The following is a 121,557-nucleotide window of genomic DNA, read 5'->3' on the forward strand; positions in this document are numbered from 1 at the left end:
TGAATTGTCTGAATCTTTATGTAAATGTCATTTTACAGACATACACAGACCCTTGAATATGTGACTGAGTAAATTAGTTACATTTGATAATAAACAAAAACAAAAAAAAATCCTCCACTTTTTAACTAAACTTAAGTTATATTTATTTGCTTATTTAACACTTAGCACTGTAAGGGCTTGGGGTTTGAGGCTTGGTTAAATGAATTCATCACCAAATATTTCTTCCTCTTTTTTTTCTGTGCTCCAGCTCCATGATCCCTACCTCAACAATGCTTTAAAATGGCCCTGTGACTATGACTGAGATGCTGCTGTCAACAAAATCTGATTTATTGACATGTGTTTGAGTCATGTGTCAGGTTAGGACAGGGGCATTCTATGCTAAAGTAAAGTTTACTGACAGGACTTCTCACCATTCCCCTGCCACCTGGCATTGTTGATACCCGCTACTGGTTGTTGTCTAAAGTTGAAATAATCATAGATTGCATAAGAGTGTTGTATTTCTAGTCCACGGTAGAAGAGAGCAGCCCCCGCGATCCTTCGGCTACAAATCATAGGCAGCTTTACGACCTGCAACCACTCAGCCTTTCCTGCTTAGATGTTCTTGGATGTCAGTTATGAGACAGCATGTAGACTAGAGTGAGAGGGATTTGACAAACATTACCAGAGTCTGTCCCAGTCTCAAGTCCCATGCAGTCCTCTGTTAGATACAAGTCAACAAATGTGGCAGAGATGAGCACACAGACAAGTAAACTCAAAACTCACCTTCACACCTTTGGCCTCCAGCCACCTTCAATAGATGCAGTAATAAATACAGTAGGCTACTGTGATAACACAACACTTAATGCACAATGCAGTGTATGAATATTATTAACAGCAACGTCTCTCATTCATGGTAAATGGTTTTGTATTTATATAACACTTTTCTAGTCTTGATGACCACTCAAAGCTCTTTACAGTACAGTTTCACATTCACCCATTCACACAAACATTCATACAGTGCATCTATTAGCAGCACTTTGTTATTCTATGGGGGGCCATTCAGGGTTCAGCATCTTGCCCAAGGACACTTCGGCATGCAGATGGAGAAGACCGGGGATCGAACTGCCGACCTTCAGGTTGGACGACGACCGCTCTACCCCTCAACCACAGCCGGCCATTCACTGTCACTTCCTGTTTAATTGACTCTCCACCAATGTCCAACCTGTTGTCCTAGAGCTGGTTCTCATAGTGATGAAAAAAGAAAACCCAAACACATGTAACTTCCAATCACCTCCTCTCTAAATGAGCTGTTTAGATGACCCCAAGGCCTTGGCTCTCCAGAGATTAGTCAGCAGTGAAAAGGTCTATAAATCTTGAAGATACAATTACACGACTAATACAGTTTGACCCTAAGAAGCGACAGAATCTCAAGTATTTAGATAATCTTCTTGATGTTTCATATACTTACTTGTTGCTCCAACATTAATTGCAACAGCGTCCCAACATGTGTCTTTTTTGTCTTATATGTGCTGAGGATAGATCTTGTTGAGCTGGTAATTTCAAGGGTAGCTCACAAGCCTATAGAGTGTGGGCACCCCTGCCATAGACTGTGCCGTATGCCAGGATGCCGTATGTCTTCATTTCTCATCTGCCTTATACAGGAGTTATAAGTGGCAACAGCTTGATCTTTTTTCCAGATGGCGTTTGGTGTACTGTATGTTGTTGCACTTTGCAAAGAGTTAATTTCTGACTGGCTTATGTTTGAAATTATTGAGTGTTGTAAGTGGTTGAGGTTTGTCTGACTGATTTTTTCTTTGGGCAGAAAGCTGTTACCACCAATACTGTATTGCTTCCTCAGTATTTCAAACAGTGTAATTGATACTCCCTCAAATATAAATAATCATTGCACTACATGAACTTTAGATTGATATTAAGATGCACACTTAATATATAAAATTGTAAATACCTACTGTTCATATTTCACAAAGGTTTTTTCTAATTTCGATTGTTGGTAATATTTTTATACAGTTTTTATAATTCTTATATTAATTTAGACTTTTTAAATACAGACACACTACAGCAAATTCCTTGTATGTGTATCCCTACTTGAATAACTCTAATAACCCCCCCGAATTTTGATATGTGCTGTAAATGAGTCATGCCCCAAGCTTTGATTTAAAAGATTTTTTTTGTCGCAGCGCTTGATGTTGATTCCTGTTACGTTGATGTTCCAACAAAAAGCAGCAGTTAGAGGTTTTTTGAAATTTAAATGGGGAAAGTGGAATTTCTTGTCTTGAGCCCTTAAGTTAAAACTTTATTTAATGCAACCTTTTTTAATAATGAATAAGGATACGGGTATGACAACTTTTCTGTTTGATTTATAAGGAGTTTTTATCTATTTGATAAACCTGAGATCAGTTTGTCAAGGATGTTGAGGAGGTCCGGCCACTTGATTATATCATAACTTGTATATGATATGTATAAAGCATTCCTTACATATGATGTCATTAAGACATTCAACACATTAGATTATAACGTCACCTCACAACCCCTACAGACTGTGCTCACTCCTTTTTCACTTTATATCTATAGTTAGAGTGGTCACAAGGCAAATTGGGGGTTAGTCAAGTTCACTGCTGTAAAGTTACGAGTATCCTTGAACTTAACACTCGCCTCTGACTGATTAATTACTCACAGTTATATTTAAGTGAGTTCTCATTACTGAGGCAAGGCATAGTCAGACATTACGTGACATAAATTATTGCCATGTATATGACACTGGAGAGGTTTTGGGCCAGTGATTGAATACTGTTTAAGGAACTGAGTGCATCGGTTTATCAGAATATGGCAGGCCCAGAAGTAGAAACTCTTACAATTACAGAAAGCTGTTTCTTTCATAAATGGCTTCTAAGTAATCACATTACTGGTGAAAGACTATGTGAGAGGTATCTCACATAAATTGTTGAAAGTTTTGACTTGAGGATATTTTGAGACCATTATTATGTAATGAACCACACTAGCTCATGGACTATGTGTCCTGCTTCTCCTGCTTCAGAGAAATGGATGACTGACTATAATCAGCCTTTCCTGAGTTTATGTTGATCCACTATCCAACACTCGATCTACATGATCTAATCAAGCAATTCATTTGACTCGACACAGGAATGTGGTCTGGAAGTAGAAACAAGTATCAAGTTGAGTGGGAACATGAGAGCTAATCAACAGCATGAGGCTGCTCCTGATCATGATCATGTCAGTGATATTAGTCTGGAGTCCACTAAGGAATATTTTACAGTAAATACAAAAGATAAAAGACTGACAAGCTTCACTACATTTTATACATTAAGAAATTACATCCAACACAAAACGTGTTTGAGTATTATATTACTCAGATTACAGATTACAGTACCCAATTGTAATTGTCTACTTCCCACTGCAATTTAAACCTGAATCCACATTAACCCATCGTGGAAACAAGAATTGAGGTCCTCATGGTTATGGAATGACGTTAGGCCTCGGTATTTAATTGTGGTGTTAGGGTTTCAGCTCGGGAATGCTATATTGAAATGAAATTTCATTAAAACTTTTAAAATTTCAGGTTCCAGAGGTAAAATTATTACAGATGGATGGACAAACAAACAAACTGATCACTTGTGGTATATTCTATGCTACAACTACTAGGATGCGTAAGCGGTCTGGGACATAAATAGTTGAGCATTCAAAGATGAAGTCGTGCCATGTTCTACGCATGAGATAAATAAACCAGTATTACTCCTACAATGACAGATGAGTGTGCAATTTATTACAGAATATGTGACTTTTATGGAGGATAGGACATATAAAAGTGGATGCTGCTACACAGCTAATTTGATAGCCTCCTCTATTTTGGAAATCCCAGCTCTCCATAAACTCAGGGGTCAGTCACCATGGATGAATAACAGTAACATCTTTGGACATACTGTGGCTATTCAGCCCTTTTGCCTATTTGCCCCAATGACCAGTTACACTGCTGCAAGAAACAAAACAAAAAAATTCTCAAACACCTCAGAGACAAAACAGGACATCTCCAACTGTAAACAAGTTAGTTATTACTATTAATAATAATAGCTCTTTATTATCATGTATTGTTCAAGCCTAGAAAAGCTATTTTCATGTGCCTGACATCTTCTCATTGTAAAGTCTATGTGCACCGAGTTGCACAAAGTGGAATCAAACCAGGACAAGACTTTTTGGTATTTGCTGGCAATTTTCATTTGATTGTTTGAAACTGTATTTCGTTTTTTAAAATCTAGCCATTGTCAGTACACTCAAGATTTTTTTATTGGTCAGTTCACAAAAATAGAATTCCACATGGTCTGGTGGTGTTACTTTTGTCAGAAAGCTGATCAGAGAGAGAGAGAGATTCTGATTAGATTCAACAGAATTGATTATTCGTATCTGGGAAGAAACTTATCTGAGAAGAAAGTTTTCTCTTTTTCCCTCTACCTTTCAGCTTGCCCCAGTCGCTTTTTCCTATTCTTTCCATCTGTACAGGTTTTTCCATAAGCATCCCCTGGCCCTAATATAAACAACAACCTAACATGTCCCACAACAAGCAAAAAATGTATGATAAAGGAAACTCTGAGCTCCTCCAACTCATTCTGTCCCCTTGTTTTCTCTTCAGCCTCATTGGATTATCATAGTAATGACAGGATGCTCGTATCCCCATAAGTACGCTGTGTGTGTGTCTGTGTGTTTGTGCTCATTTATCTCTAACAATTTATTAACATTTATGTCTATGGTAGTGTGTTGTGAACAACTTTAAAGGTAGTGAATATAATCAGAAGCTGGTGTGTTTGTGAGAGACACAGCATCTATCGAAGATCAAATGTTTGTATGTCTGTTGTGTACGCAAACCATAACATCTTTTCAGCCTCAAACTGGGCATCTGTATTGATAAGGGTCCGAGGAAGTGCGGCGTTGAATTTGATGGGAACAGGCCAACACCGCATTGCAGCTAGTGGGGGTGGGCCAGTGAGCCTACAGTCTACGGACTGAGTTGAACTTCTTGTCCGTCCTCTAATAACCTAAGCAGCGGTCTGCGACTAGCAGGTGCTGGTATCCCTGTCATGTCTTCAACATTCATATAATGAATTCCTCTTCAGCAATTTGTCTACAAAGTAATAGTAGGGAGAATGGGGTTAGTCAAGCCAGTGGGTAAGATGAGCCACCCCCTGTATCTAGGTAACCGTAGAAAAAATTTATCATGTGACCACAAATCAGGTGAAGTCGACATTCCTCATTCCATCTTTGACTGACGCTCATGGAGAGAGTGGTAAGCAAACCAGAGCAAATAAAAATATTGTTTTTTTCATTCAAAGTGCATTCATCATGTTACTAAAGTTTCAATGTCTAAGCTACAAAACAAGGTAATGAACTTAGCATAACTATTGATCTGAGCTTCTGTGCGAAACTGTTTGGTCAAAAGGGTGGTTGTGGGGTAAAACGAGCCAGTGATGTGGGGGTAAAATGATCCAGATGGTCAGTCATTGTTCACTGCACTCATACACACACATACACTTGTGCTAACACACATACATAGAAATACATACACAAACTTTTTCTGTTTCACTGTTCCACTGTTACAAGTTCATGTTGATGTTTGATCACTGTTACAAGTGTTACAATGTTAATGTCACACAAACATGCTGTTCTTACACAAAAGTACATATACAGTCTATGGTACACATACATTCTTTCTGTAGCTAACACACAAAGATCACAGTTTAATCCTTCCCTAAAATGTTTAAGTAAAATGTTTAAGTAAACAAATATATGGTTTTACTTTACGCAGAAGTACTTCTGCCATGGTAGTAAACCAAGTAGAAAATTATCCAAAAAATGTTTGATTTTTTGTCATGTTTATATCAGTATTTAATGGTGGGACTATTTGCCCCCTTAGAGGGTTCAATTTACCCCATTGCCATGATCCTTTTACCCCCACCGTTGTCTTAATTTCCATGGGTACACAACAAGATGTGGTATATAGTAACTAACTATTGTTTGAAACAAATACACTTTTGCGGTAAAATCACCCAATGTAAAAAGTGACTCATCTAAACCCTTCTCCCCTTACAACGTTCATTGTCTTGCGATGCTAATGGTTATTGTTAACTTGGGTGTGAAGATTTTGTTGATTGCTTAACAGACGTCTGAAATAGCTGACATGCAATGTGTGAAAATATAACAGCAGTTCAGTAAATCATTCAAACCTATATTCAAACCACGCAAGTGTACAGCAATAAAGCAACTCAGTTTCATCTTATGAAAAACATTGACAATATACAATTGTTGCAAACAACATACACATAAAAAGTGACATTTTATTGCACTATATAAGTGTTTGAGGAGGGCTGACTAATTATATTGCTCTTAACCAGACATTTGTATGTTTTATTGCTTAATTTTGTCCATTGTCTTGTATTAACTTATTTAAATTGTTTTTTGTGTATGTTAAAATGTATTACTATTATTATTATTATTATTATTATGACAAGGAATAATTCAGAAATAAGCTCCAGAGCATTACCAGGTCATTTCTACATTTTGTGCTAACATGAAACCTCTAATTCTCTGTTCATAGCTTAATTATATTGCCTTCATTATGTATACGGAATACTTTCAAAATATATAGCTATATAAAGATTCATAAATTGACCTTAAAGAGCTCTGATAATGAGCAATAACTTTGGATCATTTTTGGCAAAGGAATCTCATCAAGTAAGATCAACTGACTATTTGATTAAATCTGCCATCTTAACGGGCAGGATCTTACCAAAATGGCAGATTTATAGTGCTCTGTTCAGTTCAAACACCTCCATGGCACCAACCTTGCAGCTGCCTTTTTAGTATGACCTGAACCAACTATGCATGGACCACAGATATTACTTACTGGAGTGCATGTATAATTTTTGTCACATGGACATGCTTGTGCTTCTTCATTACATTCTCTCTCCTGCTTGTATGTTCCCACTGTCCATTCTCCATTCCAATCACTCAGCAAGTTTTCTCAGCTCATCTGGAGCCAGTCCATTGACAAATGTCCCTTCCCTTGGCTCAACAAATGACCATGTTAACAGCATTAGATCTGGGTGAGGGGGGTACTGATGAAGTTATTAAGAAGACGAAGAAGAGCTGATGGAGCTCAGTGTATGACGATGATAAATGTGTCTCTCGCCTTCTCCATCTCACCAGTTGAAAGGGGAGATGAATACTGTGGGATTGCTTGAGCAGGTATGTGTGTGTGTGTGTGTGTGTGTGTGTGTGTGTGTGTGTGGTGAGACTACAGCATTGAATCAGTGATAGTCTAAATGCTGCCTTACAACTTTTTTTTAATTTTTAAATCATTCTAGGAAATACTAAAATTGTTTTTTTTAATCAACAGCTTCTTAAGGACCAAACATTAGTTCCTCCCCTAACCAGTACAGTCATACAGTAACAAAGCACAAAACACAAAAAACCCTTAGTGCATGAGAGACCCAAACTGAGAATAAAATAAGGCCTTTTCCCTTGCTTTTGGTGACATCCATACCTATTGATTCCACTAATGTTTGTCTGTATGTGTAATGTTTATCTTGCGAACCACTAAACCTATGGACATCATACTTGGCATGTTTATTGTAAATTGCCCGAGTAAGTGCATTGCAGAGATGGAGCCATTTTGGGAATTTTTTATAAACAGGCATCCAGCGCTCTGTAGCAGTCAGTGGTAGCGGAGTAGTGTGTCTTTTTTCTGTGTGTGTGTGTGTGTGTGTGTGTTGAACATGTCTTCTGTTGAACATGTCTTCCGTCCTCGGTTAAATAGTAGTCTGTAACTGGGTCAAATTGTTGCCAGAGTATTTAAATATTTAGATTTTCTTTATTTCACCACATCAGACAGAGACACAGATGGATAGACTCATGACATTTTGGCAACAACTTTCTCACTATCACTTCATCCTGGCACAGCTTTGGATTTGTTGTTGCAATGGTTTTTATGGAGCTAAATTACAGAGCTTTTATTTATAAAGGTTGTGGGTCTGAAGATTGTTTTGTTAATTGAACAGCCCTCTAAAATAGTCGATATGTAATGTCATTAATGTACTGTAATGCATGAAAAAATATCAGCAGTTCATTCAAACTTGAATATAAACAACACACGTGAATAGTTATAAAGCAAATGCAGGTTAAAATTATGAAATTATTATAAATCTTGTTAGCAGATAAACCAGGTAGGATGAACACAAAGTTTTCTAACTTCACTCTGCACCAAATTTTTATCAAAAAACTCTGCACATAACATCCAGCACACAAACAATAAAAAGTGACTATTGTAGAACTGTTCGAGAAGTACTCATGAATGAGAAATAATACTTCTGAAGTAACTATCAAGCATTAACACAGCCCATTTCAAACAGGCAGGTTCAGAACGGACACTACACTAGTATTAATTCAATATAATGAACATGACTCACCCTTTGGGGGTATATTGGATCATAACTTTCTATGTTTACTAGCTGCTTGTCAGGTTCAGGGAGAGGACAGTTTTATTCTGAAAGACATCAGACGGAAGTGTATGTTGCTGACGGGGGAAGTCTGGCTCTTTACCGCGGTCTCGGCGGCTGACGCTCCTCCTTGGTCCTGAAGACCACGGGTTACAAAAGACGTTCCGTTATCAACAAAGATCCGCATCATCCCACAGTGAAAGGTATTTATTGAATGTGTGGAGCGTGGAAATTGTACAAGTATTAAATGAATGTGACGAAGCAGTAGACACCCTCTCCTCTGCACAGCTAACGCTAGCTAGGCAATGAAAACACCCAAAATGGCTGATGTGTGATGGTGAACGCAGGCAGGCCCCTTGTTTCCCGGTTTACGTTTTGTCCGAACAAAATGTCCTCTATGACGAAGTTGGCTTTGTGGCTTGTGTTGTAGCAGACATGAAGGTTCAGACCCAGTGCGGACCCGGTCCAAATCACTACTGCATGCTCCATGCTGGGCCCGTCCTGCAGCCATCAGCACAGTGCATGTAGTTCATGGAGCTGACTGAAAGTGTAACTCCCTGATGACTGTGAACCTGCAGGAGCGATGCAGAGTGACAGGCAGGGTTTCCTCACTACAGCCTCCGTGTCTGCTGTAATGTCTCTGTGTATCAGTGCTGACAGCATCTCCATTTCTGAGATGACAGCCCACCTCATTCTCCACGTTCCTCACAGACACTGATATGTTGACCACTGCATGCACATGTGCGTCCGTAATTTAATGCAAAAAGGAGTTACACCCAGTACCATGTGATTATGGCGGATCTAAGGACAAAACACACAGAAGAACGTCAAGGCAATCTCTCCTGAATGCAGACAGTTAACAAATCAGATTCAGAATCATTGATCCAGGAGGAAATTGTGTTTGTTACAATAGCTCCATGCAAGAGTATGGTGAAGTGTGTACGAAAATGAAAGCACAATTGATTGTTAAAAGAAACATGAAACAGATCCAGAAATTATGAAAACCAAAATATTTTTCTTGCACCATCAACAGTTGCTGTCAAGAAATTTGCGTAAATTGCATAATTTGCAACTATTGTTAGATTTGAAATATTTGAACTTCTGCAGAAAAATTTGCGTAGCAAAAGCCGTCAGTGCTGAGAATGAAACTCACTGGACTTGGGTTCTGGCACCAACACAAGCTAGAGGGTGATCATACAGTACCTGCCACTGGTCAGCCTCCATATTGCGTTCTGCACTAGCAGCTGAGGCTCATGCTGGTAGTTTTCTTCAGTGAGATGGTCATGTGTCAGGAGTGTGACAAATAAGCGGGAGTTGCGTTAAGACAGAGAAGACCCATTCAGCAGGCCTTTGTGAGTGTCTCAGTCATCCATTTCTGCCCGTTTATACTAAAGCATGGCCCAGCAGTTTTCAAACTAAATACGGGCCACCAGCGTTTTTCGAACTTCTCTGTTTTAGTTGCTCTAAAACTCTAATGTGGATGTAGCCTTTGAGATTCTCTTAGATTCTGACCCTCCCCTTAGATTTTTGAAAGTTTATCACAGTCCTTCTGGTGCTGTCATATTGATGGAAGTTCACAGAGAGTGTCTGTGAGCTTACATATTAAGGTCTCTCCACAGATGGTTCTTAGGGTTCCATTGTGGGCTGTGGCAGGGGCCCTGAGAAAAAGGGGGAGAAGCCGAGCTAATCAATGTGCTCGAGCGGCTTTACCGTGAATAAAGTATCGTTGAAAAAAATATGTTTTCAATATTGTTGTGGTGGTCACAGATAAGTGGATGTATATGGAAGACTGACAAATATAAAATGTGTAGTGTAGCGGTCAGAACATGTCACTTCAGCTCTCTCTGCAGAGGACTGGTAACCTCTAGCAACAGTCAACACTGAAGGAATCCTAATCAGTAAAGGGTGACTGACTTGCTGCTCGTGGTGAAAAAAGAAACTCCCATGATTCTATGTTGCCAAACCTTGTCCCTTGTTATTGGTTGATTGAGATAATATTGGGCATTTAAACCTTCATTGTACAGCTAGTGACTGGAGGTCTATCTGCTGTGCTCTGAATCTTCCTGTGTGACTGTACAGAGCATCAATATGCACGTGTCTCAGAGAGTGCACTTGGATGCTATAGCTCTATTTAGTCATTGTAGAATGCTTTCTAAGTACAGTTAGAGGTTTTTTTAACCAAACTTGTTTGTCGTACATATGTTTCTATGCCAGACAGGTAGCTTTCTTTTCTTTTCCTTTACTTTCTTTTAAATTTTTTTGTGAAATGTAATTTCCTGCATCCGTAGTAATCTACATATTAGTCACCCTGACACACTGAGATTTTGTAATTTTTTCTTTCACAGTTTGTTCAAGAGTGCAATATTTTTCAGACACAAATGATCTCCGGGTCCTGCTTTAGTTATGGCTTGCCCTTTCTTAACCACACAAGACTCACAGATTATTGTCGTACAGTCTTGCTGGTGTCTAGCAATCTTACTGGACAAAATCAATATTTTATGCAATTTATTCACATTATTCACAGACAATGAAAATGACCAGGGAGTGAAGCAGAAGGCTAGGATACTCTCCACAAAAGAGTGATAGAAGAGGACCAGCATATGTCTGTTCTAGTGTTGTCAGAAAACCAAAATCTTTGTTTTGAAAGCAATTTCAGGAGCACATCGGCAACAGAAAGGCAGGGAGCAGCCACTGTTCAGTGGTACTCTTCTTGCCGACTTTCTTCTGCGTTCCACATGCAGCTCTTAGCCGAATATTCAAAGAAAATAGTCTTTCAGCACAGTTTCAATGTTATCTGTTATCTGTCGAATATGTTTTGTTGTGAATTATTTGCAGGAGTGGAAGATGCACTGCTTCATACTGTATAGAACTGGTATTTATTTAAGTACACAGGACACTGCAGCCAGTGTGAACAACTGAGAACTGCAACACGCAGCTGTTCCAAGGCGCGGCAGCCGGTCGGCCTGGTCTTCATTCATAAAGTACAGATACCAATAAAATTAGGTATTGTAAGATTTTTTAACGGTTGAGTAGCCTGATACCTTTCTAGTATCTGTATACAGTGCAACACTACCCTCCACTCAGCCCAATTTGGGTTTAAGTGCAGGATATTGAAAATAAGAGAGGGTGGATACTGATGCCAAATGATGGTTAGTGCTTTTTTGCTGGTGACGGTTGCAGGAAAGCATATTCAGGGGTTTTGCTGGCCGAAAATTAGGCAGGGGCTTTAATTATAACTTAGTTCTAGGGGTCAAGTAGTCTACTTACAGTTTGAATTTTGGGTCTTTTCATACATGTTTGGACCATGAATTTATTTTATTTAAATTTTTTAAATGGCAGGAGTAACAGTTTTTACGAGATCTGGCAGTAATCTACTGCTCCTCTCTGTGTGTGTGAATCATTTGTGCTGTGCACTGCCAACCGAATCGAGCCAAACCAAGTGTGCCCCGCCATCTCCTCCGGCTCTCCATAAAAACTAAGTTCACACCTCTGTTGTTTTTACCCAATACTGATGATACTGTTTGTGTGTGGGAGTGTGTGTCAGTGAGAGAGAAGTGAGCTGTGGAGTCTGTGTGTTTGTGGCACTGTTACCTATCCCTCAAGTTCTGGGACTATCCTACAGAAGCTACGCAATTATTTTTAGTAAACAAACACTTATAGTGATAAATTTGGCCTGGGACAAACGTGATCACTATAAGCGGTTTCCACTGCTCTAGGTTTTTGTCGGGAGGTGGAGGCGGCATGAAATCTGATGGGGTCTGTTTTATTTTTATTGTTGGAACAGCTCTGGAAAACCTTTAATTGTACTCCCGCTTGATCAGTTTACTTTTTTGTTGAAAACAAATAAGGGAGCATTTTCAAAGAAAGACCTAATAGTTTGTTTTATAAAATGAATTGTCATGTGGCTTTTGACTTTAGCCTACTTAGTCGAAAAACTTGATATATTATAGATATAGTTATATCGATATATATTCCCCTTTATCCTCCAACCTAGAAAGATACGATTTTTGGTCCATATCTCCCGTCTCTAAGGTGAGTAAGTGTAGTTTTTGGAAGCACAACTAAATAATTTTATTTTCTATCATGCCTAGATGCCTTTCTATCATGCCTCGATGTTAAGGCAGCCTCATAATATTAATCTATTTTTTCTGCTTGGGTTTTTAATACTTTTCATTGATTCAGTGTTTTTGCAATGTTACTTGTGCTTTGTGCAATGTTGATTCTCCACCCTGAAAGTAAAGCTTTATGGGCACACATATCGGCAGGAAAGAGATCTGGAAGCTGACCCCATTTCTTTATGCTTCGACACATTTTAAGGGAAGACGCCACACAAGAAACGAGGAATGAGCCAGCTCGTTGCTCAAAAGATATTGGGAAAAAGGACTTCACCTGAAAGAAATTTTTTAAATGAGAAACTAAAGCTTGCTCATCTGTAATAGTATATTTCTGCTTTCCACCTCACAGTCTCGCTGTGCACACAGACAGTTATTTGCACCTTGCTGCTACCCGGCGATTGGAACCCAGAGCAGCACTCTCCATTGCCAACAGCATCAGACGGAACAATTTCATACTTGGACCTGTAGCTGGTGCTGCTGCAGTAACAGCTCTCCATTTGGCTCAGATTGAAACTCAGGCCCAGTTTGCTCTCCAACAGCTTGCCTCTCTTGCAACCATAACTGTTGGCATCCAGTGTCACAACAACAGGCTTGCAGCAGCATTACCTCGTCAACTGGCCCTCCTGAGTCTGCTCAATAGACAAGAGGTGTCAGCTATTGGGTTTAACTTGGACACTAAAAGCAAAACCTACAAAACCACACAACTGTGTCTTCCTGCTGCCATGTACCACCACCACTCCCAGCAACAGGGGCCCCAGCCCTTCTCAAATGGACCCCGACCTCATCATCAGCCACATCCAAATCAACATCAGAGTCATACTCCCTCTGATATGCTGACACAGGTGATGGGTTTCCAATTTCCTCGTCCTACCCAGCTCCCTGAAGAGCTAGAGTCTGCCCTGGCTATCCGGGGTGCCAGGGACATGGACCACCGCCTCATTGACCGCATGAACACACCAAACCAACACCAGAACCAAGCCTCGGTTTCTGGGATCAGTCAACATGGAACCTATGGCTCAACAACACTCACCTCTGATAGTCAGCCAGGTCACCAGCAAGACATAGACTGGTCAAGTTACCAACCTCCAACCAAACTGTTTGCCGCTACTCCATGTAGTTCTAACCGGCAGTCACATCGACAGGGACCTCAACAGCAGCCGGAGATAAACCAGGCTGGAACAAGCATACCAGGCTGGACTGCTGCTGTAAGTGACTCACCGTCACCCCAAAGCCGACATCCTCATGGTGGCAGAAGTGGTGGTGCGGGGGACGGTCAGAGTATGTACACACCAGAGAGTGCAGGAAGCATCTTGGCCAGTTTCGGACTTTCAAATGAGGACTTAGAAGTGCTGAGTCACTATCCTGATGATCAGCTAACCCCAGACACTTTACCATTCATACTACGTGACATCCAAATCAACAAGTCAGGCAAGCAGAAAACTGTGGCTTCTAACTCCCCATCCTCGTTTTCACGCAGTATCCATGATATGCAACTGCCACCTGCTCACTCTTCAGAAGTAGCTCGTTCACGCTCACCAGAAGTACCTAGCCTGCTTACTGTCACACAGACAGCAGGTAAAGTCATTGACTATGGTCATTCCAGTAGGGCAAAGGAGGAGACAAATGCCAGAGAAACTTTCAAAAGGGAGCCACTCTCCAATGAAAGGACAGTTAAAATGTACCCATCATCCACATCAGATCCCAAAGCAGATAAACCTGAAAGGCGTCAGGTTCATTTGGAAAACCCTGAAACAAGCAAGCATGGAGACCGGGACTATCGCAGAGCAAGTAGTGACCATCACAAGAGAAATCGGTCACCTGGGAGAGAACTCCCTCCCCCCTCCAAATCTCGTAATCTAGATCGAGACTACAGGCATGATCGACCCAAACCAAGGCCTTCATCTGAAACAAGGAGTGAGGATTCTTCAAGACGATCTCTCTCCTCTTCATCTGGCTCAAAACCACTCAGCAGCAAGAAGTTACCTACCCCCACCATGATAAGTGATTTCTTGGCCGTGTGTCCAAAGGTGTATCCCCACACCTGCTCTCTGTGCCACACACAGTCAGATCAGGAAAAGGTGAGTGTCCACATGCCCGCTAGTAATATCCCAAGAGTTTGGAGCGAAATACCTTCAAATGTTAAATATTATTCGGTAATCTTTCTTCACCAGTTCTCAAAATCAGTGACATTCATGCTCATCTTACTGAATTACTTGCATTGCAATATGGTAGTAAAGTTTCTCTATATGAACTTTCATTAAAAAAATGAAAACATTTGGGGGAAAAAGCTTTGTGGCATGTGCAAAAATCTGGACACCCTTATACTTGGTATCTACTTAGTTGATTTTTTTATGCTAATATTTGGTGGCTTTTGGCTGCCACACAATAACAAAGCAGAATATTTTCGCGCTCATGCTTAACAAATGGCCCAAAATGGGTTACTTCAATACTAACTCAGTAGTGTGACCAAAGTTTTGCACACAACTTATAAGTGAATTTCATAAATTATAGAAAAAATAAAAGTTAACATTTGAAGAATAGCTATACACTGAAAAAAAACATCACAAGGCTTATTTGCCCATTGCATTAATTAAATTAAGAATACCCGAATTTATCCAGCATCCACATAATATTACCTAACCGATCTATCTAAATTCCCATAAAAGGAAAAGTTCAATCATTTATATCTGGAAAACAAAAAGTTTCACCCACATTCTCAATTTTTAAACATCTGGGTCCTCCACTCATTTCATCAAATGAAACTGCGGTTGTCTTTCTCACTGATATTCTTTTCTGTGCTATGACCATTCCAAGTACATAGGTTACTCACTAAATGCATCAGATTGGTAGTCAGAAGCATATTTTTGGGCATTTGTAGAGTTTGACATGAGTTAATAATTGATAGAGATGATGTCTACAATACACAGTAATCCATAATGATCACCTTTGTTTTGACAGTTCAATGAAAAACTGACCAGAGGAATTGTCAGGGAATAATTTTCTTAGTTTAGCTTTAATAACTGTTAAACAAACTCCTTGTAGAAAATACATCGAGTTTTTTGTGCTCTCATGCATTGCTCTAATGATTGACTACACATACAGGAAACTCAGGTTTAGAGTGGTTTGTATGAAAACTCTAAGAGTTGGACTGTCTTAATTTCTCCACCATGCCAAGTGTGCAATATTTTGAAGATCAGACAAATGGAATTTCTTTAGTCTTTCATTCTTACTTTTTCTCATTAAATTAATTTCAGTTTTTATATCAATGAATAAATATTTTCTCCATCAAAATTCAATTACATGTCATGACCTATGAGAATGTGAGAAGGTTTAAGTTAAGATTACTATTTAAGGCTCTATAAGGCTACTAACCCTAAACCTCTAGGTTTAGGAAAGTTGTTTCTATTATTTTGAAGTAAAGGCTGAAATTCACATGTTATTGACATCTGCTTAGTTGATGAGTGGATATGGGTGCTATAAACGAAATGTCATCGTTCAGCCTTTGAGCATAGCAAGTTAAACAAACAGCATTTATTAGTTTTTTGGTTTCTGCCAGTGATGTATCATGTTTTAAGGCTGAATCCTTCTGAAGATAGGGGAAGGTAGGGTAGACACAGTGCACCTTCAAGAACATGCCAAAGCATTGTCTTGTATTTCTACTATTGGCTGTGTATTTGGGGTCAAAGAATTGGATCCCAACATTGAGTCTAGGGTTTTCACACCATGTACAATATTATATCAGACAACAAATATTGACTTGAGCTTGTGTCTCAGAATATTACTGTAAATACATAAGTTAACTTGTTTCTTACATTTTGGTCATCTTGTATCCTGATACATGTGGATTCTGAATCTAGCTTTGCTAACTATCATTTAAGTTTTCCTGACCTTGACATCTTCCTCCCATTTGTCGTTTTTCTTCAGGACTGGGTTGACCATATTAACACCGTCAACCACACTGCTGCCTGTAGAGACCTGCGTAACAAGTGAGTCCCTTTTTAAATATGCTGCTGAAGCTTTGCAACTACACTTTATTTTAAACCATTTCCAATTTCATGAACTTAAGTTTGTCTTTCACACAGTGAACAACACTGCAAGAGTTAGTCACATCTCTATACAATCACATTAGCTCCTTTAAATTTATCAAGGATCACTCATGAACAGTGTGTTGCACATTTTGTCTCTCCAATGTGTAAAATTTCACATTCTCACTTATAAAAACCTGCTACCTTTTTGGTTACAGCTTTAAATCAGTGGGTTCTGAATCAATAAACCTTTGGTCAAAATTATACAAATTGTCTGAAATCAGATGGGCAAAGCAGACCTGTTACATGTTGGTGAAAAAAGGGGCATCAGATAAGAATTCTCCATTTTTTCAAAAAATCTAAAATCTAAAGTTTATTGAAGCAGATTTTGATAATGATAAAAACCATTGGCTCATGCCTTAAATATGCTTTTTTTCGTTGTTAAGATCTTATTCTCTGGGTTTTAAAAGCTCCTGACCAATATGTTGGCAAACTATTGCCTCTGTACTCATCCAGAAGACACAGACAAACATGAGTGATGTGTTTGTTTCTGTCTGCACAGCAGCCATTTACTGACTCTCTGACACAACTTGAAATCAACTTTTTTTTTGGCGAACACTAGCCTTTGTGACTTTATATTGGAATGTATTGATGATTATGTTAAAATGTCATAAATGTTGTGCTAGCCAAACATAACTGATGTGTAGGCTGTAAAAAAAGGATTAAGATGGATAGAGCTGTGAGGAGTTATTTCTGAGTGGCCTTGGTACTAAAAACAACAATTTCCTACTAAATACTATCAGACTTACTGTTCTCAAGATTTTTAAAAGCACCGCTTTGAAACATTCAGTTGTAATTTGTAATTATTTATTTTTTGTATTATCAAATTTAGAAGATGTTTGACATGCTAATTAATGCTTATGTGTCTCTGAAGGTACCCTGACTGGAAACCAAATCTACCAAGGTCAGTTGGATTCTTGATCTTTTAAATGGTTTGTTAGTGATGTCCATAAGCTAGTGGGAAATTACACGTTTTATTTGGCTGGTCTTGAATAAGAATACATAAAAGGAAAAAAAAACACTGATTTGCTCAACTGTCGGTGTTTAAGCTGTTTTTGTTGCAATTTCCCTCTGTAATTGCACGTTTTCTGTCTGGCAATGAACATTGTCTGTTATCTAGTCAGAGTGGACGATATGGCAGCCAATCGCCATCCCATTCCACGGCTCGATCCCACTCTAGTTCTCCGAGCCCAGGCCCTCTCAACAAACACAGAGTGGGCACTCATCCCAACCGGCCACATGGGAAACTTTACACCCCTCTCCATCACCCCCGCTACAACCATTATTCAGGTAAACTGTATGCCAGAGAAAAAGACTTAACGTGGACAAAGTGGCAAATTAACTTTCTCAAATATGCACAGTCAAAAGTAATGTGTATTCTGAGCTGATTTGTCAGTAGCTCGTATCATTTTTAAACAGTGGTGTTGTTGCTTAATGTTCTTTGTGACCAGTTAATAACAGAGTGGTACATACATGTAAACTGTTTCTACTGCTTAAAAGTACCTCAGTATTTAACCTTCAGTGGATGAAGACAGGTTGTACAAATGTTGTCCAAACTTTCCTGCCTCGACAAACCATTATACATTAATGCAGAAAAACAAGATTTATGCATATGGTTCCTTAAGGTGTCTTATTAACAGATCATCGCCATTAAATGGCTCCATGAACAGAAGTATATCTGCATCAAAACTCACCCTTTCTCCCTTGCTATCCTTTCTAAGAACACGGCAATCGGTTGGACATTCCCTATGGCTCACATCGAATCTCCAGAGTGAATCGCCCTGAGAAGAGGCAATCATCAGGTTAGTCAGTGTAAATGTTTTTTTTATTTATTATTTATTTATTTTTATTTTCTTCTTCCTCTCAAAATTGTGCATTTTTTAGACCGTTCGATTTAATCCGTGGTTGTCACATCAACACCGCTACTCACTTACAGTGAATCCTGCAGAGGATCTGCTGGTGTGTTCTTACATCAGCTTCTTAGGACATAGTGCTGATTTTTTATCTTATTTACATTTTATTTTAATTTCTTCAAACAAAGCGTTTAACAGAACTTTGAGTATTTTTTTTTCAAACCTGCCTGGGCACAGTATATAAAGGTTTTTAGCAATTTGTCTTTGAGAGCCAACATGGGGGGTATAGAGCTGCAGGACATGCAACATACTTCTTCAGGCAGAATATAAAATGAACTTGAGTCATGTGTTTATATAGTAAATCATCCCCTGTACATTTTTGCTTATGTATACAACATACCCTGGTGTCACACAACTGCATATGCTTACATAAGCAGGGTCAGTGAGAAGTTTTTATATTGTTGTACATTGAGAGGCTTTAAATGACCAATCCTTAGCTGGCTTAAACTTTTTGAATTTAGGGATCTAATTGTTTCTCTAATTTTAATTTTCTTGTTGATTGACTTAATATAATTGCATCATTGATTCATATTTCTTGACATTTTCTTTTTGCTATGCTGTCCCCCTCCCTTTGATTAATGGCGTGTGTACAGGGGTTTCCTCTAGAAGTGGTGTGAAGCATCCACACAATGAATCAACCAAGTACGTCACCAGTCCACATCCATCCTCCTCTAAGATGGGTCACATCTCCAAACATGGACCATCACAATCCAAAATTGTCAAGAGTGGGACCAAGACTGGAACTAAGATGCCTAAGACTGCAAGTGCAAAGGTCGCTGACACAGTGAGTGTTTTTTTCCCTCTAGTTGTATAAAAACTCCATGTATAAGAGCCCCATGTATTGTTGCTAGTGAAGGTTACAGATGTTGATTTCAGGCATGATGATAAATTCATTCTACAGGGACATTGGTATTGAATTATTCCTGTTTCACTTAAAATGTTCCTTTGGCTCGCTCATTTTTTTCTCACAAAGAACCACATTTCTTTTTCAGAGTTTGTACTTGATCAATGTAGTTAAATCTTGTAATTGTTTGTCTTTGGTTTACTCAAATTTCCCCCCCAAAAAACTAATCAGAACCTTTTTTTTTGGTTTCTAGTCCGTCAAACCTCCACAGCCCAAAAAGAAGAAGAAAATGGTTACCCCAGCCTCTCAATACTCGTCTGTTGCAGAGCGTCTGGTTTATCTGACAGGCATCCCAAAGGACGCCTCAGAGCAGGAAGTTACTGACTTGCTTGGGTCCTTTGGCAAGATCAACAATGTGATCCTTATGCCATGCTCTGATGAAGACAGTGATTCGAATGAAGGACAAAAGGTGTTTACTTAATTACACAAAATGTTAATTGATACACTTTGCAGATGATAGTGGAAAAAGTTTATATTTTTCTCGTTTAAAGTTAATTTGAAACTGATTCTCTGATAATATGTAGCAATAGTGAATATTACACTAAGAGCTAAGAAGTAAAAAAAGTTAAGCTAAAAGTATTATTCTTGTATAGTAGTCATGTATCAAACTTCACAGGCTGAAATGTATATGTTTTTTTATTGGTCCCACAATTTTTTCAAAACACTCTACATTTTCACCATAAATGTGGCCTAATTGGATTAGCATTTGGTGTTTTCATCTGTCATTCCTGAGTCATAACTAATTGCTGTGTATATGTTGGTCTGTAAATGTTCCTTGGATCTATGTTGCAGAATGTCATTATCACCACTTTGTCTTCCTCTGTTGCAGGCATCTGTTTGCATGGTGAAGGCAGAAGATGCCCAGGCACTGGCTAACTCCAAAGATCTCTCCATCAGAGACCAGCAAATCACTGCTTCAACAGCCAAGGTACCATTTGCAAAACATGCATGTGACATAGTTTGATCAACCTGGGCATACATATAAAACATAAATCTTCCATAAAAGGTTGAAATAACATTTATTTCAGTTGAGTGTCAAATGCAATTAAAAGCAGATTTTTCAGGTCCTCTGTTAAACTTGTAGATCATGTGTATTTTGATTTATTTACACTGTGACTAAACATTTATTTCAGAAACCCGAAGAAGGGCACTCTTCTGATAGCAGCAGCAGGTTTGTCCCAGCTATCACCTTTTTCTTTTGAACCTTTTTGATATGCTGCACACTCACCCAGCTATCTTCAAACCTGCTTTATGTCTGACTTCACAGCAAATCTGGCACAGGACAGGAAAAGGGCACTGCTGGGGAAGATACAGGTAGGACAACAAAATGCTGTAACTGGTATATTCAAATCTGTCAGTGTCAAGACAGGCTCAGTATATCAACTTATAACGACTACACCTTAACTATACTTGTTTATCGTATTAAATATGCCATTTCTGTAGCTGAGGTACATTACGTTAACTCCACTACGTTAACGCCCTAAAATGTCTTTAAAGTAAAAGTATTAGTGTAAACTATGAGTGGGCAATATGGAAACAATCGTATTACAATAGTTTTTTACACATCTGTCGATATATCACAATATAAATCAAATCAGCGCCACTGCACTTAGGAGCATTACTCTGCACAGGTCAACAAGTGACGTTGCTCCTCTGGTGTTTTCTAAACACCCACACGTAGAACTGATATTCATAAAAACCTACTGAATTCATATTTATGTTCGTAGATTAACAGGCTTCTTCTGCAACAAAGAAGTTAAAACATAGTGTAGCGTCATAATCTGCAGGAAGAACTACTTGTTTGCAGGATTGTGTGTGTTGTCTGTCAAAAGTTGGATTGAATGAGTTCTATCAACGTTGTATTGACTTTTACTTATATTTGTATCTAGGGAAAGGTTATGTTGCACTAATAATCTTCGTTTTATCATCCAGCCCCGTAGTAAACACGGCAAGGGGGAAGTTTGTGATGTCTTTTTACTAAACATACTGTCTGTTTTCTCCGACCTCTTCTGCCTATCTTATTTCCACACTGCAGGAAATGAGGCTGACAAGAAGACTTCAGATGAGGTACATGATCCACACATACATAAACACACCTTGTAACAGATAAATGAAAACTTTGTGGAAAGGACTGTTAAGGCTGTTCAACTCTATAAAAACTCTACAAATGAAAGGTAACAGTGTATTAACTATTGAAGATAAAAAATGTTTGAATGTCTGATTTTATCTTTTTTCATGAGAAATATTAATAGAACAGGAAATGTATCCAAAGGTCTCCTAACCTTTGCATACGAATGCATTGTGGTCTACTATACCAAATTAGGAGTTAAATGTCTACATTGGCTTAAATTACTTGTTAAACAATATCAGTATTCAGGCATCTTCCTCACATGTCTCCAACAGAAAGGTGTGGTGTTGATCTCAGGACTCGCTGAGAACAGCTGCTCAGAGAGTGACATCATCAAGCTGATTCAGCCCTTTGGGACTCCCTCTGACATTATCCTGGCAACACAGATCCGAAAGGTAGATGTACGGTTTCTTCAGAAGGGACAAAAATAAAGAGTACTTAATTTTGTAATTGAATAACAAATAAAAACATGCCATGGAGCTATTTTCAGGTAATTTCCAAATACATTTGTTTACAATGACATGCACAACATTAACAACCTACTTGTTGTATGTTAGGCCCTTGTGTTAGTGCCAAACATGGAGCTTGCTCAGGAGATAGTGAAAGTCCACAGCTTCATGCCTGCAAAGATCGGAGACTCCGAACTGAAGATCATCCTTGTCAAACAGCGTGTTGGACTCAGCACACCGGTACCACTCTCTTCATTAACCCAAATCTTTGTTGCCGTATTCATCATCTTTTCTCATCTGTTCCTCTTTTCTCATTTATCTGAAAATTATTTTCAGTTCTGTGTTGTACCTCACTGTGGCATTTCACTCACTAGTTCAATAGAAAATTTGTATTTTGTTTCCCTTTTCATTGAACATTGATCTCTGAGCTATAACGTCTTTTCACAGGTGGCTCTCTACAATCTAATGATGGAGTCTGTGGACCCTTTAGTGAGTATTACTGCACTCACACTGTGGATTTCTGTGCAGTTCATCTTTTGTTTTATTTAAGTGTCAGTTCAAGTGAATAAACTATTAAAAAAAAACGCACCAAAGATGACCAAAATTCAGTGTTTTATCTATAATAAATTATTGATTCAAAATTGTATATTTGGTGTAAATTTACAATTGGTGCTTTACTGTAATTAAGCTGAAATGTACTGTGAAACAAAAATTGAATTATTCAGTATTACATTTATTTCCTTGGGGTGGCTGTGGCTCAGGGGGTAGAGAGGTCGCATGCTGAAATGTCCTGGGTTCAGTTCAACATACTAAACCCCAAATTCTCATAGAGGAACTTAGGGGTGCCACTAACGACTATTTTTCTATAGATTAATCTGTCGACTATTTTACCGATTAGTCAATTAATCTAAACGATTCATTTTCCTCACAAACTTCACTGTAAAGGACTTTGAGTGGTCAGACAGAATTGAAGTAAATGGCAACCGCTTTTTCAAACGTAGTTTCCTCCAAGTGTCCGTATGCCCCGACATACGGACACTTGTTCTTAGCATAAGTGGCCGCTGTTATCCTCCTCTAGAGGCACGTTAACACGTACACGCCACACCTATGTTTACATGTTACCGGAACTTGCAATACATACAACAGAGAGAAAGCTTGTTGATTGCTGAAACTCAAGCAGTTCTAGGAGTGCTACAGTTTTGTGGATACTTCACACACCCCTCCATCGGCATAGTGTTTTATAGATAATGAGTGAATTTTCCATTTTATGTAAACTATCTCTTTTAAGTAGAGCTCAAAATTGACTTTGTTGATAATCTATCCTTTCTTTTAAACATGAAAATTTACTTTCATCCTATTCTTTACGAAAACAGACTTCAGACAAACAAACAAAAAAGACAAGATTATTCATTCCACCCATCCACACACAAGCAATGACGAGAGAACAGTGATAAGATAGTTGTATTCTTATATATATATATTTCTTCTTGTTATACAATTTGTTATTTTTAGGCAAGATAAATAAGTTTCTCTTCTACTCTGCTCTTCACATTTAGATAAGTAAGGACAGTCCTTTCCTCTGACCTCTGTGGCAAAATCTACTGTTTGTCGAATGTTTCATATACTTGATTGAAAAGCACATTAAATGAAACGAAACAGTATTTTACATGAATGACACAATGTTGCAGAAAGTCAACGAGCTTTGATGGCATTATTTACTGAGGGTAATAAATATGTCTAAACATACCATGTGGGAGTAAACCACTGGCTAATAAGAGAATGATGTCTTTCTTATCCTGCAGGAAAGTCCAGTTCCAGTTTGCTGGAACAGCCTCTTGGTGATCAGTAATGTTCCCAACACACCCTCTTGCTCCTCTGAGGTCCAGAAACTTGTGCGACGCTTTGGCACCGTCATCAAGACTCTAGTGCTCAACAATATGGTGAGAAGTTTCAGTGTGTGCAGTTACAAACATGCTTTTCCCTTTTGCGTTAAATCATGTCCTCAGACACAGCTGTTGTCTCCTCTCCAAATCTCTCACACGAATTGTAATTAGAAGAAATCTCACCTGGTGTTGATGCTCTGCCTCTTTCTGCGTAGGTCATTTGTGAAATGGCAACAGCAGCGATGGCCTTGTCTGTTTACAAACGCTTCCACATGTTTCCGTGCATCATAGAGAACAATCCACTGTTCTTCTCACGTAAGCCAGACCCAAAGGCCAGCACACAGACAAAAGTCATCACTGCTTACTTGGATTCAGCGGAGGTAGGATACTTTTTAATCATTGAAGAAATGTGTTCATTATCTAATTAGGGCCATTTTTCTCTTTTTAAAAAAAACAAAACTGGTTTGCTGGTTATGCAGCATCAACTCAACACCCTGATGCATGCCTTTAATATAACACTGCTCAATACCTTCTTGTGTCCTGTCTTAGGATTCATCTGCAAATGGCAAGAGCAGCCAATCTGCAGTGGCGGCCGATGAAGAGCAGATGTCTAAATGTCTGTTGGAAGTGACGGTAAAAGATGCTGCCGAAATGGATACGAAAATGAGTACAGATGAAAAAGTTGTCAAAGAAGAGGCTTTGGAAAAAAGTGACAGCAAAGACAAAATTGAAGAAGAAGAGCTAGCCAGTGCTGTTTGTGACTCCTTGGCTGCACCAGACTCGAAACCAGAAGCAGCCTCCAATTCTGACCCAATAGAAACATCAGCTGGGAAAACTGTCTCGGAGGCAAAAGAGGAGAAGAAAGTAGTTCATGCATCTGAAGCAGGAAATGACAAGACTCCAGTTGGTGAAGAGACAAAGCTGATGAGTGCTGATGACAAAGTGGCCTCTGGGGAGACAGTCATGCAGTCAGAACTTCCAAAGGTAAATTATTTGCCAAACATGTCATTCAGTTGTTGTTTGAGCCAGATTTTTCTCCTGTTTAGAATGAGCCTTGACTCTCCTGTTTCACCAGGTTACTCAAGAAATGGTTAACACACTGCTTGTTGAGTGCCGAACAAGAGCCATGAGACATCCCGACAATGTTGCAGCTTCCACCTCTGGAGTGGACGGGGAAACGCCAATGGAGACCGGGCAGGGTGAAAAAGCTGGAGAAGACACCAAAGACCAGGCCAAGATCAACACAAATGAGGAGACACAGATGCAGGAGAAGGAGAAGACCGAGAGGGAAGCAAGAAAGGAGAAAGAGAGGAAAGAGAAGGAGAGGAGAGCATTGGAGAAGGAGCACAGAGCTAAGAGGGAGAGGGATGAAAGAGGTAGGAAAGAGAGGGAGAAAAGGGAGGAGGGAAGAAGGGAATTGGAGAGGAGAGATAGAAAAAGAGCATATGGTGAAGGTTTGTCAGGGTCAAGGTCATCTTGCAGGTCAGAGGGATATAAACATGGCTCCCGCAGGAATGTACCAAACTACACCTCAGAGGCAGAGAAAACGGTGAGAAGATGCTGCTTGGTTAAAAACTGTTGAAACTTGAGTTATTGCCCTGTCCCAATTCCTCCTCCTTGGCCCTACCCCTAGATATGAAATACCCTTTGCAATTAGTGGGGACAACACTACCCCTTCATGGCCACCCGCAAAACGAAGTGGTAGGGCTAAGTGGTGAACAGTGACAGGGCATAAATCTCTTCATTGTTTTCCTCAAATTTAACTTTTTGTCCCGTCATGTCAGGTGGATGAAGAGGAGGAGTTCCCGTTCAACTTGAGTGACTTTGTGACGGTAGATGAAGTCGGAGATGTCACCGACCTTCCTCACTCTCCTTCTCCAGTTCCCATGGAAACCACAGAGGTCCAACAGGACACTCCAGAGGTACATTTTTGTTGGATTATGTCTCATTAAACCTTTTCTCTACATGGTGTTCCTGAGTTAAATCACTATTTCAAGTGTAATCATCTCAGTATTTTGTGGTATTTGTCCTTATCCATTTGTAGGACACACCCATGGAAGTCGTCACAGAAACAACTATGACGGATGCCACCTTGATCGCGGTGGAGTCTAATGAGCAAGTATCAGAGTGTGAACCTGTGAGTGAGCTAACAGCGGAGACTACAGACAGTTCTGTTTCAACACCTGCTGAGGTCCTTACCACAGAAACATCCACCAGCTTACCAGCTTCACAAGTGGACTCTTCACCCAGTCAATCACCTTCGCCAACATGTCAGCCAGAAGCAGCCGACACTGGTACCTCACACTCATCAACATCCGGTAATCATTTTATGAAACATAATCGTTGAGATATCTTTTCCTCAGGTTTCAGTTTGTGTAATTCAATCCTGTTATCTGTCATTATTTTTTTCAGAAACAACACTTATTGCCACTCGGGACTCTGCCCCAGAGGTTGAACATCTTTCAATGCCTTCCCCTCCAGACAACCCACCTGAAGCTGCCCCCGTGGATCCCTCCTCAAACAACCTTGCAGCAGAGGCAGAGAGTGAAGAAGATAAGAAAGAGGACAGAGGGGTTAATCCCAGCCAGGCTAAGGAGGATTCCCTGGACAAATCAGAAGAACAGGAGAAGATGCACAATCAGGAAGACAAAGACACAGGAACTCCTGCTCCAGAGACAGGTACAGTTTTCATTTGATTTATTTATTCACAAGTGCAGTGCTCATTCCACACATGACGGACAGACAGAGAGATGTTTCTAATATTATCAAAAACATAAAAGGCTCTGAACAATCCCTTGTCATTAGTGAGTCCTCCTCATACTGTTCTACGTTATACTGTCACTTTTTATCGTTAGTGTGTTTTTCATAAACAGTCCATGGTACAGAGTGAAGTTAGAAAACGTTTTGTGCATCGTACCTAGTTTATCTGCTATGAAGATTTTATGGCCAATGTTTTTCATAAAATGAAGCAATTTGTTTTATTACTGTTTATGAGTGCAGTTCATATATAAGTTTGAATGTTTTACTGAACTGCTGTTATTTTATACATTGCATATTTCAGAGGTCATTATTTTAATTAATTAATCTTCATGCATTCCAGCAACAACACCAACATTGTGGTTTCACTTTGAAGATACATTGCTAAGGAGAGAGTGGTTCTGGGGTGGTTTTGCTGCCCAGTTGCCGCCCACTGCTGTTGGTCATGTCTGGACATAGAAGAGGACATGTTTAACTCAAGGCCGGCGCATGCTTCTGCCACTGCGTCTGCGGATTTTCACACAGTTGTGACGCAGGACTCGTTGTCATTCATGGTTTTCCAAGCGTTGAGCTTGATGCAAAGCAATTCACCGCCAGACCACTAGGCGGAGTAATGTTTATTGTCGAAGTCGTCTCTTCTTCGATACCACGGTAAAAGAAAACCAACAACATGGCGTGTTTCCTCATTGAGATCTTTATTACAAGATGAACAACTCTTGTGGCAGTTAAGCGGAATCCGTTCAATGGTTACACTTGTAAATAAGCGCTGCTGTACTCCTAAAACCCGCTGAGAGAGCAGCTAGCCGCTGAGAGCTAGCTCATTTTGACAGCTCTCGACCTCTCAGTCCGGTTGTTGTCACGCCCTCACTCCCAGAACCTCTCACCCAGACCTGGGTCTGTCCGCGTTCCCTTCCCCGTGAACTGACGGTCCGTGTGCGGACATGAAGCCGAGCAGCAGAGGCTAGCTCCGGGCTGCTTCCTTCAGCTGCTAACATCCTCGCTATGCTGCGTTCAGGGCAACCTCGTTCAGGGCATCCTCCTGCCACATAGCGAACATGCAATAGTTTTATCGAATAATATCCACCTTGTCGTGCACGCCGAGTTGCATGGCGTTCCTCTGTTCCTCTTTCAAAATGAATGCGCTGTCGATGTCTTCTAAAACAGACTCAATGGCAGCATCTACACATCTCAGCTTTCCAGCGGCAGGCATGTTTGTTGAAAACGAATTCAACCCAAGCGCTCTTTGGTGACGTGGTTGATTGCGTTGATTGTTGTTCATTCAAATGTATAAATGAACCTATGAACTGACACTTATATATATTTATTATTCATTCAGTCCATCCTGACCCTCTCACTTCGCTCTATCGCTCTTTCTCTCTTCTCTCTCTCAGCTGACATGGCTGACCCGCTACAGTTTAAACGTTGATTTGATTGAAATTACCTCCACAAAACCAACACCGATCACCACATAATGATCAAGCTTTTTCAGAAATTAATAGAATCTTTCTTCATAGCTTTTTTAATTTATTCTTTTATTCAACCCCCCAACTCTGCTCTTATCTCTCTCTCTCTTCATGTGGATGTGTAAAATGAGCAGAAAAGTACAACAGTGACGAAGCTCCTGCAGATGTTTTGACTTATTATTCATGGTGCTATATGCAGTGTTTGGATTGACCCCATCTATTTGGGAATCAGGATGCATTGCCATAAGGTCTGCTGGTTTTTAGTAATGAATCAGAATATATAATAAATAATGGACCAGTTGAAGAAAACCGGGTCCCATAAATCTGATCCAGATTTTAAAGAGGTCTTTGTCTCCACAGCAAAGCAAGAAAGTTCTGACCTCACACAAGACCAAACACACAATCCGAAGGAAAGTGTGAAGAAGTCCGAGACAACATCTCCCATGAGCACCAACTGCTCCCTTCCTCCTTTTGACCCCAGCAATCCAGTTGGTATGATACTTTTTTCCCACAATGTCTGCTGTGTTTTCCCTCTGATGTTCATCAGTTGTTTTTACATGAACATTTATCCTATGTTACCATCTAATATAAGTAAGCAGCCAATAGAGTTCACTGTTATGTTGTTTGGGTGGGTGTGTCCTCAGGTATGGAGTTCTTGGTTCCAAAGACAGGATTCTTCTGTAAGGTTTGCAATCGATTCTTCAGCGGAACAAAAGAGGCTGAAATCAGCCACTGTAAAACTGCCAAACACTACGAGAACCTATTGGTAAGCAACACAGTTATGTGTGTAGGTCATTGCACTCTCTTTAATACTTGATGTAATGGATGTGAGAAACATTTGTATGTTCAATTCAAATTTCCTTTTTCTTTCTCTTCTAGAAATATTTGCAGAACATGAAGACTGCCAAACCTGACCGTGGCGCTGATACCACTGACTGAATTTTGCCATTCCGCTTCTTTTGTATTGTCTCTTTATTTCTCACTCAAAGGTCCAGAATCTCATATTGGTGTAGACTAGTCTTATTTCCTGTCTCTATTTTAAAACATATGTATTGCTTTTCTTATGCAATTAAAAGAAATGGTTAGAACTGTACAGTGGAAGATGGTTGCCAGTTTGAACAGTAAAATGTCTTGACTTAATCACGTGTTGTCACTCATTTACATTCAGTCTGAAATTGTCTGTTGTTAGAATGGGGGACAAAATAACTTTACCTATATGCATTAGAATTGGTACAATCACTAACAGGACATGTTATACACAAACATGTCCAACTAAAGTGGAGGAATCTGTTAATCACTACATTGATTTTCTCCATAACTGCTCACCTGATCGACTTCAAACTTGGTGGGTGTGTCACTAAAAAATGTCCATTTGAGTTTAGATTAACAAAGATAATGAAGTCAGTGAGGACCCCGTCAGAGTTCGCACTGCAGCTTGATGGACTCTTCATTAGTTAGTTTCCAATTAAAGTGGTTTGTCTGGAATACAGGATTTATCACAACAGTATGCAGTACATCTGCTTTACCACAAGGTGGCAGTATATGCTGCTCTGAGCTGGGACCATTCCATTCCATTCCATGTCATCTAGCAGACGCTTTTATCCAAAGCTTACTTACATTTAGTAAAAAATCAATATCTATGAGGGGCCTTTTAGGGGTTCAGTATCTTGACCAAGGACACTGGCATGAAGATGGGGAAGACTGAGGATTGAACCACCAACCTACTGGGGGACGACCACTCTACCCCTCAGCCACAGCTGCCCCCAGTTATTAACATTTTCTGACAATCTTGGAGACAGTACTTCTAAATGTCATATTCCCATTCTTAGGTCAGTGCTTAACTTCCAGGTTAGGGCAAGTTTACAGGAAATTAATATGATATCCCCAAACCTTGTCTCATTATCATTACAGTGAATATCATCTAGTGTCCAGTGATCATATATAAAGATGTTTTTGTTGATAGAGTTTTAAATGAATGATAATGTTCTTCTGTCTGAAGCTGAAGGAATATCCACATTTATTCAAATATATTATGTGGATCATAAAAATAAATGGTGTAAATTGTACTAGTTTTGAGCTGTAAACAAAACTTTCAAAATGAAATGGTAAATTGAGTTTAATGGAAATGTGGACTACTTTACCTGAATTTGTATTTGGTTTAATAGCTGATATTAGATTACCACTAGGGACTAGTGTAACTAATAAATTATTAATTGCAAACTATTTATTCATTAATTAAAAATATTTTCATAGCAGATATACAACATTTACCTTTACACCCACAGACATTTTAGAGTCCATTAACTGAGCCCCAATGACTGTAGAACGAATTCAGAGTCCACAAAGACATGGAGAACATGCAAACTGCTCAGTAGGGCTCTAACCAAGGTGGGATTTAAATGGTGAAAACCACCATATTCCAATCAGTAATGCCACAACAATATGCTCTTATTATTGATTCCACACAAGATCTTTTTTATATCTGGATGTGGACATTTATAACCAGGATAGAGAAGTTGGAGGTAGATCCGATATCCGATATCCAAATCTGTCCAATAAGCCACAAAGGAGATCAGCCGAAGAACTTCCCCAAAAACTAAAGGGACTGGAGGTACTGTCAGAAGAAGAGTTCTTGAAGACACAAAGATGGATGCTCATTCCGAGCAACCCAAGACCACAACAGTCTGGACTGTGACGGCTTGTGTGCAGGGATGGGACAACCAGATGCAATTCCTCCAAGGAACACAGAGACAGTGAAGCAGTGCAAGTTTGTAAATGATTAAGTAGCTGCTCCTGCTGTCTTGAGGCAAAAGAGATGTATCAGTGAAGTGGCCTCTGTTAAAGCCCTACTGATATGGATTAAGGAGAGTGTTCATGAGAGGAATCCTGTGAATCCTTATGCCCGCTAAGATAAGAAGAGAAGTGAGGAAACCATTTGCTAATTGTCAATTTGACCATGGTTAGGGGACAGCTTTCTGGGCAGGTGTTACCTGGGCCCTTGTAAAAGATGTGTATATAAGTTGTCATGCGTGATTGCTGGTACAATGGTGGGAGATATAGTTTGAAGAGATTTGTGAGAATGTGTACATGTGCACATGTGTAGCCCTGCTGTCAGCTAGAGGGCAGAGTGAGAGAGGTGGTGATGGTTGTCTCGGTGTGGTTCAGAAGTTTGTCCACTGATGACTGGCAGCTATTCAATGGAATATCTGAGGGCCCAGTGTCCAGTGGAGGGCTGATTCATGTTTTAAAGAAAGAAACTTATTTCCCCTCTAAAAAAGTGTTTTTAGCACCCCTGGTTTTGCCATTGCAAGAAGCAGTTTATTTGCTACTAATGCCGGATGGAGACATAAAATCATGTTTCTTCAAAGACGCTTTATTATCGCTGACTGCTTTTTTTGTAATTAATTATTAGCTCGTGGTATACAACATTAAAATGTTGCATTCATTTAGGCTGTGAGTCAGCTTGCCCGAGAGATAAAGACTGAGTGAGAGAGATTGTTTAAAAAAACAAAGCTCAGCACCTGTACAGCTGCACCTGTCGAGCTGGTTGGATTGGATGAATTTTAAAGCTGGGGGGTTAGGAGGGAGGGGTCAACAGCACTGTGACATGGGGAAGGAAGGAAACAGACTGTAGAGAAGGAGAGTGACTGTCAACACTGACGTCTCGTGTTTGTGTCTTTACCTCCTGACTGAAATAATCACTGCTGCGAATCTCTTCAGTCCTCACAACAGGTAAGGCGTGTTTAACTACACTAAACTTATTTCATTCATCAGGAAGCTGCGTGTCTCATGTTATCTTTTACCATTTAATGCAATAGTGCAGAGTCTGGGTAGTACCTGGTACAAGCTAATAGACATAACCTTTATGTGTTTTCCAAAATTACTTATTGTCTCTTATCACCAAGTGTGAGTTAACAGACTGTTGTAAATGTTTGTAAATGCAATACAGCATGTCAACTCTTATCTATGTGCTATTTGGGCCGTATTCACGATTAACTACATGGGGTTCACATCCAGATTACATCTTGCCAAGAGCACCATGTGTTTGCCTCAAAAAGGCCCACATTAGTTTTGGGATATTTTGGCCACATTTGTTATTTTACAAGTGAGCAATTTTAGGCTCACATCCATTTTGTCCGGGCCACAATCAGGCCAGAAGTGCCTGAAGTGGTCCACCTTTGTATGTTATCTGGGGTAGTAGTGATTACTGTGCACTCATGGGTTATCAAGTCAACATGACCCTGTAAATTCCCGAATCACACATGAAAACAAAGAGACACATGTTTAAGTAGCATCAAGCTGCAGCAGTAAGGGTCCAAACAACAGGATACCAAATATACAAATAGATGACTCACCTTCCCCATGATTCGAACTTGTAAACATTGCTCCCCTAGAGAAGGTGCGTCACTCACATCTCATACTTGTTACAATGACATCACATATTTTTTCACCACCAAGACAATGTGGAGAAAAAATGTGCAGGACAATTGTCTGTCAGCATTGTCTGTACATAATGTTGATTTTGTGAGAATTGTATGAATGGTCTCAGACTAGAGAGAAGGCCACTGGAGCAGATGCTGATGAATTGAGGAAATACAATTATTAAAATGATTTTCTCTTAGTTTTTAAGATAATTGTGAAAATGTAAAATAAACCGCATGGCCATGAGGTCAATGAATGTACATGTGGATGTCTTAGAAGTTGGTGGAATTTGCCACCCACCTGGTCAGAGCTTCTCTCATTTTCCCGGCAGGAACAGGAAGTAAAGTTTTGAAAGAAAGAACAATGAGAACAAAAGGAAAAGGGCTCCTGCAGTTAACTGACTGCTTAGCCATGTGATACAACTCAGGAGCAGCAGATAACACTTCCAATATCAGTCTACTGAGCCGATACAATGATGTGTTTGACATCATTCACACCACTCACCAAGTAATTATTGCACTTAACTGGCTAATCGTTGCAAATAATTAATCAGGTATTTGGAGCTATCACATACCAACTCCAACCTTCATGAAGACTTTAATGTCAATACTGTTTTAGAGAAGTGTTGATTAATCTTTGTGATCATTTTGGAGGCTGCAGTTTGTAGTGCTGGTGAATTATATTGTGTAATACAGAAAGATGTTTATTATAGCCACACGCTATACATCATATGATGATGTATAAGTTTATCAATAAGGTAGCTTAAATGACAGAAACCCCTGTTATAAACAAGTTCAACACAAACATGAATGTTCATGGAGGAGGATTTATTGCAGGACTGTTGGATTAGACATTTGATAAAATGACAAAAATGGTAAATGTATCAATTTAAATCGATGAACTCTACCATGTATACAAGTGTGTAAAAAGTAATCGGGTCGAATCCTCTCTCTACTCACTGTACCCTCCTATATTCTATCAGAAACATCAATCAACCCTGTCTCATTACTTTTCTATTCCAGCTATGAACACTATGCTCAGGTCATTTGCTCCCCACTTTAGCTCTGGCAGCAGTGAATGGAAAACTGGCTCGACCTGTTTTGCAGTTCTGTGTGCGTGTGCGTTTGCGTGTGTGTGTGTGTGTGTGTGTGTGTGTTAGTTTGTGTTTGTGTTTGAATGCCAGGTGGGGACCGATGAGCTCAGGGCTGTCCACTTGTGATCATATCAGGTCCCATCACAGGGCGTCCACACAGAGATTTGATCACACTCACAGTTGCTCTGGGATGCATGTGGTCTCATTCTTTCACCTGTGTGAACCTGGTGTGAACGTGAATGTGTCCTGTGCCCCATTGTTGAAGGACTGCCAACTCAGTTGACGTCCTCTCATCCACTACAGTCTCATTATGATCCAGAGATATTTTCACACTTTTCTGTCCTGTCCTTGTCTTTTCTGTGAGATGCGATCACGATATATTCAGTGGGTGATATTTTACTGGACACACTTGAGTCTCTATCCCTCATCTTTCATATGAGCTTCACCAAACCACGTGCGTTCCATGTATATATGACCCAAAACTGTATTGTTTTTCCACCCCTTTCTTTTACATGACTCACAAACTTTTGAGGATGTGGTTAAATCATTTGCTCTTACTCCTGCTTCATGCAACTGCAATTCAAAATCTCAAGTGCACAGACTGAGAACATATAAGTGCTTCACCCCACAAGTCACAGTCTCCCATTCACAAACACACTTATACAGCACTTAGCACCTCTAGGTCACTTGCACTTCCCACTCAAACACCAATGGCACAACCATCAGGGGCAAGTTGGACTTCAGGATCTTGCACTGCAGACTGGAAGATGTGGGAATCAAACCTTGACTTCCAATTAGTGAGTGACCCAAAAAATTGCATTTCTTCCCCCTTTGATCTGAGTTTGCCTTTGCAGATAGTGGACAAAAGCAAAAATACAGAGATGCACACTGTTATAATTTTGTTTTTATTTTAATTAAACATGTTGCAATTTCTGCAGCTGCCAGCATCAGTGACTACAGGTAGTGTGCTGCTGACAGTTAACACCCCATTTTCTACAGGAAATTTACATTCTAGTTCCTTCTGTCTTTATTTGATTTTTTTAATATGTGTGAGATATTTCAGACAGACTGAATTTTTTCCTTACATGCACATATTGTCCTGTATATTTCATATGTATATATTTCTGATCCTGAACACTGCCCATAGATTTGAAATATGTATAATTTGTTATGATCGACCAAAAAACTTTTGATGGTGTGGTCAAATCAAATTAACATTGAATAATTCAAATTGTCTTTAGTGTACAAAATGAGACAATATGTAAGACTGTTGATTTGCAGGCATTTGGAGATGGACAAGGAGATGCTACAACAAAAATTCAAATTAAATATTAATTGCTTCCACTCCCAGATCGTGATGAGCTGGATTATGGTTCCATTTTTACAATTTAATGCAGGGTTTATTAACTTACAAACAGATTGTTAATGAAGTACTAATTTGTTAATGAGGAATACATAAAATCACTGATATCGTAATTAGGCAAGAGCTTAACAAGGTGCGACATCCTCTGGCCTTAACCCCCCAACAAGACAGTGGAAAAACTACCAAAGAAAAAAAATCGAAGTAGAAACATCAGAGAGAGCCACAAGTGAGGGACAGAAGTGGAGGAATTGTCAAGAATGTTGTATATCTTAGCAATCTATTTGTAATCATAATCCACGATCAGCAGCCACAACTCAAAAACTGTCTTGACTTGTACACCTAAATAACTAAAGGTATTGAAAGTGGCCACTGGGGAAATGCTTCACATAGTCAAACTTTTAGAACATTGCTCTGTTCAGTGTGATACAAGCTGCACTTCTGCATGAAAAAGGAAAAAACATATTTGCCACGATACATCTGTGGAATAAATTGCTAAATATGTCATAAAATAAGGCAACAGCAACAGTTGCGGCAGCCTCACACAAATGCACCTGTTGTTGTGAAACGGGTTTAGCACACACAGTGGTTATCTAGAGTCACCATGACTCAGCAACAGACGGGTTGCACCAACCATCTTCCTCCACCTCAGGGGGGCTAAAAACTGTTTCTTATCGGTGTTGTTAACATTTTTGAGAAGAGAATTCCTGTAATGTTTCAGTCTTGCTAAATAGAAGGACACCTATTCACTTGTACTTAGCCTGTTAAAGGATACGGTTGCCATGGTAAAGCCGCTGTGTCGAAAAATTCCAGCCAAGCCTGAATTCCCACATCTTACGAAACCACTCATTTGTATTGTTTCAGTGCCTGTGTGTGTGTGTGTGTGTGCGTGCGCACCCGCATGTGTGTGACTGCATGAGGTACACACTTACAGACTCACAGGAGTACTGTGTTACTTATAGCACTGCAGAGTGGTTTCATAGATAGTGTAAGAGGCAGTATTTAGCTGTAGGTTCAAGTTTGGCCTAAAGTTCAAAGTAAAGATTAGGATTAGGTTCTAAAGACCGGTCTGGGTTTAAAGGATTGGTACTAAATTCATCTTCACCAGTCGTCTCCAGTGTTTCTAGAGCTAGCTTGTTAGCTCTGCCTATGGTACCATGCATGGCTTATACTGTCGAAGTGAAAATGTTTAGCAGCTCTCAGGCGCTAGGACATCTCTGAACTCAGAACAACTGAGACATGAAACTTCTCAGAGAAAATCCGTAACACTCATTACACACCAAATGTACTCTTTATCGTCTGGATCACAGCTCTGTGCCTCATCATCATGTCATCTATACAGAGTTATGAAACGTCCAAAATATCTGTCCTCAGACTCATGACACTATGTGTTGCTGTGTTTCTATACGGTTGGTTTTGTGGTCAGGTGAACAGTTCGTAGATCTATTCGAAGCTAAGACAATTCATGTTAATCTCGTCTTGTTTTGCTGGATAACACTACCTTGTGAAGTGGAAAAAGTAGAACCAAAATCTCCCTTCAACATTCTTCTCTTAAATTAGCAAATTACAAAAATCAATAGGCACCAAAACAGAGTGCATCCATCTTAATTGTTGTATATAACCAGCATCTCTTCTTTCCCTCAATATCCAGTGTAGCAGCGGGTGGTTATGGAGCTGCCTGCAGCCTTCCTGTCTGAAGACCAGTTCACCTGCTCCATCTGTCTGGAGGTGTTCACCAACCCAGTATCAACACCATGTGGTCACAGCTTCTGCCAGGCCTGCATCTCCTCTTACTGGGCAGGAGTGGCAGGAGTGCGAGGAGCTGCAAAGATCTACCAGTGTCCACTCTGTAAGGAGTCCTTCCGCAAGCGCCCGGAGCTTCAGATCAACCGAACACTGAAGGAAATCACTGAACGATTCAAGGAGATTGCCAGTTCTGGAATGGATGAAAGAGGCAGAGAAGGAATGGAGGACACCAACTCTCATCCTAACCATCATCATCTCCCGGCCACAAGGTCAGGAGAGATGCCAGAGGGCATCATTGCTGAGATGATGAACCGTTTCCAACAGCTGCCGACCCATCCCAGTGACCCACAAGACCAGAGCCCCAACAGAGTCAACTCTCACATGGCCATCAGGGCTGTGAGCACAGAGCATCTTGACTCACCTCCACCCTATTCATCTCTCCGCAGGTACAGAAAATATCAATTTAATTTCATTCATTTTGTTGTGGTTGGTTTCATTTTTGGCACAGTTCTTTTATTTCGATGATACCACATATACGCACACATAGAATTACTTCAACACGTTTAATTCAGAGTAGAGCTGCAGGTGATCATTACCATTATAAATTACTCTGTAGATTATTCTCTGTAGATTATTCTTAGTCATTAGTCGTACAAGACATCTTCTGTATTTAAAGAAAAAGTGAGTTTCTTAGATGTGGGTCATTCAAAACGAGGGCTCAATTATTACAACACTATCGTAAGGACACTGACACAAACACTCTGTTGCTGGCTACAAGTTTACACCCCAGTACCCTGAAAAATGATCTCTACCAGTCTGAGTTGACTCTCAGGAAGATACGATCTGATTTACTTAAAATGACTGCTAAAAAAACTAAAGAAATTCTCAGTTATGATACAATAAGAAATCCAGTCAACACAGACACGTTTGCACCCTCTTCCCGATGGCAAATACTACTGTGGAAGTTGCACATATTGCAATCACATCATGAAAACTCATCACTTTTACTAGCCAGATACAGGCAAGGCAATTTCCATCAATGACGTAATCGCTTGTGAATCCTCACACAGACAAACTAAAAGCCCAATAAGCATAAATGATCGGATTTTCCGATAGCTGCGCATTTCCATGATGCTCATCTTGACATTTGCTCATTGTGTTTCTGTGGCATTGAACTGAAAGAGGGGACCACGACAAACTGCTCAAACAGCATGAGTCTAATTGGATATATACTCTTAAAACATTGGCTGCAAAAGGGACAGAATGACAAACTACCTCTTAACCCTTTTCTGGGAACCTGTACATTTTGGTACATCCTCAGTATTCGTATTTTTTTATTAAATGGATCTACGCATTTTCCCCTGTAGTATAGACCTGACAATGTTTTAGGACTGTCATTGGATGGTTGACTTGTGGCCCCTCCCTATTAAGCATTCTTCAGTTTTTGGGCTAATAGCTTTTTAAAAATTCGTATTTTGTCCATTCAGCAGTTCCAAACCAACAGATAATTCTTTTACTATCATTTTAAAACAATTATCAAATTGATTCGATCAGCTGGAATCAGACATTTCTGGCATTTCTTTTTGAAATTATATGTTACAACTATATAAAGAGATATTTATATATATTGCCAGCTCTTCCCCCAAATCTTAAACTTGCACCGTAATAGCTTGCATGTACTTTCATATACTAAAAGGTGTGTTCAATTTACTAATTCAATATGGCTGTATTTAACTGTTATGACAGGTACACTCTGAGTGGTCCAATTGATTCCTCGCCCAGTCTGCCTCTGTGTCCCCTCCACCTGAGAGCTCTCGAGTTCTTCTGTCGCACTGACAACTTGTGTGTGTGCAACATGTGTGCGGAGGATGCAGAACACAGAGGACACACCATCCGCCCCGCCAAGAGGGAGTGGCACATCAAGAAGGTGTGTGTTTGTGTGTGTATTAAGTTTATAGTAATTGTTGAATGTGTGACTATGGCGACACCTAGTTGTCATATCAAAGGTGACATTAAAAAAACGACATAAAAACGATTTGGATGATCGAATAATCACATCGGATAAGGGTTTGGGAGTTATCCATATCGAATGTGCAACATAAGAGCTATTCAAATTTGTGCTCTTGTGTAATCTAAAATCTGAAAATATCTTCATGTAAATCACTGGTTCCCAACCTTCTCAGACACCCACCAAAAGAACCATACCGTAGACTTGCTTCCCCGAAGGTGGTTGAAACAAACAGAGGATATGGCGCTTAAGCTACTTGGACACATATGTCAGGGTTTCCTGTGCTGCTGTAAACTGACCTGCTGTCGCTTAACAACTATTTTGTAACAATAATATCTATATATACTGTTTCGACCATTTTTTTAACTTTATTGGATTGCTAGAAATCATCTCAGGACGCCAGCTTGTTGGTATCTTGTATCCCTAAGGGGGATCTATGACCCCTACCATTGATTTAAAATATTTGACTGTGTTGTCAATCTTAAAATTTCTTTTCATGCCATGGAGATTATAATCTATAAAAGCATGTGTGGTGGTTACTAGTTATGACATAATTATGTTGTGTTCTCCATCTTCTCCATCTTCTCCAGGCGCAGTTAGGAATCGAAGAGGGGGAGCTGAAGGATCTGATCTGCGAGAGAGAAAAGAAAGTGGAGGAAATACAGAGCTCCTTGCAAGAGATACATGTGAGTTTCAGTAGCTCAGTATCTCAGTCCACAGACACAGACTAACCAGACTGACTGCCCTGACAACTAATAAAAGACTCACTATATGCAACACATTTAAAAGTTAGAGGAGTCTACAGGTTATCCTGATCCAGACTGCTTTTACGTGACAAGAGCAACATTTACTGACGTGTTGCATGTAAGATAATAATGTTGGCATCCCTTTTGTATCTATTAACTTTTGAAACAAAGCTGCACTCACTTGCTTGTGAGCACAGTGGATTCCTGGTCTTCTGATACCAGTTCACTTAAATCCCAACTCTTTGTCAGTACCATATGATCCAGCCTGCATCCCACTTTGTTCAGGAGTGCATAGACCTTTCCAACTTGACAAACGTCCAGTCCGTGCCTCTAAACACAATATGAACATAAAGTATATACACTTACTGATTGTCTCCTCAGGCTGCTGCTGAGAGAGAGACCGATGGGGCTGTGTGTGTGTTCTCCAAAGTGATCTCCTCTGTGGAGCGCTGCCAAGCTGAAGTCCTGGAGGTACATAACATGTACAGGATGGATGAAGATATCTTTTTTTCTGTTACCATTGTAGTGAAAGTCAGCGGTGTATGAATTTAGCAGTGATGGCAAACTTGTTCCTGTTAACCTCAGGTGATAGAGATGAGTCATCGAGCGGCCGAGCACAGAGCTCAGAGTCTGCTGAGAGAGCTGGAGGAGGAGATCGCTGAGCTGAAGAGGAGGAGCACAGCACTGAGCCAGCTAGCTGTATCTGAAGACTATGTGGACTTTCTCAGGGTATGGACTAATGAATGAACAAATATACAACAAATAAAGAAAACATGAATAAGTGAGAAATTGATTTCACTAGAACTTCCACTAATGATTCCACTTTGGGCTTCTTGGCTACTGTTTGACAAAGGAACTGGTCATTGGCACGTCAAACACACACCACACACTGGACTGAACCCCACCTCCATTCATGACAGGACAACAGAACAGGTTCAAATACCTCGGACTCAGTATTGACAAAAAAACTCAGCTTTGATCAGTGTGTCACTTCCGTCCATAACCGATCACAGCAAAGACTCCATATCATCTGTAAACTTAGAGCACTGACCATCGCCCCCCACCTCCTCTTGGTATTCTAAAAAAGAACAGTCCAACCCATCCTGCTGTACTGCCCCACCACTTTCTACAACATGATTTCTGTCACCAACAAAAACAAACTCACCGGCATCACACACACACCACCTCTCAAATCACAGACCTGAACGACAGAGCCATCACACGCCTGGAACTTCTTAAAGTCTGTTTACGTGGCCTGTTCTTTTTCCTCTCTGCAGACATTCACTGGCCCGTCCACCCCTCCTCCAACTAAGGACTGGTCCAGTGTCTCTATGTCGTCTGAGCTGACCTCAGGTCTGATTCTACGGAACCTCAGTCAAACGATGGAGCACTTTCAGGAAGAGATGCGCAAACTGCCAGAAGTCTTCATTCAGACCCAGAGAGAAACTGGTTAGTTGAGTTAAGATGCTGATGTGAAGGGAAACATTCTACAATTTAAAAACCACCTATGATTTTAAGACCTAAGACCAAACATGAATATTCTACCAAATAACCAAATTTGCATCATTACCTTGATTTCTACTAATGTCACACAGGACTTTATTTTCAATTTTGAATGAAGGAGCACTAATATGTCTCTGATGATCACATGTTCACTAATAAAAGCTGATAATGCCCATGATCATAAAAGTCTCTTCTTTTCTCTTATTAACAGGCCAGCGATCGTCGTTGGACCAATCTGTACCCAGACCGAATCCAAGTAGGATTGTTGTTACGAACTTGTTGATTAGCATCTGTTAGGAATATTGTTTATGTCAAGTGAATCCTGTTAAAGTTAATGAACCAACAAACATTGCAAACATATTAATATGATATGTTAATAGTATAGTATAAATATATAATCTTTTCCCCACAGAGATAAGGAGGGTTCAGGAATATGCTGGTAAGAATTTAAAAAGTTTGCTCTGTAGTTTGACATTTTCAAATGATTTTCAGTTTGTTTTTATACTTAAGTCTTACTTTGACCAATTCCACCATCCATTAGTTTCACCACCAACCATCCCTCTTTCTCCATCTGTAAGCTGACATCACTTTAGACCAAAACACAGCCCATCCACGTCTCATCATCTCAGTAGATGGAAAGCAGGTGCACTGTGGTGACCGCCATCAGCCGGTTCCAGACTATTCTGAACGCTTCGACCGGGTGGTGTGTTTGCTGGCCCGCCAGGGCTTCAGCTCAGGACGACATTACTGGGAGGTGGGTGGGACACACTTAACAATCACTATTCTTCAAGAAAAACACAGTCTTGTGGCATTTTACGTGATGTGTGAACAACTTGAGGTCAAACTGACTGATTAACAAATTGAATAAAATCATACTAGTAAATTTTGTTAAAATTACAGTTTGATAAAAACTTTATCTGTGTAACCAAACTCCAGCAGGTTCATATTTGCTGAGCTGGTAAACCAGTAGTGAAGGTTGTATAATTCCCGATGTCATTCATTCAATTCACTTCAATTTTATTTGAATAGCGCCAAATCATAATATACATTATGTTAAGGCACTGTACATAGAAGATCAAGACCTCAAAAATTTTGGGGACTGTGGAGAGAAAAACAAAAACTCCCTGGTTAACTGAAAGGAACCTCTAGCAGAACCAGACTCAAGGAACCGGTTGGGGTGAGCAGGGGAAAATGGGAAATGGGAAGGAGAGGAGAGATGCACTTGCAAACACAGTTTGTTGGAAATGTGAACACCGGCTGGATTCTGTTCAAAGTCCATGTGTTTTTTTAATGAGTGAGCTCTATGTGTGTGAGCAGCCAGCAGAGTTGCTGGGAGGTGGTTGGAATAGATGGCAAGTGTACGAAATGCTCAACGATCACACAAGAGACACAACAGAGTTTCAGTTCCAGAACCCTGTCTCTGGTTCAGGAAATAAAAGCACTTTGTCTTAGGTTAGAGAAACATTTTACTTTTTGTTCACTTTGGACATTGTCCTGCAAGACCTGATATTTGTGTTAGACAAACTAATTTGTTTTCTGTGAACATTTTACTGATATGTTCAGTATCAATATAATTGTGACTTGTTAAATACAGAAATGAACACATCCTTGCTACATTAATACAAAATCCTGTTGCAAATATGGTTCCTACAAAACGTATTTGCAGTTGCAATATAGTTTAATAGAGATGTTAATCAAAGGTTAAGGTTGCTGATTCAAATACTATTTTTACTTTTTTAGTCTTATTGTATTTATTTGTTGCTAAATATCTGACTTGTGAGCATGAATGGGTTGTAGACTGGCTGCCTGTCCCAGCCTCTCACCCAATGTTGGCTGGGAATAGTTCCAGTCCAGGGCTCTGACTTTCAGTGTACTGTACTGTATGACACTGTATTTGTATTTCAGCCGGTCAAAGTGTTTGGTAACTGCCTGGAATGCAATGAAATGAAGCAATTTAAATTTGCAAGATGATTGTCAGGTATTATTATTGTAGTTTCAGTCATTGGGAGGAAATTCCATCCCAAGTGCAGACATTAACTATCTGATGTCTGTAGTACAGGGCACTGCACTCTGGAGACTCATTCACTCATTGCAATGAACTTACACTGTCCTCTTCCAGGTGGAGGTTGGAGGAAAGACAGACTGGGACCTGGGAGTGGCAAGCCGGTCTGTCAACCGGAAGGGCAAAATCACCGTAAGCCCCGCCCATGGTTATTGGTTCCTCAGCCTGCGGGATCGGGCCGACTATGCCTTTCGAACGGAACCGTCAACCAACCTCACAGTCAACCTCAGACCTTCACGGATTGGAATCTATGTGGACTGTGACAAGGGACTGGTGTCCTTCTACAATGTGGATGCCAGAGTGCTCATCTATACCTTCACAGATAGTTTTCCTGACACCATCCATCCATTCTTCAGCCCCTGTACTAACAAGTCAGGAAGAAATGAGGGTCCACTAATCATTCGCCCTGTTGCAATGACAGAATGAAATAAGTCGAGACTTTAAGGAAATCTTTACAAATGAGGAATTCTTTCACAGACAAACACCTGGAACACATTTGATCCAAGCTTCACCTCATTCCTTCATGGCAGATAATGAACAGACTGTTGATGTTGACCAGGGCGTTCCTCATTCTGGGCCAATGTGAACTCTCAAGACTGAAGTCAGCAGTGGTCAATATCACTGTTCTATAATATTTAGTGTTGAAAATCTTGAAGAATCTTGACACAGCATTAGCTGCGTGAAACAAAAAGAGAATAAACCGGCTGTGATTCAAATTACCCACCTAATTTGCCTTAGGTTCAAAGCACAGCATACGTTGGCATTTTAACAGGGATGTGCTGAGAGAAATGTATACTAATGTAGCTGAGGATAATTAATCAAATATGCCATAAAGTGTTTTCAACCCATTGAGCATCATGCTACATTTCTGGCTGAGCTGGTTTCAAGTATGCACATCATTTAAAAATTAGACCTGACACATGTGAATTGGTGTCTTCCTCCCTTGGTAATTATGTCCCTTGCATAAAAGTAGAAGTTCAAGGCTCTGAGAACCTCATGAGTCAAACGTGATGAAAAACTAATAATTGACCTTTTTTGCAGGTTGTAGTTACCAGTCAGTTGTTTTTACGAAGGCCTCCTTTATAAAGTCAATCTATGTGTTAATATGCTGTTTGTAAAACATTTAACATGTTCCAATACTAAAAGTGTCAGTTATTGGTAATTTAACCAGATTAATTAAATTCTTAAATTATCTTTCTCTATTAAAGGTACTATGTAGGTTTTTTCTCTGCTGAGCCTGGTTTCTTGCTGGGAGTGGGTGCTGGTGATGGTCACTGCTTCAGCTGTTGTTTCGTTAATTAGACAAGAGGTTATATCTTCAGCACTACTTCTTCAAGCAGACGCTAAAGACAGTAGAAGCAAAGAATTGATTGAAATACAAGCAAAACAACAGCTGATGTTATTGCTGACAGCCCTTGGTGAGTAAAAGGATCAAGTTTGCTGCTAAATCTTTTCAGGTTCTTGATGTCTAACTTACTTCTCAGGAGTCGCTATGCTGCTGAATGTTGAATACAATAAATGTTATTCTGAAACATTAACTTAAACTTTAACGGGATATCAGTGTGGGCTCTTCATTCGCTGTTCACCTTATCAGAATATTGAAGGAAAATCGAGTAGATTTCATTTACAGAATGATTGTCTTGGGAAAGACATTTTAAGAGTGGAATTCTTGAAAAACATGTACTTCATTAGATCATAATGCCTCAGTACAAATTGTGTGTTGAATAGTTTGTAAATAAATAAATAAAAAACATTGGAGGTGTGTATGTTGGATGCTTCATTTTCTTACATAAGTTATGTGCTTTATTTTTCTGCCTTAAAATTGATCTAAATTTGATCAAACCTCACATTGAAAATTTGCTTCAGTCACCCGAATTACCAAAAGAAGAGGAACATTTATCCCAGTTACTGCTGCATATTTTCATAGTGGCTGCCACGAACATTTGTATTGTGATGTCAAGAGCAAACAGGGACAATCAAGTGGATTATTGTAATGATGGGACAAGGCAGATAAAACATTGTTCTCTTCTTTCTTTAAATATAATTCAGGAATATATTGTATCTGTATCAGAAACCTGCTCATAAAGTAATTCAAACTCTTCATCTTAGGACAAACAACATAAGAAGCGATTGGGTAATATTAATTTAATCAAACAGAAAAGTGCATGGCAGTTTAGACAGACAAAACAGACAAATAGTTAAGTCCTGATTGAGTGCAAAGTACACGGAGTGCATTGTGGGAGGTTACAGTCAGATAAAACAGCCCAACAATGTGTACACTCACTGTGGACTGCACATTCACAAATAACAACGATACATAAATGGACAGAAAATGTATTCAGCAACCTTATATATTGTCACTGATGTGTCTGGCATGATCACATGCATTTAAGCTCATCTTAAACCCCCAAAGTGAACTCCATGTTGAGCAATACGCCTCTGTATGACAACTGCTTCCTGCTAAACCTCCACTGGGGTTGAAGCATTTAAGACAAATATTAAGATTGTGATTTAAATGCAGTTAATGTGAATTAAAGAACTACATGTTATCAATGTTCAAAGACATTGTTATATTTTTAATTAAGAACTACTTAGTTTAGCACCTAAATTATCGTCATGCAAACAGGGGACTTTGTACAGCAGCAGAAGCATATTTTTTTTAGCAGATATTTTATTCCCAAAACAACACATTGTAATAGAATCATTGTGTTAATACATATACCAGTACTATCATCTGCCTCTCCTAGTGTTGTCTCTTATAAGATATGATGGATTATGGCCTTTAATAAATGTAGGTGCTACTATGAACCACACTCTATCTCTGGACGAACACATGAAGTGCTGAGAAACACTGCAAAGCTCAGGCCCATTGTGTCTCAAGTGAGGATGAAAATGTGAATTCATGCTTTTATATTGTTCCATGTTGACGATTGCATCTTCCCCCTCACCTGCCCTGGCAAATCATCCCTGGATCATGTGCAAGTGGTCCAAAAATCTGCTTGTCCAGGTTCTTCAAAAGATCTCTGGTGACACCCTTTCCAAATACTCTTCACTGGCTTTCCATTAATTTCAGTTTCCAATTCAGTGTTCCTGCGATCCCCCTGTAGAGTTATCAATGGTCTACATCACTCCAGCCCTGTTACCAGCAGGTCTCTACGGTTTGTTTCTGAAATCTTGAATGAGGTCTAAAACTAAAGGAAACGCCAATTTTGAGGGTGTGGCTCTTAAACTCACTCCTGAAATCACTCCTAAAGGATTAGAGATCTGTGGACACCTTCAAAAAATAGCTCAAGACCTAATTCCCTTTGTAGATTTAATTTGCTTTATCTACGCTTAATGTTTGTATCTATGTCCATTTTCAACTCCTCTGTGATGCAAAGGTTCTGTAAATAAATTACTTACTCTGTAACCTTACGTCCAATATTATACAGTTTTAGATGGCAGCCACAGTTAAAAAATAAAGTACATAAGTACATAAGCGGAGGTCGGTTAAAAAAGCTGCACAGCACAAGTGACTCTTATTGCAAACACTATCACTGCTGCCAAAGTGCCTTTAAGCAAGTGACCACAGCTAAACACTTGTCACTTAACTTGAAACAACAGTCCTCACATGATTAACAGTATCAGTAGTATAACAAGAATTGCAATGGTGCAGTCGAGATGTGTAATCACCAAACTCCCTCAGGGAAGATAGGAGACATGTTGGTGACCCCAGGCCCGTTCCTGAAGCCGTTAGAGGAGTGACGAGCTTTGATCAGATCTACTCAAGATCAATTAACATTAAGTACAGCACCATAACCATAAGGTACTGGTGTACACTGACAATGTACTGCACTGTTCTTTATGGTACGGGTACAAATAGTTCAAATACTGGGACAGTATCTCTTAAAATCTGACAAACTACTTATTTGTATCGTTTGTGTTTGTGTGTGTGCATGTGTGTGTGTTTTTATCGGGAGGGGGATGTATTTGTTCCCTGCTGGTTAACCATATCTCTCCAACAACAGAGGCATCATGGGTATATTGCAAAATCTTTTTTCAATGCCGGCAAGTGTTATTTACACTCTTTGCAGAGAAAACTTATTGTCAAGAAATTTTCTAAAAAATAAATCAGCATTTTGCATTCTTTTGAGAACTTAAATTACAAAATAAAAACAGGGCACATATTTCCCAATTCTAGTAAAGCTGTACTTGTATATACACTGTGTAAATCATATCCTCTTACGATCACTGCTGTGTTTTGTGTGGGCTTCTCTCTGAGCACCCAGGCACCTCACCCCCTCCAGCAGCATGGGAGTCCCATGATGTGGGTCTGGACAGAGGAAGAGAAAAGGATGGAGATAGTGAGATTCATGCAGACAAAGAGAGAAAAACATTGATTGCTTCTCAGTCCTGGTATACAGTCTTTGTCTGTTACTTTTCAGGAAATTCAATTTCAGTTTTGTTTGTATAGCGCCAAATCATAACATACATTATTTCAAGGTGCATTATATAATAAGGGAGAGACGTTACAAAATGCTAGACAATAAGCAGAGAAAAAACATCATGTTTTTAAGAGACAAATATAGCACACCGACATCCATTTGAAAGAGGGCTGAACAGGAAACTGACAACTGTGATTTGCTTTAAAAGTGGGTTTGTTAGGCTGGTCTAGAACATTTTCCTATTTTAGATAAATGCATTATACTCAGTATGCTGATGGGTTTGTTTATAGGCTACTGTGTGTGACTTTGACAAATAAACATGACATAAAGTCACAATTCATGCTCATAACTTTGATTCAGTGTGAAATTTGGATTCAGTTTTATTATGTGCATTTGTGTGTGTGTGTGTGATCCGTGTGTGTGTGTGTGATCCGTGTGTGTGTGTGCGTGCGGCGTGCGTTCGTGCATGTGTGTGTGCTAGTACCTACCGATGACTCTGGCCTGGAGTCTGACCTTCAGACTGCAGGCTTTTCTCCCTCTGGTAACCAGATTGACCTCTTCCTGCAGCACCCCCTCCTGGTGAGTCCTGTACTCACATGTTACCTTTACTCCTGATGGAGACAGATCATCAGTTTCTACACAAAAATTCTCCCACACAGTTCTTTCTATATTAATATCAAATAAGTTTTTTTATTTCAACAACTAAATTTTCACATGTTATCATGTTCTCATGAGGTTTGGCTTTAATTAGTTATTGGATGATTACAAATGATTGACAGCTGAAACTGAATCGCCCATACCATAATAATGGTGGGCCCCCCTACTCTACAGACAGACTCTGGCTCCAAATCACATGACCAAGATGGCGGCCCCCGTGTCAAAGATATTTTGGGTTCATCTTTTTGGCTTGTGGAGAAGCTTTAATGGACTTTTATATTGGTTCAAAGTTTAGCAGTGTCTCATGGGATGAGTTGCTGGTGATGAAAGAAACTCTGTATGGGAAAGGCCACACAGATGCTAGTGGAGGCCAAAGGCTCCTTGCTCCCTTCAGGATGAAGCGTCTTAATTGTCCTGCTTTAATTTCTTAATTTTCTAGCTGCAGTAACCAACAAAATGGTGGTGACTCATCCAAAAGCAGTGGCATCCAACTGGATTCATTATTACTATGCACTTACCCTCCAGTGAGGAGTTGATGTGATGGACACGGAGACTGGAGGACTTCCGGGTCGGAGAAGAGTTGGGGAGACAGAGGAGTTCTTTGCCCAGTGTGGGTACATCTGGAACGCTGAAGACAATCTCATAACAGTGGTGGCTCTTCAGGAAACCAGCCTGGAAAAGGAACAGCGGGGGTTTAGGCCAATTTGATATTTATAATATAATATCACTGAAGAGCTGATGTTTTTTGTGTAGTGAATAGCAGTTGCAGCAGCAGGAGCAGCTTTGACGATGTTAAGGTAAGTGAAAACCATTGTTAACTGTCATTACAAGGCAGTACAGCTAAATAGTGTGTGTAACTTCCTGATGGCTACTAGATAAGGACTAGAACATTTGCTCATCAATTCCTTAAACCTACTTCCACATGTCCGTATATGGACCTTCTAAATACTGATTACATGCAAACATAAAAGGCAAAGCTGACATTGCTTGTAAACTACAATCGTTAACATTTGCCGGTTTTTCCTCAAACTGTTTGTAGGTTATATCGTTATGTAAAGCCCATTAAGCACATGTAATTAGGCAAAGAATTGGGATCTAGCTGTACACAACAGAAAAAATAATTGAATCCATGTGGCATCTATTGCACTTCTGTCCGTCCTGGGAGAGGGATCCCGCACATGTGGCTCTCTCTGAAGTTTCTACGTTTTATCTTCCCTGTCGATAGCTTTTTTTCGGATTATTTTTTCAGAATATTCACAAATTGTGATTTGTGAATATGGGATAAACAAATAAATTGGATTGATTGATTGAATCCATGCAAACATAAGAGCCTGAGTGCAGCTGGATCACAATGAAACAGGATGAATGAATCATTCAGGTTTATATTTCCTGTATATTCGAATCTCTCCTCTGTTTTTTGAAAAAAATTTCGAATTTTTTTTTTGAAAAACTCTGGATCCATTTTCATCTAACAGTGAGCCCACAGTATATGACAGTGAGCCCACAGTATATGCCTTTTAATACTCTAGGCTAGACAACTATATCTTATTATCGTGGTAACACCCCTAATCTGCTCAGCTGAACGACCTCTAAAAGTGATTAAATCATGTGCTAAGAGTGCATGCACAACACACCTTGACCAGGTAGCTGCCATCCTTTTCTTGAGTAGCAATGAGAGTGGAGATGTTTGACTGGTCATCTCTGCGTGTTGGAGAATCAGGGGGCCCGTTATCGTCAGGGAAATGCACGCCAGCCGCTTTGGACGTAGAGCCTAGTGGTGAGAGGAAATACAAACTTCAGCAACCAAGGCAGGCCCAACCATGAAGTTGTCCAAAGTTGTAATAAACCACCAAATATTGATTCATCTTTTACTAAAAATACCATAATTGGTGCCACATCACCAATGCATCTGTGCTGAATTGGACAATACTCAATCAAAAATCTCTGACATTAGCGCCTACTATATCTATGGGCATTTTGAATTTCTAAATATTACAAGTCCTCCAGAGAAATTGTGGGTAAGAAAATATTTAGTTTGAACGAAACCAGCTAAGAAGTTTAATACACCAAAATCAAGTGAAATATTTAAGTTGAGAAAAATGTTTGAAAAGGAAGCACATGAACATAGTGGTTCAGGCATTTCCTGGCATGTCTTGGCTTGGCTTGTCAAAGATGTGGTGACGCTGTTTAAGTGGTAACAGGGTCCAGGGAACTGCTGGATATGGAGGCTGTTCCATCATCACACACAGACTTGGAGATTTGAGATGCTTGGCTTGTTTGACATGTTTTGTGGGGAGGATTTAAAACTGGCTTCACTTTGACCTCAAGTCTCAAGTAATGCCCAAGGGAAACAAATATTGAACCCAGGTTGTAAAGAAAACGAGATTTCATTTCTACAGCCCTCCTTCTTTTTCCTGCATATCATCACTGAACCATTGGAAAGTACCCCAGCAAGGACTAAAGCATGAGACCCACTGCCCCCTGCTGATTACAGACAGATAAACAATATGAAGGACACATAACTGCCTTTCAACTGTGGAACTCACTCACAATCACACACAGTGTCAAATTTACCTTTTCTTCCAGTTGCCATGGTAAAAAGGATAGGACCTGGAAAGTGTCTGACAGTAGCCCGGTGTCATCACAGAGCTGAGTAAGAATAGAGGCAGTGAGAGAGAGGGGAAAGATATAATGCATGTTAGAGATTGTTTGATATAAAGTTGGCTTTGTGTTGCACAATGTGCTCAAGTGAAATCAAAGTCATCAGGCTTCAGATGTTTTTGTTGTGTTGGGCCTCACAAGATATGCTGCTGTGTATATCAATATCACATAACTTAATAATATATTGATCTTACATTTCACTCTCTGCCCACAATGTCTATGATCAAATATCGAGTTATTTGATCTCTCTTTCTAGTTCCTGTCAGGACAAGGGATAAATCTCAGGTAATTTTGGCGCATTTAACATAGGCCAGGAGAACAGGCACTGCACAAGTCACAAGAATATTACGTAAAATAGAATGTGTGTGAGTAGGTTGAAGGAATAGTTCACAGATAGAGATGTTTTGGTGAATAAAACGTTTTTGCCACTTTCAGTCAGAAATTGATCGATGCCTGAACTGAAAGACCTTGATAAATGTTTTTGGTCTCATCTAAAGTTATGTCAAACATCATTTTAACCATCATCCCTCAAATAACAGAATCATAAGCATCCAGAAGTTTTGCAAACTTAAGCAAATCAACTGACCCATTGTGTTGAAGCCGACTGAGCCCTGAGACATTCTATTGCAATTGTGGCAGGATTGAATGATGATCATCAGATAACTACTCCTATACAGAGTTACATCAAAATTACAGACATTGTTACGTGTGTGTCTGTATTTGTGAATGTGTGCTATGACTGCGCAGTATGTGTAGTGTGTACATAATGTATACACAGATACACAGTGTATAAACAGTCCATATAATCAAATATTCAGAGCCCTCTTCATGTTCTTTCAGGTCCACGCCTTTTCTTTCTCACTGCGGCTTTTTATACAGGGATACATAGAGAGTTGACAGAATATTACAGATGGTCTTGTGTCGTTTTAACGACAACAACTGAAAAACCTCACATTTAGATCAAACCCCTGACAGTACCACAGACATTAACCTTTGACAAACTGGACCAGACACAAACTGCTGCTGTGATTAAAAAAAATTCAGATTCAGTGAAGTTAGGGCCCACTAACATCTTATCATTATCACATGATGAGGACAATGTTTCCCATCTGTAAGTGGGCTAAGAGAAGAGGCAGCACCCAGCCTGCTCCAGACGGGTACCCCCTCCTGACTGTAGGAACAGGAGGAGCCGACACGGCCTGTTAGTTCCTCTGGAGGAATGAACTTGAAACAGTTCAATCACAGATCCCACCCATCAACTGAGCATCGTCCTCTGGTCGCTCTCCTCTCCATCCGAATGGGCCCCAGATGCAACACTACACGAACATAACACAGCAGATACGTACCGCTCGGGGAGCGTGTGCAGCGTCACTCTATGTGCACGTTGACATGTTCTTATTCCCTCCGTGCACGCACACTGCGATCTGTCCTTCAGAGGCGCAGCCCTGTTTTCCTCACCGAGCAGCCAATGGTGTGCATCCTCACTCACCTCACCGTGGACTGACGCCGTCACTGGTGACGGCAAAGCAGCTGCGTCACACTCACTTCGTCACCCCATGGTCAGAATGGCTGAGAAGTATGGAAGGAGATAAAATGCTGACAGTTAGCTGACAATGTGGAAACAAATATTAATGGACAATACAAATTTAAGTAATGAAAATGCAGAGGGAAATTAGGACGTGATTTGATTAAAACAGTCACAATGATGGACAGATTTCAGATTTCAGTCTTACCATCAGGATTCAACATTTCAGGAAAGTGACCTGAAAGGGGGATTAACCAGAAAAAGATGTCAAAAAGTTAAAAATGGAAATGATTAAATATATATTGTTATAGGGATAATTTAACAAATTAAGTCGATTCATTTTACTTTTGTTAATTTTTACTTAATATGCATTGTCTTATTTTGGGGCCTTTCTAACCCAGGATGACAGTATTTTCTAAAACCACCACATATTTGTGTTATAATGTTCTGTATTGCATAAATGTAAGACCTAAGGTTAAGTCAGTAAACCAGGTAGATAGTATCTCTGTTAAAATGCACTCTGACTTTCTTAGAAACAGACAGAGAAGACAACAATGGTTTGATGTGATGAGCCAAGGTTCAGATGTGTTGTTTATATTCACAGTAGAGAAGCTCCACATGAAGACTGAGGGTATTTAGCCACTGGGTCGTGGGGAGATTATAGCACTCCTTTTTGTGAGGGCAGCTCAGACTTGGTGATGGCAATACAACTGTTAACTTTCTGCGCAGCTCATCCAACTGGTCTCCCTGATGCCTCTGTTATTGAGAATAAATACTTTAAGACATACTTCTCCAGAAAAAAACTTCATTCCCTCACTCTGCAAGATTCCCCTCCCATGTCAGTAGAAACATTGTGATACATTTTTAAATGACTTGATCAATGTTTTACTCTTAATAGTGTTGATCTTGTATATTCTACAACAAGAATTTTTTGTTTCTTTACAAATATAAAACCCACAGAGGCTGTGCTGAATATTAAATGTTTCAGAAACATTGCAGCAGTAGATGTCCAAAGTGCTTGCAGAGACTTTCCACACTGACTGAGCTCATGTCAGGAGCTGGTAGCGAGCAGCTGAGATGATCTCCTGTCTCACTTCCTCACATCTCTCAAAACAGAACAATATATTTCTAAATAGACAGAATGTGGATAAAGATAAGAACATATTTTCTCACACACATTGTTTATGCATGCAGTCATTCAAAGATTCAAACCTCAGACTTGATTAATTCAATAATTTATTTAAACCTTTATTAACAGCATTTTAATTTATTGATCACTTTTTACATCTTACACAGTATCAGTGTTTAACTATTGTTACATTTCTGTCTTAATCCTTCAGACACATTGGACAACCTGCCTTCTTCAATGTCCACCTTGATGTGTAAGACTAAAGTGTGTCCACTGTCCACTAGGTGGCTCCTCTCCACCACCAGCAGGTGGTTGCTCTGGAGACATACTGTGTGGACGAAGTGTGCAATGTTGGAGTTGTTAAGAAGTTCCAGTGAGGGGTCAAGGACATTGTTCCTTGTTAGGTGTTCTTTTGTGTTTTCTTTTTCCCCTTCCGTTTTGGGAAGGGCGTTTTGTGTTTAACCTACAGTTGTTTAATAAATACTTGTTTCATTTAAAACGCATCCTATGGTATTCTTGTTTTTGGCCCGGTTTATTTTCGAATTGTTTGTCCCTCATACCCTCGACATCTTAGGGACATAACACTACCTCTAATAATATACCTTTCTGATTGACATTGTAACACTATATACAATGTAATAACCATTAATAGGGAATAATTTTGTGTGAGATTTTTGTAACTGACCAATTACTACAATCAAGATATGCCACAACTAGCCTTGTTTCAAAGATTCAAAGAAACAGGATGCTATGTACAGGAATAACAAATGTCTCATGTAGTGAGTATTTTTCAGCTTGACTGATGAAAAGCGTGTAGGGCATGTGACCAGGTGAAAGGTTTTCACCGATGACTGCATTGTTTCAGTCAAATTATTGTCCACGGCATGACAATTCTCTGCCAGTGCAAATCTTTCACTACACAAAGTAACACATTTCCAAATTCTACACATAATAGCTTTAATTTGTTGAAGACATCTTGTCATAACTATCCATTCTCTTCTACATTGGTACATTATACAGTTTGGAACACTGAAAACAAAGAAGCCAGCGAAATCTTGAATATAGTTGTCAGCACACAATCTCTGCAGAAGGACGCAGCGCAATCAGCCAGAATTAAAGCTATTACAAGCAGTGAGCAATTTTCATTTTACAAAAACAAGCAAAGTCACTTCAGTTGAATTTTGATTGTTTGCAAAACTTAGAGCCATTATTCCACTGACACAAGATTCATCCACTGTACAGGTAAATCCATTTATTTCTTTATCAACGTTAGACCAAGGTTGAGAGCAAACTGAATACGTTAGGATTTACTTACTGCAAACTTCATGCAGTGGCAGGAGATCCATTTTACAAATATATGCACTTATCTTTACATTTAAGCAGAGCTAGTAGGAAAAAGCCCCCTACTGGACAATTTAAATTATTTTGTAATTTATTGATGTTTAAAACTGACAGTGAATTTATTGAGTTCTACACTTGTTCAACTTTGTTATATAATATATTTAACAATATATGATTTACAGTCACACTATCATAAGCGATGCCAGTTTTGACATGTGTAGCGACCCTTAGTTGTAGATTTAAATTTAATGTTAAGAGTAGGTTTCAGGTATTTCTGTGGTTTATGACGAGTGGCTCAACAGATAACTTTTGTATATTTATGTACTGAGCCACGCACTTCCAAGTTTCATTGGTTAATATATGGAAACCAGAACAAGACATCAAGAAGATTTATACATATTCTGATTAGCTTCATCCAATGATAATCACTACAGTATGCTGTAGACAGAAGTGCTGTAGTTTCCTCTCGAAAAACTAAAATATTTTCCATTGCAACAAACCCTATAATAAGAGATCAGCATCAATAGAGGTGCAAAAAGTGCAATATAATGACTGTACATTATGTGCAGCAACTCAAAAAGTGAATTTAGTGTTAGGCTACCCTTCAAAAACATCACACTTTGTACATCGTCTTCATTTCTGTTGCCTCTTTAAGTCAGACAGCCAAAAAGTATGGTTAGTATTAAGTCTGGTTATTTTCTTAGTGTAAGCAAGTTAAAAATCATAATAATAATATGTATATATATATTTATACATGTTCTATCTTGGCACATTTCACAGCACTCAAGGTCACCTTACAAGGCAGAGATAAAAACAGAACAAAAAACAATGTATGAAAAAAAAAAAAAAAAAAAATGAGCAGTGAATAAGACATTATGTAGGTTGGCCAAATGGAAAATAATCAAACTGAATATGCCAGTTTAAAAAGTTGGGTTTTGAGACAGGATTTTAAAATGCAGAGAGAAGTCAATAGGATTGTCTGGTGGGAGGGAGTTCCAGAGGTGGGGAGCAGAGAGGCTAAAGGTTCCATGGTGGTCAAACTTGCAGGTGGTACAGTGAGGTGGATGGATGAAGAAGTGCAGTAGATCGGAAAGGTATAGAGGAGCAAGATTATGGATGGCATTAAAGTGAGGAGCAGAACCTTAAAATCATTGTGGTATTTGTCCGGGATCCAATGAAGTTACTGAAGGACAGAAGTGATGTGATTAAAGAAGGGGGTTCTGGATATTATGCGAGCGGCAGAGTTCTGGACTAGTGGAAGTTTATGAAGGGATTTGTGAGGGAGACCTATAAACAGAAGTTACAGTAATCAATGCGGGATGTTGCCAGGGTGTGAACAAGACTGGCTGTTGGGTGTGGGAACGATTAATGTTACATAGATGGAAGTATGCGACTGGGTACCATTATTCATGTGAGCTTGGAAAGATAGTGTGCTGTCAAGGATGACACCCAGACACTTAACCTGAGGAGAGGGAGAAACTAAAGAATTATCAATTGTGATGGAACAACAGATTTTGATAAGGTGGATAAGGTGCCAATAAGGAGAACCTCGGTTTTATCACTGTTGAGTTTGAGGAAATTGCGGGAGAACCAGGATTTTATTTCCTGTATTTAATCAGAGCGGGACGTAGGTGAGAGGATGGAGGTAGGTTTGGCGGAAAGGTAGCGCTGGGTGTCATCCGCAAAGCAGTGTAAATTTATATAAAATTTACAGATGATATGGCCATGAAGAAGTGAGCAAATCATAAACATAAGGGGAACCAGGGTAGAGCCCTGGGGAACACTAGTAGTGACTGGACATAGCTGGGATTTGAAAGATTTGAGCTGGATGAAGTGAGAGAGGTACGATTTAAACCAGTTATGTCTCTCCATTACCATGAAGACAAGGACTGTAGTTCTTTTTTGTTAGTTATAACTGGTTGTCACTTGTAGGTTCTGTTAATGAGCAACTTATTTGTTCTTCTTTGGTGCACACAGATAAACTTTCGTCATCTACCTCAACGCAGCGGTGTTTCTTTAAAGACTGTGAGCGTGTGAACAGCCTCTTACACTGTGAACACCAGTAAGGTTTCTCTCCGGTGTGGACTCGCAGGTGACGGCTGTAACTGTACGAACTGTTGAAACATTTCCCACACTGTTCACAGCTGAATGGTTGCTCTCCTGTATGGATACGAAGGTGGCGCATATAGTTGCTTAAGCGACCAAAACCTTTTCCACAATCTTTACACTGGTACGGTTTTTCTCCTGTGTGAGTGCGCACATGTTGTTTATATGTTTTTGAGATAGAGAAACTTTTCTCACAGAGTTCACACTGGAAAGGTTTTTCTCCGGTGTGGATACGCATGTGTGACTTGTAATTTCCCAACTGAGAGAAACTCCTCCCACACTGGTCACAGCAATAAGGTTTCTCTCCGGTGTGGACACGAAGGTGTATCTTATAACTACTCAAGTCACTGAAACTCTTGTCACACTGCTCACACTCAAACGGTTTTTCTCCTGTGTGGTTTCGTAGATGCAGACTAAAGTGTCCAGACTGGGTGAAACTCTTTCCACAGAAGTCACACTGGTACGGCTTCTCTCCACTGTGGCTGAGCAGGTGTCGCTTGTATGAGCTTAAAAAGCTAAAACTCTTTGGACACTGGTCACAGCAGTACGGCTTTTCTTTCGTGTGGACTCGCATGTGTATCTTGTAAATGCTGAAGTAACTGAAACTCTTTTCACACTGGTCACACTGGTATGGTCCAGTGTGGTCACGCAGGTGTTTCCTGTAAGAGCTCTGGTCACTGAAATCCATCCCACACTGGTCACAGCAGTACAGCGTCTCTTCAGGGTGGGTATACAAGTGGAGGTTGTATGCATTTAGTTGGCTGAAGCTGCTCCCACATTGTTCACAGTGATACAGTTCTTCCTCAGTGTGGGTGAGTTCATGTCTTCTAAGACTACAAATCCGACTAAAACCTTTCCCACAGTTCTGACACTGATGAGTTCTGCTCTCGTCTGCCTCTGCCGGTTTCAACTGAAAAATTAAAAGAACAGAGACAGAGAAATAAAAGTTAGAATACAGGTAGCTATCCACTTGTGAACAGATTGCCAAAAACACATGTTAATTCCAGGTAAGAATAGGTTCATTTTTATGGGACCTCACCTCCTCTGGAGAACTCATCCTTATTGGTCAAAGTGAACGTCCTCCAAATGCTTCTCCTCTCAGCAGCTTTTAGCTCTGAAATCGAACAGGGAGAGACGGCTCAGAGCAGGGGCTGACACTTAAGCAGCAATAACACACAGTTGGAACTGCTCTACCTCACATTATACAAGTTCATGGGGATCACCGAGATAAAATGCAGTCCGATACAACAGCCCTGCAATAAATCTTACCTTGCTCAAGGTCATCATTTTTTCAAAAGGCTTTGATTCAACTGTGTGTTTGTTTTGGAGGCTACAGTTTGTGGTGCAGTGGAATGTATGGTGAGGATTATTCTGTTACCTCATTCCAAAAACTCAAAAATAAAGTTCCACCTGTCAAGGCAGATGTCTGCCAAACTGAGTCTGGTTCCATTGAAGGTTTCTCTAAGAGATGTCATGATACCAGAAATCAGGTAGTCGATACCCATGCCATGACATTTCCATAATTCTGGATACCTAATTAGATACCATGGCAAAAAACAAAACAATAAATTCCTTCTACTTCAACACACATTATTAAAATATTTTAACATACAAATAAACAGTGGATATGTAGCTAGCCTTCAAGAAATACATAAAAAGAAATGACTATTAATATTACAAAACAGACCAGTGGCATGTAGGAAAATCATGAGATTTCAGTTATCAGGTATAACTAAATGACTTTCAGAGGTTCTAAAATTGAAGCGAAGTTGTGCAATGAGTCGGCCACAAAGAAAACCGATAAAGCAAAGTTAACAAAGATGTCAAGGCTCTGGTGCAAAGTGTTGACAGGTAACAGGAAAGACAAAGTGTCCACAGGGTTTCCCTCTGTCTCCACAAACTCTTGAGTCATTATGTCATCATGAAAAAACTCTTTGAGCAAGATGTTGAAGATTCCTCTCTGTCCCAGAAAATATAGTGGCAAGGATTTTCCTTCCACTGCGTCAAGAACATGACTGAAATTATACCTGTGAAACTAATGTTTAGCAAGAGATCTTCTGAAATACATACTGAGTAAAGAGAAGTGACACGAAGCAGTGGTGTGTGCCGCTGGGGGTTCTCAGCTGTAGTGTGCACCGTTGTTATTGTGAAAAGTTGACGTGGGTGTGAGCAAAGCATCCGCAGACAGATCTGATGATCTGATGCTGATTAACACCACAGAACCAAACTACAGAGCCCACGACTGGATCCACCAGTCAACACAGCGTTAGATCGCGATGTTCACGTGTTGTAAATATGTGTTTAAATGTGGAGTGAAGTGACAGTGAAGTGAAACCATCCAACCTGGCTCATCTGACAGCTGATCTAAACAGCTGTGCAGAGCATCACACATCCAAACGAACAAGCTAACAAGCTAACACACGTTACAGAGAGGAGGAACAACGCTGCTACATTCACACACTCAGTCTGTTTACAGCTTCACACTCACCGCACCTACACACACACACCATGGAAACACAACAGAACAAATACCTTTTCTCTCCAACACTCCGTTCGCTAACAATAATGCTGCCACGCAAATACCACCATCTTGGAAAGTGACGACGCAGTGACGTAACTGTGTGAAGCTTTCCACCAAAAATTTTATTAACAAACAGTAATAATACATACCCACAACAATGCAGGGAGCAATGTGCTAGATGTAACAATATTTTATTTAAATAAAGTTAGAAAAGAATCATAGACAATTAGTTAAAAATCTTAAATCATCTGGCAGTGTGTCAATAAGAGTTTTCTAGATAAGGCATGTCTTTAGAGGGGTTTTGGTTTTTAACACCTTACAGAGTGATTCTTAGAATATTTTCAGTTCAACACAAGAAATAGTTTTGTGGGGAATAAACCTCAGATTCATCCATCACACATTTTTTATCAATTATGATTTTATTTTAGTAATAGTATGACTCTCTCTTTAATTACAACTTTATTCTTGTTGTATTAGGGGCGGCTGTGGCTGAGGGGTAGAGTGGTCGTCCTCCAACCTGAAGGTCGGCGGTTCGATTCCCAGTCTGAACCATCTGCATGCCGAAGTGTCCTTGGGCAAGATGCTGAACCCTGAACGGCCCCCCATAGAATAACAAAGTGCTGCAAGTAGATGCACTGTATGAATGTGTGTATGAATGGGTGAATGTGAAACTGTACTGTAAAGCGCTTTGAGTGGTCTTCATCAGACTAGAAAAGCGCTATATAAATACAAATCCATTTACCATTTACCATTTATTATGACCTTAGTCTATCAAGTTTTTTTTCGCTCAATATGGCCCTAAATCTCTGTCAGCATAGTTCTATAAAAAGTTTTAAGAGGTTGCGATACAGATGAAATATGAGGGGGCTGTGATTTCTACTCTTTTTGTCTTTTTGCATAAATAAACTGAATATGACCTGTTGAACAGTTGAAGTTAAGATTTCCCTTAATGATTCCTCGGCAGGACTCCAAATACCAAACACAGTCCACAACCCACCTACTGTTGATATTTAGCTCCTGCACACACACATTACATTTGCCTGCTTACCTCCACACACGATTTAGAGCTTGTGATTTGAAAACATCTTTATCAACATATTAAAGGCTAAACAATTTGAAACATTTTTTCAATCATTTCAGATGGATTTGGTCATTTACATATCTAAAATCACACTACATACGTAGGTTTACATATAGCGAAAGAGGGCCCCCTGTTGTGGCTTTATTCTTGTTGTTCAGCACTTTGTACTTGTTGTTGAAAAGTGCTGTGTAAATAACGGTACTCCTTCAGAATGAAACACACAAAGAGCCATAAAAGAGGGCTATACTTACAAAGTCTAAATGTAGTAGTTTTAATACACCATACAAAAGAAGCAAAGCGTTCAAACATTAAATGTTTTTCAGGTCTAATTTATTATTAAACACATGTGCTTTCATGCAAACATTAATGAATCGTTTTAGAATATAAGTTTTGATTCAAACCACTGTTTTGAAACGTGTGAAATGTAATGTATGGGCAGCATTGCAACAGATCATCTGATGTTTTTAGACATTGAAACATATATGTGACTAATACAGATATTCTGTGTATTATACAAACTGCCCAGAATGAGTTAAATTGATAGCGGTAGAACATTGACATATTTTAGGAGACCCAATCCACATGTGTTTTCAATAGTTCAGTACTCCCTGACCATTGGATGTCGTCCTCTGTCCATTTAGCTGTAATGTTCAATAGAAAACGCCCCTGAGTCACTGGACCTCATTAAGGTCTCGTTATGTCTGAGTGAAAGCTGTGAGCGGTAAAGCCCGTTTCTTTGGTTGTCCAGCGGGCTGTCCGACACCTACAGCACATGAGGGAGAGCAAGGGGAAGAGGGATGGAGAGAAAGAGAGACAGAGAGACAGTGACAGACAGAGAAAGAGAGGGAGAGAATGAGAGAGAGTGAGAGAGAGTGAGAGATAGTGAGAAGAGAGAGACAGACTGTTCAAAGATGGATGACAAATCTCCACATCCAAATCATTTTTGTTGTTGCACATACTATATTCATATTTTACTGAACATATTATATTCATATTTATTTTCATTTTTATTCATGTTCATAACTTTCAAACAACTACTGCATTTTCAAACAACTATTACAAGTTTGCACGCATTTCTTTTTTGTCGTTTTTTGTATTTAGTCTTTTTTTCTGTGCTCTATGTACAATACCCTTTTCATGCTGCTGTGACACAATCATTTCCAAAATTGGGATCAATAAAGTAAATCTATGTATGTATTTATCTATACTTTACACTTCCTGTATTATAAAAAACTGAGGTCAACATGTGTCATGTTTCATGACTTTGTATACAGTCTAAGGGTTTAACCAAACACAGATATTATTTTTAAATGAGTTCCTATATGATATGGGTGAAAATTCCTTTGGTCTATTTGTTAATTTGAAATGAAATGTAATTTTTCACTGTCTGTTCACTGCATCAGTTGATCTAATTATTTTTCACCAAATCAAAATATATAATTTGTCCCAGCAATACAGCTTTTTTTGTCAATAAACTGTTGATATCTTTGAGTTGAAGATTTATAACCTGCAGTGGGTTACTTGTTTTTGCTACCCTCCTTAGTTGTGCAAGACCGAATAGTTTATTGCAGCTCATAGTATTGGTTTTCTGGCCCACAGCTGCACTGTAAAATGTTGCCCCTTGTCTAACAGTAAACCATATGAGCTTTCATTGTTAATAATATATCAATGCTCTGTTTAGAGTATGTTCTGGTCCCTGCAAGTGAGAAAAAGGTTAATTCATGCAGCTTTAACAGTATAATGGATGAGGTCAGATTTAATTTATTACACATAGATAAATCATCCTAAAATCAAATATTTTACCTCTTCAAATTTCTTGGCTTTGTACTGCTCCGCTCCTTTTAGGAAGTTCAGCAGTATGATGTCACACAGCACTGTTCCCTACATAAAAAGTCCAGTAATATTTTAAATAGCGCTCATCAAAACAAGGGCAAAACACACAACACAGTTCACTGGAAAGTTTTACTGAGGAATTTTCATACTGTATAAAACATAGATACTATCTAAAATCAGAGATAAGAACATAGGAGCAAGGGAGAGGAACCTCAGGGCTCCAGGGTGCATTCGACCTGTGAGACAATTTAAAGCATTATCTTGTGGCTAGATTTTTTAAAAACTACTCAGAAAATCAAAACAATGCACGTTACAGAAAGAAAAAATTCTGCAATGTAAGAAAATAACATAGAATAGGCTAACATATCCTTCTAAGTGGTGAACTATTAGCTACGAAGCTGAAAGGAGAACTCAGAGGCTGAATTTGTGAAGAAGCATTTGTTGCTGCTGCTGGAACAAGACAAATTAAAACTGTGCACTGTTTAAAACAGTGCAATCCCCACTATGCAAGAATGAATACCCGCTATATAACATCTAAATATACAATAATATCTGCTGTGAACAGCACCTTTCAACCTGCCAGTTGTAAAGCCACGAGACTTAGTCCGGGAAAAACGGCTCCATCACTACCAGTACACATCTGACTCCTGGCCAAAGAGACAGTTCCATCCATGGCATTAGAGAGTTTAGATGTAGCCAGAAATATCATAGGCAATAAGCCAAAATCAAATGGGCCTTGATAGGAAAAAAGGTTCCTCACCGACACATAAAAGTAATTTCAGCTTTCATCAAACAGTTGTGTAAAGGACATTAAACTACTGAATGAAAAATTACAGGTACATAATTATCGTCTACACTTAGTATAGAAGTAAATCCTCACCACTCCCACTGATGTGAAGGCTGCCACCATGTTGATGAGTGTGGGGATCATGTTGAACTTCCCTGCCTACAAAGGAAGAACAGCAGTAGTATCAATGATTAATAATGATACTGTATCATTAACACTTAACAAATGAGGTAGTACATGAAATACAAAGCCATTGCAATCATTGAAGTAAAGGAAACCAGAGCGCCCAAAGGAAACGAAAACAGGGAGAACATGTAAAATACAAGACAAACAAAACCCAATCTCAAAATGTAAATTTATTCGGATAATTAAATAGCAATAATCTACTCATTTTGACTTGAATCGTCCCAGTGCAGCAGCCATACTGCTACCAGATTGCATGTAGAGTAGATTATTCTGCTGGAGAAGTTATGTAGCAAGACATTTTTATTAGATTTTTAAAAAGAATTAGACGTTTATAAAGAGGGGAGAGTGAATTGAATAGCTTCTATTTCTAGATGTTAAAGGGACTACATGCAGAGTTATATCGCTGCATCGTTATTTATAGTACATTGTGTTATTCAAGTGATCATACTTAACTTGAATCCCTTTAGACATGAGTCTATTTATTATATCACTTGTTCCTTAATGGAAAAATGTAAACCTTGTTTTATTAATTGGGAATGAGTGGTTGACCACCAAATGCCATCAAACTCTCAGTCACACTCACGTTTCCATTAACCAGGACATCAAACCTAATAGCATAGGCTTTCACCAGAGTGCGATAGTCTGTCCCATTCTCCATCTTGTAATACTTGGCAAACCTGCCAACACATACACATCGCAACAATTTAAATAAATCTGAATGAATTTTTTATTTACATATCAGTGTGCTGTTGAGAAGTACATACTTGACATAAGAGAGACAAGGATCATAACCATAAATGATCATTTATATATCACATTTGAAAGCATCAAGAGGGCAAATAATGACAAAATGTTCAAGCTAAGAACAAACAGACAGATATAAGAGGTGAAACAAAAATTATAATTTTAATTATAATTTTATTTCTAAAGGAAATGGTTTACCAAGATGATTTGAAATCGTCACCTCAGGATCATGAATATCAGCAATGAATTTAATGGCGATCTGGTCAGCCATTGTCAAGTTCTCTGATTTTAAAAATGCCAGTCCAACAAGGTAGATCAGTACTCTACCTGAAGTTGTAGCCTGGTGAGACAGCATTCTTCTCTGACATGGCATCAAGTCGAGTGAAGGAGTATGAGGGGTTACACTGATCGTCTGATTTGTCCAGATCACACATCCATCCGATCTTTATTCCAATCACACCTCCCTGATAAAATTTCAAAACGAGAGTACATGCATTAGTGTCTTGTAACCATGTCTCTTTGGAAATGTATTGACATGCAATTAGTTTTCCCTGGATAAGATGTTAGGGAGAAGGCATAAAAGGGTTCAAGACATGTGGTATGACTCCTGCATAGCCATTAAAGGAAGTCAAAGAGTCCAACCAATTTAGGTTCAGATTGTCCAAATTTATGGATTTTAATTAGTCTAGGATGATTTTATGATTTTATCAACAGTATCGAATGCTTTTGACAGGTCAATGAAGTGTAATGTAATCTAGAGAGGTGACAATGTTATTATTGACTAAAACTACAGCTGTTATTGTGCTGTGACCGGGTGGAAAACCAGCCTGCTGTGGCTAATGTATATTCAGTGAGTCAATGAAGGCGCATTTTTTTTGATGGACCAAAGATGCAAGGATTTTTGCCACCAGAGGAAGTTTGGAAATTGAACGGCATTTAATAAGGGCAGAGACTCTGCCACTTTTTCCTGAATTGGGATTATGCCTCTTAATAAGGTTTGGTTGAAAATGTGAGATAGATGACCAGTCACAGGGCAGCTACTCTTCTGCATTTGGTGTGGAAAAGAAAAAAATTCTGTACATGGTTGACGTGTTGCCAACTCTAAATGAAACACAACTCTGGTGAATCATTGCAAATCACTAAACATCCAAGATAATTCTGATTTCAAATTTACGGTCCAAATAACCCTGTCTTTCATTATTCCCCTTCACAAGAACTGATGTAAATGAATCGATTTAATTGAAGGTCCATGCACCTTGACTACAAACATAGAGCCCAGCTGAGTGGACAGACATTTTAGCTCCAAAGAGAATCATACTTACTCCTGTCACAACAAAACTATACAAATTAAATTTATGGACTTGGAGCTGGGAAGATACTTTTTTTTACCGGTACTTAAACATATGGCACACCTTTCAAAAAGAAAAAAGATTGTGTTGAGACTTCAAGAAAACTTAGACACATGCCAATTACATAAGGCAGCACCGGGAAAAGAGAGCTAACAATATTAAAAGAAACAAGGGAAAGCCTGTCTCAACGACATAAAAACCAGGATGACCCACAATTTTCTCTTATTAAACTCAGATAAAACATAGATTTTAATACCTTAACACCTCAGAGATACATGATCTAATAATATAGCTGCGCTAGACGACATTGACCTTGCTTCCAATGAAACAGTCAGGAACTTGGGAGTGATCTTCGATCCTGATTTCTCCTTTAATTCTCACTTGAAACACATTTCTAGGACCGCCTTCTTCCACTTGCGTAATATCTCAAAAAGACGCAGAAAAACTAGTCCACGCCTTTAGTAGTAGTAGTTTTTCCTTACTCTTGTTGAGGGTTAAGGGCAGAGAATGTCACACTTTGTTAAAGCCCTATGAGACAAATTGTGATTTGTGAATATGGGCTATACAAATAAAATATGATTGACTCTACCTTTTTTGCCAGTTTGGTGAAGTCCTGCTGCGCATAGCGGACGACATCTCCCACTCTGAAGATGGGGCAGTAGGTGTTGTTGACCATGTCAAAGTTACATCTTTGGATGTATTCGTCTGTGATAGTAGGAAGGAAGTTCCCTCTGCACAGACACAGATATATATTATCATGTCAACATGTCAGACCTAAATATCATCATAACTGAAATCATTTTGGTCATACTTTGTATAGTTGAAGGTTGGGAAGCGGATGCTATTCTTAATGAAAATGGTGAAATTCTCTACTTCCATCATTGGCGTTCTGAGAAAGAGGAAAAGGAAGGCACACAGGCACAGACACACACAAGTCAGTTTACCTCTGGGATAGAGGAATAAATCTTAGATATTTCAAAATATGCTAAAATAAAACTAAAACTATATGCATGCACAGTGACCATTTTAATGAATGTGCTTCCCTGATACAGGTATGTCTGTTAAAGCCAATTTATGCTTGTACGTATTTTTTAAAACGGATAGATAAGACCGCCCTATCCGTCGTGGAACGCCCTCTCCGAGCGCCTCGGACAGCTTTTCGTACACGTCTGATTTTTCTAACTGTCCGTCTCCACGGACAGCTCTTGGCTGTGATTGGTCCGCTAACGACATCATTTCCCTACGACGTCATTTCCGGACCTCAAACTTCCTGTTTCCTTCCCTGTAGCATCAGACCCAAACAAAACTACGATTCTACGATTAATGTGACGTGTGCGTGAAGCCAGCGGAGTTGTCCGGCTGACGGTGGCTCGTTAGAGCACTGACGGCATGTGTGCACGGTCACATACGGTTATAACGAGCTTTTAAAACGGCGCTAGCAGGCTAGGCTAGCGGGCTAGCCACCATGCTAACTGCGGTGGTAACAGTGCAAGAACCCGCCGTTACGACTTTAATTCCACTTCTATCATGACACTGTTTCTATAATACCGCCAGGTTAGAAGCAAACACTGGATAGTAGTAGTTAGTGTCGGGAGTCCCTGCTGACTGTGTGTGGAAGCTGGGAGGGGAGCTAGCTCCGTGTAGCTGCTAGCTCCGTCTAGCTTCAAGCTTCAAGCTGTGGAATCAGCAACACAGTTCGGAAACAAGACCGGGGAACCACTGCGCTAAGAAACGATTACATCAGTATTTTGACCCGCTGGGTGTCACTTTATTTAGTTCTGTTAGTTGCCATGGTTCAGTGTGTGGGAGGCAGGCTGACAGAGATAAACAGACACACGTGGACTTCCTCTTCCCAAATGGGGTAGGCTTCTCTGAGCTCGTCTTCCGTTGCGCCACCTATGGGTTTGGCGGTGAATTTTTTTCGACGTACAGTGGCCGGACAAGTAAAAATCAAAAAGACTCTTCGCCCATCGTGGAGCCCTCTCCGAGAAACTGATACGTAGAAGCATATAAGAGCCTTTAGCAAAGCCTCCTGTCTCAGGCATAGTGTCGTCTTACGTCTTGATGGTGTCGATCTCAGCAGGACACCATCCTTTTATCTGACACATTTTTAGAGTGGCATTGAAAGGAACACATTTGCCTGTAAGTATTCCTGTAGAGGAAAAGGAAAACGTTTTAACAAATAAACAACGCAGGTCATGCATTTGTTCATTCAACACATGATTAAGTGCTGTAATATTAATAATTGTAAAATAGTTTTTATCAAATATGGTGTTGCAAATGACATGAAAAGTAAAAACAAATCAAGGTCTCACCATAACTTCCTGGTTTATTGAGCTGTTTCGAGCAGTCACTGTCCTGGATACAATTATACTTCCTCTCACTCTGGACACACACACACACACACACACACACACACACACACACACACACACACACACACAAAGCTGCTTTAATAATTATTTGTATATCAATGACAGAACAAATAACTGGTTATGATGTGAAAGAAAACAGTTCTCTAATGATTTACATTGCATTCCGCATATTCTTTGATTATCCTGTAAGTAGATGTGAAAATTAGGAATTGCCTCCACATTTTCACAGGTACAGTGTTATTTGAACTCCAGCACTATACGTTGTGTTCCGTTATCAAAAGCTATTATAAAGTCAATATTAATTATTTAGAATCCTGTCTTTTATATCAAATAAGTAAAAGAGGTGATAGTAAAAGCAGTTGTTGTAGTTGTTGATCTTACAGCTTAGTTTTTACATCACCTGTGATGATAGAGGTATTTGTAATGGTAAAGCATTAGTAATAGTATTGCAGTAATGATATGACACTAGCTGACCTCAGGACAGTATCCCTGGACTTGGTTCTCAGTAGTAATCAGTTTAGTAATGATGCAGAAGACTGAAGCTCCCTGTAAAAACACACATATAAAACACATCACTTCATTGCAAGTACATCAGTACATCCATTCATCCATCCATGTGATGTTCCCGTGTACCTGTGTAGGAGTGACGTAGTCTGCAACATCCATGACCTTGTTATTGTAGATTCCAAAACCTTTGACTTTGGTCATCACTGATGATTCAATAGCTGTGTCTCTCACCTGGTAGGCCTTCTCATTGACAAAGACCCAACTGAAACACACACAAACACACACACACACACACACACACAAACACACATTGTTGTATTTCAGTAGGCGTGGTGCAGATTAGCCCCTTACCCTAATCTTAACCCTAACCCACAACTAAATGCCAAACTCTAAACCTTACCCTAGCCCTAACCTAATTCTCACCCTTACCTAAAACGCAAGTCTTAATCCTCAAACAAACCTTTGAAAAAGTGAGGACCAGCCAAAATGTCCTCACTTTCCATAATTGTCCTCACTCTGTTAGGTCTATGTTCAAAATGGTCCTCACAAATATATTACAAACACACACACACACACACGCACACACACGTTAAAATACTATATATATTTGGGAGTGGCGCTTTCCCCTTTGACCCTCAAATGATAAGCTGTATAGATTATAATAATAATCAAAATTTTAATAATACTTGGTAATATAATATAATTATTGATAGTAAAAGTTGTTGTGTGATTAAATAGACAATGCTTTATTCAGTATATGAAATGTAACTATCTTAAAATATACATATCTCTGACTTGCAGCCGATATTGTTTATTTCAACCAGTTCAAATTAAACACTGTAAGATCCTAAAAATAGGGCTGAATGAAGAGAAACACTCACCCGATGAAGTAAGTGATGATGAGAAGTTGGACGACACGGTTGATGATGCCGATGGTCCAGCTCTTCACGACCACTGACTTGGTGGTTTCGTAGGTGAAGAAGTCTGTTATGCAGGACCACATCCTAGCAGTGTGTGAATGTCAGTAGAAACAAGAAGCGTGTTTGTGTATTTCCTGTATGTGATGTGACCTCTATGATTCTGTACAAATAAAGAGAAAATGATTGTCATATAAGTAAATCCCACTCTGTGTGTATTTTTAAAGTAAAGTGTGAAAAAGGCGATAGGTTTCTGTAAATTATACAAATCAGCCAAAACGTAGCTGACGTCGTTGTTACTCTTTGGTGAAGAAACAGTCAGAGCAGTATCCAGACATCCAGGGGTAAATCCTCTTCTTCAAAGTACGGTCTAGGAGTCTTTGACAAGAGAGTTATGAAAGGCTGAGAAATGCCTTAATTGAGTTAAGGCAATTCAGCTCTCTCTCTCTCGCTCTCTCTGTCTATCTCTCTCTCTACTCCATTGTTCCCCTCCCTCCTGCTCAGTGCACCATGGATTTTAATGTACGTTCATGGTCCATGTTTTTGTCCATTAAATTCTAGATTTACAGTCAGAAGATGGTTTTTACTAACTTATTTACTATTCTGGTGTCACACTTGTATTGATAGATGTTTCTGTCTCCAAATCATCAACCAACATTTGTTTTTACTTATTTACCATTATTTGCGTGTTTGTTTATGATGTATAGTAATAATAATAATACACTGACAAATTAATAACCTTTACCTGCTGTCCACCAAAGTTGTTTTATCACTAACGCAAAGATTTGAGGAAATAAAGACCCACTGGATTCACTATTCTTGTGATGGATATATCCCCACATTGTATGAAGGATGAAAGCAACAAATATTAATAAATAAAAGTGGAGGTAATGAAAATTAATGTTTGAAAATGATTTGACTCAATCAGTTTAGTATCAGAGACAGTATCTGACATAGGTCTGCAAATGTTTGGTTTAGATTAGCAAAGTAACTTGTGCAAGAGGAGAAACAGAGAGCCTTGTTAAGAAGAAAAATATCTTTAAAACCTCTTTTATTAAACTTTAGTCTAGATACTACGAATTGAAACATTTAATTTTGAGACACAAATATGTTCATTCAGCTCATTCCAATAAAAAGAAAATAAAGTAAAAATGATAATAATAATAATGATAGAATTATCAGTGCTTCCAGGTCCCTTTAGTGTTTTAATATGTGGTTGACATTTGGTTACATCGCTCACATCAGACAGCCTTAAAAACCTTCATAAGAAAATATTAAAATATTCCATAGGTATCATTTCAGGACTTCAAGTCATTTACACAGCCATAAATGCAGTTTTGCCCTATTTATTATAAGATTAATATTTTATGATTTAAATAGATGATGTGCATCGTGTTGAAGGTTGACCACAGGAGTGGACCAGACCTCAACCTCATGTATCACTTTTCTACATTCAAAACCACAAACCATATTCAGTCCAGGAGATAACGTTTCATCGTAATCCAATCACAGCAGTTTTCAATCTAATGCCATCCACACTCCAATGTCTCCATTATACAGCAGTCACTTATGATGAGTTGATAATGGACGACCATTGGGTGAGAACGAAGAAGGGGTCAAATATAATTTATATCATCTTTCTCTCTCCTTCTTTCCTTCTTTGAAGAGGATAAGAGGGTTGGATGGGGGCAGTGACAATCAAGGGAAAGGAGGAAATGATTGAATGAGCAATTTGAAAAAAGGATGGAGAAAAAGAGTGGAGGTGTGGAAAGGATGAAAGAAAACAGTTAAACAGGAGGAAATTGCATATTTAAGCACATACACATGTATACGTGCACGCACACATGCATGCCCACACCAACAAATGCACACAATAAAAGCCAAACAGGAAGCCATGTTTATGTTGTTCCCAGGGTCGCCAGTATGTCTGACAACTTCCGTTCACTCACATAACACACTCAAACACAAACACACACACTAGGCCACTGTTCTGACACTGCAATTATCTCTAGCTGGAGATACTTTTCAAATAAGGGGAGATAAATATGTTGTTATCTTCAATATTAATATAGTAAATGCTTGAGTTTCAAAAAATATGATTTTATTCAATGGATGTTTATGGCTCTGAATGTTTATTGTTGGATTTAAAAATTATATAAACCAATATAACATCAAAGGGCACTTTATTATTGTACTTGTATAATTATACACCTCCTACATATATGCATCAAGACATATATGCTGCCTCCTTTCCATCCTTGTGTACACACACACACACACACACACACACACACACACACACACACACACACACACACACACACACACACCTACCTTTGACTATGTGGTAAGTGATCTGGCAGGGTGGAGGGATGAGGGGGATATAGAAAAGAAAATACCATGTGAGAAGGCAGCAGATCATGTCAAAAGAATTTGTATTGATTTTGACACTTTCAAGCAATCAGAGAAAGAGAGAGATGCAGCTTTGTCCACTGGCTTCCTGTCCCCCATTATCACCACCATTAGGTTAACATTGATCATATTCACCATCATTTTTATTGTGAACATCATATGATGCAGCATTAGTCACAAAGATCAGTCAATAAACCTGTATCTGGACCTTTCAACCACTTTGTGGAAGCTAATAGGAATCCAAATCCAAAACAAAGCACATTAAATGTCTGCTTTTGTCTGTCATCACTGCAGAGCCCAGCTCTCTCTGAGTTGAGGCTCAAGGAGTGCTTGTGCTTAATGCTTTATGTATGGATAATATACATTTTAAGGAGAAAGACACAAGTTCCTTCATCTGTTTTTAGAAAGCCTTATCTTTAAGTAATGCTGGATCAAAACACCAATTATTTTGACCTGTATTAAGTAAATGTATGCACAGGTCTAATGTCAAAAGTTTGTGATAAACCTTTTTTGACTTTTTCAGTTTAAATCTCTATAAAACAAAATGGAAGGGAAGTTGTATTTTGTAACAGCTTTTCTCTCATTACAGGGCTTTTTCACAGCAGACATTCTGAATGGTAACATTAAGATAAGCAGAGGTTTGATATATATTTATTTGACTTAATTATTTTGTGAAGCACTTTTTAACCTTGTTTAGATAGGTGCTATACCAATAAAGTTATAATTATTTATATTATTGTTGTTGTTATTATTATTAGAGCTTTTTGTAAAATGTTCTATGGTTGATATGAGTGATGATATTTGCTGATATGAGTGATGTTAAAAAACTTTGTCTTCATCCTAACCGGTTTATAAACAGTAAAAAATTTGTAGTTTCACAAAATTAAATGCTAGTTGACCCACCTACTGACCACTACTGTAGTTTATTCTAGGACATAAAAGTCATGTTCAACCCGGTCCACAGACTGCTACTGAGATCACTAGTTGTCTTCCTCAAAATGTAAATATATTGGATGTATAATGTGGTTGGTTACGGCCTTCAGGTGGGTCAGCACGAGGCGCTCAAAGGTCTTCATTACTAAAGAGGTACGAGCGACTGGTCTGTAGTCATTTAGGCCCGTGATCCTCTGCTTTTTGGGAACGGGGATGATGGTGGATGTTTTGGTGGTGATGCAGACCCAGTGTGTGAAAGATGTTCTGGATGGATGTGGTCATCTCAGCTGTACATCTGTATTTTGACTCAAAATACAGGTGTTGAGTTGAGTGTTATATGAGTTAAGAAGTACATCCATGACCTGTAATATGCAAAGTAAACGACAAGTGGCAGCAAAGCGGCAAACTGCTCTCTATTCCACCAGAAGAAGAAAGATAAGCTTCTACCTTGAAGCTGGCTTCTGATTCGACAGTAAAGGGAAACTTCGCCTGCTGTTAACCGATGGGAGAATGTGTGGAACCTTTTAGTTAAAGCTTCACTGCCTGGATGCTTTTTTATTTTTTATATAACCTAACACGTTTTTGGTGTGTAGCTAGATCACATCAGACCACTTCACTCTTCTTCTGTGGGGGATCTGCTCCAGCTACACACACGGGCTCAGTTCCCTTTAACTGTCGAATTGGAAGCTAACTTCACCGTGGCAAAGCGTCGCCGTCATTGTTTTGGTCAGTGAGAGAAGAAGAGAAGAGAGAAGACAGGAGCCTTGTAGTTTCATTAAACAGGTTCGTTGATCAGAGAAACAAACACAGCAGCTCCTCCACACAGGTGTGAATGGAGGAACGACACTGATGTGTGGCAATAACGTTGTTATAGCTGGTTCATAGTGAGTTACACAGCCTGTGTTGTTTAACTACAGATGAGGTGGATGCGCCCCGTGCATTGACAATATATTACCATTTCATTGCTGCTGAATAATCTACGATCTTTTAAACCTGATGATTGATACATTATAGTCCTTTTAATAAAATGTTCCACATGTGTGCATGTGTATATCTATCATATCTCCACTGTAACTGAAATTATGTATGTATGTATATATATACAGGAATACTTGATTAAGCTACAAAGGGACTGTTCCTTGTCTGATCTCTTAAAATTCCTATCTTCAACCTTTGCAGCAGATCACAGACTCATTGCATGCACCCAGCAGCAGTGAGCAGAAACACAAACACAGAATGTATGAGAGGTCTTTAAGTGGTGGTAGTTCAGGCTGCACAATCACTGTACACATTTGTGTTTGTTTTCTAGATCAGTCATCATGACAACCAAGCGTGGACTGATAACTGACTCATTCAAGGTGGTAAAGAGAGCAAGGAGAGCGAGCAAACGAGTGAAGAGAGCCATTCCTCCCCCACCACAGCAAGGTGAGGAGCAGCACAATGTCATCATGTGTTAGCATCATGTATTCTGTGTAGGGTCATTATTTCTATTCAGTAAAACAGGTATCAGTGTTCACAATGTCACAGTCACACATCTTTTCTGATCTCAATCAGAATCTATAGCTTGTGAAAAAGGCTAATACATAGTTTTCATAATCTTAATTTGTATGTTTTTTTCACATATGAATTTGTCACTGGAAGGGAGGGCTGAACGGTTTTGTGATACCTACCTGTATAAAAATGTATCCTACAAATGAATGAGTGTCTGTTTTGCACTATAAATAAGTGGAGTTTTTACATTTCATTGTTGGTATAAAAGATTTAAATTCTTTGTTTTAAATCTAACTTTGTTCAGGTTGATGAGTGTTTGCTTCTTTGTTATGATTGTTATGTAGTAATGATTTGTCTGTAAATCTTTTTGATGGAGCAGAGGCTGACTCTGTAACAGTCAGAGATAAGGAGCTGCAGAAGCTCAGACAGTTTGATCTGGACTCGAAGTTTGGGCCCTGCACAGGTAACACACACACACACACACACACACACATACACACACACACACACACACACACACACATTCACAACTGACAATAATCCGATTCCTTAAATGCATGTTAACTACAATGACACTTTACTGAGAAACTAGTCCAGTGTCCCACCTTCTTCCCTTTGATATATAAAAAAGAGACATGATAAGATAATGGTGTTAACTCAATTATTCTCCACAGGTTTGATTATGTGTACAGGTGTAAATATTATATTTTCTCAGTATTTCTTTGTCCGATCAACTTCTTCTTTGTGCTTCAGTGATTGCATTCAAAAATAGGGGGTTTTCATTACTTCTTAATTCTTTTGTGGAGGGGTGGGGCATGTTTCAAGGAAAACCCATAACACTTTGGAACAGATCTGGGGTCTCATTTATAACTGTTGCGTACGCACAAAACGGGGCCTGGAATGTGTGTACGCCACTCCTCACGCAAACGGTGGGATTTATAAAAACAAACTTGACGGGAGAATTTGCGTATTTCCACGCAAACTCTGACCCATGCGTACAAACGTTTTGGAGACGGGAGGTGGTGAACTGAAGCCAGATTATCGATCCAATTCATCATTTACATTCAAATCAACAGCTTAATTTTGCTCGCGCAACATATCTGTTCCACACAAACCTTTTAATTTAAAAACATATAAAACAAATTACAGCAAATTACTTTTACATTCCATTTAACAGCGGAGTTACGGACCCGAGTCATTAATAGGTTTTAATAATATCTTCTAACACTGTGCGTGTATCATCAGATCACTGCAGTGAACGGGACTGAGCCATCAGGCTCACAGAGCACCCAGTGTACAGAGCGCACAGAGCGCACTGGAGATTACTTACAAGAAATGAAGAAACTTTTCAAATAATATCCCAGAGTGGAAGTAAGGATCCACTGATGTGAGGGAATCGGTCCGAAGAAGAATAGAGGGTTCAGCGATGTCTGATCAGCGGATATCGATTCTATTGATCTGTGACCTATAATCTTTTTTTACTTCAGGCTCCGTTCTTTCTATCGTCTTCACTCTCACACAGTGTGTTATCCACAGCACTGGCAGAGTATCAGTGGATTTTATTTATGAGTCAGGACTCACGGTGGAAACCCATTGGTCAGCAGGATAATTTAATATTCATGCCGTGCTTTGCATTGACCATTTATGGTTGAAAGTGGGCGTGTGGAGGGCGGATTTGGAGGCAGATCCACGTACGAACGTTTCAAGGTGGACTGTGATTTATAAAGCAAACATTGCATTCAGTTGTGCGTGCGCACGGTTTTATTAATTGGAATTTTCTTTTGCGTCCACCCATTCCCGGCTTTTGTGTGTTCGTACACTTTTAGTATGAATCCTGCGCTCTGTTATATAAATGAGCCCCCTGGACCAGAGGGCAGATCCAGGAATTATTTTGTCACTTTCTTTGACATTGTTATTTTGGGCGTTTCTCAACATTTTCATTGATTTCCCAGTGAATAGTTCCTGGATCACGACGAAAACAATCTGACATGTTTAGGGGGCTTAAAATTTGAGTGTCTGAAATTTGGTGCAGATCCAAAACTACAAATCTAAATGTGGTTTCATAGGGGGCTGAGATATACCCAGTACAGTTTGACTGTATGGGCTGCATGGGAGGCACATCGGTCCAGCGATGAGTTGTCTGGGATTGAAGTCCAGTTTTTGCGTAGAGTTAACATGACCTCCCTGTCCCTCTGTGGTGCTCCTCTGGGCACTTCAGCTTCCTCTCAGAATAAGTGGTCCTTCTGAATGAGGTTTCAGCTTCTTAGATATTACCTCACTCATCACATTGTTTCTGTCAGAATGTGGTCTTGAGTGAGAGCTGATTGTTTCGAGCATTATCTTAATCTAAGAGCATCTGTCCTTGTACCTCATCCAGTTTAGCTGAAGTTTCCTGTTGTAATGATGCAGAGATTTACCTTTTTTTTAAGTACTTCTCTGTAAACTGGGCACATGTTTTTTTAATCTTTTGTCAATGTCTCTTGGAACAGGATAAAATGTACCATTTTCCAGTATCAAACAGTGTATATACAGATATTTTATTTATTTTTTGTTCAGATTGGATAAATATTTACGTGTTATATAAAAGATGTCACTCATTGTAATGAAACCACAATTATAATCAATTCTGCAGTTCCACTCAGCTCTGTGGAGCTTACATAAGTTTATTTCCAGCCTCAACTGTACCTGCCCAATGCCAATCAGCAGACAAGGTTACAGTCACATTATAGTGCTGAAGCCACACTCCCCAGGTGGCCATAGAAACAACTCCACATGAAGACTAATGCTGCTGTAACTGTTGGATGTAACTTGAAACTGGGAAATGTTCACGTTGTCAACTTTGTTCAATGATAATATGACAGACGTTGTGTTGTGCAGCTTGTTTTGCTACTCTCAAGTAGCCAACATATATTTCTTAATGCAGCTTCAATAATGTCAATCATGCACTTCCAATCGTGTTTTAATTTGAATCCTGGAACCAGTAAGATCAGCTACAAGATGAATCATGACCATCAAATATTTGATTCAGAGCAAAAGAAATATTGCAAAAAAAAAAGTCACAGGTTCAAGTAAATTATTGTTTTGTGTTGCTATTTATTGTAGTTTGTGTTTTGTATGTTTGTTTATAGTGTTTCATTGGTGTAAGTAACTTAGTCTGGTAACGCTGAATGTAGCCGAATGTAGCCAATTGACAGTTATCACAGTTGTGGTAAACATTACCATGGTAACAGCAAGCTCCACCAATCAGAGATATTGATACTACATAAATAAATTGTGGGTGGTGTAGTACTTCTTGCAATATCGGGTAAAAGACGTATTTGTGTCCTGTGCTGATCTTTTCTTGACGTAAGGTTTAGTCACTGCAAAAAAAAGGTCTTAATCGCATAGAAAAACTATAAATCATTTATCGTAGCATCTCTTCATCTCTTTCTCTCTTCAGGTATCAGCAGGCTGCAGAGATGGGAGAGAGCACAGTTCCATGGTCTGAGCCCACCTGAGGAGATCAGAGACCTGCTGCTGCAGACACACACTGACCCAGAATATTACCAGAGGTAACACACATAACACACACACACATACACGTACACAACTGACAATAATTAATTAGTACGTAGATGACACAGCAGCTGATTTGGCTCTGAGAACCTTTGTGTAAAAGTGCAAGTAAAGGATCAGACATTTATTGTGAATGTGATCCGTACGTGGTAATAACACAGCATATCAAGGACCACTTCATAAACACATAATGTTGTTTGAAAGGATTGACATCAGTTATATTATTTATAATCAGTGAAGCACTGTCTCATTAGAAAAGAGCTTGTATTATTAAAGTTGTGGTTGTCTCTTTGGAGAAAATGTTAAATAATTATAACATGTCAAACATTATTCTGCCCTGATTGTGTACTTTGTCTTATAGCCTATGGAGTGAATATCCTTTGTAAAGAAGTCATCCAGAGGAACAAACACACTCTCCAAATAAAGTGAAATCAAGTTTGTCTCTATGTAAACATTTTGAATCATAGTGTCAGAGGGCTTTGCACTATGTACAGCACTGACCCTGTATCCTTAGGCTGTTTAGAAATCCAGAAATAGAAGAAAGAGAGTGAAACCCTGGCAACAGAAGATGGTCCTTCTTTATGCATAGAGGCCGAAGAATGACTGGTTGTGTTTTTATATTTTTTGCAGTTAAAAATGTTTTCTTCTGAACACTAAGTTTTTCTTAACGTTTTAATAAAAATCTACCAGAACGCTGTCTTGTTCTGTCTTGTAATTGTTAGCTCACTGCTGACAAGGAAACATGGTGAGAAAGTAACACATTAAACATCTTTACTCCCGTCTTGTAGATGGAACGTGGTCTGCACACTGACACACATTTCCCTCAGTCTTTTTATAACCGACCTAACCCACTCACTCCCTCTCTACGCTCTACTCCTCCAGATGCATGAGGGAGAGAATGAGTGAGTGGGTTTGTTCAAAGTGAAACTGACACAAGTAAAAACGATGGAAAGGCTCCAGCTCACAAAGCATTCCTGAAAGGTCTGGGTTAGCCTGCGTTAGGGGTTGAAGTTGTGGCAATGAAGATTTATTTCTAATTGGATTATATTCAGCACTTTTTAAATATTTGGCTATCCCCTGTATATCTAGAAAATGAAGAATTTGTTTATAATTTATATTATAAATGTGTGTGTGTGTGTGTGTGTGTGTGTGTGTGTGTGTGTGTGTGTGTGTGTGTGTGTGTGAGAGAGAGAGCAAGAATGTTTAGTGGTCTTTTTGTATATTTTCCTTGTTATCACTTTGAGAGGTTCGGTATAATTTAACGTATTGTGTCAAGTGCACCTTTGATTTTGACACAGATATAAGGACTTGCAACACAGACAGACAATCGTATTAAATATGTTGTCGCGTATGTTTTGAGTGAAAACATGACACCAGAAAACTGAGCAGTTGCCACTGCACTTCCCTGGCTGCTCAGAAACACACACCTGAGCCGGAAACGTAAAGAAATCTGTGGGTTTATGATGAGACTGATGAATTAACTGAATGTGGTCGACCTGTTGAAAGGAAAACAATATGCCTGTATTAAAAACGTATTAGCTCGCCTCCAAATTCGTTCCATTGGTTTGCATGTTCGTCACTCATTCTTAGCTCAACGCTGATTGGCTCGCATGTCGCTCAGTTGAGTAGCAGCAGACGCACCTCGCGCTGATTGAACCAGGGCTCTGTGTGGGAGGCGGGGCGTTGTCTAGTAAACCTTCTAGTAGGCGGGACTTTGGGGGTTCCCACACACTGAATCGTCGATGTGCTGTGTCAGTCACAGTCCTGGGCCTCTCATTGGATCATTCTCAGCTCCGTAGCGTTTTTCTTTGGCAAATACCGTTAATCGTGTTATATACGGAACAGGCGTGTCAAGTTAGACAGACTCACCACGATCACACCACAAAAGAGATATTTATCAAAATAAAAGCCTAAATCTTTTTAACAATTGCCGCTGACAGTAACCTGTTGGTTTGGTCATTATTTAAGCAATCTTCCAAAAACATATTTGAAGTCAAGATATACACATTTATGTTCTATGCTGGCTGTAGCGGTTCTTAAGAAGCAGTCTTTATTTTAGGACCGGAAGTGTAGCAGCTTTGTTTTTGTCTAACTTAACGCGACTAGGTGCAGTATCCTGTAGCGCTGACCCTCAGACACTCCTACAGCAGGAGAAGGATAAACCCCACACTGTCGGGATAAACTAGTCTTTAAGAGAAATATTTGCCTTCAGACAGCCTTATTTTTTATTTTCTCCTTACCAGACAATGTTTGTGTCTCTCTGAAATCATAGCGTTTCAGTGGAAATGTCGCCCTGGTGATTTTTCATTTACATGTCATTGTGTAAATCCTGTAAAAAACTCATTTTCAGACTATTTTTCCTCATTTTCCTGTGATTGCCGTGAGTCGTTCTCCTCCAGACGCATGTTGCTGTGATTTGTCCCGACCAGCCTACATATAGAGGACCGACGACACACGGGCTAACCCACCGGTAAGCAACCTGTTTATCTCCGAAGGATTAACGCTATAACATGACGCTAGCTGCTAGCTAGTCCCCTACAGAGACACCGTGTAGCCCACCGGCTAACAGCTAGCTTACGGCTCCAATGCTGTATCGACTTATTATTGTCACCTGTCGTTGGACATATGGCTCATCATGTTCATCATGACACAAGCAGCCATATGCAATGTCTAGCTAACCTCGTCAGTCCTGAGCAACATGTCCCCGAGTGTCTGCCGCTGTCATCTCTGTGTCCCCGGCTTCAGGCGACGCTATTCAACTGAAAAAAGCATTTAACGATTCACATCTTATAACATTATAACTTGGAGTAAATGGCCTTTATTAAAACACTGTGGGACTCCTGTGTGAAGTGCTTTGTTGGTCAGTATTTGCGTTTTGCAGATGCAGAAACCGACATCATTGAGTTCAGGGCGAGTTTGAACACAGGCCTCCCTCATATAACCTCATATAGTGAGGAATCAATGTATGACACGTTTTATTTACCCATCTCAGGCTGCTCGACCACAGAGGGGGAGTCACATTATTTGCACTATTTAGCATCTTATTGTTTGAATAAGGCCAGATGTCTTGTTAGAGAGACCTGTCATTTTGCAAGAGGGCGTTAAATTGTCAGATTTTTTAATGGAGTTACAGGCCAAGCAGAGACGCACATCATGAAACCCACAGGGATGTTTTTTGCAGAGCCAGCTCACACCCCGTGGATAGTAACTCATGTCTCTTGGGCCTGTTTGGTTGCGTGGCTAGACAGTACTATATCAATTCCCCAGCTAAATAATGCTGTGTGTTTGTGTAATTAGCTGGTTACCTTTCAAACGTTGAAAATTATTCTTTTATTGTCTTTTATTGAAAACATTATTGGTCCCAGTCAGTGTGCTCTATCATATGATCACTTGGACGAATAAGAAATCTGTATTTTCATAAATAAATTCATGACATTTTTTTATTGCCTCTCTATGTTAGTGGAACTTGAAGTCTGTGCAGTTTTTATATCTGAAGAATGTTATGTTGATGTTGCCGTTACCTCTCTCTTCTCCCTCCATAGTGATGGATAATGCTCATACTAAGACAGTGGAGGAGGTTCTGAGCTTCTGCAATGTGAACGAGTCCACAGGTTTGAGCTGTGAGCAGCTGAAGAAGAACAGGGAGAAATGGGGACCCAACGGTATGTTTGGTTTTACTTCCTGTTGTCTCAAACACTAAAACTGCATCTCATCCCTCTTGTGGTTGATAAACAACGGTCATCAAATCACTGCAGTTATTACTACTACTACTCTCTGTCATAACAATAGTGGTAACCATGATTATAACAAATGTATATTCTGTTCAAGTGATGGGGAGAGGGAAATGATTGCTGTCCACCATCATTTATAAAACACATGAACAATCAGTGGTAATGATGTTCTTTATTTTTTTCTCCATCATCTCTCCTTTCTACCTTTATGTTACCCTTTCTTCCCTAACAGAACTACCAGCTGAAGAAGGTGAGCTGTCTATCCGTCTGTCCGTTTATTTGTCTCAGTCTGTTTTCCATCTTTCTGCTCATCATAACTCGTGTGGTCCCTGTGCAGGTAAATCTCTTTGGGAGCTTGTCCTAGAGCAGTTTGAGGATCTCTTGGTTCGCATCTTGCTGCTGGCTGCGTGCATTTCCTTTGTAAGATAACACAACTGTATGCACAGCCACAAACAAACACATGCGCAATCCTTACACAAGAAAATCGCAATCCTTCCAAGTCAAGAACATGTTTTTCATGTAACTTTGAATCACAAATTTGCTTCTAATGGCTTAGAGAGCAACATACCAGTTTAACCATGTGATACGTACACTATTCATGTTAATTTAGTGCAAGTAACACAACATCACAATGCACACAAATAACCACTTATCTCTGTTTTTTCTTTTGTGTTTGATAGACTCTGGCTTGGTTCGAAGAAGGGGAGGGAACGATCACTGCCTTTGTCGAACCTTTTGTCATCCTCCTCATCCTCATCGCCAATGCTATTGTAGGAGTCTGGCAGGTAAACTATTGGTGTTTGTGTGTGTTTTTGTGTGTTTTATGGATCTGTGACTGTGGTGTAGCATAACGTATGTTAAACTCTGCATGCTTCAAAGGGGGTGCCCCACCCACCAGATACAACTTCTCATATCTTCATCGGTTGGGCTGGATGTCAGCGCTTATCTATCATTTGGATTAATAGAGTCAAAAATCATTTCAGTTTGTTTAGATTTTATTCAATTTGATTCAAAGGCTGATGATGCAGTTGAATCAGATAAATTAAATTGATGTTGCTAAAAACGCTTCTCAGAATTTTTTCTGGGAACTGAAAGTAATTCTTTATTCTCTAAATAAAAACAGTGTAAATTGCAAATTATCGGCTATATAATTACACATATATATGTACACATTCCTGGAGTATAAAAAATATTTGTTTTCCTTGTGAACTGCAAAATAAAAATGTAAAGATTTTTGGGGCCACAAATATATGACTGTATGTGAAAGATAATTATAATAAATGTAAACATATTTTCAGTCTATTATGAACCTGAAGCAGATCACCTGATTTGACAGTCTCTGAATTAAGAGAAGGCCTTTGTCTAATCCCACACAGGGATGGAACAGCAGTGTGACTTCATTAATAAATGAAATCTCTAGACACAGTGACAGGATCGTTCTGATCTAACAGTAAATATTGTTCCGAGCTTTTCTAAACACAAGACTAGAAAGCTTTTACTGACAGATTCCAAGTAAACACTAAATTCGTTTGAAGTAAGGCAGCTGCTCTCAAAGAGTCCTCAGCTCCATCCGACCTTAGTTATTTTCAGTTTTAATAAACGTAAATAATGAACTCTAAGTAAAAATAGAATTATAACAGTGAGTTCTCAGTTTTGTCATTTTACAGTTTTTAACACGGAGGACATTATTTGGGCACATAACAAGATGTGATCTTCATAATTTTGATAATGATCACAATGTTTCTATTGTGCTGTCCATTGATTGGCAATCAAACTGTACTGTAAAAGGCTTTGAGTGGTCATCAAGACTAGAAAAGCTCTATATATATATATATATATATATATATATATATATATATATATATATATATATATATATATATATATATATATATATATATATATATATACAGAATATTTACCATGTATGTTTGTGAACTTCAGTGGTACCTGTGGCTTTGAGGTATATTTGTTTAGCATTATGCACCATTCATTTTGTTACTTACTGTGTCCTCCTATGTTGTTGGGTCCCCCAGGAGCGCAATGCAGAAAATGCTATCGAGGCTCTTAAGGAGTATGAGCCTGAGATGGGCAAGGTGTATCGACAGGACAAGAAGAGCGTCCAGAATATCAGAGCACGAGAAATTGTCCCTGGAGACATTGTGGAAGTTGCAGGTACGCAGACAAATATATGTATCATCATCATGATACATACTGTATATTGAGCCTGAGACACGATAGAATGTGCAGTTTTTGTTATTTCCCCTTAAAATCCTTTCACTGATTCTCCATTCAACAACTCTTAAGTGTCAAATACCTAACAGGTGTTATGTACTGTACATGCATATTTTTGAAGTTTTGACTTCTGCGACTTATTTTCTGATTTCTGTTTTACACATAAGATCAACCTTTCAGACAATTCTGGAATCCTTAAAATGTTTTCTCACTACACCAGAGTAAATATCTCGTACTCAGAGGAGACATGAAAAAGCTTTTAGTGTTGTTTGTGCCAAAAAAAATAACATTCAGCCGGAATTTGATAATCTGGGACAGGTCACTTGGTAATCTGGGACATGTGTATTAGGCTTTAAAAAAGCCTAAATCACCTTGCTTATGCATGCCAAGCTCAATATTACTAATTTGTCTGTCCTCTCCCAGGACAGACAGACGTGCAATAGATGCTGCATTTAACAGATCTCAAAGTGACAATACTTACACGATTCATGAGAAAAGAGAGGGTTAAACATAAATGGAGAAAGTAAGAAAATGCCTGACAGAGAGGAAGGGAGCAGGTATGGCAATTGTAATGATATGGGTATTGTCAATAATAGTAGTATGCCTATTGTAAGCAATCTAGTTGTAATGTATTTTCTTGTACAGTTATCAGAATTGACTGCCACTGTTGAGCTACCACTTTAGCCTGTTGTAGAGTCATCTCTCAGTATCCAAGCATGTTAGTTAGTTGAGTGAAGGTTTAGACTCTTATGGCAACGCAGTAGCAGTTTCCAGAGTCCAGGTCTCATTAGTTAACATGAAGACAAGCAGGTGTCCAAACATTTTAGTATTTCAATGTTCACAACAAAGGCAGAGAGGTCAACAGAAGAGTTTCTACTACAAACAGTGAACGACGATCTGACGATGAATCTTGGTGGAAAAGTGGGTGTTTACTGTTTATATACTGCAGCAGGAAGTGGAGTTGATCCGGTGGTGAAGCTCAGGTGTTAAGGGGTAGAGCTTCCAGAGTTTTCATGCCGTCCCAAGTTTACAGAACCAGGTTTATATATCTGATACACTGTATAATAGCCATCGTGTTATACTGTCACAGACAAGCATTTCAAGCACAGTGCTTTTCCACTGCACAGTTGTTTAAACATGGAGACAGACATGAACTGAAATGGTGGCATTTTTGTTTAGTCATTCCTGGCAAACATCATAATGTGAGTGCCTGTAGCTACATCTCTGCCCTCCCCTCCAACTGTGTCGTAATGGAAACCCAGAGAGAGGCTCACAAGGCCTTCATGGAAAATATGTGATTGGAGTAGATTGCAAAGCCACCGTCTCAGAAAGCATGGAAGCTGTTGGACGAGACAAGGGTAGGATAGTCTATATAATCCTGTGCCCACTGAGTGTTCCAGTATTCTCAAGTATTTAAGTGGTCAAATAAATTAGTCTAGAGTTGGAAGGTGCTTTACATTTAACAGCTGAAAAGATTCATGTGAACATTTTTTTGTATTTGAGCTGTTATGAGGTCATTTGTACTTTTAGATGAAAAAATCTGGTAAATGGGTTTTATGAATGTCGAACACACACACACACACACACACACACACACACACACACACACACACACTTTTCTCTTGACTCCAAAAGCAAATTCTTTAATCCTCCAGATACCCTCTGCTATTTCAAGCTACTCCGAGAGGAAACGGGGTTAGTGTGTGTGTCTGTGTGTCTGTGTGCGTTTGTGTGTGTGTGTGTGTGTGTGTGTGTGTGTCTGATCCAGTGCCCCTGTGACTGTAGTCAAAGTATTCAGAGCATGGGAACTCAGTGACATTAATCAGAGGTGGAACCACAGGACAGATCTGTGTATCATTACAATGTTTATAAAAACACTACATTGGTTGGGTCTGGGATGCTCTGTCACAGTACTTCCAGAGATTAGTAGGAAGAAAAGTGAAACAAATATGATGCTGCACTGAGCCAAATAAGACTCCTTTACAACATCCCTGTCAGTGCCATGTCCTGAAGTACATTTTTGTGAGTGATCACATAAAATAGAGAAGGCTTGTAGTGAATGAATTTGAACTGCATTTGGTCCCATCCCTTTATAACCATCTGACAGTGTTTGTTTTGGCTGCTCACCAAGATCTTAACTTTGTTGGACATCTGTAAACAGCTCGCACAGTGGTCACTGGGCAGCAGACTACTGAGTTACTGTGTCTCACTCGTTATATAGGGAAAATGTTCTCAACATTAAACATTCTAATATCTCATTAGTTTATTGATAAAAAGCATCATAGCACGTTAATAACATTAAATCAAATTATTTTCTCTGAAAAAATAAATGATCAATACTCAAAGGGTTTTAATATTTAGTTAATGTCTCAATTTAAAATACAATTTAAGACATTCATTTCCCATAATGTATGAATTGCTTAAGCAATGTTTTCAATGACTTCTCCAGTCTAATGTTTTAGTACACTCTCCAACAGCGTCAAGGCGCCTTCATGGTTCTTTAACACGTCTCATTATGTGCAGCCGATTCTCAATGACATATATATAAACACTTGTAAACAGTTTATGAACGCCTGTGCTTGTCCAACAGAAAGAATGCTGACCTTTCATGTGCAGCTATCTGTCATTATTTTTCATAAAACCAACATGATTTGTCTCATCCTGGACTTGTGTCCTCTTGGAATTTCTGGGGAAACACCTGAAAGATGAGAAATGATAGTTATCCTAAACCTTAACATAAATAATGGTGTCTGTAAAATGTTCTTTAGCATGGATTTTAATGTGGGAAACTCTGATCATGTTTTGTTCGCCTTGATTCTGATGGGATTCTTTTCGTATTTAATATATCACATGTATCTCACACACCGAAATATAATGTAGCCTCCTAAATTTGCCATATCACTAGTAGGGTTGCCATCATTACTTTTTGGGTGCTTATTTGGACATGACAACAACATGTTAAAGGGCGACCAGAGTTAATAAACAATAATACGTTCTTGTACATACATAGGACAATGGTAGTAAAAACACTCAGCAAATATTCACAGTAATATATGGAAGTCGTCTGACAAATTTTGGAGAACCTGTAAGGAGCTGGCTCTGTGTCCTAGTCAGTGTATTTCAACCTGCTCTCCTGTTTACAGAGAGCTACTTAATCCTTTTAAGTGAGTCGGATCTTAAGTGGACCGTGAATGAGTAGTTTAATGACTAGTTTGATTTTTGAATGGTGCGGTGCTGGATGGGAGTTGTAAAAAGTTAAATTAATATGTATATCTGTAGAGTTTGTTGTGCTACAGTTCAGATTTTCCGAGAGAGACATGTTTATCATTAATCTTGTAAATGTACAGAATTGAATTTCAAACATTATAGGTTTCCTTATCTAAACTAAATATAGTCATACAAAATAAAGGTAATATTTTGTTTATTTTGTCTCTACTTCCTCAGTTGGTGATAAGGTTCCAGCTGACATCAGGCTGACTTCCATCCGTTCCACCACTCTGAGGGTGGACCAGTCCATTCTGACGGGGGAGTCAGTGTCAGTCCTCAAACACACAGACCCTGTACCAGACCCCCGAGCTGTCAACCAGGACAAGAAGAACATGCTCTTCTCTGTGAGTCTCAACCTCCACATCTATTAAATGACACTTGGAAGATAAGGTTTGAAATAAGGTTGGGTACTGACAACATTTTTTGTAAAGGTACTGATCAAATTCTAGTTATATTATGCTTTTCAGGAGATACATTCGGGTGACGTTAATTTGAGCTCCCACCGTCGTTACTCTTGACCCGATCCTACACACCTCCTTGCTGTGTTGATCCTCTGCTGAAAATCCTAAATCCTAAATAAATGGTCTGGAAAAAAAACAATGCAATAAAAAAATATTTGAAAACTGGAATCAACTAAGAAATAGTGCCACACATTTAAAACCATTAGTAAATTATAATGCTAACTGCCAATTGTATATTACAGGACTCAACAGGCAACAGCCAATTGCTGTGAGACATTATGTTTTCGGCTGTTTCTCATTTTCCTTGTGAATGCAATCTCCGAAATGCCTTGAACTATCCTTTTACTAATTCCACAAATGGCCATCTGTCTGTCATATTGTATTCTACTTGTTTCATTCATATTTAATAAGGATCAAATATGATATTTTATATACAAAAGGTCAAACATCATCTCTGTGACAATATTCAGCCATGTTATTCTGCCATAAAATAATTGTACAGGTCCTGATTGATGACACTAATGTGAGTGACCACCTTGAAACTGTGGTTATTATTTCGATCTTCTGTGCTGCTACGCAAAGGCATCCACGTTTTAACATCTTAGCTTCTTTGTAGCAACACCCATGTATGAAGCAATATCAACTGTTCTGACTACAATTTAGTTCTCTATCAGAATCAGCTCTTATTGTCCAAGCGTGTGAACATATACAAGGAGTATGACTTATTTTTGTTTGAAGAACAAACACTTGCAGTTGAATACATTTAATTCCTTTCATTAAATTCCTTTAAAGTCTTCTCCACATACGTCATGAAAGTCTGGGCAGACATGTATACAAGCTATACCTGGACTGGTACAGTTTCTAGTTTATGCACTAATGTAATAAATATAATATAGTATAAGAGTAGTGATAATAAGTAATATATATCATTTGTTGAGAGAGAAACAAACTTTGAAATAATAATGGGAGCTATAAGCATCAATAATATTAGACTACAAATATATACACTTAATGGCTTCCAGTATGTGTGTTGGATTCATGTTTTTTGAGGGAACATGACCATTATTTATTTATAAAATCTCTTGTCACACCTCAAAGGTAGCTGACTCACCAGGTGACCTGTAGTCAGAGAACAACAGCCACTGATGTTTTATTTAGCACCATCACTCCGACAGGTTGTCCTTGCTGCTGGACTGAGTGTGATGTCACACAGCGATTTGGAAGGAAATAGTAAGAACCTGTGTTAAAGCTGAGGAGGAAATCAGCACACTGAGATGTCTCTAAATATCAGCTTTACAGATCACTACAAAATACGTGGAGAAAATTATACTGATCAAGCTACTCGGTCAAATGTTATTGAAGTTGTTCCTGTCATGACCTTTGCCCAGGGTACAAACATTGCAGCAGGGCGAGCTGTTGGTGTTGTCGTGGCGACAGGGGTGCAGACAGAGATTGGGAAGATTCGAGATGAGATGGCCTCCACTGATCCTGAGAGGACTCCATTGCAGCAGAAACTCGACCAGTTTGGAGAGCAGCTGTCTAAGGTAAGTGCCTGTGTGTGTGTATTGTCTGTGATATAAACTTTGGAATTGCAATAACATAAAATAAAATATGTCTTAGTATTTTATCTCTTAACAATTGTCATGGTGTGACCCTGCAGGTTATCACTTTGATCTGTGTGGCAGTGTGGGCCATCAATGTAGGACATTTCAATGACCCAGTGCATGGAGGCAGCTGGCTGAGAGGAGCCGTTTACTACTTCAAGATTGCTGTTGCACTGGCTGTTGCTGCCATACCAGAAGGTCAAACATCTTTATCTGTCCATGCAAAGAATGAAACACTTCCTTCCTCTCAGAATAACCTTAGATTTGCCTTTGATCAAGTCACAAAAAACACTACTTTGGAGGAGAAGCACTGAGTTCTGTCTCTAAAAAAACTCTCATGACCATCCTCTACATGTGTGTTTCCTCCAGGCCTCCCTGCAGTCATTACTACCTGCCTGGCACTGGGCACCAGGAGGATGGCCAGGAAAAACGCCATCGTCCGCAGCCTGCCATCAGTGGAAACGCTGGGTTGTACCTCCGTTATCTGCTCTGACAAAACAGGAACACTGACCACCAACCAGATGTCAGTCTGCAGGGTGAGAAAACATCAGGCTGATGAATATGGACCTGACATCCACTTTGTGTTAAAATAATAATGTGGACTAGACAGCCTCATTAAATTCTTATATGGCTTGTATCACACAGTGTTATTGATCACATCAGTTACATCCAAAAGCAGTCAGCATTGTTTCATTGCTGACTGCTTTTGGATGCATTGTCAGTCAGCAATGTATACAGTAAGTATATGTAGTTTGCACCTCCAAAGGAACAACTATCAACTTGTCTTAGTAACATGAGCTTAACAAAAGGTTAATTTTGCATATATATATTTGATAAAAATAAAACATTATTTATATATATATATACACATATATAAATACATGTTTTATTAGTTCATAAATAACATGTATATTTATATCTATATATATATATATACACACCTATAGTTGAGCATGACATTTGACTCTGTTGTAGTACTGACGAATATGGGGCACACTGGTGCCATGGAAATGTACATTATACGGCATTTATTGGGTAAACAAGGAGGTGTTCAGCTAATTCAAAGAATTTTTCCTTTTACCTGATCTGTTCCAGACATTTCAGACCATTTTCATAGCATCGAATCACAAATTTAAACCAAATTCACAGGAAAACGTAATGCTTGGAGATACATCAGTGTGATAAGAGGCTGTGGCTCAGGTGGTAAAGTAGGTTGTCCACTTACTACAATGTTGGTGGTTTGATCCCCAGCTCCCCAAATCTCTATGCCGAAGTGTCCTTGGGCAAGACGCTGAACCCAATGTGTGTGTAATCGAAAGTACTGTAAAGTGTTTTAAGTGGTCGATGAGATAAAAAAGAGCTCTATATAAATACAATCCATTCACAATTAGAATTACCTTAAATTGATACATTTTACTTTGGCCCTTTTTGTTTGGTCCATGCTGATCCACTTACATGGATGAGGCAGCTTTTATGACACATACTGCAGCCAGCCATTAGGGTGTGATAAATATAATTTGGCTGTCATGTCATCCCTCTTTATATAGACTTATAGAGTCTATTCGCTTTCAGACATGACCTCCAGAGGAAGTTTGGAGAATTTGCTCGCTGTAATCCTGTTGAGGGTCTCCTGCTGTGTTCTCACAACAGCTCCTCCTGAATTTTTGCAGACTTAATGTGAGGGGCCTGGCTGAAGAAAGTCTGGAGGCTCTCTTTCGGACTTTGCGTTTACATATACAGGACCCACGGAAAATGTCTGGCAGATCTCTGGAGTTCAGTGCATGTCTGAAAGCAGCTCAAGAAGCAAACTCAGTACTGCCTCCATTATGTTTTGGTAAATGCACATTAATGAACATTTCCATAGCAATACGGTGTGTACCATAGCTTTAACATTTAACTCACACTAAATCTCCAGGAAGTAACCCTCAAATGTAATTTTGGATGGAATGACCTGTTTTAATATAAAACTAACCTCAAATGTGATTTTCTAACATTATTGTGCGTCTGCGTGTGTGTTTAGATATTTGTAGTGGACAGTGTGTCAGGGGAGCAATGCAGCCTGAACGAGTTCACAGTGACTGGATCTACTTACGCCCCTGAAGGGGAAGTGTGAGTGTCCTCAAATTTTAACCCTAAACCCCTGACAGTTAGTGGATCATGGATACATATTGATTACTAACGCAAGCATTCATAACCTTCCAATTAACCTCTGCTTTGTCTTTCAAATAACCTGCATTACATTCGTCTTTTCCATGACTATTCCCGTTTCTGTCTAGATCTGTCACATTTTCTTCTTTTTTTTGTCCCCAGTTTCAAAAATGGCTTATTGGTCAAGTGCAGTCAGTACGAAGGCCTGGTGGAGATGGCCTCCATCTGTGCACTGTGTAATGACTCATCACTGGACTACAATGAAGTACGAAACCAAACCACTTACACCATCGTATATAACCAAACATGTTTCTGAAACTTTTATAAAACTGATATTAATTATGCGTTACCACGAATGCAGTCTTAAACTGGTGTGTGTGTTTTTTTCTTTTTCAGGCAAAGGGAGCGTTTGAGAAGGTTGGGGAGGCAACGGAGACTGCCCTCTGCTGCCTGGTGGAGAAAATGAACGTCTTTGACACTGACTTGAGAAGACTGAGTCCTGTCGAGAGAGCTACAGCGTGCTGCTCTGTAAGTGTGGGTGTGGGTGTGGGCATGTCCATCTATAGTTATGAGGGTCAATTTTGGTTCGAAAACTATCATTGTGAGGACATTTTGGCTGGTCCCCACTAATTTTATGGGCTTTAATGGGCGTTTGAGGGCTAAGACTTGGTTTTAAGGATAGGGTTAGGATTAGGTTTAGGTTAGGGTTAGGCATTTATTTGTGATGGCTAAGCTTAGAGTAAGGGGCTACTGAATGCATTATGCCAATGATAGAGAGGTGTGTGTGTGTCTGTAAGAAAGAAAGAGAGAGAGACAGAGAGAGAGAGATTCCTCCGTTAGGTTAAATAGAGTGCAGGGATCTTTTGTGCAGGACTTGTTCATCACTTCGTACCTTCTTGTTGTTCTTATATCTTCTCACCTGTGAGACTATTGACACAGTGTGGACCCCTGAACGGTAGTTCATACTCTGTAGACCTGGTTCTCTGTTAGCTATGTTTCAAAGTAATTACAGAAAACATCTCTTTGCCACTGTCGCCAGGTGCTTGATCATGATGGAATGTTGGGTTTCTGTAGATAACATAACATGACTGTTATGATTTTGCACTCTCCCTTTTTCATTTTAGTTTCCTGCAAATACAAAGATGCACTCTACATATTGTAACCTTGTCTTTATTGGTTGTGCTCAGGTGATTAAGCAGCTGATGAGGAAGGAGTTAACACTGGAATTCTCTAGAGACAGAAAGTCCATGTCTGTCTTCTGTTCAGCCAATAAACTCACCAGGTCTACCTCTGGAAACAAGATGTTTGTGAAGGTCAGTCACACCACTCGCCACGATCACTGTGGTTATCCCCTTGGATGTTACATGTCTCCATCATTTCTTATTTTTTTCTTGGTCTCTCCCCAGGGAGCTCCAGAGAGTGTGCTGGAGCGTTGTACTCATATCCGGGTCAGCGGTTCTGCTCGTGTGCCTTTAAGCCCGGCAGTTCGAGAGCAGATCCTGTCCACTGTGCGGGAGTGGGGGTCAGGCCGGGACACACTACGTTGCCTTGCTATGGCAACCCGGGACACGCCCCCAGAAATCCATTGTCTCAACCTGGAGAACTCAGCTACCTTTGCTGAATATGAGGTGATGATGATGATGATGATGATGATGATGATGATGATGATGATGATGATGATGATGATGATGATGATGATGATGATGATGATGATGAGATATTTTTAAACACATAATGTGTCTCTAGCTCTGATGAAAATATCCTTTGGTCAGATGTAGAATGTGAATCGGAACCTCAGCTCTCATCAATCAATCAATCAATCAATCAATCAATCAATCAATCAATCAATCAATCAATCAATCAATCAATCAAATTGTATTTGTATAGCCCATATTCACAAATCATAATGTGTCTCATAGTGCTTTAACAAGGTGTGACCTCCTCTGTCCTTAACCCTCAACAAGAGTAAGGAAAAACTACTAAAAAACATTTTAACAGGGTAAAAATAACATAGAAACCTCAGAGAGAGCCACATGTGAGGGATCCCTCTCCCAGGACGGACAGAAGTGCAATAGATGTCAAGTGTAGAGGAGAACATCATCAAGATAAAGGTTTTAGCAGCATTGATAAGGGTAAACATTTTGCAGGATAATTGAAGGTCTATGAATTGATGGATTATTGTCAGTAATGGTCAAGTATCTGAGGAGAAATACTTTGTATCTAACAGTCCTGCTGCAATCATGGTCTATGGTCAGCAGCCAGCAAGATCATGATCCACCATCAAGATCGGATGCCAGTATAGTCCACAGTCATTGTCCACTGCCGCCAATTAGCATCCATCATCAGCTGCCACCTCGATTGTGGTCCACCACCATTATCAGATGTCAACACGATAAAGGATCCGCCATTATTATCACGATCAGCCAGCACGATACAGAATCCGCCAAAGTGGATCCACCATCAGTCCTGAGAAGTTCCAGAAGCTAAACTAATTCTCTGCTTCTCTCTCCCTCTCCTCTCACCCTAGGCGGACCTGACCTTTGTAGGCTGTGTGGGCATGTTGGACCCCCCCAGGAAAGAGGTGCTAAGCGCAGTCCGAATGTGTCGGCAGGCTGGCATACGAGTCATCATGATCACAGGTAGGGCTCACATGTCTTCACTTATAACCATACAGTGTGTGTGCAGAAGCACTCCTTTACCACCTGTGTGCCAACACATATAGTTTCAGTAGAAGTATACCATATATACCACATGTTGATGTCAGACAGAACCTGTATTTTCAGTAACGTAATGTGAATAGCTTATTGCTTCGATGGGGCCTTAATCAATTAACTAATCTGAACTTTGTAGTTGACTTGGAAACTTCATCATTGAGTCTTACAATGGTGTAAGTCCTTCTGCTGTGATGACATATTGATAAACCAATCTTAGTTTTAATTCAGCAACTTGTCACACGTACTCTCTCCAGGTGACAACAAAGGGACAGCCCTGTCTATCTGTCGGAGGGTGGGGATCATCACGGAGCAGGAAGAGGAGCAGGAGGGTGTTGGGGGAGGCCTGACAGGACGGGAGTTTGACGAGCTGCCCCCCCACCTGCAACGTCAGGCCTGCCAGAGAGTACGGTGCTTCGCCAGGGTGGAGCCAGCACACAAGAGTCGTATAGTGGAGTATCTCCAGGGCCTGGATGAGATCACTGCCATGGTGAGCTCATACGTCAAGCTTTGCTTTTGGCTAACCTCTCCTGCGATATCCTTAAATTAACCTCTATCTTTCTCCTCTCTCGGGGGTTCAGACAGGTGACGGGGTGAATGATGCACCAGCGCTGAAGAAAGCTGAGATCGGCATCGCTATGGGCAGCGGCACAGCCGTAGCCAAATCAGCCTCTGAGATGATCCTGGCTGATGACAACTTCTCCACTATTGTGGCAGCTGTGGAGGAAGGCAGAGCCATTTACAACAACATGAAACAGTTCATCAGATACCTGATATCATCCAACATAGGAGAGGTGGTCTGGTTAGTACGACAAAAAAAAAGAGATAACACACCAAATGAATGATTCTCTAAGACCGACATTCTTTTGTTTTATGGATAATTTGAACTTCTCTCTGTTCTTTCTCTTCCTTGGCTCTCAGTATTTTCCTGACAGCTGCTCTTGGCATGCCTGAAGCATTGATCCCAGTCCAGCTGTTATGGGTCAACCTGGTCACTGATGGTTTCCCAGCAACAGCTTTGGGCTTCAACCCTCCTGACCTGGACATCATGTCCCGCCCTCCTCGCTCCCCCAAAGAGCCTCTCATCTCCAGCTGGTTGTTTTGTCGCTACCTCATCATTGGATGTGAGTTTTGAGCCTTTGACAAAATTTGATCAAGTTATTAATATTGATGAGTAAAAGTACCCATAGCCATTAGACCCATACTACAGATTATTTTACCTGCAAGGTTACAAACCACATTGTGACATCATCCTTGTCTGTAGGTTATGTGGGGGCAGCCACGGTTGGAGCTGCTGCCTGGTGGTTTATGGCAGCCCATGATGGACCTAAACTTTCCTACTATCAGCTGGTAAGCACGTCTCCACATCACTGCACATACAGATAGAACATTGTGGTCCTTCCTTATAAACTGTCGTTGAATAGAAACATTGCGGCACTGTTACAAACAGAGAGAGCAACTAAACAGTCTTGTGATCATAAACATGTTACTACATAAGCTCTGTGATTGAAAAATATTGGCCGCGTTGTTGGTATATCAGTTGGACCCTAGTTAAGATTTGTGCACCTGCAGAATTATAAGTGAACAAATGTCAGAATTTGAGTATGTGCTCTGAATATTAGTCACCCTTTTGTTTCCTCCACAGTCCCACTACCTGCAGTGCACTGAAGGCCATGTTGAGTTTGCTGGTGTGCAGTGCTCAGTCTTTGAGTCTCCGTATCCCATGACTATGGCTCTGTCTGTCCTGGTTACCATAGAGATGTGCAACGCCTTGAACAGGTCATAACAAACAAACACATCCACACTCTGAATTGCATGTCCTACACTGCTGTCCTGTACTACATTTGAAACATGTTTTTCTAAACTCTAAAGTGACTGAACAAAACCTTTCAAACGGTGTAAGTAATATTTTTCTGGTTTTCTTCTGCTTTCCAGTCTTTCAGAGAACCAGTCCCTGCTGAAAATGCCTCCCTGGTCAAACCCATGGCTGGTGGGGGCCATCTGTCTGTCCATGGCCTTACACTTTCTTATTCTTTATGTTGACCCACTGCCGGTAACTATGCATGCATGGACTGTATGTTTCTAATACCACGTTCACACCTGCACTCAAATGTGTTTAGTTAATCAGATAGAGCTTGGCCACATGACAGTATATGTGTAAATGCAAACAGGACACAATGAGGACAGATTGTGATCTGATGGACCAGAACACCTCCAGAGGCCTTCAGACATTGTGACCACACTGAACACAAGTGTGAATGCAAATGTGTTATAGACACTGTACTAAAACTATATAGACACTGTACCAAAACGTGAGGTAGCTATAACTGGGCAGCTAGCAGCCATTAGCAAGAAAACTCAGAATGCAGTCCTGTGCTCAGTCTTCACATTACTCAAGACACCAGGATGTAGTGAAGACGAGATGAAAAGCAAGAAAACACAGCTAAACAGTCTCACAATCAGGGCTCAATGTGGACATGAATGCTAGATGTAAATGTGATCCTAAAAAAATCCCATCTGCATACTGCCTAGAAATTAAACACATTGTAAAGCCATCTAAACTGTATCTTAAATGTCACTTTCTAGTCTCTGGTGATATGTATTTTTACATACACTCATATCACGGTGTCATATATCAAGCATCATAAAACATCTAACATACAGGGCTTATTTATTCACCCCTCTGTATGTGTGTTTGCAGGTGGTATTCCAGATACGCCCTCTGTCATGGCCTCAGTGGGTGGTGGTGTTAAAGATGTCACTTCCTGTCATTTTCATGGACGAGGCCCTCAAGTTCCTGGCACGCAACTATATTGAGCCGGGAAACCAGGTCAGAGGACATGCTTGTAAAAGTTGATGTGCAGTAGGGTTATTTATATGACTCTAAGTGCTTTGTGTCTAACTCTCTCCTTTGTTCAAATATATTACTCAAAAAGACATTGGAAGAGGAAGAGGAGCTACAGGCATCAAGGGCTAATGCGGGATTGTTCAGTGTCATGAGCACAAGGCTACACCAGTCATTGAGGGGTGTGTCCTGGTCCTTCGTCCTGATCTCGACTCCACTAGTGATCTGGATCTTCAGCCTGGACTCTGACATCACCAACATCTTCTGGGAGTAATGTGAGAAAGAGATGACAGGTGGACTGTGGTTGGGGAGGCAGTGAAAGTCAGGATGCTAAAGAAAGAAGGAGAAAAGCTAAATCAGGCTTATTGGGCAAAATTGTTGTGACGTGAAGCAAGGTGGAAGAGAAAAAAACATGAAACCTATTTGAGATTAATGAAGGAAAGTGTTTTTAGTCAGAAGACAATCAGTAAAAGAAAGTGCAAGGCAGTTTCAGACCATCACCTGCTATGAAAATGTGCTATGTGTAGCTAATTGTCTCTCTCGATCCTGTGATCACATTTACTCTGACTGTGCTTACATCGGCTCCCCATTTCCCTGATTAAGCATACACATGTTGGTCAGTTGGTCCAAATCAGCCTTGGGTTCGGAGTTAATTGTCTCTGTGACCGAATACCTCTAACACTAAAGAACATAGTACCTCAGTTGTACTTTTATGTTAGCATAGCATGCTAATCTACTAATTGTTACACTCTAAGATTCTGAAGATTGTGTGACAGAAATTAGCAAGTTAACATGCTAGTGTTATCTTGTTTGTTTGAAACAAAACCTGACATCTGTCTTTCTGCCTTAAAGTCAGCATAGACTTCCCGCCATAAATGGACGCAGGGACACACAGTGTAAAATTTGATGTAGATAATCAGTGATTCAACCTTTTGCATATTGTCTTCCAAGTAGTTTGATTTGAAACACACGGTTTAATTGAACTTGTGTTTAGAGACCTGGATTTGGTAGGTGGATGTGTTTCAATTCCTTTCTGATTTCTTAGTAACAACCAATGGCTGTATATAAAGATAGAAGACACGTCTCCACTTCCTCCCCACTGGAAGCTTATTATTTTCTTATTTTGAGGACAAATATCGTACAGGACCGCAGTAGGGATGGGACGCTCAATGCCGATGTTTTTTAAGCTGTTATTATCGTACATCATGTATTATTGATTGATTAAAACGAGGGCAAAATTATCATATAAATACAATAATTATTGTGCATCTGGTAACACTGTCCCCACTGTACAGAAATTGAGCCAAACTATCTTGGATATGGGCACCGCTTGAAATTTATTTGACTTGTGTTTGTAGGACTTCACATAAGCGAGCTGTCATGTCGTCCATCTTTATGTACGTCATTTGTAACTACTTGCTACGTTACAACAACAGTGCTTGTAACTAGTACTGTTGTTATATGGTAGCAAACTGTTGAATGGGAGATTTGTCTTAACTAGCAAAGGCTTAGGTAATGTGTTGTTGAGAAGCGTTAGAAAGTCATTGTAGCGTCACCGGCTATATTTTAGAGATAATAGCATAATGTTGAGATCGGTGAAATATGAGTCTTCTCAGTTTATATATTAATTTAACAGGGTTTTGTTAAGTGTTGAGTCAGATTTGTCGACCTAATCCCTTTACCTTGACTAAATAGGTCTTCTATCAGCAAGCAAATGTTGTCAGGATACTTAGTGAGCTCAGTTACCTAAGCAGATGTTCCAACTGGCAGTTCATAGGTGTACATATTTCGTTCTAAGTTTTAATTTTGTGATGTGTAAGGCTTCACGTAGAAAAAATGTATGTTATAACAAGGCTAAATTTGACTTTAAGAGCTAATACAATAGACCTCTTTAGAGGTAAATGTAACCAGTTATTCAAAATGAAAGGCAAAAGCAAAGATTAGAAAGTAAGAACAATAATTTGGAATTGTTTATTTCCTCTTAACCAAACAACATGTTCATGGCTTACTGAAGGTTTTAATGTTACACATAGCACCTTTCACATGAAAACACATGGTTGAAAATTGAGTGGATTGGATTAGATAGAAGGAAGACAGAAGCACTGAGTCGTCCACAGTCTCACACGTATACACACACCAGCTTTACAGACACACTGTAATTCCCCAGTTATAAAATATGGTCTACACAGTAAATGAGACTAAAACCTGCTTTTACCCTCTGAAGGAAGACTTTAAGCAGAATGCATGTCAGTGCACGTTAAGCTACACACTTTAAACATGTTACAGTGGAGTGGAAGATCAACCACTTACTCTGTGACTGATTCTAAAGATGATACATCAAATCTAAAAGGGATTCACACTTCTAAGTGTGTATCGAGGTCAGCAGTACACTTCACCATCACATCTAAAATCTTACAGCCTAGTTGACTCTGTAGTTCAATATCCATCACTGTATGAGTTGATTGTCTCTGATACTGAAAAGCTCTTGAGTCTTCAATGTATATTGACTTGACCAGACACCCTGAGGCTTCACAGACTGAAGCCCCATTTCAAGCCTTCACACCAGGATCATTGACATGAACCTGTTTGATTTGAGTAGTTAAGAAATGTTGATGATGTTATTTATATTCATGATTAGACACAGTATATGTTGTTGTGTACTTCTAGGTACAGTCAGTCTAAAGGATGGGAACTGACTGCTACATATAATGTGTAAGCTAAATGGAATAATATGGTTCTTTATGTTAGGGCTTTGAATATACTCTCACTACTCCAGTCCCCACTCAGTACACTGCAACTTTTTCTGATTTCTTTACTACTTTTCTCCCCTTGCCTCTTAACCACAGACACTGCCTCTTTGTTAGTGGAGTGGCCAGGATGCACTGCAACCTGTAACACACAGATTCCCAGTGATACAGTGGGCCTGATGCAGAGTGAGTGTGGTAATTTTGTGTGAATAATTGACCTGTCTGCCATTTTCTCCAGTGATGTCATTGTGACATCTCACTCTGTTTGCCATTAAAGGGATTTTTTTTTCATGCAGTTAAGATAATTGTTGGGTATCAAATGTGGCCCTGACAACGGGGCTACTTTTAGCAAAAATATCTGTGATTTGTATAAAGTGTAAAGTCACAATATTCTAAGTTAAGAAGTCTAATGTTATAATGAAAAAGTCATGACATTATAAGAATAAAGTTGCCTGACACACTGAGCTCAGTTAGCAGGAAACTAGCAGAGCATTATTAATGAATTCCTTATTTCTGTTCTGTTCAATTATTCCTTTTGTTTCAACTTCAATCATGTAATATTATGACTTTTCTTGTAAAACTCTGACTCCATTGAAATATTATGCTTTTCTTCTAAATTACAGCATAACTCTCTTGGTGTGTTTTCTTCTTAAAATTGTGTCTATTTTCTACTACCATCTCTTTTCACATTCATGACTTTGCTCCTAACATTACAGAATTTTGTTAAGAAATTCCAATTACATATTTTGTTCTTTTTGCATATAATGGATAAAAGCTATATTCAAAATTGAGACCTTATTCTTACAAAAGTTCAACATTTTCTCAATACAGTATATTGCAGTATTCTGTAAAATAATGAATATTCCTTTCTTTCCTAACGGTATGGGTCGTGTTGATAACATTTAACAAAAAACATAAACCGGTTTCTTAAAAATCGAAAAGCATTTCCGATTCCGACATGTTTCACCAAAACATCTGTTTTGAAACACTTTTTTTTGTTTAAATTTCTTATGATTAAACTTTGCTTCGTTAACCACTACTATTTTAATTACGGAAAACCATAAAAGACCTTTTCCGTTTACTTTTTGCTAACCACGGGTCTGCGTCTTGTTTGCTTGCTTGCGTGTTTGTTTGTTTCTGAATTTCTTGTCTAAAATTGTTCTCTCGCAATAGCATATTATCTGTAAAGTGCATTTATTGCAATAAATATTTCTTTTTGATACCAAGGCAGAAAAACATGTTGATCCAATTAATATTTATGTTCTACTTTCATTATTTATTCGGGTTTTTTTCTGAAGGTGTATTATACCATGATAGTCCAGCTCTTAAAAAACTCCAGGGTTCCAAGTTTGATGATGATGATGATTGATTGTCAACTAACACACTGTCTTTGGAAGTAGCTTGAGATGAAGGGGGAGTTTTTGAAGAAGTGTTCAGACTCCAAACTGCTGAAACTGTCAATGAAAGGTAGTTCTTGACTGACTTGCCTGTTGAAGTAAAGGTTGGATTGAAGAGAGATTGAGACAGTTATTAGAGAAACAGCTTTTAAATATGCTTCTCTTTTCTTTATTTCCACCTGGTTTCCATAGCGAGGGAGCACTTCTTTTCATGTTCATGTTGAAGGTTGTCCATGTTACTGTTGAACAGTGTGTTGTCTTGGGAAATGCTGTTATGGGATGAAAACAATAAATAACAATTGTTCAGAATTAAAGTGTGTTTTAAATGTTTGGCAAATGACAATTGTTGCACAATAGATTCCATAATAAGATCAGTTATAAGCTGCTAGTTTTATTTTAAATAAGGGCGTTCTTTATTCACATGCATTTAGAGGGCTTGTTCCTGGGTATCTTATGTACTGTACATACTGTGTTATAGTCCATGATTAGGAGAAGCATAGTTTGCTCTCATTAACATCAGCAGTGGTTGCTTTAGTCTGAATAGTTCCAGGACAAAAGTCAGTAATATGCAAGTTTGGCTGCAGTATCTTACAATGCACTGCCAAATGTTCTGTCAGTGTCATCTATAACAGGCAGTGGTGGAGGAATTATTCAGATCCTTTAGTTAAGTAAAAGTACTAATTCCAAACTTTTAAAATACTCCACTTCGAGTAGAAGTCCAGCATCCAACACATTGCTTTAGTGAAAGTATATATTATCAGCAAAATGTACTATTGAAAGTAAAAGTGCAGTAAAATGTTTTAATGTTCCATCTGATCTTTTTGGATTAATTTTACTGCTGCATTAATATGTGTGTTGCATGTTCCTGCTGTAGATGTAAAGGTTGAACTCATTTGAACTACACTGTACTGTATACTGTTTCATCTACAGCACTGCATCAAAGTCTAAAGGATCACACTGTCACAGGATTCAAATTACTACATGTTCATAAAAATAAAAACATGTTAAAAAGTAATTTATATGAGTGAACAGATTGTAAGTAACATAAAAACAAGTCGAAATTACATTTAAAAGAAAAGGAAATATAAATAAAATACAATAACAAAATGGATAAAAACTGAAAAGTCATGAAAAAAGATAAAAGCGCAGGAGTGTGGGAAAGTGCATGATCTAGTTAAAGGCTGAATTAAAGGTAAATGTAGACCTGTGACCACTACCCAATGAAATCATCATCAGGTCTGTGCTGTGTGTCTGTGTATTTATAGACCTTTTAGACTAAGGACATTTCACAACTTCATAGAGCTAACTTGTGTTTTGGTTAGGGATAGTGTTAGGGTTGGAGATGTTGGGGGGCTGGGGAATGCATTATGTCAATGAGTGTCCTAGACTTATAAGTCTCTTTCTTTGTGTGTGTCTGTGTGTGTGTGTGTGCATGCGTGCCTGTGTGAATGTGCGTGTCTATCTATAGTAATGATGGCCAATTTTGGTTCAGTACCTTTGTGAGGACGTTTTAGCTGATCCTCACAAATTGCATGGGCTGTTTGAGGGTTAAGACTTCAGGGTTAGGGTGAGGCATTTAGTTGTGAAGGTTCAGGTCAGGGTAAGGGGCTAGGGAATATAATATGTCAATAGTGTCCTCACAGTTATAGAGAGAGGTGTTTGTGTTTGTGTGTGTGTGTGTGTGTGTGTGTGTGTGTGTGTGTGTGTTTGTGTGTGTGTGTGTGTGTGTGTGTGTGTAAAGGCCGGTAGAGAGGGTTGGTGAGACTTGAGCTCCATTCGACAAACTGTACACAGAGAGGGAGAGCGTCACTGCAGCGCACATGTGCCAGTTAGTCCACCTGCCACTTGGAGAGAAGGATATCACACTTTGAAATTATTACAGAGAGAAAGACCCAGGTCTGAAGGAGAATTCTACTTTTGCTGTTGGGAAACAGAGGCAACAACTTATATGATCATACTGATCATCCACTGGAGCAGAACAACTTTTAGAGTAAGTGACCTACATGTGTGTAAATGATTGTTTTGTTGATGTAGTCAAATGTCAAGGCCTCACCCTTCAAGCCTGTGTGGAGGATTTCATCATCCTAAATTTGTTTCCGCACTGCATTGTAAGTCACCTCCATTAAGCATTAACTTTGTTAAGACTGTAGGAACACATTAACTGGACTGAATCGATCGTCCGACACATGTTGAGTTTTAATGATGGCAGTGGCCTGTAGAATTTGTACAATGCAGCTTTTGACAAGTGATTTGGATGAGCCTAAGTCACATGGTAACATTTATCAGCACAAAAATGTCACATTTCAATCAATCAAAAAATGTTTTGCCCATATTCAAAAAGGGACTTCAAAAGTCCTGTGCCGTTAACCCTAAACATTTGTGAATGGAAATAGTCAATTTTTGATCTATTTTATTATTTGATTTGCTAATAAGGACCATTATCTGTGTGAAGTATACCATTACTCTAATTATTTGCAGTCAGGTGGGAAAAGCCGTTCATGTCAACTTCTAATTTATGATTTATAACTGTTGTAAAACTATAAACTGTCGGCAGAGCAGGTGCAAGTGCACAACCGCTGGCAGCTGGAATCCAAAATCCACTCTTATGTATTGCATTCAGCAAATTTGATAGGAATTACACTTTTATCTCTGTATCTGGTTTCCCTTGAATTTTTACAAATAAGTAACATTATAAAAGAAGCTCATGTGGGATGTTCATCTGCTGTAATCACAAGGGGTTAATATCTTTAGAATATGTCAAAACTCAAAGGAATAAGGACTGAGAGAGAGAGAGAGACAGAGAGAGAGAGAGAGAGAGAGAGAGAGAGAGAGAGAGAGAGAGAGAGAGAGAGAGAGAGAGAGAGAGAGAGAGAGCTAATCTATTTCATTGGTCAGCAGGACTCCCAATGTGCAAACACGTGCCTTCTACAGGAATCACTGCTTTCTAAAGCTGAACACACAAACACACACACTCACAGATTCAAATTCAAGAGTCCAAATATTTAATGGGACGAACACTGGGATCGTTGATTTGTAGTCAACCTGAGGGTTTCAGTGTGGGGAGTGGGTGCACATGGCTTGGATCAGTGCATGACACTTGATAGCTCCAGTTACAGTTTAAGGTCAAGTGAGTTGAGATTGCTCCCTCTTAGGTGTCACCTTCCTAGCCCCTCACTTCCTTTTAGGTTCCATTACAGCTCACAGGATGACATCATATGCACGTTTCTTTTAGTGCAACAGTAATGCTGTTTAATGGTGATAGCAAACCTAACTGTGCGTATAGGTGTTGATAGCATTTACTTATTCATTAAAAACTTGTAAATCGCTTTGAGTGGACATCAAGTTTCTTATATTATTCACTGTGCACGCATGTAAAAATGTAGTTGTGCTGACAGCAACATGGTATGTAGGTAACATTGTAGTAATGACTACTCCCTGTTTGTGCTCCTTACCACTGAATACTAATTTATTGACTACTGAGTATTTTTAATGATTTAGCAGTAACCACTTAGTACTCATGTACTGATGTAATAATGACCACCGAGTACTGATGTATTGATGTAGTGATGACCACACAGTACTCATGTAATGAAGTAGCAATGACCACTGTCAGTAGTATTGCAGCTGCTGTAATCCCATCATGTCTCGCTTAGCTTCGATGAGATTTACGTAGGGTAACTTCATGTGGTATATTAATACCAGAGTATAAAGACACATACCACAAGTTCCCACTTCCCTACTACACTTCCTCTAGACATGGCAGGTTATGGAGGAAAAAAAATGTTATTTCATTGACATGCAAGCCTAGCTTTTGAAAATATACATGTAATTGTGTTCTAACTAAATTTAGCCATTTATAACATCAGCTATGACAATATTGGAGTATGTTTGCCCTTTACTTTTGTGTAATGTACATATCACAAAAGTAAAGGGGGTTATACTACAGAGAAATGCTCCTCTGACACAAGGTTTCTGTTTTGATTATCCAGAGAAGTTATATTATAGCTTGTTGCTTGTTTGTCTGCTTTGAAAGAGTATGTGAGGGAGTAGTACCTGAAAAACATGTTCCACCTAAATGTTACAGCAATGCAATTCTAATGTGACACCAGGTTATTGATTAGGTGTATCTAATGTTTGGTTGCTCACAGCTGTCTGGTGAACTAATGTTTTCGTCCTGTATGTCTGCTGTTGCTGTGTGACTCCAGCTGTCATGGCTCCTAGCTTGGCCCAGGCGTACAGGAGGAGATGGTGGATGGCCGTTACAGCCATCATAGAGAACCTGCTCTGCTCAGCTGTTCTGTTGGGCTGGGGCTCACTACTCATCATGCTGAAGAATGAAGGCTTCTATTCCCACATCTGCATTGGTGAGACCACCATCCAACCAATTTGAGTTTTTAAAGAAATCCTATTCTGTTTCCCTTTGAAGCAATCAGAGCTACCTATGCTAATCAGACACTTGCCTCTCTTGTATGATTGTTTTTACACTGGATAGTAGATTGCACATTTATTCGATCAGCTCAGAGCCACAGACATGACGCTTGAATGTTTTGGTGTGGGTGACATGTTCTGGTCATCTTACAGCACATTGATTCTGGTTCTTCAAGGACACCATAAGTGAACATTCAAGAACTGATCACTCAAGGACATGACCACCATCCATTAATTGGAAAGGGACCATTATTATTGCTTTTAGTGAATCATGGAGGTATTTTTATTTATTTTCTGATAACAAGTCTTCGTTGTCTTTTCTTCCACCCTTTGTGTTTTGCACTGTCCCCAAACTTCTGTTATTGACGATTTTGTTGATCAAGTTAATACTTGTTGTAGAAACACCTCTGAGGACATGGAGGGTGGAGGATTTCAGATGTGACACTGGATAATTTTGTCAATATTCAAAACATAAATCTCAAATAAAATACTTTCAGATAGTTTTGTATAGTTATGTACTACTCTCACCTTTGCATGACTCAGACCCCCATCTGTAGTGTCCACAGGCTACTTAATATTTCTTTCACTTGCAGTTTCAGTCTATTGTGTGTGCGGCTAATAAAACATTTGTTCCCATAAATCACAACCCAAACTGTGACAACAGTGTGTCTCTTACCTCTGACACTAGCTGATTGCTGCCTGCGTCGTTAGTAGCAGTAGATTATGTAGGGAAACTTAATAATGATTATTTGACACAGTTGACCCTCTCTTGATTTGTTTTTCTGGGATTCTATTCAGATAACGAGACTATCAACACTAACGTAACTTCCTTGGAGAGCAATGTTTGGAAGAGTTGTGTGGAGCAGGAAGAGATATTGAATCTTGGCTTCACCATCGGCTCGTTCCTCTTGAGTGCAGCTACTTTACCTCTGGGGATCTTAATGGATAGATATGGGCCCCGACCATTAAGGCTCATTGGCAGGTATGACAGTGCTTGAATAATTGTCTTGGATTTTGTATATGACAGTTTTCTACATGAAAATGCTAATGATATACACTTCATATATACTGTATGTGTTTCAGTTCATGTTTTGCAGCCTCCTGTGCAATGATAGCTGCGGCGGCATACAACCCTGAAGGTGAGACAAGTCATCAGGACGACAAACCTTAAAGGAAAAGCCCATCATGTTACAGCTTGGGTCTTATTTTTGTGGTTTTGCCATCAATCATTTCAGTTATTGCAACTTCACAATGAGATGTTAGGACACTGGAGCATTTTCACAACACACCGCACCAGACAAGGTATACAGGCAGTCAGATGATAGAACTAGGCTTTAAACACATCTCCAGGTTGATCAAAGTAACAATGAAAACCTAAACTGTCTGTTGTTGCAACCTACTTTTTTGGTTCAACTTTGCTCAACTCAAATTGCCAATTTTTTTGATTACATATCAGTAACAATAACTTTTGATGGAGAATGATGGACAAAGGTACAAAACTTTAGAACCACGCTGTAGATAAGAATTTCCCTATAAAGTGATGTTCTAATTTATGATATTTTTCATTTGTTCCATCAGTGTTGTCAGTCCTCATTTTCTTCGCTGTCTCCTTTAATGGCTTTGGAGGAATCTGTCTGACCTTCACCTCACTCACAGTATGATTCCCACACACACATGACACATGACAACTCTCTGAGAGGGGTCAAAAGTATCAGTTTTCCTGTTCATTCAAGGATAAAAAAAATATTACAAAATTGTCCAAATTGACCATAGGTGTAATTGTGAGTGTGAATGGTTGATTATGTCTGTATGTTGGGCAGAGATAGGCTTGTATTGAGTCTCCCCCCCCCCCAACAGTCACAGGATAATCCATATAGATAAGGGATGGATGTTTGTCTGTGGCAGTAGCAATATACCATCCCCATGTACATGAGGATCAGCTGATGTCCCTGTGACGTAAACGTCATCATTAGAGGGTGTATGCAGGGCTCTGGGTGGACAGCCACTATTCTACAAGGTCACCAACTGTAGCCTACATGTGCTCCTCCAAGCACACTCTTTAAGGTGACCATTAAGTAGTATAATAAGAACAACTCTGTTTACGAAAACTCACAGCTGTCAGTGTGTGTGTCCTCACGGGATACCCCTCCTGACAGGAAACCTTGGGACAGGGAGTAGGACAAACACTTTGCTCTCTGGACTTTGTGGCCTGCCTGGAACATCATAGTGGTAGGCTACAGTGCATAAACTGCTTATTCACTAGGCTATCCCATATCCCCATGTTCCATCTTGTCCTCTGTCAAAGCAGTCTGATTTCACACATCGTCTGTGCTGCCAGAAGTGTCACATTCTAGAGGGTTTGGACCTATAAAAAGCAGAGCCCAGTAGCAGCAGTTCTCTGACCCCTCTGTGACTAACAGTGGATTTAGTTTTCAGTCCATAACATGCGCCCACATAATTTTCTGTAACGTTGTGTTGGAGATGCATTGTATCTTTGTGTTGTTTTGTGAGTTGTGGACCTGTGATCATAAGCACATGTTCCTCTGTGACTGTGTGTATTTTGGAAAGCACCACATGTTGTTCCACTTGGTCTAAATTCTGCTGCAGCCTTTCAGCCAATCCAGAACACAGGCAGTTAACACACCCTCTGACAGCCTTGTTCCCTTATCAACCCCACGTTCCTCTCTCTCTTCCTCCCAATTCCTGAGGTAGACCATGTCCTGCATTTGACATTGTCATTTTGGCCTTGTGTGTTTGTGTGTAGTTGTGGGTGTGTGGTCATGGTAATACTCAATTTATGGGGACCTATATCTGTCTACAGTCACATAATGGGGACAAAAAGCAAGTCCCTATAATGTTAATCATCGCATTTCAACATGAGGACTAAGATTATATTAGATTTAGGTTAAGGTTAGGTTAAGGAATCTCTCGAAATTAAATGTAGTTTCCTCTTAAGTCATGGAGATCCACACTGTGTGTGTGTGTGTGTGTGGGGGGGGGGGGTGGGTGGGTGTGTGTGGGTGTGTTTTACTCTGCTGATCAAACTATCTTATGTAAACAGTCTACATTCCGAGCTGACCTTGCAGCTAACATGTTTTGTGCTGTGTCACTTTTGATAATGCATCTAGCTCAATATTTAACTCATCAGGGCTTTTCCTTTTTTTAAATCCCTCTTTTCGATGGCTTTAACCAGTCAGTATTGCCATCATTCATTTTTAACATGACAAACACTGTGAAACCACACTTAAGGCTAAAAAACACAAAGTACAGATCCTGGTGGGAATATCATTAACATTAATGGACAGGTAAGACCTGATACTAGCACTGCATGAAAGATCAGGGGTCACCAACATTGTGTTCCTTTGAACTGCTACCTGAACATTAATATGTTCTGCATACAATGTTAAAATGATGAAAATTACTCTGGTGATAGAATTACAAAAAATGTACATGACACCTGAGTATGACATGACCATTTTACTGACTGGGTGCTTGTACAGTATTGTATATTGGAGAATTTTACACTTAGAGGTCTTCAACAAGTTTAATTTATGTGAACACTACAGGAGTGTACAGGGCACAAAGAAAGAGTGATAAGAGGCAGGCTTGGGGAACTGAAGGTTAAAACAGGTGGAGCGGCTAATGGAAAGAGAGCTGGAGAGCCATGGAAAAGAGAGCAGTAGATAAGAATGGAAAAAATGAGGTAGAAGCAAAGAGACAACAACAGGGACACATGACTGAGGAGGGCGAGAAAGTCAGATCAGAGAGGCTGTACATGAGGATCGAAGACATAGACAAAAATCGGAATCTTTACATTGGCGCATTCACGTACATGTGGGTACAATATGAATTATTTAACTATCTGCAGCTACTAAATCATTACTGTCAATACTGTCAGATGAATTAGAAGAGAGGAAGGGTAGAGCTGCAGGACAGTCAGTTAAACTTGACAATGGCAAAAATATAGAAGGAGAAGAAGTAACCTCAGAGTGTACCAGAGAATGTTCATCTGTACACACCCACACATGTGCAAAGCTGTATGGACAACCAGACTAGGTCAAAACCTAGTAAATTACTGATTCAGTCATGTAGTGGTGGTGTGACTTCATCACATACTGTTGCAATTCAGCCACACAATCACACAGAGACTGTGTGTTGTAGTGTGTGTGAGGAGGACAGCTGCTGCTGCTGTGTGTGTGTCTGTGTGTGTGCCTGCAGTTGTATGTTCGCCCTGTACTTGTAGAGCGTGAGTCGTAAGAATTAGTAGCATCACCTGCTGGTTAAGTTCCTAAAGTGCAATTGACTGGTAATTTTCACTTCCAGCATTCAGCTTAGTCGATTTCGACTGTGTATTTGAATACAAATGACCAAGGATCACTGAACAGAAACAGAACTGGTTAATATATTTACCACAGATGTTCACAGGGGTACAGAGCTTCTTCTCCAGTAAAAGTGGTAGCATGGTTCATTTGTTCATTTGATGTAATGGAAATTTAATTAATTTTTATTTTCTCTCTCTTTTATCCAGCTGCCAAACATGTTTGGGAATTTACGATCAACCATCCTCTCCCTAATGATTGGATCCTATGCTTCTTCAGCCGTTACCTTCCCTGGTGTCAAGGTGCACTCTCTTTCTCTCACACACACACACACAAACATGCACACATGTGTATATATATTTATACGATTTTGTCAAAATTTTAAACTTTTTTTCAATACTTGCTTTTTCTTTAAAAATCTAAAAATAGTCAATTATACTTTATTCACTAGCACAGTAGAAATAAGCTTTTTCTGGAGAAAATACACGTAAATGTAGCAGCTGAAGGAATTTGAACAGGACAGAACGTGGAAGAAACATCACAAGAACATTTAAAAGAGAGCAACACAAAGAAAAAAAAGAGACGAAATAAGCCCCTTAAAGAGAAGAAAGGGATGATAATAAGGGGAGGAGGGAAAGATGAATTTAAAGAAGAGGAAACTCCAAAAGGAGGAATGAAACTATAATTAGAAGAAGGTAAAAAGAAAGTAAGAAGTTGGGAGGGAGGAGTAGGTGGGAATAATTAGAGTGGGAATTCAGTGATGTTTGAGCAGCAGTTCAAGGTAAATATTAAAGTAATGCAATGAGGTGAACTTTATACACATATTATAAAATATTGTTTTCCTCTCCATCCCTCTCTCCCTCTTTCTGTCTGTGTTTATTTCTTCTAACCTGTCTTCCTCCCAACCAAACCCTCCTCCTCTTCCTCCATGTCTTACTGCTCCAGGTGATTTATGACTTTGGCGTGTCGTTCCGTGTCATCATGTGGGTTTGGTCGGGTATGGCCTGCCTGGTCTTCCTCAACTGCTTCCTGAACTGGCCTGCCGAATCCTTCCCTGCACCTGAAGACATCAGATATACGTCAGTATGGTTTTCTTGGCGTCACATCAGTGAGCACAACAACACACACACACACGAACACACACAAACACAAGCTTATAGAAAAAGAGCCTTTATAGCTGCTTAATGCTTCACTGTGTTCACCAGCAAGTCTTCATGGCATGTGAAAGCCACGCCTCACAAATCTTACAGATAGGACTGAAAAATGTATAGGTGACATAAAAGGTGAAACACATGAACATGAGGTATGAAGACGTCTAATAATAAGAAGTTTGAAACCTCGGACAGAGCCCTGTGTCTCTGTCAAGCTGACTGCAGGTTTCAAATTCAATGTGCAAGTTCAAGACCGATACACACAGAAGTATCAAAATGTTCAAGTCAATGTGCAAATAACGGTATAATCAGTAACAAACCCGAAACTTCCAAACCTAAGCGTGTAGGGGAAGTTGTTGATGACGGAGAAAGGAGAATCCAGAGTCCAGGGAGATGGGGGTGAATCCAGGGAGCAGGTCAGAGTGAATGAGGGAGCTGACTAAGTGTGACAGAGCAGATGATTCTGAAGTAAGAGGATGACAGGCAGGGTTAATCGTGAAGCAGGTTCAACTTATCAAAAAACAAGATTAAAGACGGGCAAGATTCAGCCGAAGCACGATACCACAAGGAAAGATGTTGTTCTGGAAAGGAGGTAGTGATCAGAGAGGAGCCTTAACTGTAGCAGGTGAGTATGCGACTGACAGTGATGAGGATCAGGTATGTGGAATGGTGAGAAGGGCAGGAACTGAATGTTACGCTCAGGCATCAGCACACACTGAAGGAACATACACATCCCATTATCACTCTCTCAATATATATATTTACACATAAATAATCTCATGTCTACCTCATTCTGACTTGTCTGTTGCTGTAACAAGTGAGTTTTCCCCATGTTGGATCAATTACATTTTTAACTTATCCTATGTCACCTCATCTCACATCAACTCACCTCACTGCATTTTATCGAATCTCTTCCAGTCAGACAATAAGTGAACCCGAGCCAGATCTCCCAATCCCAGTCGGTTCGTCAATGGCCAATACCATACCTATGGTTCTCATCCGCAGGGACAGAGAGACTCATCAGAATTGCATGACGGATGATACAGTGAGGGCCTTCACACAAAACATGCCCTATCCCACAGTGCACATGACATGAGCTTGGGTGATGGTTCATCTTTTACCATGATAATCACCAGATGAAAATGAACAAGAGCATGTTAGATTCTTCAGGACAAGTCTCTGAATGTCCCTAAATCACAGAATATCTGTGGGGTTAGCTGAAACTGGCGGTTAACAGATGCTTCCCATTCAATCCGATGGAGCTTGAGAGGCCTTAAGGAATGCACGATAAAATCTGCAAAAAGTCTAAAGACTGAATACTTCCTGAATCCACTGTATGATAAATCTAAAGTGCAGCCCTCTTGCATGTAGTATACCCCATGACTTTTGATAGTATACTGTTGATCCAAAAATCATAGATATAATCTGTCTTGTTTTAGACATGGTGACAGACTTAACTCTGGAGTTATTCTTTGTAAATCTCCCATCTCTCTCTTTTTTCTGCAGTAAAAGGGTAAAGATGAGTGGGATTGTGACAGAGGACAAGATAACTGGAGACAGGTATGTCACTCATGTCAACCTCATGGAAGACATGATGGAGGGCAAGAAGCCAGAAGCCGATCAGACAGACTCACAAAGCAGAGCTCAGGGTGAGTAACATTATTGTTTTTGTATGAAACAAACAAATCAGATGTTTTCTTTTCTTCTTTACAGGCTGGAAAAGCCTTTGAACAGCATTTAGATCAGTACATCATTTGACCGTGAGTCTCCTTTTTTGAGACGGGTGCCAAACAGTGGGGCAAAATAAGTGATGTGGATATAATTCAGTCTGTGTTCTGTGTTCTGTGTTTGTCTCGAAAACCAAACCCTAATAACATGATCAGGCTCATGAGAAGTAGACTGATCTTCATGGGTATAGTTGGTGGAGCCCACCTTAATTTCAAATTTCATATACACGTATAATAAAAAACAAACAGTACAAACAGGTTGCAGTGCATTCTGGGAGTCACTCCTTGGAGTCAAGGCTGCTCTCACATACTGGCTCTCTCCTCCTCAGGCTCCGTGCCACTCTGTGTTTCTATGTGCTCCCCTATCTTGCTGTGGAGTCTCATCACCATGGCAATGACCCAGCTGCGACTGATCTTCTTCATGGGAGCCATAAACAAGATGGTGGAGTTTCTGGTCGCCCACGGCAACCCCTACCGTGAGAATAATTACTTACTTGACTACTTTGTTATCAGTTAACAAAAGAAAAGAACCCTGGACATCATCACCATCAGGTTTACTATGTCATGAAGAAGATTAAAACAAAAGCAAGTGAAATGATTTAATTGACAAGAGGTGGGTCAAGACTGACTGGAGTAGTGATGATGCAGCTGATGTTGTGTACTAAACTCAGTCATTTCATTAGAATTACTATCTGTGGGGATCCCTGATGTCCCACTGTGCTCTATTTCAGCCTCAGAAAAGCTGCAAAAGGAGGTGGAAGAACAAGGTAATGCTAAAAAGGTCTACCTGTCTGTGTGTCTGCCTGCAACTCTGTGTCTCTGTGTCTCTGTGTCTCTGTGTCTCTGTGTCTCTGTGTCTCTGTGTCTCTGTGTCTCTGTGTCTCTCTGTCTCTGTGTCTCTCTGTCTCTCTGTCTGTCCGTCTATCTTTTTCAACCATCAATAGTAGAGACACCACATACAGCTTATTTAGATTAACCATTAACCATCATTCATTATGATGTCATTTTGAAATGGTATAACTGAAATATCAAATAATTAGCATAGCCTGATTGGCGTATAGTAGACACTAGCAGTGTATTCCCTCTTATGCTGTTCATTTCTATTGACTTCACTCTGTCTCTGCATGTCCTCCCCAGTTGGTTTCTACTCTTCTATCTTCGGTTCAATGCAGCTGCTGTGTCTACTGACTTGTCCTTTGATTGGTTACATCATGGACTGGAGATTGAGGGAGTGTGAAGAGGAAAATGAAAACACACAAACACAGAAGAGGTAATCAGAGGGTCCGGTGGCTTATCCTCAGGTGAAGACATTGTGTTAATACATTTGTACATAGCCGTACAGCCGACAGAAAGCCTGATGGTCAGTGTATAGATTGGGCTCAGATGGTTTCTACAGAGAAGTTTGCGTGTTCTTGTGTCTGCGTGGGTTTTCTGTGGGTACTCTGGTTTCCTTACAATGTGGAACACATGCAGATTGGGGATAGGTTAATTGGAGACTCTAAACTAACTGTAGGTGTGAATGTAATTGTGAATGGTTGCTTGCCTCTGTACATTGACCCTGTGATACACTGGCAATCTCGTAGTAACAGTCTCATACTCCCACATCTTGGACTCTTCCTCATCCACACTCGTCCCTTAGGCCTGGTTGACACTACAGGATTTTCAACTCTTGACCGACTTGGGAGACCAGCGACATACTGACATATTTAACAGATTTTTTATATTATAATCATCAGAACCCACACACTAGACGATTTGGCCAGAACATAAGACCATACACTTGCTTTTTGAATGACATGATTTTGCATGGAATGGCAGGATAAAACGTGACGTCAGAAGAAAAACAAACACGTAGGATGATCAACATCGTCAGCCATAGCTGTTTTCTGTTTTGCAGCAAAAAACAATAGAAGACAAAAAAACTATGAATAGATTAATGGCTGAGAAGGCAGAATTAGCTTGGGTTATACGTTTTGTAGAGCTAGGGTGTGTTGGAGAAGTTAGTTTTTAATGAGCTATACAAGCCCGCAACATCCGATTGGTGGTGCTTCCTGGTGAGTTCGCCCCTATTGGCTATTGTGGCTTCATGCTCAGTATACCCTTGGAGCCGATAAGAGTTCGGGAAGGATCCGACGCAATCAGTAGCTTATTTTGTCAACCCCTCAGCCCAGACAATGGGCTCGACTGACCTCTATTTGGGAACGCCTAAATCGGGTCGATTAGTTTGCACGAGCCCTATGTGGTGCACCTCTTTGATATTTGACATTTGTCTCCTTTTGTCAGCCAATCAGATCCTCCAAAAAGAGACCGAAAGATCCAGAAACTCACAAATGCCATGAGAGCTTTCATCTTCACAAACCTTCTTTTGGTCGCCTTTGGAATCCTTTCCTTGATTGACAACCTACCCCTACAGGTTAGAAAAATGCCCTACAGGAACACAAAGCTCAGATACAGTAAAGATACAGTATTAAGATCAATACAACTGAATTTAACGACACACACAAATGAAGAAACACACAGTGACATGCTTGAGGATCAGTTGTAAATCTGTGTCTGCCTTATGTGTCTTCCTTTGTTAGATGGTGTCATTTGTTCTGCATACTATAGTGAGAGGATTTATCCATTCCTGCTGTGGAGGCCTCTATGCCGCTGTGTGAGTACAACCACTATCCAGCTCTACTGGTCAATATTTGTAATAATGTGAACAATGTATCTAGAATGAGAGGGTAATTTGAACAGTGTTGCCTGTGTTTGGAATCCATACCTCCTCTCAGCTCCAGTGAGCTTTTAAATCTTGAGGTAGTTTTTTAAAATGTACTGTATGTTTTCACTGTACACTACCTCTCAAAATAGAACAAACTATCAAAACAGGAGGCCCATAGTGGTGAACACAGTGGAACATTTAGCTGCTAAAGGGACTGATGTTTCTTTCACCCTCAGGAGTAGGTGGAGAACAAATCAGAGCTAAAACAGAGTGAATATTGGACTTTTATTCATCAGATGATCAGAAATATGACAAATGATTGTTGATGTTACTCTGGTTCTGCTGGATGTGTTAGTGTATGACTGTTTTCTAGCACGTTGGCAATAACCACTTAAAAGATGAAAATATATCAGTGTTCATCTACTCACTTCTTTTTATCATCCATCCCAATCTAGGTATCCAGCCAACCACTTTGGGACACTAACCGGCATGCAGTCTATGATCAGTGCTGCTTTTGCCTTGCTCCAACAGCCACTGTTCATACTGATGTTGGGACACCTCCATGGAGATCCTTACTGGGTAGAAAGCACACAAAGACACACACACACAGACACACAAACAAGCTGTTTATCAATTCCGGGCCTACATCCTTTGGAGGATGTGGTCTAACTAGCTAACGAAGGAGTTGGTTTTCATGGGCCATGTAGACCATGAAGGCTAAACCAAGATGACATGGTCGGATCTACAGAGGCTTTCTGTGATCAGCGTCATCAGCTCATTCTGCCTTTTTTGCTGTTGCCCTAGCAACAGAGCAGAGTTGGACATGATGAGAACATTTTGATTACCCTCGTTTTTTAAACATGTGTACTGCTAGCTGTTCAGTTGATTTGAAGCGGGATAGTCCAGTATAAAAAGTCTTGCTGCTTGCCAGAGCCTTTATCCCTTTGAAAAGCAGTTTGTCCCCAAAGTACAATTAATACTGGGATAGGCTGGACCGGTACAGGTCCACCCATTGGATCAGTCATTGAAAGACAGCATTTGTCAGCCACATTTGAAGGAGCTTTTAAAATGGGACATATAAGTCCTGCCACTGTGCTGTAAGCAGCCTTCAAATGCAGACTCTGAAGGATGCATTCCCTGAATTAAGACATCTATAGCATCATGCACTGACCTGTCTCTCATTATAACAGATCAATCTGGGCCTCCTCATCTTCTCCCTGGCTGGCTTCCTGTTGCCGGGCTATCTCTTCTACCACCGCAGAAACCTGATAAAGGCAAAGACACAAACCGATTTGCACGCAGCTAATGGATACACACCAAATGAGCATTCTGATTAAGATTATAGTAAATGTGTAAATTATTGATTCATTTTTTTGTAATCACTTTTCAGTAGATTTTGAATGTAAAATAGAAGACATACTTATAACCCACCTGTCAGACTTCTCATTTAGAAAAATTCCATCACCTAAGAATGACTGGCCAGCGATGTTCTTTCTTTTGTGATGTTTACATTTTGTGCCCAGTTTATGGGAGTTCACTTTCTCCACTTACAGCCTAAATTACCTACATGTGAGAATAAGTGCACACTGGGAAAACTCTGCATGCAAGTGCATCATTGAAAGTGCTTGTGTGTAAAGTAATCCATCATATTAAACACTAAAAATACAATACAATAAGGCACGTTTTATCATTTAAGCTTAAGTAGTGCCAATTAGAGGAACATAATTTGCTACCCCATACGATAACAGGGTAATTGTCACCAATGGCAGCAGAGGGTGCTGTTCATCAGAACTTACATAGTCTTGCTTTAAGTGGTCATATCAAGATGGCAAGCCCGAAAACAATTCCAAATTGTAGCCACAGTCTCACATATACACAATATATATATATATATATATATATATATATATATATATATATATATATATATATATATATATATCAATATGCAGTGTAGGTGATGATTTCCCTTGGTAGTTTCTGCTATTGAAGAGGCTACCAAGAAGACCCATTGTAAATAACCCTCAGATAGTGTTACAAATAGTCCCCAAATAGCTTTAAATAAAGAGTTTGACAGTTGGGGGAATGCTATTTATTACCTTACTGAAAGTTAGATAGAAAAATGTTGTTGTTGTGTGGATTTGTACATGTACTTGATTAGCTAGTTAAGCTAGATTTTAGCATAGCTTAGCATGCAAACTGAAAGCAGCCAGGTCATATATAGGAGTTGCACTAGCTTCAGGTTTACATTGGTGTGTTTCTCTATTTATCTTTATTATTGCAACAGCTATGGGAAAATATTGTAAAAGGGATATTTGAATTTAATTCCTTTGTTTTTGGCTTTAAACTCTAAACTGGTGCCAGATGTTTCTTGTACAAGAGCCTTGAATGTAACTTGACCCCAACTTGTGTTTATTTCATTTCCTGAATATCAGCTCATAGAAGTGAGAACTGGCAGGAAGTGCTTTAGGACATTTTTCTGTGACCAGAAGTAATTTTATCTAAAATTTTGAAAATTAAATCAAGTGTATTACATGTTTTCATAATACAAGACAGAACATTTGCACCCCTGGCTAAAGCAATCATGACCTCCTCTTAAAGCAGAAAATGAAGCAAATATTTACTGACAGAGAAACTAAAATAATTGGAATTGTCAACTGGTTTCTCTCTGAATTACTCTAAATTCATAGCAGCAGAACCAAGCAGCCTTTACATTCACATTCACATAGCATTCAACTCTCTCTTATATGTAATATATTTGTATCATTCTGTAAATGCGGCGTTTGGAAGTTTAAGAGTTTTATTTTAAAAGTTATGCTGTTTAATGCTCTAGTGCATAATGTTTTTTCAGTCTGTTTGCTAAATTGTTAATTTGTTGTTGCGGATTTAACAAGACATCACAATCTACAGATGTTTTAGCCCATCAGAGCTCTGTGATGGTATAGGGCCTTCAATGTCAGTATGAAATAGTCTGAGACACAATCACGTCCAGTTGTGAATCAACACAATCAGTCCACCCAGACTGCTGAATCTGTTCAAACTTTGAATTGAGAAACAAGCAAGGCTCTCCAGTGTACATGCAGTTTGAGTGAGAGGGGTGTAACTGCCCTCTCTATCAGAAGTATTATTATTTTTTTATACTTCAACTGTTCAGAAAAATTATACATTAATATGATCAGATGCAAAGTACACTCACATGAATTGGGACCAAAACAGGAGGGGACATAAAGTGAATGCAGTCTCTGTCATTGTCCTTGGACTCATAAAAGCCCTGTTATTATCCCTCCTGGTTGCATAATTTCATTGTGCAGTTATAAAAGAGTATATGAATGAGAGGTCAGTCTCACCCTCTCTTAAGCTGGCAGGGCACTGGACAGCCTCAAAAGGTTGCAGATCAGAGTTCTATCAGTTTGAAAGCTTGCAAAGTAAAGACAGCCAGTCAGTTCACAACCAAAAGCAAATGTTTGTCACACTGTCATGAATGTAATTGTCCTCTGATTTTTTTTCCTACCTGAAGTGGGTGAAGATCTGTTCTATCCGTCCTCTGATTGACTTTGACCCTCGTCAATTATCACGCTTAACACCAAAACCTACCCTACCAAAGAGTGCAACAAGTACAAGCATATATACTAGGGTAGGGAGTACCCTGCATCTGATTGGTCTTCGCCCACCTCGGGTGGCAATTAAACAAGATGTGCCGCCAGGAGGACCAAAATGAGGAGGAGGAGTTAATGCAACAGAAAGTAAATTGACTGAGGATTTTGGTGAACATGCTGGTCCCATGAATATAACAATAAATAAATAATAAATTACACTTTGTGTGTTGAAATGACTGGAACAACCATTCCCCCTCCTCTCCTCCTCCTCCTCCACCAAAGCTTTTCTGCGCAGGAACAAACTTGTTTAAAGAAACCAAAAAAGGGGGTTGGGAAAAGTAGGTAACTGTATAAAGTTTAAAGATTATTAAAGTACATACAACAGTAAAGCTGATTTATTTTACCGCTGCAATTATATAAGCAAACAATGTCAGATATGATGAATAAAGATATTAAACAGGGCTTCAGGTAACTGTCAAGAGATAGTGGATCCAGTGACAATAATGGGATGATAAGATTTCTCCAGTGGATATATCATGACATGTAAAATAGTTGTAATGTGTGCCTGTGTGTGAAATATGTAAGCTTTGCAAGGCTTGCCTTGGTTTGAACCATATTAAGTGAAATCTCATGTACAAGTGTTTTGATTTGAAAGCAGCATTCGCACAAATAAAGATAATTATTTTGTTTGACCCATGTTTGTTTCAAATGCAACTCCTCTGCCTATGGACAGATCAGGCACACATATACAACTGGCACACCTTAAAAAACAAATCAGGAACCTTCAGAAACACACACAATTGTATTTGCTAAATTATCTGCTGTACTTTTTTTATATTTAAATTTATTCTACCTCCTATATACACTTTTTTTATTTGCACTGTTTTTTAACTTTTTTTTAATGTATATTATGCACCTTGACGATTGGTGATTAATTTCGTTGTACACTGTGCAATGACAATAAAAAAATATTTGATTCTATTCTATTCTAAAATGGAATGAACAGAAGGCTGATATGAAACAAATTATAAATTGTTCAAAATGCAAGCGTGGAGGCTTAAGTTGTACACTCCATTCTGTTTTAGCTTGTTTTTCTATACGCATGATGACAATACAGTATCAAAAATCAAAGGCGTACATTTTGATTTTATCTTGGTTTGAATTGACATCTTGTAAGATCGTCAAAACAATATGTGGATTTGTTCTCTCTCTCTTCCCTGACTGAACATGTGTTACCTAACATACAAAGGTATTGCAAGTTCTTTCTCTAGGTCTAGGGCAGGGGTGGGCAAACTTTTTGACTCGCGGGCCACAATGGGTTCTAAAATTTGACAGAGAGCCGGGCCAGGAACAGATAGATGGAGTGTTTTTCTGAACTAATATAAATGACATGGAAAAATCATTACATGAAAGGATTTGGCCTTTACCAAGTAGCAAAGCACTTATTTGCAAGGCCATTTAACAAAAACCTGCCTTCAGAGAAAGGCCTGCTAGCCTTTGCTATTTCGAATGCCCCCCAAAAAACATGCCTTGGTAAATGACTCTTTAATCGCAGTTTGTCTGTGAAAAAAAATGTTGCTGCGTCTGTAAATTAGTCGCCAACCTCTGAGCTGCAGCCGCCCGTTCTTGCATTGACTGCTTGCTAGCGTAGTTAGCATGCTTCGTAGCAAAGTGACGGCTGATGTTGTACTCTATGAAAACTGCGACAGTTTCTCTGCATATCAGGCATACAGCCTTCGATTGGACTTCAATGAAAAAAGTATTTTGTTGCCGACTCCGTGTTAAACACTCGGCACTCATTGTCCACTTTTCGTTTCCTTGATCCTCTCATTTTACAGAAGAGCTCACAGGGCAAAGGGAAAAAGTGAAGGGAGATCATGTGCCTTTTCAAGCCCTATACACCACACTCCCGGGCAAATTTAATTTAGCTGACGCTTTTATCCAAAGCGACTTACAATAAGTGCATTCAACCCCGAGGGTTCAAACCTAGAACAACAAGAATCAAGAAAGTTTTTTTTTTTTTATTATTTGGACAAGTTCGGCGGGCCGGATTAAAAAGCCCAATGGGCCGTATACGGCCCGCGGGCCGTACTTTGCCCATGTCTGGTCTAGGGCATCAGATCTCATCCGTCTGTCTGTGATTTCAGACCCTACCTAAGACCCTGCAGTTCACCTGTCTGTCTGCATGTCTGTCTGTGATTATTATAGTTACAACATCTGAAAAGTGTTTCATGCCATGATATGATTTGGTGTTCATAATGTCGAGAGGAGCTTGTATGAAAAAAAGTATGATAAATTTGGTCTTTTTGCCAACTTTCAGCTGGAATATTTCTAATAAAATATTCAAACAAGCCTGTCTCCTTCTGCTGCCTTGACTCAAATGCATTATTTGTTGTACTCCCACAAACCCCAAACGTGCCTGTCACTGGGTTTAACTAAACTTATTTGATTAACTTCTTAAGAAATACAGATCAATTTAGAAAGTTCATTGAACGATAATAATTATTAGTTTACTTCATAGATAGCTTTTCAAATTATGCAAAAGTTAAATAAAAAAGCTATGGATAAGGAATAGATGAAAGAATACAGTGACCAATAATTATGCATGGACAGGATACTACAGTATTAAAATGTTATGATTAAAAAAAGGAAAATCTATCCCTCCCCCCCACACACAGAGAGAGAGATAAACAGTTTAAACTGTTTTCTTTGTTCGACTCCCTATAGGAAATGGGTCATCACAAAATCATCCTTTGTTTTGTCATTGCCATGATTGCCCCTTTAGTTCAGAGGGTTTATGGACACACATGCCAA

General features: G+C 39.5%; 8 protein-coding genes across 9 annotated transcripts; 5 read left to right on the plus strand and 3 right to left on the minus strand.

Moving 5' to 3' along the window:
- Positions 1-8,618: 8,618 nt before the first annotated feature.
- Positions 8,619-29,338, plus strand: LOC133023251 (zinc finger protein 638-like). The gene is made up of 25 exons (XM_061090234.1): positions 8,619-8,704; positions 12,966-14,694; positions 16,541-16,602; positions 17,576-17,605; positions 17,822-17,991; positions 18,423-18,503; positions 19,208-19,398; positions 19,712-19,927; positions 20,348-20,446; positions 20,652-20,689; positions 20,786-20,832; positions 21,554-21,585; positions 21,922-22,041; positions 22,204-22,335; positions 22,543-22,584; positions 23,898-24,035; positions 24,194-24,358; positions 24,528-24,962; positions 25,054-25,527; positions 25,763-25,900; positions 26,023-26,296; positions 26,391-26,657; positions 28,559-28,690; positions 28,843-28,964; positions 29,078-29,338. Exons 2-25 carry the CDS (start codon positions 13,339-13,341, stop codon positions 29,135-29,137), a joined length of 4,821 nt encoding a protein of 1,606 aa, XP_060946217.1. The 5' UTR covers positions 8,619-8,704; positions 12,966-13,338; the 3' UTR covers positions 29,138-29,338.
- Positions 29,339-36,741: 7,403 nt separating this feature from the next.
- LOC133023290 (E3 ubiquitin-protein ligase TRIM39-like) lies at positions 36,742-43,564 on the plus strand. Its single transcript, XM_061090287.1, has 10 exons — positions 36,742-37,265; positions 38,566-38,746; positions 39,418-39,513; positions 39,955-40,044; positions 40,159-40,302; positions 40,851-40,998; positions 41,288-41,332; positions 41,489-41,515; positions 41,655-41,830; positions 43,196-43,564. The coding sequence occupies exons 1-10, from the start codon at positions 36,742-36,744 to the stop codon at positions 43,562-43,564; spliced, it is 1,800 nt and encodes a 599-aa protein (XP_060946270.1).
- A 3,785-nt stretch (positions 43,565-47,349) lies between these two features.
- Positions 47,350-50,812, minus strand: LOC133023433 (adipose-secreted signaling protein-like). Of its 2 annotated transcripts, none has more exons than XM_061090469.1 (5): positions 50,794-50,812; positions 49,854-49,990; positions 48,738-48,891; positions 48,051-48,173; positions 47,350-47,450 (listed from the first exon to the last, which is right to left on the minus strand). In XM_061090469.1, the coding sequence occupies exons 1-5, from the start codon at positions 50,810-50,812 to the stop codon at positions 47,350-47,352; spliced, it is 534 nt and encodes a 177-aa protein (XP_060946452.1). The 2 variants fall into 2 exon arrangements, with proteins under 2 accessions (XP_060946452.1, XP_060946446.1); XM_061090463.1 differs by having other exon boundaries at positions 48,051-48,170; positions 48,732-48,891.
- Positions 50,813-55,708: 4,896 nt separating this feature from the next.
- Positions 55,709-59,566, minus strand: LOC133023368 (zinc finger protein 239-like). Its single transcript, XM_061090395.1, has 3 exons — positions 59,514-59,566; positions 58,021-58,095; positions 55,709-57,891 (listed from the first exon to the last, which is right to left on the minus strand). The coding sequence occupies exons 2-3, from the start codon at positions 58,036-58,038 to the stop codon at positions 56,785-56,787; spliced, it is 1,125 nt and encodes a 374-aa protein (XP_060946378.1). The 5' UTR covers positions 58,039-58,095; positions 59,514-59,566; the 3' UTR covers positions 55,709-56,784.
- A 1,507-nt stretch (positions 59,567-61,073) lies between these two features.
- p2rx3b (purinergic receptor P2X, ligand-gated ion channel, 3b) lies at positions 61,074-69,370 on the minus strand. Its single transcript, XM_061093982.1, has 12 exons — positions 69,246-69,370; positions 68,491-68,626; positions 68,332-68,403; positions 67,798-67,867; positions 67,541-67,634; positions 66,294-66,371; positions 66,072-66,213; positions 64,461-64,597; positions 63,973-64,066; positions 63,297-63,362; positions 62,387-62,464; positions 61,074-61,346 (listed from the first exon to the last, which is right to left on the minus strand). The coding sequence occupies exons 1-12, from the start codon at positions 69,365-69,367 to the stop codon at positions 61,221-61,223; spliced, it is 1,215 nt and encodes a 404-aa protein (XP_060949965.1). The 5' UTR covers positions 69,368-69,370; the 3' UTR covers positions 61,074-61,220.
- A 3,734-nt stretch (positions 69,371-73,104) lies between these two features.
- pold4 (DNA polymerase delta 4, accessory subunit) lies at positions 73,105-78,367 on the plus strand. The gene is made up of 5 exons (XM_061083568.1): positions 73,105-73,409; positions 73,936-74,051; positions 74,497-74,580; positions 77,557-77,668; positions 78,034-78,367. Exons 2-5 carry the CDS (start codon positions 73,946-73,948, stop codon positions 78,056-78,058), a joined length of 327 nt encoding a protein of 108 aa, XP_060939551.1. The 5' UTR covers positions 73,105-73,409; positions 73,936-73,945; the 3' UTR covers positions 78,059-78,367.
- Positions 78,368-79,808: 1,441 nt separating this feature from the next.
- On the plus strand, positions 79,809-101,126 carry si:dkey-28b4.8 (sarcoplasmic/endoplasmic reticulum calcium ATPase 2). The gene is made up of 24 exons (XM_061083569.1): positions 79,809-80,142; positions 81,215-81,334; positions 81,636-81,653; positions 81,741-81,823; positions 82,084-82,188; positions 83,440-83,578; positions 87,083-87,249; positions 88,755-88,910; positions 89,027-89,168; positions 89,340-89,506; positions 90,991-91,079; positions 91,281-91,383; positions 91,515-91,646; positions 92,306-92,431; positions 92,525-92,746; positions 93,646-93,757; positions 94,087-94,319; positions 94,411-94,631; positions 94,751-94,953; positions 95,094-95,179; positions 95,475-95,608; positions 95,765-95,882; positions 96,531-96,659; positions 96,766-101,126. Exons 2-24 carry the CDS (start codon positions 81,217-81,219, stop codon positions 96,946-96,948), a joined length of 3,186 nt encoding a protein of 1,061 aa, XP_060939552.1. The 5' UTR covers positions 79,809-80,142; positions 81,215-81,216; the 3' UTR covers positions 96,949-101,126.
- Positions 101,127-102,581: 1,455 nt separating this feature from the next.
- slc43a1b (solute carrier family 43 member 1b) lies at positions 102,582-119,435 on the plus strand. Its single transcript, XM_061083570.1, has 15 exons — positions 102,582-102,808; positions 105,024-105,182; positions 106,045-106,228; positions 106,330-106,385; positions 106,825-106,901; positions 109,775-109,867; positions 110,511-110,644; positions 112,223-112,365; positions 112,773-112,919; positions 113,175-113,210; positions 113,581-113,713; positions 114,727-114,856; positions 115,023-115,096; positions 115,603-115,726; positions 116,338-119,435. The coding sequence occupies exons 2-15, from the start codon at positions 105,029-105,031 to the stop codon at positions 116,482-116,484; spliced, it is 1,632 nt and encodes a 543-aa protein (XP_060939553.1). The 5' UTR covers positions 102,582-102,808; positions 105,024-105,028; the 3' UTR covers positions 116,485-119,435.
- Positions 119,436-121,557: the final 2,122 nt, after the last annotated feature.

The sequence above is a fragment of the Limanda limanda genome, chromosome 2 (assembly GCF_963576545.1).
Source record: "Limanda limanda chromosome 2, fLimLim1.1, whole genome shotgun sequence".
In the NCBI taxonomy this organism is placed as follows: domain Eukaryota; kingdom Metazoa; phylum Chordata; class Actinopteri; order Pleuronectiformes; family Pleuronectidae; genus Limanda; species Limanda limanda.

What these genes read in the sequence shown, in the direction of transcription:
- LOC133023290 (XM_061090287.1), top strand. Translation starts at nt 36,742, where the DNA reads ATGGAGCTGCCTGCAGCCTTCCTGTCTGAAGACCAGTTCACCTGCTCC. An exon ending in GGGAGTGGCACATCAAGAAG is followed by an intron (nt 38,747 to 39,417) that starts GTGTGTGTTTGT and finishes CATCTTCTCCAG; the next exon opens with GCGCAGTTAGGAATCGAAGA. An exon ending in CAGGACGACATTACTGGGAG is followed by an intron (nt 41,831 to 43,195) that starts GTGGGTGGGACA and finishes GTCCTCTTCCAG; the next exon opens with GTGGAGGTTGGAGGAAAGAC.
- pold4 (XM_061083568.1), top strand. Translation starts at nt 73,946, where the DNA reads ATGACAACCAAGCGTGGACTGATAACTGACTCATTCAAGGTGGTAAAG. An exon ending in GAAGTTTGGGCCCTGCACAG is followed by an intron (nt 74,581 to 77,556) that starts GTAACACACACA and finishes TTCTCTCTTCAG; the next exon opens with GTATCAGCAGGCTGCAGAGA. An exon ending in GACCCAGAATATTACCAGAG is followed by an intron (nt 77,669 to 78,033) that starts GTAACACACATA and finishes TTTGTCTTATAG; the next exon opens with CCTATGGAGTGAATATCCTT.
- p2rx3b (XM_061093982.1), bottom strand. Translation starts at nt 69,367, where the DNA reads ATGTGGTCCTGCATAACAGACTTCTTCACCTACGAAACCACCAAGTCA. An exon ending in GAGATCGACACCATCAAGAC is followed by an intron (nt 66,372 to 67,540) that starts GTAAGACGACAC and finishes CCTCTTTCTCAG; the next exon opens with AACGCCAATGATGGAAGTAG. An exon ending in TCACCAAACTGGCAAAAAAG is followed by an intron (nt 64,598 to 66,071) that starts GTAGAGTCAATC and finishes AAATTTTATCAG; the next exon opens with GGAGGTGTGATTGGAATAAA.
- LOC133023251 (XM_061090234.1), top strand. Translation starts at nt 13,339, where the DNA reads ATGTACCACCACCACTCCCAGCAACAGGGGCCCCAGCCCTTCTCAAAT. An exon ending in CACTGCTGGGGAAGATACAG is followed by an intron (nt 20,833 to 21,553) that starts GTAGGACAACAA and finishes TCCACACTGCAG; the next exon opens with GAAATGAGGCTGACAAGAAG. An exon ending in GTGTTGGACTCAGCACACCG is followed by an intron (nt 22,336 to 22,542) that starts GTACCACTCTCT and finishes GTCTTTTCACAG; the next exon opens with GTGGCTCTCTACAATCTAAT.
- si:dkey-28b4.8 (XM_061083569.1), top strand. Translation starts at nt 81,217, where the DNA reads ATGGATAATGCTCATACTAAGACAGTGGAGGAGGTTCTGAGCTTCTGC. An exon ending in TGGATGAGATCACTGCCATG is followed by an intron (nt 94,320 to 94,410) that starts GTGAGCTCATAC and finishes TCGGGGGTTCAG; the next exon opens with ACAGGTGACGGGGTGAATGA. An exon ending in TCGCTACCTCATCATTGGAT is followed by an intron (nt 94,954 to 95,093) that starts GTGAGTTTTGAG and finishes CCTTGTCTGTAG; the next exon opens with GTTATGTGGGGGCAGCCACG.
- slc43a1b (XM_061083570.1), top strand. Translation starts at nt 105,029, where the DNA reads ATGGCTCCTAGCTTGGCCCAGGCGTACAGGAGGAGATGGTGGATGGCC. An exon ending in CCATTAAGGCTCATTGGCAG is followed by an intron (nt 106,229 to 106,329) that starts GTATGACAGTGC and finishes TATGTGTTTCAG; the next exon opens with TTCATGTTTTGCAGCCTCCT. An exon ending in GGAGGCCTCTATGCCGCTGT is followed by an intron (nt 115,097 to 115,602) that starts GTGAGTACAACC and finishes ATCCCAATCTAG; the next exon opens with GTATCCAGCCAACCACTTTG.
- LOC133023433 (XM_061090463.1), bottom strand. An exon ending in ATGGCAGCTACCTGGTCAAG is followed by an intron (nt 48,892 to 49,853) that starts GTGTGTTGTGCA and finishes TTCCTTTTCCAG; the next exon opens with GCTGGTTTCCTGAAGAGCCA. An exon ending in ACTCCAGGCCAGAGTCATCG is followed by an intron (nt 47,451 to 48,050) that starts GTAGGTACTAGC and finishes TCCTCTGTCCAG; the next exon opens with ACCCACATCATGGGACTCCC.